The 144,179-nt window shown below is 43.4% G+C and overlaps 2 protein-coding genes and 1 long non-coding RNA gene across 4 annotated transcripts in view; 2 read left to right on the top strand and 1 right to left on the bottom strand.

Annotated features, from left to right (window-relative positions):
- LOC307004077 overlaps positions 1-1,585 on the top strand; it is a 4,110-nt gene extending 2,525 nt beyond the window's left edge. The window contains exon 4 of one of the 2 annotated variants that reach the window (XR_013798905.1): positions 1-1,585. This exon is cut by the window's left edge and continues 935 nt beyond it. This is a non-coding gene — a long non-coding RNA (uncharacterized lncRNA). The other variant, XR_013798906.1, reaches the window with a different exon arrangement.
- A 34,740-nt stretch (positions 1,586-36,325) lies between these two features.
- On the top strand, positions 36,326-93,255 carry LOC307004565 (neoverrucotoxin subunit beta-like; the record flags this gene model as incomplete). Its single annotated transcript, XM_079623881.1, has 4 exons — positions 36,326-36,419; positions 77,523-79,244; positions 92,491-92,526; positions 92,708-93,255. The coding sequence occupies 4 exons, from the start codon at positions 36,326-36,328 to the stop codon at positions 93,253-93,255; spliced, it is 2,400 nt and encodes a 799-aa protein (XP_079480007.1).
- Positions 93,256-97,681: 4,426 nt separating this feature from the next.
- Positions 97,682-99,784, bottom strand: LOC307004886 (uncharacterized protein). The gene is made up of 2 exons (XM_079624447.1): positions 98,992-99,784; positions 97,682-98,480 (listed from the first exon to the last, which is right to left on the bottom strand). The coding sequence occupies exons 1-2, from the start codon at positions 99,517-99,519 to the stop codon at positions 97,992-97,994; spliced, it is 1,017 nt and encodes a 338-aa protein (XP_079480573.1). The 5' UTR covers positions 99,520-99,784; the 3' UTR covers positions 97,682-97,991.
- Positions 99,785-144,179: the final 44,395 nt, after the last annotated feature.

Raw genomic sequence — 144,179 nt, 5'->3', positions numbered from 1 at the left:
TGATGATGTCGTTATTACCTTTCTGGACATGGACAGTATACCGTGCATACATTTTCAATGGAGGGACAGAAAGCTCTCGCACTAAATCTAAAATATCTTAAACTGTGTTCCGAAGATGAACGGAGGTCTTACGGGCTTGGGACGACATGAGGGCGAGTCATTAATGACATCATTTTCATTTTTGGGTGAACTAACCCTTTAAGAACACAAACTACAACTTTCTTGAGACACAGCCTTAGATGAACTGAAGATATTAACCCTCTCAAGATCTGATTAAACTACTCCACAAACAGCATTACCAGCTTCACTTATTACTAACATTACACTAACCTTTAAATAACATTCTAGTAACAGTAAGCAAACTGGACATTTTTATGTTCTTGGAATGTTAGAAGTCAATGTTCCTAGAATGTTGAAATGAAAATTAAGTTGAAAGAAAATGTATAACGGAACATTATACCTTTTAAACAAGTTCCTGTAACGTCACGAAAACTGGACATTTTTCACGTTCCCAGAACCAACACTGAATATTTGGAGAACGTTCTTATGACAAAAGACTGTTAGCTGGGAATACACTCAGTAGTAAAGCAAGCCTTAAAGGGATAGTTCACTTCTAAATTAAAATTCTGTCATCATTTTCTCACCCTCAAGTTGTTTCAGATCTGTATGAATGTCTTTCTTCTGCTGATCACAAAGGAAGATATTTTGAAGAATGTCAGTAACCAAACAGTTAACTGAAGCCATTGACTTCCATAGTAGGAAAAAAATAAATACTGTGGAAGTCAATGGCTCCAGTTAACTGTTTGGTTACTGACATTCTTCAAAATATATTTTTAATACAACCCTGCCATAGCCTCTGTTCTCACTGAAGCACCACCCTATTTATTTACCCTTGTCCAATAAACATACCTTCTTCTGTCAACCATTTCTTTTCAATGAACCGCTTAGTTTAAAAATTGTTCAGCGCCTTTAATACTTGAATTCAGTTATTGAATTATTTTAAATATCTACTTATTACTAGGCTTATTATACATGTGCATTGAAGTTTTAAAATGTATCTAATATAATACTTGAATTGAATGTTTTGGATACCATCATTAAATTATTGTTTTTTATTATTATTTTACTGACTCAAAGTTCAGCTGTTTGGCCTACTTATAGACGATTTCTCTCTTGGCACTGTGCATGTAAAATACCCTAAGTAGCAAGGTTTGTATTTATGGTAGAAAAAAGGGCTGTCTACTAGTAAGCCTATCTAAACTCTGTCTGTTTTTTAGACAATAACGAGTGGAAATAGTTAGGTTAGATACATTTGAGTAGGCCTGTTTTGTTAAAAATCGATAGCTGTAATGCTTCGGTGCAGAAGGAAGCCTGTGAGCCATGAAGGTAAGTTTGCGTGCATATTAGGCTAATGTCCGCCTATTAGACAGCCTAGTCAGCTCATCGTTTTTTGTATTGCATCACTTAAATCTCTTAAACCTTTAAAATAGAGTTAAGAAAGATGTATTGTATATAACCACAATCATTAGCTTTAATTAGCTCCTAAAGCCTGGTCTCTTGTCAAAACACTGCTGGCAGCAGCGACGTCTGTGTCCGTACCATTATCAATGACAGCGTAATCTCGTATCTCCCTGCTCTGAAGTCACAAATCTCGTATCTCCGATTAAACATGATTTTGGGGAAATGTTGTGTTAATGTTAGTACACAGCATTATACGATAGCAATATAAGGTATAATACCAACTTTAACGATACAATGTTTAATAACTGAAAAAATATGCCGTTTTTTCAATTTCCTGAAAAATAATGGTTTTGGAGATACGAGGATTCCGCCCGACAGCGACGATATGAAGTATTCAGTTCAAAGTTATTAATGAGCATACAACAATCTTAGAATTCACTCAATCAATAAAAGGTTGCTTGCAGCCGCCGCGGTTCACAACACACAGCCTCGAGACAGACAGAGTCCAAAGGGTCCACGATGGAACAGTTCATAAGATCAGTACCAATATGTAGATGTATGTAGTGTCAAGGTGTGTGAACATATCTCTGAGGGTGTGTGTGCAGGTGTAGCAAAGTTAGCAGCTGCAGCGCCTCCTACCACACCGGTAGATGCATGCACTCCAAAGCATCAGGTTTGGGCCTAGTGGCTCGCCATCAATGCACAGAACCTGGCCTGTACAAAACAGGACCAATTAATACATCGTTCCAAGCATCACAACTATAATCACCATAATCATAATATAATAAAGTCATCATATTATCATAATCATAATCTCAGTTCATTTGTTTCAGCATGTACATGATTCAATATAAATACTGCATATAGCAATATAAATAACTTAACAATCAGCAAGAATACTCTTATAAATAGACAATATCGATAAATAGCTTCAAAATACATTTCAAAATCAAAGAGTAGTTGATAACTTCATAATTCAACAATATTAATATTAATCATTGTGTTACTCATTTAAATAAGCACAAAATGTGTAAATAAGCACAAAATGTGTATATATAGTCAGACTCAGTATGATTAAAGTACAGCCAGCGCCAGCACCGGCTAACTGAACCATATACACATACAACACACTTTTAGCACCGTATAACAACCAGTGACAACTCACCAGTTCCCACAGCATTAAGTCACTCAACAGCAGTCATTTGCAAAAGGTAGAGGCAATCTAAAAGGTTGGCATACATAATAGTTAAACCAGCAGTTTAATTAATAAAATGTTTTACAGAACTAAACGCCTACCTGCAGCAGCTCAACACACCAGCTCGCGCACACACATACCAAAACAACAGCGCGCGGCCGTATTTAAAGGAAGTGACGCAACACTCCGTCTCAAGTCTCGCGCTACTTCACGAAGTCTCGCGACAACGCGAACGCAAGAGGGAGCCGCGAATAAGGAGAATAAGGCAAAAACCATCTGGGTTACATGTGCCTTGTTTGATATAATTTATTGCATGTAGAATTTTATTTTTAAATACTCACCATTTGAATACCAAATCAGGTCATGAAAACTATCTAACATTGGTCTTCATATCTTATCACAAAATATGCATTAACATTAGGATTTAATCAGGCTTTCATATTTTTTCCGACTGTCCTGTAAATTCTTCACACAGCAAAACAAACATTGACCTAATTTGTCTTCTTATCACGAAAATATTAATAAAAACTATCAAATAACAGGATTGAACTCACCATAACGGGGTTGAAAATGATAACAGGGTTGAAGTGATGATCATTATTTCAATATAGTATGGATTTCTTTCCTGTAAAATTAATGATATCACATTCAATAAAATAGTATTTTATTAAAGTTGGCAAAAACAAACAAACATTATAGTTAGAATTTAACATTAAATCAAAAGCATTAAGCATTAACTAATAACAAACATCAATTGATCTTTCCATTTGGTCCATTTATAAATTCCTTATAAAAACAACATAGGCTATGGAAAACTTGCTGGGATCTCATTTTGATTCAAACTTGTTTTTAGTGCTTAACATTGAACATTGAACAGGACTGTAAGATGTCCATTAATTCATTATTTATTCAGAAAGCCTGGCCCAAACATCTTTTTGAATTTCCATGTGCCGTGTTGTCACTGGCTTAGGAGGTGGGATGAGCTCAAGCACATCATCAAAAACATACCACAGCACATCCTCACGAGCAGGCCAAAAGTACCTGTTTGGCCCGACACGGTGCATGCATTTTACTTGCACATGCGTTTCATCCATTGCAAGTATTATTCCTGGGAACAAATCTTTATCATATGTTAGGACACACCACTGCCCTAGCACCTCTGGGTCTTCCCAATGGATTCGTGTCTGCCTCTGTGACACAGCATCTGGCACCTTCTTAACAAAGCTGAAATGATTTGTGTTCCAACACTCGCATTGTAACTGCTTCTGGGTCGAGCACATACAGCTGACATCACGAGACACTATCTCTCCTGGAGCAAGAGTTACCACCTGATGTATCCGCATGGTTGCTGGGACTGCTTGTAGGTTTGATGGCATCCTCTCAAGTGCCTGCTCAACAGTATCACCATTGACAAAGAACAACTTGATCGATGTGTTGGTCTCCAAAAGGGCCTCAAAGAGCTCATGTGCATCTTGGATGTCCCGGCCATGGCTTATTAGCATGTCAGCAGTCCTCTTCAAGGCTGCTCCAACACCATCCGGTGCTCCTTTGCCATGGCTGGCCTCAAAATAATTCCATGTCCCTGCCTTAATGCGTCTTTTCGCCAGCTCAGTGCTAAAAAGGAAAAAATTGCCCTTCTGCTTGTACTGGGTACAAGGCCCATCACTAAAAAAGTGTATCACAGAAACCTCTGGGTGTGTTGCCTGCATATAATCCAATACAGGGTTCAGATGCTCCCAAATAGCTGCTGGGCTTTTGTGCTTTGATGGAGATATTGTGCTGAGGCAGGTCGATTCTTGGCTACCGCCTACACAAAGAATCCCTGTATGTAGTGTCACCTGTTGATGAGATGATCCAAAGTGCACTGCTTGGATTTCAGAAGTGTACTTGCAGGTGAAGTTCTCCAAAACATCTATGTGAATTAGACATTCATCAGTGGCCATGCTCTTTCTCTGCTCACAGTAGTAGGCATACTGTTGCCTAATATTGAATGAATGCTTCTTGAACTTGCTCAGGTGTGTGTGGAACTGCTCAGCAAGTTGCTCCTGGGTTCCCTCAACAATTTGTTTAACAGCTATCTTTGTTTTTGGCCCCTCCTGATCATCCATTTTTGCCTTCTCTTCTGTCCCCCACTGAGTATAGGACACCTCTTTTACACTGTCGTACATACTGGAGAGGGGAACTGTTTTATCTTTACAGTTCTCACACTCCCCATACATACAATCCTTGCGAGTGTTATCACAGGACACAGTTTTAGTAAGTCTCTCAAGATCTGAGGTCTCGATCAACTTCAGCTGACTAAGCTTTTCTGCTAGAAAGCTTAAATTTTCATGCAGTTTGCACTGGCATGTCTCAAGATCAGACAAAGAGGGGTGCACAACCCAAAAGGGACGTAGGCGGCAAAATGAAGATTATGAGATCCTCACATTCTCTGCTAGAAATTTTCTGTGGAGGTTTCTCATTGTGTCTACAAGAAACCTTTTTTGCATCTTTACTTTGTTTCTAGTAATGGTTTGTTTTCTTCCTGTAGTTATCCTACTGACATCATCTCTGTTAAAGAAGCTCTTTATGTTCTTCTGAATAGATGTATCTGCAAACCTGTTGACAGTCTTTCTGGTAAAACTGGTCAGGCTTTTGCTCTTCAAAAGGTTTCTTCGTTTCTTTGAAAACCCCAACACCTGTTCTGACCATCTCTGCAGCCTATACTTTTGGACAATCTTTCCCACAGTAACCTTGGCTAATATTTGCTCATCTTTTTCATTTCTGGCATTCTGGTATTTTCTCTTGATGTCAGAAATGAGTGCTTCATCATGAAGTAGTAATGTTCTTCTGCTGTTCACAGGACAGTTCTTCACCAGTTCACGGACTTTGGATCTTGGAGATTCATTTTGTTTTGCTGATCGCTGGAGCCTCTTTTTGTACTTTTCTTTAAGTTTCCTCTCCTTTGTGAGTGCATGTTAGAGTTGTGCTATCTCTTTGTGCAGTTTGTATCTTGCTCTTCGGGATTGTTTCTTTCCCTCCAAATGTTGTCTGAAACAAAACATTTTTTTTATATAATTTATTATAAATAAATTATAAATAAATAATAACTAGTTATTATTTAATTAAATTATTAAAATAAATAATTACCAAAACGGCAGCCAACATTTAAAATCTCACATGGACAAACCCCAATATACACTTACAGATACAGTATACACTTACTCTCTCTAACACACACTAACTTACACTCAACTTCATAATCTAAATGAACTCCTTACAACTGACCTCGAGGACCCAGATCTAGGTTGCTCTGCATTTTGATTATCGGGACTTTGTGGAGGGGTGTCGCTATTCCTCAAAGCTTCCCTCTTCTTCTGTCTTTTTTTAGCATCCCTCCACATCTTTCGCTTATGTCGTTTAGCTCTGTCACCCAGAGTGCTTATTTTTTTCTTTTTCCCTGTCTCTGTGTCCCTTTTCCACCTTTCACGCTCACTCCTGAGATATGTTTCCCTTCTCTCTGCGTCTGCATTTCTTCTTGCTCTGTACTGTCTTTGCCTCTCTGTTGCTGTTTTTGCCATTGGGATGTCTGAAAATATTCAACAAAATACCATAATCAATTATTTCTGACAGTTCACACCACAATACAACAAGTCTATAATTGAGTAATCTACTAAGAAGTGTCAAACATTCAACCCTGTCACAACAATTCAACCCTGTTATAATAAAAAAATGTGACGGGGTTGAATGTGACGGGGTTGAAGTTTTTGGCTAACAGTAGCTGTAACTCCATACTTAGCTAAGACAGTAGCATCACATGGCATTTAAGACATCATCAAATTGTAATGTTTTGCAAAACTATTATTGAATTCTTCTTAAACAGTTGTTTACTATCATTTAGTCATACAACAGAGTTGAAATGTTGATCCTGACAATCTTAATCTGACAGTGAAAAACATGAAATATAGGTAAGAAAAGATACTGACACTTGCCTTTCTTTGCAGCATGTTCTTCAAGAGACTTGTGTGATGTCACTTCCTGGATGTGATGCCACAGGGATTGATCCATTATTTTTATAGGGGGGTAAATAGTATGGCGTGACGGGGTTAAAAAAAAATGGAGGACGTGTATAAATATTGCAATTTCATATATAATTAATGCATTTATATATATATATGTATATTTTAGTTAAAGTAGACCAACATATGATTATATTAGCAGCAACATTTTGGTATTAATTGCACTTTTTATTTGTTTGATATTCAATGAAAACGTAATGATGGTTAGTGAGGACATGCAAACATGCTTGTTGTCTACTATTTAGGCAACTCATTATCTTTAAATTAAAATTTAAAAAAAGCAATTGTGTTGTATTATAATACAAAGGCACCTGGTTCTATTAATAGACAGCGTTAAAATTCATTTTGTGATTTCCTTCAATTGAAAATCTTTGAAGTAAGTTTGGGGGACTTGAAGGGCACCCAATTCAGAGAATCCCCCCTGTACATATATCATATGGGAAGGTGGATATGGTGAAAGGTACAAGAAGGTACTGAAAAACATGTAATATGAGATGTATAAAAAAAGAGTAGATATTAAGCAGACAGTCTACTAACACTCTAATGAGAGTTAGGACAGGGAGTTGCAAAGTTACTTATAGTAAACAGAATGTTCAAAAGGGACCATCAATCAACCAGAATCCTGATTTAACAGCCTGTTTATATACTGAGTGAAGTAACTAGAACTACCTTAAGACTTTAAGACTGAGAAGGCCAAACAAGACTCAAGGAAAAACAACACGAGAGAACCTCAGGCAAATTAAACCAACAAACAAGGGACAGGGAGTTATATGGAGGACCAAACCTGCAGAAATTAAAAATGAATAAATGTGACAAATAGATAAATAAATGTGATAATATAAAAATAAATACAGGAATAAACGACTTGATAAAATAAATATGAAAATAAAAATAATTTATTTTTGTATTATTTTTCCCCTTAATGTATTTTCTGCTTTTATAAAAATTTTAAAAATCGTTTTAACTTGTATTTATTGGTTATTTATTTATTTTTATATTTATTCTTACATTTATTTATACATTTATTTATTTCCACATGTATTTATTTTTAGATTTATTGATTCATTTATTTTTACATTTCTTTGTCTTGTATGATAATTAGGTGGGTTGGTCTTTCTTACCATTGGTTCATCGTTGAAGCGCTTCGCTTGCTCGATTACTCTGGCTTTGTATAGTGACGTCGGGTGGTGGTGACAGGGGTGTGGCCTACTATGGCGGACGTTTTACAAATAGCTAGAGAGTTGCGCAATTTAGCAAATGAAGTTGGTAACGCATCAAAGTACTATGTGTTGTTTAGATTAGATGTGCTTATCGATGTTTTAGGAGAGATATTAGCCAACATGAACGTCGAAGAAAAGCCAGAAGAAAGGCAAGCTTGTTCGTCTTGCAAAACATCTTCCTCTGTTGTAAGGCGTAAATACGGTAGTCTTGCAACTTCAGCTAGAACGCGTAGGAAAGTAAACAAACCAGCCATCATTTTAGAAGTGAAGGGGATAGTAACAGAAGTGCAATAAAAACAATTCTGACCTGTCAACTTGACATGTTTTATTTTTCTTGCTTTTAGCTGGCAAAAAAAAAAAAAAAAAAAAACTACTGAACAATAACCACCAATTTCTATAATATTTTATTCAAATTTTTTTTGACAATTGTATGATCTAAGTCATCCCAACCTTTTTCCTTGGGAATTATCTACTAATAATTTTATATAAAAATATTTTTCAAAGTTTTTAAAAAATCATATGCTAACAATTCCGATTTCAATTACAATTTCGTTATTTCAAATGTAGGCGCGTTGCGCGTGGCAAGCGCGCTCATAAAGTAAAAGACGCTGGCGCGACCACAACAGTGCCCAATATCAAATGGCAAACATAATGCAAGCGGAACGAAACTGCTCGTTATTGTGTGGTTGACGGACCGTTTATCAGTTTGGACCAGAGCAGCGCGAGCCGATCGTGATCACGCGACGCTGTTACTACACAGCGCTAATAAGAGATCCAGTAAAGAAAGCATTTGAATTTGCCACAGAAGTAATAACATCGCTGCGAGATCTAGAGAGAAACATTCACATTTCTCCGTTATTAACGGATCAAACAGCGCGTGGAAACCAGGAAGAAACATTGTGCCGTGAATGAACCATGGATTGTTGGATTGTTCCGATTTTCCTAGAAGCCATTGGTGGTTGAGAAAAGCAACCATTTCAGTTATTTAGAGTCAATATCTATTACAGAACAGTCATTAAACTAGAAAACCAACCATCCACTGGGTGTCTGACTCTGGGTGTGAAAAATCTCCTTACTATCGATTAGCTGGCCTGACGATTCTATTCGTGAGCTCTCAGCCAATGATGCACTGAAGCTACACAAGGACCGCCTTCCTCATTTCCATGTTACACATGGAAATGTAAAAATAAATGAATCAATAAATAAATAAATCAAAAAATAAATACATGTGGAAATAAATAAATACATAAATAAATAAATCTAAACAATAAATGTAAGAATAAATAGCCTATATAAAAATAAATAAATAACGAATAAATACAAGTTAAAACGATTTTTTAAATGTAAAAATATATAAAAGCAGAAAATAATACATTAAGGGGAATAACAAAAATATTTTTAATATAAAAATAAATTTGATTAAAAATTTGTCATATTTATTTTATCAAGTCGTTTATTCCTTTATTTATTTTCCTATTATCACATTTATTTATCTATTTATCAATTTATCTATTCATTTATTCATTTTTAATTTCTGCAGGTTTGGTCCTCCATTGAGTTACAGTAACCGAAAACAAACAAAACACTGCAAACCTGCCAACCTGTATGTATTTTGCGTAGCGGGTACACATTTTGACCTCAATGTACGCTGTACGATTTGTCACACTAAACTACGCAAAAACCTGGTGAGCCCTCCGTGCACGCGCAGCCCTCAAAGCAACAGCAAAAGAAAGCAACAGCAAAAGTAGAAGAGTTTAACCAATCAAAGCGCTGGGTTCATTGTTCATTTCCAACATAGCAAGCGGGGATGATTGACAGATGTGCAGACCTGCCAACCTTGAAGAAATGTTATGAGTACAACACCCCCCGCCCCGGGCGGGACACGGGGTTGGGGTCAAATATTCACACATTTTTGAGAATGCAAGACGCACACAAACACACACCTATATTTCTTCATAATTCTACTTTTGACTTCGAAAAGTTTTTTTAATTTGACCCAAATAATAAAAAAATACTTCACTTTTTTTTTTCAGTTTCACTAGTACTGTCATGATTCCGGTTTTGTGTTCCCCTTCTCTTGTGTGGACTTTTATTATTTCCTGTTTGTGCCATGTTTTTGTAGTCCTTTGTAGTTTTCCCTGTTGATTAGTTCATGATTGTTCCCAGGTGTATCTTGTTTCCTCATTACTTAGTTAAGCTTGTTTGTCCCTGTGTATTTATAGCCCTTGTTTCACTTGTTTGCTCCCTGATCGATTGCGCTGATCCCTGATTGATTGCTCCTGTCTGCTTCGCTGTGACTGCTGCTGCTGTGAGTTTGTTTGCTGCGTCTAAGCCTCGTATTAGCTTCGTATTTCTTTCTGTTTTGAACCATCATTTACTATAATTTCTAGTTGTTTATACTACTAAATACAGCTTACCCAACATCTCAGATTAACCCGACATTGCTAGCTTCCGTTATTGTTAGCACAACACGTTAACTCGCTAGCCTGTTAACGCACCATCCGTGCGCTCAGTTATTTATTTTTCTCGCGCGCGCCCGCGGCTTTGAGTTCTTAAAAGCCCAGGTGAGTAAGAATCAGTCAACAAACACGGTGAGTAATGTCTTGTCCTGATATTGTCACCTGCACTTCATGTCACATGTTTACCATAGCCTTCTCTGTCTGCAATATAGAATTTATATGTGATAAATGCAAGGAGACAGTCAGGCTGACAGAGAAGATTTCAGAACTAGAGACACGCATCCAAACTTCAATCGAGAATAGTAAGAAGAGTGCTAGAGCTTTAGATACTATTTTGGATGCGCCTAGCCTAGTGAACTCTTTACATGATTCGGTTCCGGCTGAAGTAGAGCCCGTGCAGCAGGGCAGATGGGTGACTGGCATTTAAGACTGAGAAGGCCAAACAAGACTCGGAAAAACAACACGAGAGAACCTCAGGCAAATTAAACCAACAAACAAGGGACAGGGAGTTACAGTAACCGAAAACAAACAAAACACTGCAAACCTGCCAACCTGTATGCATTTTGCGTAGTGGGTACACATTTTGACCTCAATGTACGCTGTACGATTTGTCACACTAAACTACGCAAAAACCTGGTGAGCCCTCCGTGCACGCGCAGCCCTCAAAGCAACAGCAAAAGAAAGCAACAGCAAAAGTAGAAGAGTTCAACCAATCAAAGCGCTGGGTTCATTGTTCATTCCCAACATAGCAAGCGGGGATGATTGACAGATGTGCAGACCTGCCAACCTTGAAGAAATGTTGAGTACAACACCCCCCGCCCCGGGCGGGACACGGGGTTGGGGTCAAATATTCACACATTTTTGAGAATGCAAGACGCACACAAACACACGCCTATATTTCTTCATAATTCTAGTTTTGTCTTCGATTTATTTTATTTTTTTTATCCAAAAAATAATAATTTATTTTCAGTTTCACCGGTTTTGTGTTCCCCTTGTGTTTTGTGTGGACTTTTTTTATACAGCCAAATCTCCGTCGTTGCCCACTGCAGACCGCACCATCAGCCAGCACTATTGCGTCCACTGAACCTGTCCGAGGGTGGAGAGGATTGGCGTCCAAGCTGGCCGATCCCCCAGTGACATCTGCCCGATCAGCAGCTATCCTGAGATTTTCACTGGTCTCAGCGCCCTCAAATCCCCAGGCCGCCATGCCAGAGTCTCGTTCCGCAGAGACCAACCTTCCAAAATCTCTTCGTGTCACTTCTGTCCACGTCACTTCTGTCCACGTCACTTCTGCCGATCCAGAGACTGTCCACGTCAGCCCTGCCGAGCCTACGCTCCACGCCAATCCTGCTGAGCCAGAGCTTCCTGATGGCATGGTCACGAAGGTGATTTCCCCGGGACCCCTGATCTGACGGCACCGCCCTGGCCGCCTGAAGGGTCGTCTCCGCCCTGGCCGCCTGAAGGGTCGTCTCCGCCCTGGCCGCCTGAAGGGTCGTCTCCGCCCTGGCCGCCTGAAGGGTCGTCTCCGCCCTGGCCGCCTGAAGGGTCGTCTCCACCCTGGCCGCCTGAAGGGTCGTCTCCGCCCTGGCCGCCTGAAGGGTCGTCTCCGCCCTGGCCGCCTGAAGGGTCGTCTCCGCCCTGGCCGCCTGAAGGGTCGTCTCCGCCCTGGCCGCCTGAAGGGTCGTCTCCGCCCTGGCCGCCTGAAGGGTCGTCTCCGCCCTGGCCGCCTGAAGGGTCGTCTCCGCCCTGGCCGCCTGAAGGGTCGTCTCCGCCCTGGCCGCCTGAAGGGTCGTCTCCGCCCTGGCCGCCTGCACTGCCTGCTCCGCCCTGGCCGCCTGAAGGGTCGTCTCCGCCCTGGCCGCCTGAAGGGTCGTCTCCGCCCTGGCCGCCTGAAGGGTCGTCTCCGCCCTGGCCGCCTGAAGGGTCGTCTCCGCCCTGGCCGCCTGAAGGGTCGTCTCCGCCCTGGCCGCCTGCACTGCCTGCTCCGCCCTGGCCGCCTGCACTGCCTGCTCCGCCCTGGCCGCCTGCACTGCCTGCTCCGCCCTGGCCGCCTGCACTGCCTGCTCCGCCCTGGCCGCCTGCACTGCCTGCTCCGCCCTGGCCGCCTGCACTGCCTGCTCCGCCCTGGCCGCCTGCACTGCCTGCTCCGCCCTGGCCGCCTGCACTGCCTGCTCCGCCCTGGCCGCCTGCACTGCCTGCTCCGCCCTGGCCGCCTGCACTGCCTGCTCCGCCCTGGCCGCCTGCACTGCCTGCTCCGCCCTGGCCGCCTGCACTGCCTGCTCCGCCCTGGCCGCCTGCACTGCCTGCTCCGCCCTGGCCGCCTGCACTGCCTGCTCCGCCCTGGCCGCCTATACTGCCTGCTCCGCCCTGGCCGCCTGCACTGCCTGCTCCGCCCTGGCCGCCTGCACTGCCTGCTCCGCCCTGGCCGCCTGCACTGCCTGCTCCGCCCTGGCCGCCTATACTGCCTGCTCCGCCCTGGCCGCCTGCACTGCCTGCTCCGCCCTGGCCGCCCTCACTGCCTGCTCCACCCTTGTCTTCCGCTCCACGGGCCTGGCCCTCCATCCCTGGTCCGCCTCCGCTCCACCACCCTCCTGAACTGTTTCCTCAGGAGCGTCTTGAATCCGCTCCTTAAGTGGGGGACTATGTCATGATTCCAGTTTTGTGTGGACTTTTATTATTTCCTGTTTGTGCCATGTTTTTGTAGTCCTTTGTAGCTTTCCCTGATGATTAGCTCATGATTGTTCCCAGGTGTATATTGTTTCCTCATTACTTAGTTAAGCTTGTTTGTCCCTGTGTATTTATAGCCCTTGTTTCACTTGTTACTTTGTCAGTTGTTGTATGTGTAATGGATGCCTCTGTCTCTGTGATTCCCCCTGGGTTTGTTCCTTTTGGTCTTCGAGTTCTGTGTTCTCTGTTTTATGTGTTACTTTATTAAATAACCCTGCGTTTAGATCCTCGTCTTCGCCTGCTGTCTTCAACCCGTTACAAGTACTGATTGGGCTACATTCTAATATACAGTGAAAGTCCAAAGTTTCAATACTGCTCAAAACCTTTTTTTTTTATTCATTATTAATATTGCATTACATAATGTGTGCAGGTCAACTAGTCCAAATTTAAGAAACCCCTAGAAAACAGTAAAAAAAACATGGGAACATTGTGTGTACATGCGATTTTTCCAGGTGGATCATCAAGACTATTGGTCCTCCTAGTTGTCAATCATTCTGGTGATATGTTTACGTAAGGCCGTTGTACCTGCTCATCCCTAGGTAGTTTTCGTTTTCTGCACACTTCCATGTGTGGTGAGCTACGGTTTCAGCCATTCATTGAAGCTCGCCGTTCTCACCGGGTTTTTTCAAAACGTCTGAGGGTCGTAAGAGAAAAAGTGTCTACGGATTGTATGACAAGAAGAGAAAGGCCTCTAAAGAAAGAAAGAAGACCAGAGTGTTTTTCTGAGAATATTTCACACGCTGGCGTGCGCTAAAAGCACAGGTTGGGCTTCCCACTGATGCCTCAGTCACAAAGTTTCTACTCGACAGTGTCATGGAGGTAAGAGGATCAGACAGCAAATGCGGAGAAATAGTGTCACTTTAATAGAAATCGGGCTTGCCAGAGAGTTCAATAAACAACAGAAAAAGGTGTAGGTACACCTACAAGGTGTAGTATAACGTCCAAATAAGGTCTCGGCTTGTTGATAGCAAAACAGCAGTCAGCCCGGAGGAAACGAGATGAGCAGGCGAGAGCTCCGTGTGATGGGGTATGGAAGCAGGCTGGCCTTTCCCAGGGAGAGTCGAGGCGAGTGATGATTCTCCGGCTCAGAGGTAGTAAAGTTAATAGAACTAGATGTTTCAATCCCTTTATTACAACATATGCTAGCTTTGTTGTTGGAGACCACAGGACCATGTCTGGCCGGAGTGTTGTAGTCACTATTTCTGGGGGAAACACAAGCTTCTTAGTAGTAATCTTAATATAAATCAGCTCCCAACATGACAGGACTAAGACTAGAAGGCTTACTACACATGAGAGAATGCAATACTCAGGCAAAGACGGGTAGATAGGGGGAAAAATAAATATTTTCATTTCATTTTCATTTCTCTTTTATTCTTTTCATGAAAATGCATTGTTTGTACTAATCACATACAATTAATTTAAATTTTCCTTTACATTTCCATGATCAGAAAGGAGCAGATGGACGAATAATATTCTTATATTTATCTGCCCGTCTTTAAATAGGAACGTTAATGAGAGGAAAAGAGGAATCAGGTGAGGACGGGAGAGGGCGATGGCTAATAGTAAAAGAGAAACAGCTGAGGGGAATGAGGATTAAATAAGGAGGTGTGTGCATCAATGAGGAAATAACAGTAATAAGTGAGTGAGAGAGAAACAGGATCATGACATTCGACCCCGGTGGTGGACATCCAATAACCTTCGGACAGTGTAGACAGGAGAACCCTCGACACGAATCGGAGGAGAGACATAGCGCGGAGGGGAATGAATGACCAGTTTGACGCACAATACGTGCAAAACGGGATGAATGTGGCGGAGATGATTAGGAAGCTTAAGCTGGACAGCGACAGGACTTATAATCTTCGACACACGAAAAGGCCCAATAAAACGAGGGGCAAGTTTACGTGAGATAGATTGAAGAGGAAGATTAGAGGTTGACAGCCATACTCTTTGCCCGCAGATGTACCTGGGACTCTTGACTCGACGACGATTAGCGGCTCTACGAGTCTGTCTACGGGAGCGGCAAAGAGCGGTTCTTACTCTCACCCAGGTGCGCTTATAGCGCTGAATAAACTCCTGAACTCTGGAACGAGAAAAGGGGGGGCTAATAACCTAGACTGGCTTAAAACTGCGATAGGCCAGTAGCGGAGGATGGAAGCGAGTTATGAGCATATTCCGGCCAGGGAAGCTGCTCAGCCCAAGAGGCGTGGTTGCGATACGTGAGAGAACGTAAAATACGGCCGACAGTCTGATTGGCCCGTTCGGCTTAACCATTAGTCTGAGGGTGAAAGCCGGACGAGAGACTGGCGGAAGCCCCGATAGATCGACAGAACTCCTTCCAAAATTGTGACGCGAACTGAGGACCCCTATCTGACACGACATCGGAGGGGAGTCCGTGGAGCTTGAAAACGTGCTCAATAACGATCTGGGCGGTCTCCTTGGCAGAGGGGAGCTTAGGAAGAGGAACAAAATGAGCAGCCTTAGAAAAACGGTCTATTATAGTTAAAATAACGGTGTTGCCGGATGACCAGTTATAAAATCAAGCGCGACATGAGACCAGGGTCGTGAAGGGATAGGTAGAGGTCTCAAGAGTCCGGCCGGGGGCGTGTTGCTAGTCTTAGTCTGGGCACACTCATAACAGGAGGCAACAAATCGATGTGTATCTCGCTCGCAAGTGGGCCACCAGAAACGCTGGCGAACGGAAGCTAAGGTGCCCCTAACGCCGGGATGGGCGGCAAGTTTAGAAGAGTGAGCCCACTGTAACACGGCGCGACGTGCAGAAACAGGTACAAAGAGTAGGCTACTAGGACATGACCGCGGGGGAACAGTTTGAGAAAGAGCGCGTTTTACTAGCCTCTCAATACCCCAGATAGCCGCGGCAATGACGCGCCTCTCAGGGATAATGGGAGTGTGCGACTCGATAGCCTCCGAGGGACCAAAGAGGCGAGACAGCGCATCAGGCTTCACATTCTTAGTACCCGGACGAAAAGAAATCGTGAAATCAAAACGAGTAAAAAATAATGCCCAACGCGCCTGACGAGCATTCAATCTCTTAGCCGACCAGATATATTCGAGATTTCTGTGGTCAGTCCACACGACAAATGAAACGGAAGCCGCCTCAAACCACTGACGCCACTCCTCAAGGGCGAGGCGAATGGCGAGAAGTTTGCGGTTTCCCACATCAAAATTGCGTTCTGAGGGAGACAACAAAAAACGCGCAGGGATGGGCCTTACCGTCGGTAGGCGAACGTTGGGAAAGGGTAGCCCCAACGCGCAGCTCGGATGCGTCAACCTCAACGATAAATTGACTGGAGATGTCAGGAAACAACAGAATGGGAGCTGAGGTGAACAACGCTTTAAGATGATCACCGAAACCGGGTCTTGGAAGACGTTAACGCAGTTAAGGGAGCGACATTCTGATTGAAGTTACAAATAAAGCGACGATAAAAATGAGCAAAACCAAGAAAACGCTGAAGAGCGGTACAAGAATCTGGGACAGGCCAATCGGTGACTGGTTTCACTTTGTCAGGATCTATACTAACCCCGTCTGGCGAAATAATCGAGCCCAAAAAGGAAACTGATTGTGCGTGGAATTTGCATTTCTCGGCTTTAACAAACAACCTATTCTCGAGAAGGCACTGAAGAACTCGGCGGACATGCTGGACGTGCACCTGAGGAGAGGGGAAAAAACAAGAATGTCGTCGCGGTAAACAGAAAACATTGAGCATGTCCCGAAGGACATCATTGACCCGTGCTTGACGCACAAGCTCAGTCTGAGATGAAAGTGGGAAATCCTTATTTACCTGAATGTTGAGCGCGTTATTAACTTTTGAATAAAAGCTGACGCGGGACAAAATGCCCGATTTCCCCACTCGTTGAACTGAGCAATGCCATTGTGCCATTTTAATAGGCTACTTTTAAACGCATATAGCTCATTAATGTCAGTTTTATGTATTTGCTGAGAGGGGGCGGGATTTTTGTTGGGAAAGTCCGGGGAGATTAGACTGGATAAACACATGCAGCATCTTAATTGTTAAGAAAATGAAACGAGGGGCTTCCGGTTATGGAGTGGTACTGAGAAGACGCATGTTAACGACCCTCCTATATGTTTGAGTAATAATCCTGCAAACTCACTTAAAACTTTATCACATCTTTAGTAATTAATACACAAAAGACCAACAACGAAAATGGCACCGAAAAAACAGAACAAAACTCAAGAAAAAGTGAATAAAAAACCTGAAGAGATGTCGCAAGATTCCGAACACGCGGACGAACAAAGAGAGATAGAGGACGACGACAGTGAATCTACGAAAGTAACAGAGTTGAACCCAAGCAATGCAGATGTTTTACAAGCCATTAAAGAAATGGACAAACGAGTTACAAGCAAAATCGATGGTGTTATGTCAGCAATCAAAGAGGTGAAGGAGCGAGTGAAAGAGGCCGAGGAACGCATCTCGGGAGCGGAGGATGAAATTGTTCAACTCCGAGCTCACACGAACTCGCTTGAGTCACAAGTTAAAAAACTGACAGACAAGGTTGACGATATGGAAAACAGAAACAGACGGAACAACCTGAGGTTGGTGGGTTTGCCGGAAAAAGAAGAAGGGAATGATGTCTGTGCTTTTTTAGAAGCGTGGATTCCAAAAATATTGGAAATGGATCCGAGCACATCTCTAGTCATAGAGCGCGCGCATAGAGTGGGTCCACAACGAAACCTAGGTGACAAGAACACACGACGAGATGCCAGTGCACCAGCGAGAACGCTAATAATGAAGTTCTTGAACTTCAGACAAAAAGAACAGGTGCTGAGAGTGGCCAGGTCCAAGGGGATGGTTTCATACAAGGAACACATACTTCGCTTTCATCCAGATGTCTCTGCCGAAGTTCACAGGAAGCAAAGAGCTTATGACGGTGTGAGACAGAGGCTACGTGAGAGAGGAATCAGTAAACACAGGATCATCTACCCTGCCCGTCTACTTGTTACACACCAGGAGAAATCAAGGGTGTTTGACACACTGGCTGCAGTGGAACACTTCATTGAAGAGCTAGACAAAGAATAAAGGTGGGCTCGGTTCAACTGAACTATTATAGTCTGAAAAGTAGGTTGCTTTAAAACAATCCAGATTATATTCCACAAATATCGTTCTGTTATGTGGTGCTGGACTGAATTGACAATAATTTGTTCGATCTTGACTATAATTAAGCATTTTCAATTGTTATTGTTCTATGGAGATGTGAAAATGTGTGTTTATACTTTAATATAAGTGAGAATAATTGTACAAACAGGGTTGTGATAATAAATAGATATAGGCTAAGTACCTGATAGTTCCTCACGGTTGTGTGGACCAATCAACGCCATATAAGGAGTGTAAGGGGTGGGGGTTAGCATGGACGCTACCGGGGGAAACGGGGTTGTTGTTGAACGTGTAACAATAGGTTGTTTGTTCATGATTCTTTTTATTATTATTTTTTGCTTCTCAGTATTTAGGGTCTGTGTGTCTATAAAAGGGAACATGCCTCCTAATAAGAAATGTAAAGGATTATGGGAGAGATAGAGGATGTGAAGTTTTTAACCTGGAATTGTAGAGGACTGGGTAATATTAAAAAAATTAAACAGGTAATGGAAAGGATCAAACAATTACAGGCACAAGTAGTTTTTCTTCAGGAAACCCACATGGTAAAAAGTGAGACAATTAGGATTCGTCGGAGATGGCAAGGGCAAGTTTTTGCTGCCTGTCACACTTCTAATCAGGGCCGGATTAAGAGTTCAGAGGCCCCTGGGCACAATGACTTGTAGGACCCCCCAAGACCCCCCCCCCCCCCCAACTTAATATACAAATGAAATAAACAGTGCTTTATTTTTTCAGCTACAGTATGTGTATTTAACAGCATGGAAGAAAGTCATTAAATTATATGAAATATGAAAATAAAACACAACATAGACTTCGCTGTATAAATTGTACATTGATTCTTATTAAAGCTACTATTAAAGTTCTCAGTCAAGAGTGAGGGATTTACTCTTTGTATTTTGTTGTTTTATTAACAGGGACATTTTTAATTGTCATCATTTAGCCTACTCTCTCAAGCCGTTTCAAACCCAAATAAGTCTCCCTCTTCTGTTGAAAATAAAAGTTATTTGGAGGAATGTGGGTAACCAAACAGTTGATGTACCCCAGTGACTTCCATAATAGTTTTTTTCCTACTATGGTCAATGGGGACCAGCAACCGCCCGGCTAGCCACACTCCTCAAAATATCTTCTTTTGTGTTCAGCACAAGAAAGAAATTAATACAGGTATGGAACAACATTAGAGTGAGTGAGTAAATAATGACATAATTTTTATTTTGGGGTAACTATCCCTTTAAGGACAAGCGGCTGCATGTTTACTATTAGGGCTACTGTCTCTTTAAGATATGCCCGCGACGAGTCTAATATACACACATTTGACAAGCAGATTTGTTTCTTATTTTTTTCTACTGTTCTTTCACTTTAGACATAACCAACTTTGTTTATGTAAACCTTGTGTGTATTTGACAGTATTAGCGCAATAAGACTCGAAAGATAACTTAGTCCAGTAACAGGCGCTGTTAGACAGGCTTTTAGTGCATGTGCGCGTCGGGGTAACGTTATTGCGCTCAGAAAAGCGCCCGTTAGAACAGCGCATCAGCAGCGAATGACATGTTTAACCGGCAAGGCTTTAAAGCACATGCAAATAATTAATTTTTATGAACTACAGTGTCCCGTTCCTCTGCATTTCATGTGAATATACGTCGCGCTGTACAGTATGTTGAGACGGAGGCGCCAGAACTGCAAACTGATAGAATGCACGATCCTACGATATTTCTTTAAAAGCAGATCGTGGAGACATTTTAATCATAATATTTGACATAATATTTGACGGTGCCCAGGGCCCCTTAGATGTCCTAGGCCCCTGGGCAATTGCCCAATTGCCCTAATGGTTAATCCGGCCCTGCTTCTAATGCAAGAGGAGTAATAACTTTAATTCATAAATCAATCCCAATACAGGTTCAAAAGGTAACTAAAGATCCACTAGGAAGATATATTATGCTACAGTGTACATTTTTTTCAGAAAATATTAATTTAATTAATGTATATGGTCCAAATGATGACAACCCCAAATTTTTTAATGATTTGCTTTTGCTAACTGCTAGTTTACCTGGATACTATTTCATCGCAGGGGATATGAATTGTGTATTAGATCCTACTAAAGATCGCTCCACAGGGATTGATAAAACGCATACTAAAGCTAGGAAGGTGATACAGGAATTTATGAGAGACCTTAATTTATCAGATGTTTGGAGGGATCTTAACCCAGCAGCAGTATCATATTCATGTTACTCTGGTATGCATCAGACATACTCACGTATTGATTATTTTCTAATATCGGCACAACTGCTCAACAAAATAACAAATTGTATATATCATAGCATAGTAATTTCTGATCATGCAGCGGTATCCTTATCATACAAAACTACAAAATTCATAAAGAACCCCTCTAGATGGCGCTTCCAGATAGGATGGCTTCGGGATCCAGAATTTATAGAATTTATGAATAATCAAATTGATCTGTATTTTGAAATGAATAATTCTGAAACATCCGCTGGTATTAGATGGGAAGCATTCAAAGCTTTTATTCGTGGACATATTATTTGTTTTTGCAGCTCAAAAGCCAGGAGGTCTCGGCAGGAAATGAAACAATTAGACGATCAGATCAAAAAATTAGAAAATTATACTTTCCTTAAAGTTACAGACGCAGTAGAAGCAAACAAGAAATTATTATTACTCCGGTCCCGATATAATGAAATATCAGCAAGTAGAGCAGCCTCAAAAGTTTTGAGGTTGAAACAAAATTTTTATGAATATGGAGATAAAACAGGTCGGTTACTTGCATGGCAAATTCGACAACAACAAACAGAGCGTACCATCACAGTAATTGAGAGTTCAACAGGAAATATAGTTGACCCTGTAGAGATTAATGAAGCATTTAGAAGTTACTATAAAAAACTCTATAGTTCAGAATGCTCATCAAATTTGGATACACAGACTCAATTTTTAGATAGTCTAAATATACCACAGATTTCAATTGAAGAAAAAAACAAATTGGATGAAGACCTCACATTACAGGAAATTGGAGAAGCCATTGATTCTATGAAACCAGGAAAAGCTGCGGGTCCAGACGGGCTTCCTATAGAATTGTATAAGAAGTTCAAAAAAAAGTTATTAACCCCCTTTTTGGAAATGATAGTGGAGGCCTATCATCAAGGCCTTCTTCCTACATCAATGAGAGGAGCTTTAATCACTTTATTACCAAAACCAGGAAAATCAAACACAAAGTGTGAAAATATGCGGCCAATTAGCTTGTTAAATTCTGATACAAAAATATAATGTAAAGTTCTAGCTAAGAGGTTAGAAGGTATTCTACCAAATTTAATAGGAGAGGATCAAAATGGTTTCATACAACGCAGGCAAGGATTTCATAATGTTCGAAGAGTCTTAAATATTCTTCATGAACAGAGGAGTGAACGAGATACTGCTTTACTTTCATTGGATGCCGAAAAGGCATTTGATAGGGTTGAATGGTCGTATTTGTTTGATTTGTTGGCTAGATTTGGGCTTGGTGAAGGGTATTGCAAGTGGGTTAGTCTACTTTATAATAGCCCTACAGCAGAAGTGTTGACAAATAATATGGTTTCAAAACCATTTAGCATATCAAGAGGGTGCAGACAAGGTTCCCCCCTTTCTCCCCTTCTTTTTGCCATCTCCATCGAACCTTTTGCAATAGCGGTAAAAAGTCATGTGGGATTAACAGGCATTAGGATTAAACAGATAGAACATAGAATAGCTTTATTCGCCGACGATGTAATTCTTTTTCTAAAACATCTTGATACATCAATACCTGCTTTATTAGATCTTATTAATACATTTGAAGAAATTTCTGGATACAAAATTAATAATTCTAAAAGTTCCATTCTATTTCTAAACGAAATTGACAGACAGCAACCTAGTAAATATGCTGCTACCTTTAATATTGTTGATTGTTTCACATATCTGGGTGTTAAAATTGTACCAAAATTAGAAGAAGTTGTGCAAGTAAATTATGATCCACTCCTTGATAGTGTTAGTAGCTCTATAGAAAGATGGATGTCCTTACCCATATCTTTAATTGGCCGAATAAATATCTTGAAAATGAATATTTTGCCAAAATTTATATATCTATTCCAGAACATTCCTCTACCTCCCCCTAAACCTCTTTTTCTGAGACTTAAAACATTATTCTCTAAATTCATCTGGAATAACAGAGGTTCCAGACTTCGTCTGACACTCTTGTACTTGCCTTATGAGAGAGGAGGCCTACAGTGTCCTAACCTTCTTTGGTATTATTGGGCTGTCCAACTTAGAACTATTATGTTTTATTTTTTATCCCAAGACTGCCCACCATGGGTGGATATAGAATCTTCTGCTAGCAAATCGGACCTGCCTTTACATTTATTTTTATATTCATCCGAATTGAAAGATCTAAAAAAAAAAATGTCCAATCCTATAGTTAGAAATATGATTGCCGTATGGTATGATGTGAAAAAGTTTTTAGGTGTCTCCTACCCTCTATCCTGTTTTAGTCCCATTTGGGGCAATACAAAGTTTAAACCAGGCAGATTAGATGCAGGTTTCAAGATTTGGGCAGACAAGGGCATACGAAAGATAGCAGATTTATAATGTAACAACACACTTATGTCTTTTGAGGAAATAGTCAATACATATAATATTCCTAAAAAACATTTCTTTAAGTATCTACAGATAAGAAATTTCATACTTAAATCACAAAATAATTCTCTGGATATGCCAGCATTGTCTATTTTAGAAAAAGAGATTACAAGAAATTGTTCAAGTAAAGGCTTAATTACATCACTATACAATATGCTGGTGTCAGGATCAAAGGACTCCTCAAACCACAAACTGGAAGCCTGGAGATTGGATATTAACGAGGATATTCAGTTGGAGGACTGGATGGAAACATGTAAAAAGGCTCAAGCACAAACAACGAGCACACGTTTGAAACTGCTACAATATAAGTGGTTGATGCGGATTTATATAACTCCAGTTTTATTGCATAAATATAATGAAAATGTCCCTGACACTTGTTTAAAATGCAATGAGTCTAAAGGTACATTATATCATTGCATATGGGAGTGCGAAGATGTCGAACGTTTCTGGAAAGGTGTGAAAGAAATGATAGAGAAGATCCTTCATGTTAATATTCCACTGTCACCTTTACTTTTTCTATTACATTTATTTCCTAAGGAGATGAAGTTAAAAAAGAAAGAGTATGTATTTATAAATATATGCATTCTTCAAGCAAAACGACTTATTTCGTTAAATTGGAAAAGTGTTTGTGCACCAAGTATAGAACGTTGGCTAAAAGAAATGGTAACAAATATGACAATGGAAAAGATGACTTATATTTTGAGAGACAAACATACAGTTTTTGATGGAGTATGGGGACCTTTCAGATCGTTCTTAAAACGTGACGGACTTTGAAAGGTGTTAATAAAAGACTAAGAAAATAGGAGGTATAGAATATCAATGTACAATACTGAGAGGCATTTTTGTTTTGTTTTTTTGTTTTTGTTTTGTTTTTGCTCTGTTTGTTTTCTTTCTCTTTTTTTTGTTTTGTTTTGTGTTTATGTTTTTGTTTTTGTTGTTTTTTTGGTACATGTATATGTTCGTGTGTATAGTTAAAAAGCAAAAAAAGAATAAAAAAAAGAAAAGAAAATGAAACGAAATAAATGAATAAATCAAGCCTTTATTACAAAACACTAAGCTATATCATACAGCTTTCAGAAAAATGCGCACCCCTAGTTCCTACGTATGGCCCAATGACGCTACGATGAGCATTTACTAGCTACTTTAAACAAATGCGGGTCAGGAAGCAGGTCGGGTACAATATTTTCTTTCTTTTTTTTTGCGGTCCGAGTTGCGGGCGGGTTAGTTGAAAACGCCGGTCGGATGCGGGTTGTTTATACATTGACCCGCGCATCACTGTTAGGTATGTGTATTATTATTATTTTATCCTTTTGTAATGGAAAATATTTTGATGCTTGACAAGTTTTGTTTAATATGTTGTATGATTTTCATTAGGGTAAACCTTACTGTTGCATTTCCAAAAGACCTTCTTCCTGCAATCAGTCTCCGAATGCAATACAGATGCAAAAACCACGCAACTGCTAGGGCTATCACCTGTATGTAAAAACCCTTTGTAGATATTGGTGTTGGAAAGGTCTTTCTGACATTCCGGGCGGTGTCTCCAACACATGGAAATTGAATGTCTCTGTCTCCAACATCCTATTGAATTGTTATAGCTCTGTATTGTTCTAGGTCATCCCATGCTGAGCCATTGGGATGCGTGGAAAGCTGCCAGACTAATGTTAATTAGCACCTGAGTGGCTGTCAGAAGCTTTTGTTTTCCGGGTGATGTGTGAAATATCTTTTTCTTTACATTTGCAGGTCTGGTGTTGCTCTCCCAAATGGAAGGTCGTTAGAGGATTATCCTGTGATTGGCCTTCCCAGGTGAAAAGGAAATATATTTAAATTGTGCTTATTTTGATATACTTAATGTATTTTAAGTGTATTGTATTAATTATGTATTAAATGTGTTATTTTGAGACAACTTCAAGTATACTAAATGCACTTTTATATGTATTTAAGTTAAATTTTAAGGTAATAGTATTATATTTTAATATACTTAATTGTGTTAAAATGGAACAATTTTAAGTACATTTAGTGTCATTTAATAGCACTTCTTTAAATGTACTTTAGAAATACAGCTTAAGTATATTTTTAACTTCACATTAATGTGTTCCCAGTATATTTTAAATATAATATCAGCTTATTAATAATGTATTAGCAGAACTCTATAAGACCCACTATTAGTATGTTAAATATATATTTTTACATAATCTTTCAGTATGAAAAAAATATATTTTAATGTATTAAAAATACAGTTAAACACACAGTAAAAAAAATATTTGTATAAAACAAACACAAACACTCTTTGAAAGATAGTAAACTTTAATGCACTACATTAGTACAGCGACATATGAAAATTAAACAAAATACATTAACATAAAATGCATTGATCTGCAGAGGTATTAAACAGAACAAAAAAAAACTAACTTAAGTCAAACAAAGTGAAATACAATAGCTGCAAACAGTCCTTCATCCTGCAAGTGAATTGAAGTGATTTGTCTTTTGAGTTTGCCTCATTGTTAGCCTGGCTCCGCCCTCCTACGTACTTCCGCTCAATTTTCATTTTCCTTCAGTACTAGGTCTGGGATTGTGTTGTATTCTTTGGTTTTCTGAAATAAAAATTTCACCGCTCCAATCAGCGAACAGAGGGAGTGGCTGAGAACAATGCATTGATGTCATGCGCTAGTTTGAGTTGTAGTTCAGTAATGGCAGCGGAGAAAGACACAAGCGATCACTGATCACTACACAGCATTTGCGGCAGATCCGAACCGAGCGCAGCACCGTATTGTTAATGATTAGACCCAGCTTCGACAGGTGGCTGAATACATTATCACTGTCATTAGTGTCAAACATAGGACGTGTACCCACCAGGTTTCGTCATGAGTCACTTTGTACCCACCACTTTTTTTTTACCTCGAGCTCAATTTAGTCGTTCTGCTGCTGCGCTGGGTACACGCTTCTCTGTTCATAACACTGCAACAACTGTAACATTGGGATATGTTTGGGGGAGGGGTGGTTGGGCACGCGGCATGAGAACCGTGGGGACTCAACCTACAGCCGCTCCGCTGCTGAAAATGTGAAGTAGAAACGCTCAATAATGTCAGATAACGTCCAAAATAATTTGGGTTAGATTTTTTTGACCGTTTTCAGTGGTTATGAGGAGCAATATGAGAGAGAAATTTGGTAATCATTGTTTATGTACATTAAACCACGCCATGTCATATTGTCAACATACTTATGAAGCAGAATAGTGGGTAATATGTCTAATGTTTTTGAAAACTTAAGGTTTTCTTCTTCATAAAACGAGTCGGACATCGTTTGTATAAAGTTTTATTTATTTACATTAGTAAGCTACAAGACTTGTCTTTCAAAACATGACCCTCGCGAAAGAGAGAGAGAGAAAAAAAGAAAGCGTCACTGTACCCAACACATTTCAAACCAAACTGACGCCCATAAATATACATTTAGAATTTGTAATTGTTCCGTGAATTCTTAAATTCGAAGAACAAAACTTGTCTGTCAACGAGAGCTGCATCTTATTCTAAACACAATCCTCTGATCATTCGGATACGTGTTTACGGCCGTCGGCCAGCGCATGACATACGTCATGAACAAACGTCAGCGATTGGTTACACGTACATGGTTATTTTGAAAAACGGAGACATTTCCGTTCGGTTGTGCCCTTCGTTTACATGCAAACGGAGAATTCTCCTCTGAAAACGATTCTTTCTAAAAACTCCGGCCAGAGTGGAGATTCTGAAAAACTCGTTTGCATGTAAACTGAGAAAAACTGAGTTTTAGGCAGTCGACGTCACAGTATGCGACAGAACTTGCACTGCGTCAAAAGTGCGACCTATATTTTCGGGATTCTGATTGGCTAACGTGGGCTTGAGCTTCTCGTTACACTGCCACCTATAGGTTTGGCATGCTCTTGACGGCATATACACTTTTCTGAAAACGGAGAGGGGTGAAATGTCCGTTCATGAAAATAACCAGCTACGTGTAAACGTAGCCTGAGTGAATCTGGGCAGATCCAATAGTTTTAAACTTCAACAGAGTACCCGCCTACAAGGAAGTTTTAACGCTTGTCAATGGAGAGAGGCCAGACTCTCTGTACAAATGAAATGTACGAGAGTCTGGTAGAACCAGGCTACCTCATTGTTGCATTTTCTTCTGATCAGTGCTCGCACCTCAGACACTGTCGTGGTCGGAAACTGTTTGATCACAGTATCTTTGAAAAGGGAAAAAGATTATTATTGCACTGCGTATCTAGGCGCCCCTTTTATACTTCTGGGTCGCACTAATAGTGTCATAGGTTCTCACCAAATTCGATTGCCATGATTTTTATAGCTTTTCAGACACCGGTTCACATTCTCAGAGAACAGAGGCTACAGTCGTAACCTAGATGATTTTTTAATATGGCATGTAATGCTTAGTTCATATATTTTAACAGTAGAAATTCAATATAAAATGTTAATATAATGCAAGTCTTGCTGAACAACAGTGAAGACTGTATCACAGCAAAAAAACAGGCAATTTAACTGAAAAAGTAACCAGCCAACAAGTATAATAATTATAATGTATAACAAATGCTAATCTTTATTTTTAGCATTATGTCACAGGTCGGGGCGGGTCAAGCCAGACTGCACCCACCCCTGAAGACCGGGAACCACCTCGAGGAACGGGTCAAGGACCAGACAGACAAGGGAATAAAATGACAGTCTTTTATTATATTAAAAGTGGTCAATTGGATAAGTCCTAATTAAAATCTTCTTCTTGCCGCCGGGCAGTTCAGACGTCACTAGACCTCCTGGGACGGGAGGAACGATCGTGGCGGGCCGGAGACTCGTTGAAGGGGGGGATCAGGAGGAATCCTCACGCCGTCCAGGTAGGCCACCAGGTAAGTATGCCAGTGTGGGGGCGAGCGAGTCACTGGAACGATATGGCAAGGTTTAACTGCTCGACAGTATGTGAACTCAGCTGCGGTACCTTCTTTCTTCCCGATGAGGGCAGATACTTCCAATGGAGGACGTGTGGAGACCACCAGACGGGGAGGACACTTTAAGCGAACCGCTCCACTTGGCTGAGCACTGGAACAGTACAATAAGGTTTGGCTGGTCAACAGTGTATTAAACTTTCAACTGGAATACCTCTCTCTCTCCTCCTGAACAGGGCACAGGCTCCAAGGAGGCGTATGGGGACCACCAGGCGGGGAGGACGCTTTGAAAGACACGCTCCACTCGGCTGAGCACTGGAACGGTACAGTAACTTTTGGTTGTTCAACAGTGTATTAACTTTCAACTGAAATACCTCTCTTCTTCGTGAACAGGCAAAGGCTTCCAATAGGGCGTGAGGGGACCACCAGACGGGGAGGACGCTTTGAACGACACGCTCCACTCGGCTGAGCACTGGAACGGCACAGTAAGGTTTGGCTGTTCAACAGTCTATTAAACTTTCAACTGAAATACCTCTCTTCTTCGTGAACAGGGCAAAGGCTTCCAATAGGGGCGTGTGGAGACCACCAGACGGGGAGGACACTTGGGGCGAAAGCTTCACTGGGCTGAGCACTGGAACAGTACAGCACGGTCTTAACAGTTCAACAGCACATACAACATTCAGCTGAATTACCTTCTCTTCTTGCGAACAGGGCGGAGGCTTCCAACAGGGGCGTGTGGAGACCACCAGGCGGGGAGGACACTTGAGCGAAACGAAGACTGTAGGAGGAGAGTACACGGCAGACTTCTATTACTTCTTCACACAACAATTTCACTTCACAGCACAAACCATGTGAATCGTCACTTCAGGCACTGCAATTCCACTCGCACACCGTGCATTCGGGCCAGCACTCACCCACCGGTCTTTCTTCCACCTGATCGAATCTCGCCTTGGTCAGGGTTTGACTTCACTCCCGGAAAAGCAGAGGAACGGTGCAGCGATCATCACATTCGGCAAGGAGAGGACAGAAGTTGGAGTCAGATCAACAATTCACTCGGTGTAATAGTTCACTCGTGCCGCACACTTTCCAAACTCTCACCACCACTTCAGTGTTAGTGCATATAAACAACGGATCCAATACTCATCACTTGCGTCCTTCCCACTGCTGACGATATTCTTTAGACCTTCGCTGACAAATCCTTCACTCCTTCCTTTCTCTTCCTCGGTTCCAATCTTCACCACTCGACAGCCCAGCCTCAATAAAAAGAACAAACCGCTGACAAACACAGTATCACACGGGAGGAGAACCACACCACAGTCTGTTTTCTCTCTGTTTTTAAAGCCCCATCTGAGCATGTGTCCCTCTCACAGCGTTCCCTGTAATTGCCCCACACCTGCTGTCACTCAGGCAATTGGCCTCGCTGCCATGGCAACAAATTCGCAGTGCATTCACCAGGATCTTGGTCCTGTTCAGGTTTTTGTCACCCCGTGACAATTACTATTTGTTTTAGTCAGCCCCCTTTGACTTCGAGAGCAAAAATAAGTGATGTACAGAAACACATACGTCATGCTAACACGCAATCTCTTCACCTCTTTTAAAAAGATTTAAGGAAATTAGAAGTTGTGCAAAATACGCCTCAATGGGGCGAATTGAGCGTCTGGCGCGTTACGCGCGAGTGATTTTATAGTGCTTTTTGTGCATTCACGCGTTTGACGCGAATTCGCGTCTGCCGCCCGAGTTGAAAAATCTGAACTTCTGCGTCAATTCGCCGCGCCGCGTTAACCAATCGGAGCCTGCTTGCTGCTGTCACGTGGTGAAGTGACGTGATAAACGGGGGAATGCCCGATGTCATTTTAAATGTTTTGCCTTAATAACTTATGTTTGGCCTTAATAAATTATTTTGTATTTGACTAAATGCCTGCGTGAAAGAAGGAATGACATTGTTCAGATGTTAACTATGAATGTGACACGATGTGAACACTTGCAGTCATAGGCTACATTTCTGAATGAGATGAAGAAAAACTCACATAACGTTAATTAAAGAAGTCGTTTGACCTACGTTATAACGAGTCATTAATGTATTTTAACTTATATGTTTCATATAATAGAGCCGAAGCTATAGATTGTGAATTAAAAAATTTCTGGTTGACCAGCGGCAGACTTCAGGAGGACTAGCCGAGGTGAGGCTGTTCCAGGCGGGTTACATGAGCGCCCGGTGATCACCTGGATCTCACAACTCCGAAACGTCAGATAATTTTTTTTAAATAGGCGCTATCTTTATAAACAAACCACAGATTTGAGCTTTAAACAACTACATTCTCGACTGAACAACTCTTAAAACTACATTTCGTGACACAATAACAGTACTATTTTTTAATTTCCCGCAGCACTTGCCTCTCCCAGAAGAAGCGGATTTCGCGTCAATTTCGCTCCAAACGCTTGCTTTTTACACGTGTCCATTTCGCTTTGGACGCGCGAATAGGCTACATTCAAAATGTTCAAGCGTCAAACTAGACGCGGCAAGCGCGAATTTGACACGCTATTCGCGTCCGGTGTGAACGCACAGTAAGGCAATTAAACATAATAAGGAACACGTTTATAACATTTATTAGTTCACATTTAGAACATAAATGGAATGTCTAAATAAAGTGCTGGCAAAACGAAATATAGGCTTGTCTATGGTTTACATTTTTTGCTAGACAGACTAAATGAGTTAAATGTTGTTACCTCAGAAAAACTAAACTAATTTCGAGCACACTTTGAAATAGTCTAATTATCATCAGGCAGTAATAAATTATATTCCATATTTAAGTTTACATAATATAATGTTATTTTATTATTTAAATTTAATCTATGTTGATTACCGGTATATGAAAAGTGAACAGCATGAGTAGGATCATAAGATGGGTCAGAGATTATTTTGACCACTTTATTAAGATTTGTTTTGTAAAAAAGCATTTCTTTAAATCGAATTTCGTTTTGTATAAATTGTATCTTAATTTTAATCAATATTTCATCAACCAATTGCCTGGAATTAATAAATAAGAAGCAAATATAGCAGACATATAATCAGGACGCGGAGGCGCCCGTGCGATCTCTTGCATTGTATTTCGTAGAGAAGTCTTTACTCTGTGAAAATATTTATTTATTTTTGTCCCAGTGTGCCGATAGAAATTCTGGGGATACAACAGAGCCAATAGGCTAATACTGCGGGCTTTAGCCGTTAAATATCTTTGCTGCATTGGATCAGTCTCCTTTCTAGATTGACAAAGGACCTTCGCCTGGACCCGATGACAACGCAGTGCTGAAGTGCCAACTAGCCTCTCCCTATGGAGGATCCCTTTACCACTCTACAGATAAAGCGTTGTGGAAATTTCGCGTATCTCCCCCGTAGTGATGAAATAAAATAACAGAACGGTGTCGTCTTAGCCATAGACATGTATAAAGGCTAGATGGCTTACCGGCGCTGAGAGCCAATGGGACCCGACGACGTCACACGGCGGCCATCTTAGGACAGGACCGCTCGTCCAGTTATAACATTAAAGTCTATTGTGCATGTAGTGCTGAAATAACTATATTTTGCTCAATTTTCAACCGATTTTCAAACGGCTTGGTGTGTCATAAACGTCAGGGATGCGGCTATTTAACTGCATATGTAGCAGGCATAGCTGCCTAGTTAGTGCTGAATGGCAATCACCTAATTAGATCCAGGTGCGCTATAGGTGCGTGTGTGTGTATAAGGGATCTTCATGCGTTTGTTAGAGCGTGTTGACTACTGCAAACTTGGACGCTGACTCTCTGAGCTGGTCCCGCGTTTGAGCTGAGCCGTACAGCAGCGGGGTATGTTACTATGGACAAATAAATATTTAATTTTGGGTGAGCTGTTGGCTGTAAGCGCTCTGTTTGTTATTTAGTATGCATCCCGGGCTGTGTTTATCGGCCGTGGTTTGATGTTGGATGGGCTGATTTGCCAATGACCAGGTGGGTAAACTGCTAAATTAATGGGTGAATATTCACGAAAGGACTTGCTGTTTATATCGTGTTCCCCTCTGTTTTAGCTGAAAAGACCAAGAGCTGGTAATATGTCCGCGTGATACGGACAGCTGACTGGGACCGTGACCTGGCTTCCCCTTCCTTTTGGGTTTTTCCGTTTCGGAATACTCTCCGTGTTGCGCAATACCGCGACGTCCCGTCTCGCCTCATTTGCGCCTGCAGACAAATTCCCACGTTCAGTGAACTTGACGTCGGGAGATTGTGAGACCCGAGTATTCGTCCGTGTGGCCGTTCCGCCACTCCCGCACTGTTTCAACTGGAAGACCGTGCGTTCGTATGGTACCTTGATTGTTGTGTGAATGAACTTATAAGTTGATGCGAGTTAGTTGAGTGTTCGTTTATCGTTGGAAGTGACTGTGTGTGTGTGTTAGTTGTGTATTGAGTGTATGTTTATCGGTGGAAGTGAGTGTGTGTGTGTGTCTGTGTGTGCGCGCGTGTGTTCGCGTGAGAAAAAGAGTTAGTGTTTGTGTGATGTTAATGGATCATGAGCTTAGATGTTGGTGAAGGTGTAATGTGATTGCATCTGTTATTTTGTTTCCTTTTGCAGTTTTTTTTGGAGATCAACTTTGTATTTTTCTGTTTATTGATTTTGTATTTTTTTTGTTTATTGATTTGAGACCATTTGATACTTATGTTAACTTGGATTGGCTATGAGGGAGCGCTGACCACTCTAAGTCCAAGTTAATGGTTACCCCTGTTCACTGAGTGATTTGATTCTACATTTTCTGTCACCTGAATGCACGTGTGTGTGGTGAAGTGAGTACATTAGTGTACGTTTGAAGTGTGTAGTGAAGTGGAATTGAGTAGGTTTTGTTATCTCTCCTTGCCATCTGACCTGTTATCTTGATTGTCTTAACCAATTGTCTTATTGGTTTGTTTATTTTCCTTTATTTTTGTCTTTTATTTTTAAGTCATATCCATTTATTGTCCATTGAACTGTGTGTGGAACACTTTTTATGCTATTTATAAATAAAGTATCATTGTTATATTATTTTTCTATATTCACGTCTCTGCCGTATCTTTGTGGGAACGAACTTGTGTCCTTATTGGACCATTATTTCCCTGGGTGAAATTCCCAGGGTGGCGTAGTCGGTGTTAATTGTCCAAAATAACGAAAACCACCCCTTGGTTGCCACACATAGTTTGTGAAAAATCAATTTAAAAATCGGCATCAGCACAAATCATAGCCACGTTAATAAGGTTTGTAATAAACCAAACCGTTTGTAAATCCGTCAAGAATTCAGCAAGTTACGAGCATTTGTCACTCACCTTCCATCCACAGCAGCAGGGAGCAGCAGCGCAGTCTCCTGACCTAAGATGGCCGCCAAGTGACGACACAGCTGACTCCGCCTTGAGCCATCTAGCCTTTATACATGTCTATGGTCTTAGCGGCCCCTAATTTAATAACTAATTATCCTTTCGACGGAAGTGAATCAATCAAAACTAACTTTAGCTGGAAAACAACATTATTCAAGAACCGCTATAAAGCCAAAACAATCTGTTACCTTAAATTATACGTTTATCTCTGTAAAGCAGCTTTGGAACAACCACTGGTACTGCTCCCCTGTACCTAAACTCATTACTTCAAACTTATGTGCCATCCAGAAACTTGCGCTCTGCAAGCGAACGGCGTCTTGTGGTGCCATCACAAAGTGGTACAAAATCTCTCTCTCGGACCTTCACCATGACTGTTCCCTGCTGGAGGAATGATCTGCCTAACTCAACCAGAGCTGCTGAGTCTGTTGCCATTTTTAAAAAACTGCTGAAGACCTATCTTTTTCGACAGCACTTGATCCAGTAATACTAACACTTTCTCCACTATTCTATCTTTATATAAATAAATAAAAACAACAACCTGCGTTAGATTGAACTGCGAAGGGTCATAGCACTTACATACTGTTGTCCTACTGTTACTTTAATTGCTTCTATTGCTCTCATTTGTAAGTCGCTTTGGATAAAAGCGTCAGCTAAATGAATAAATGTAAATGTACATTGTTAAAAGCGCTATATAAATGAAGATGACTTGACTTGACGAGTGAGGCATCTTTGTAGAAGCTGTTGGCACTCATCTAATGTCAGACTCTTTATCCTATCCTGTAAAAACAAAGTCACACTTAGAAAATGTTCTTATTAGCCCTTTGACACATACAATAACATAATTAGGTACTTTAGTTATTATTAACACAATTACGTAATGCAGGCTACGTTTCTCAACACTGAGGATGAATAAATAAAAGAACGCCTGTTTCTCCAGACTCACGCAGTCAAGAGTCACAGCACTTTCATAATCACTAAGCCGTAGCGATTTCCATTTTATTTAGATTTATTGTTCAGCATTACATGAGAATGTTATAATTTGCTTGGCTGAATATGTCTTCTTATCTGAGTGACCATGAATAACGGAGTATTTTAAATCAATCCATGCGATCATTCCTGCGTGATTGTCGAATCCAGAGTATTAAGTTACCTCAATATTTCAGCTTTCCACATCCACCCCAGCCCGTTTACCTTCAGGAGTCAGGAGAGCCATGACTACTGTACTGTCCTCGCTAAAGAAATCAGTCAGACGGCGGGCAGACGGCGGGCAGATCGGGGATCGAGCGGGGTTTTGGGCCTTTCTCAATCTGTGTTCTTGTCTGTACTTGTGTTCTTGTGAAACGTCATCTTTTGTGGTCCAAGTACTGTCCCAATACGTTTGCATTTTGCATTTTGGCAAGAACGGTTAAAAATCCCGGAAGTGTTCTTGACACGTCCATTTTATCGAGGATGCATCGGTTGGTAACTTGTGTGAACTTGACGGCAGAAATATCCCAGCATTCATTTCGGATTTCGAGGAAGGAGAGGCAGGTCAATACAGAAAGTCGTTTTTCTACAATTTCGTACGCTATTTCATCACTAAATTCACTTCTGAGGACATTTGAAGCGAGAAATCAACTGTGTAGATTTCAAATATTGGCATTTTTACGAAAATTTATGCCGAATTGAAAATGTGCTCAAACGTTTTCGGTAGTGAGAATCTCCATAAGCGTCTGCGGGTGTTAAGTTAGCTGGCGAGCCAACCGGCCAGTCTGCTCACAGACTCGTTTTACCCCACAGTCAAGAGACCATTGCCTTTTACCGGCATTTTTTCCCCGCCGTTGGCTAGTGATGTACACAAACAAACAACAGAAGCAGAATAAAAGGAGACAGGCGTTGCTTTTTGTTATGAATATAGATTACATTGTAGTGTACAGTTGTAGAGTAATCCCTTGAGCTGAGGGCAGGCTTGGGCGATAAAGCCTGGCTGTTATCGTCAATAATTCTCGCGATGTTTGGGCACTGCAGAGGGCGTCTGTGCGGGGGTATTATTGCGCAATACCAGCAAGAACACATCGTCTCAAACTGTCAGCAGCGTTCTGTGTGATCGTCACCTTGTGAGTTCATTCTTCCTAGAACAACTAGCAAGAGCGTTCTCCCCAAGAACACAAGTCCGTTCTTTGCATTCTTGGTTTTGAGAAACACCCTTTGTGTTGCTGTCGATTTTCAGTCTCTTTTTAATGATAGGGCTTACGCATCTGTCAATCATTCCCAAACCCAGCGCTTTGATTGGTCAAACTCTTCTTCTTTTGCTGTTGGTTTGAGGGCTGCGCGTGCACAGCCTGGTCACCAGGTTTTTGCGTAGTTTAGAGTGACAAATCGTACCAGCGTACATTGAGGTCAAAATGTGTACCCGCTAAAAAGAGACTGAAAATTATGAATAAAAAAAGGTTTTGAGCAGTATTGAAACTTTGGAAGTAAACATTTTTATTTGGGTCAAATGAAAAACACTTTTAGAAGTCAAAACTAGAATATGAAGAAATATAGGCGTGTGTTTGCGTGCGTCTTGTATTTAAAAAAAATGTGTGAATATTTGACCCCAACCCCGTGTCCCGCCCGGGGCGGGGGGTGTTGTACTCATAACATCTCTTTAAGGTTGGCAGGTCTAACAGCCTGTGATCTAACAGGTTTCTGTGGAATTTTTTCTTCCAGTGAAAATGCTTTAAGGCAAAATTTTCTGTACAATAGTACTATAAATATGACGAAGAACCCAGTTGGGCTCAGACTGAAGACTTCACCAGACGACTTCATTTCTTAACATACCGAATACACGCAAGGACCCCAGGTGAGACACCACTTTAATATGGTACGAGCAGGTAATGTTATGACAGTGTGAATAGCCACCTACAGATTATGAGGTGTTTAGAGACAGTATTGTAAGAAGACTCAAAGCATTAGGAACAAAAATATATCTTCATATGTCATTTCACCGCAGGTAATGGTTAGAAATGATTTAACCAATAGCATTCAATGAAGGAATGATTTATGCCTTTATTGTCCTCAAACCAATGTGATGAAATCAGTAAAAAGTAAAAATAATTTTAGAATGATAAATTAGTTATTAAATATCCCTATTGTTCATTGTCATTTACTTTAGCCATGGCATCATCACAGCCCATTGAAGTGGCAGCTCTAGGAAGACCTCTGTATCCTGGGATGCTGTATGACTGCCGCAGGGATACCTTCATTCCAGGTGTGTACAGTACCTAGAAAATGCCTTTTATTTCCTTTTTCACCCTAATAGGAATCAACAAAACAGTACATGTGTGGTAATTTCGAGACATTAGATGAAGTACACGCATATTAAATGAGTAGTCTTCAGGAATTGCTGTAAAGTTTTGTTGTAAATATAGTTCTCTTCAGTGATCTATAAGCTATGCCTTTTTTAATGTAGCGTATTATGTGTATGAGCCCACACAGTAGACTAGTGAAATACATGTCTATATTTTCGTGTTTCACAGTTTATTTTTTTAAATATCACAAATCTAAAAGGTGTGCGTCATACCTGACACCTAGATGATTTTTTCTGACTGTAAGGCATTCTCATCAAATGCTGTTGAAGAGAAACGTGTATACCAATGCCAAATGTAACTTTAGAGATGGTCCCTAAATTTGTGTTGAACATCCAACGTCAAGCCAACTGTATGCCAGTTTCATCAGATGCTCTGTGGTTCCGCTGTGATCTTTGTTTGAAACTATTTTTGGTGTTGAAATAGAACAAAAATAGTCAATCCCTGTATGATGAATGAATCTCCTACATACATCGCACGCACATCTCTGCTTTGTTGTTTATGATGAGAGTGCAGATTTCAGTGAGTGAGAGCGCGAAACAAAACTCTGGCGATTCAGAAATGACTAATCTGAACACCTCCGATTATTAAACACTGCATTCATAAACTCAACAGCAGTGGTGGACAGTAACGAAGTAAATGTAATTCGTTACTGTACTTAAGTAGTTTTTTTGCGTATCTGTACTTTACTGAAGTATTTAAATTTGGGAAGACTTTTACTTTAACTCCACTACATTTCAAAGTCAAATATCTTACTTTTTACTCTACTACATTTTCAAAATCAGTCGTTCCTTTTTATATAGTGGATAAAAACTTAACTGGTCAAACGAGCCAACAATCACAATACAGCGCGCGCTTTGATTTGAACTTGCCTTGGCGGTATCTACTAAGCGCGAACCAGATTGCGACCATACGGTTGCGACACAGTGATCTCGCCGCCGCGCAGTGACATGATTCGTGTAGCTCTCAATAGTTCCAAACAAATCGCGTTGCCAAAGCGGGGCAGAGAGCAGCAGCTATTATTGCAGCAAATATCGGTCAATATTGACGCATAATGTACATTGCGTTTTAAATTGACACTTAAATGACTTGCATATGGTAAATGGACTGCATTTATATAGCGCTTTCACAGACCCAATGGCCACCAAAGCGCTTTACATTTTGCCTCACATTCACCCATTCATACACCGACGGCGGTGTCAGCCATGCAAGACGCCATCCAGCTCGTCGGGAGCAGCTGGGGTTCGGTGTCTTGCTCATGGACACCTCGACACTTGGTCAAGTGGAACCGGGGATTGAACCACCAACCTTCCAGTTTGTAGACAAACTACATGAACCACTGAGCCACTGCCACCCATATAATAGCTAGGGGTGGTTAATCTGTCTGATTTCCCGATTCGATTCGATTACGATTATTGAAGTCCCGATTCGATTACAGTCGATTTTCGATTATTAACGATTCTCGATTATTGATTTTCCATTTCACAACAGTAAATTCACTACAGTAAAAATCACAACAATAACAAATTATAACAAACTTCAACATATTCTGAATCTCTATTAACATAAAATACGGATGTCCACGCATCACATGTTACAGCTATCCTACCCGCTTTCTTGAGTGATTCCATGACTTCGGTTTTGGTCTTGTTGTAGAGTGTGGGGATCGCTGTGTCTGTAAAATATCTCCGAGATGGGACGTTGTATCTCGGCTCCAAAGTGTGCAACATAGCGCGAAAGCCCTGGTTCTCAACGACTGGATGCAAATCCTTGGCAATAAAAGTTGCGATTGATTGTGTAATGCGCTTTGCCCTTTCCGAGCCGGGTGGAAGCTTTGACAATATTGTTTCCACGCTTCAGAGTTCCGTCTTTTGCGTTCCGTCAATATTACGTTATTTTTTTTATTTTTTTTTGAAAATCGATTTTTGGTATTTGTGAATCGATTCAGAATCGTCCACGTCCGCATCGCGATGCATCTAAGAATCGATTTTTTTCCCCACCCCTAATAATAGCATTTTTCTTTCTTTCTGGGGAGTAGCAGAAACACTGCATTAATACGTTTTTGTGTTTAATTTTGGAGGGAAATTGGCTGCTTCCATAACGTAGAATATATATATGTATGTGTGTGTGTGCGTGGGTTGCCACCTCTTTGGGTTGCTCTCTTTGGGTTGCCACCTTGTCGTGGTGGAGAGCCTTGCGTGTTCCGATGAACCTGAGAGCGATGCCGTCTGGAGCTTAAGCTCCTGGTAGGGCCACCCATGGCGGTAAGGTCGAGGGGGAGGTTCCAGACAAAGAGCGACCCAAGGGATATACCATCATACCTCAACAGAGAAGGAAAACTCTGTACAGAAACCCTTGTGAACCACTGCCTTGTGGTTAGCTCCAGGGAAAGCAAAAGGCTAAGGGAGTAAACCCCAACAGAAAATCAGGAGTGGAGCCCCTCAGGCGGATGGTGAAGGAACATGTCACCATCCGGTAACTCCTGCAGCTGCGCTGACACTGACTGTATTGGCTCGCCTTTCTGTCAGACCCTGCCAGCAAAGCCGAGAGGGGGGTCCTGACGTCTGGGCAACCCAGGATCTCCATATTATTAGCCCAGGCCTGCACCTGGAGAGGTCACTCCAGCTGCACTGTCTCAGTGCAGAAACAACACGGGGAGCAGCAGTCTACCAGTGATAAGTCGTGGCTCATTTGGCGTCGAGCCGGGCGCTAGGGGTTGCTCCCGACGGTGGGAGGAACCATCGTGTTCCATTGGGTCGTTACCGCCCGCCTTAACCCGGGCAGCCCCCGGGCAGTTAGGTACTACCCCGCCACAACCTGCTTGCTTCATCGGGTGCATGGAGCTTAGACAAAATCGACAGGCAGGTTGTAAAACCCAGCACCAGGAAATAAAAGAAATAATCAAAAGACCAAGAAGTCACCAGCCCTGCGGCTGGCAACCTGGAATGTCAGAACAATGTGCCCTGGCCTCTGTGACGACCTTCAGCAAGTTGACGACGCTAGAAAAACCGCTATCATCAATCACGAGCTGTTAAGGCTCAACATCGACGTTGCCGCCCTTCAAGAGACACGTCTTCCATCCAGTGGAAGTCTGAAGGAGAGAGATTACACTTTCTTCTGGCAAGGACTGGAGCAAGACAAGCGCCGACTTTATGGGGTCGGCTTTGCAGTGCGAAATTCTCTCTTACCATCAGTAGAACCTCCTTCTCAGGGGACTGAGCGTATCCTCTCCCTCCGTCTCACAACCTCCTCGGGACCCTTGCACATCTTTAGCGTCTACGCCCCCACACTATGCTCCACAGCTGAGGATAAAGATGCTTTCTATTACGAACTTGAGGCCAAAATTGCAGAGATTCCACCGAAAGACAACCTGCTCATGCTCGGAGACTTCAATGCCCGGGTGGGCGCTGATTACATCTCCTGGCCACACTGCATTGGACATTTTGGTGTTGGCAAGCTTAATGAGAACGGACAGCGACTACTTGAGCTATGCTCTTACCACAACTTGTGTATTACCAACACCTTCTTCCCCACCAAGCCCCACCACAGAGTGTCTTGGAGACACCCCAGATCCAAACATTGGCACCAGCTTGACCTCATTGTTACTCGGAGACCCATGCTCAAGCACGTGCTCGTCACTCGCACGTATCACAGTGCTGACTGCGACACGGACCATTCCTTGGTCAGCAGCAAGGTGCGCCTCCAACCTAGACGAACCCATCGCTCGAAGCAAAAGGGCCGCCCTCGCATCAACACGGCAAGAACAGCAGTGCCAGAGCTGCGGGAACGCTTCGCCAGGGCCATTGATGAGGCCCTGGAGGACTGCCCTGTAGACAGTGTTACGATGCGATGGCAGTACATCCGTGACACCGTGTACAAGGTCGCCTCAGACACTTTTGGGAAGAAGGTGAAAAAGAGTGAAGATTGGTTTGTGGCAGGGATCGAGGTACTGGAGCCTGCCATCACTGCAAAACGTACCACTCTCCTTGAGCACAAGAGGCAGCCTTCTGCTAGGACATTGGCTGCCCTCAGAGAGGCACGTAATAACACCAAGCGGATTGCCCGAAAGTGTGCGAACGACTACTGGCTGAAGTTGTGTTGCGATATTCAGACTTCGGCGGACTGTGGTAATATCCGAGCCATGTATGAGGGCATGAAGAAAGCGTTTGGTCCCAACGCCATCAAGACTGCTCCCCTAAAATCTACTTCCGGCGAGATCATCACAGATCGCAGAAAGCAGTTGGAGAGATGGGCTGAGCACTACCAGGAACTGTACTCAAGAGAGAACATTGTTACTGACACAGCCATTCGAAATACCATGCCTCTGCCCATCATGGAGGAGCTTGACTCGCCACCCACCATCGAGGAACTTGGGAAGGCCATTGATTCACTGGCCTGTGGGAAAGCACCAGGCAGTGATGGAATTCCACCAGAGATCATCAAGGCAGGAAAAGTGAGTTCTCTTCTCGGCCACCTCCATAACCTCCTGCTCAAATGCTGGGAAGGAGGCATCATACCCCAGGACATGCGAGACGCTAAGATCCTCACGCTCTATAAGAACAAGGGCGATCGCAGTGACTGCAATAACTATCGCGGGATCTCCCTCCTCAGTGTTGCGGGGAAAGCCTTTGCACGTGTCATCCTTAACCGCCTACAACTGCTCGCCGATCGTGTGTACCCGGAGTCGCAATGCGGGTTCCGAGCAAAACGGTCAACAATTGACATGGTGTTCACCCTTAGGCAGCTGCAGGAGAAGTGCCGTGAGCAGAGACGTCCCCTGTTCCTTGCCTTTATAGATCTGACCAAGGCGTTCGACATGGTCAGTCGGACTGGCCTTTTCACTCTCCTACACAGGATTGGATGCCCCCCCAAGCTCTTGAAGCTGATCATATCATTTCATGAGAACACGGTGGGCACAGTCCAGTATGGCGAGTCATCCTCAGACCCCTTCCCAATCAGGTGTGGTGTGAAGCAGGGGTGTGTCCTGGCGCCAACACTCTTTGGCATGTTCTTCTCCCTGCTCCTGCGCTATGCCTTCTGCAACTCCGAAGACGGGATCTTCCTCCATACTAGGAGTGATGGGAACCTCTTCAACCTCGCCCGCCTCAGAGCAAAGACTAAGGTCCGCAGGGTACTCATACGGGAGATGTTGTTTGCAGATGATGCTGCTCTTGCCGCACACACTGAGGGTGCCCTCCAGCGACTTATCACCTGCTTTGCAGATGCATGCACAGAATTTGGCCTTGCCATCAGCCTCAAGAAAACCAACATATTGGTTCAAGATGTCAACACCACTCCTGCAATCACTATCGGCGACCACACCCTGGAGGTAGTGGAGAATTTCACCTACCTTGGCTCCACCATCTGCAGCAACCTATCCCTGGATACCGAGCTCAATATAAGGATAGGCAAAGCAGCTACCGCCATGGCTCGACTAGCAAAGAGGGCTTGGGACAACACTCTGTTGACACTCAAAACTAAACTGAAGGTGTACCAAGCATGCGTCTTGAGCACCCTCCTCTATGGCAGTGAAGCTTGGACTCTATATTCTCGCCAAGAGCAAAGACTGAATGCCTTTCATATGCGCTGCCTCAGACGACTCCTGAGCATCACCTGGCAGGATCGTATTACAAACAGAGCCATTTTGGCTCAGGCAGGTATGCCAAGTATGTTCACCATCCTCACACAGAGGCGACTGCGCTGGCTTGGCCACCTGTGCAGGATGGATGACGGTCGTATCCCAAAGGACGTTCTGTACGGGGAGCTTGCCATAGGAACACGACCAACTGGACGGCCAACCCTGCGCTACAAGGACGCCTGCAAGCGAGATTTGAAAGCATGCAGCATCTGCCCAGCTGATTTGGAAGCAGTGACATCGGACCGCGAAAATTGGCGATCCACCGTTAAGACCGGTGTCCTTCTAGCCGAAGAAAAAAGAGCAATTCAGTGGGAGGAGAAGAGGACCCGTCGGCAGCAAAGTGTTCAGCTTGCCCCCACTGACACCACCACTGCTTACACTTGCAGCAAGTGCCAGCGGTGCTGTCGCTCCCGTATCGGACTCTACAGTCATAGCAGAGTCTGCAACCAAACCACAGACTGACCTGGGTGCAGATTCTAAACCATTGTCTCTCGAAGACAGAAGGATGCCAACAAAAAAAAAAAGTGTGCGTGTGTGTGTATTTAATGGCGTTGTGCAGGTTTATGTGACTGTATCATAACATTAGGATTTTAATAATTATGATCATAGACGCTCGAGAAAAATATACAGTAAATACTGTAAATTTACTGTCCCCTTCCCTCCAAAATTAAATGCACAAAAAATATTTTCAATTCAAATATATATATTGGCACACCAATCTAATAATAAAATGATATTAATTAGTCATATATATATATATATATGACTAATTAATGTCATTTTATTAATAGATTGGTGTGCCAAGAGTGACATTAGAGTCTTCACGTAGACTGAGTTAAGCAAGAGTCTTGTGACGAAAATTATAATAGGACATTATAGCCATAAAAAAATCATAGTACTTGTGTACTTAAGTACATTTGAAGGCAAATACTTTTGTACTTTTACTCAAGTGAATGTTTAAAGGCAGCACTTCTACTTTTACTTGAGTAATATTTTACCTTGAGTATCTTTACTTTAACTCAAGTACATGGAATGTGTACTTCGTCCACCACTGCTCAACAGTAGGGATGTTCATTTTAACAACATGATCGATCGTTGTTTAAATTAACAATCAATTAATCGTTAGAATTCATGCTGCAATATGCGTCTGCTGCAGTGGATATGGCCAACAGCACGACAGGGTCTGCAAATGCAAAGCGCCATGTTCCTCACTGTTGTGATGTGGTCCAAGAACAACGCCTTTGGTTTGGTTTATCTTAGCTTTATTGAACTCAGCTCCGCATGTCAAATCACTCTCTTTTCCGTTCTCTTAACTTCCCGCTCTCGTAACTTCCCGCTCTCAGAACTTCCCGCGATAACACACCCACTATACTACATCACTTCCCTTTTTAATTTTTAAGTTTATAACTTAAAATAACCCATCCACTAAATTAAGTAAACAAAAACTTTTCTTTCTTTTCTTTCCTTCAAAGTAAACACAGAAGGTACTATATAACTAAATAACAACTTCAAGCAACCATATCCTTGAACTTAGCTGGCTTCTTCACAACACGACCACTTCTAGTCGTTAACGGCTTCTCCACAGGAACAGTCTCTGGCAACTTTTCTTCCTGTATTGACATTTCTTTCTGCCCTTGCTCACTTTTCACTTGTTCACTTTTCAGATGTGAGGTAACCCTCTCCTCCTCTAGCTCAGGAACAGGTGGATCCACGGACAATGACGCATGTCTCATGTGTTTAACATTTCTTTTGATCAAAGATCCATCTTCTGTATTCACAAGTTCAAATGAGCTGTCTGACGTTTTGCTCAGAAGGACATACCTAGCACTTTTAAACTTTGAGTCCAACTTTCCTTGCTCCATATTTGCGACATAGACTACATCTCCCACTTTGAATGAATGATCCTTTGCTCTGTTTGTTTTATCTGCATAGTCTTTCATTTTCTCTTTGTACATCCGATGATGTGTTTTTACTTCCTCTGTGATCTGTTCTTGTAACAAGTCCAGGCTTGGTAACTTTGTTTGAATATCTCTAGAAAACATAAGAAATGCCGGTGTTTCTCCTGAACCACGATGAGGAGTGGCACGATAAGACATCAGAATTTTTGGAAGCTCTGCTTTCCACACTTTGCTTTCACACTTGCATGCTCGAAACGCCTTTTTGAGATATCGATGGAATCGTTCAATCTTCCCGTTACTCTTAGGATAGTAAGGTGAAGCGCGTATGTGCTTGATACCTCCATTCTTGAGAAATGTGTCAAACGCGTGACTGACAAACTGTCTGCCATTGTCAGTTACAACTTCTGACGGATAACCAAAACGAGCAAACATTTTCATCAACTCTGCTATAACTGTTTGTGAGGAGATGTCAGCTACTACGACTGCCTCAGGAAAGGAAGAGAAGTAGTCAATAACAGTCAGAATGTATTCACCTTGAATTGGTCCTACTAAGTCAATTCCCAGTTTTGTCCACGGCCTTGGGGGCAGCTCAAGTGGTTGCAGCGGCTGGTCTTCCTGAAGTGGTTGATTCATTATACATGCTGCACAATCTCTGACTATTCTCTCAACGTCCAAGTCCATGTTGGGCCAGTAAAACTTACACCTCAGGTAGGGGTGGGCGATATGGCAAAAATATCATATCACGATTTTTTTCAGGAAAATCACGATTAACGATTTTATCACGATTCCTTTTCATGTTGGTTTTACTATTTTGCAAGTGACTGAGCATCACAGCCAAACAAATGTCCCTATTTTAAAAACAAAGCCTTAGGTAACAAAATATAAAATAAAAAAGAATGGCAGACATTTAGGCCAAAGTGGCGAAGATAAAAAATCTTTGTCATTTTCTTTGTTATAAAAAATTAAGAACAAAGATACACATACACAACTTAATATACAAATTAAATAAACAGTGCTTTATTTTTTCAGCTACAGGTGTATTTAACAGCATTGAAGAAAGTAATTAAATGAACAAATATGAAAAAAAAAAAAACATAGACTTCACTGTATACATTTAACATGGATTCTTATTAAAGCGACTATTAAAGTTCTCAGTCAAGAGTGAGTGATTTGCTCTTTGTATTTTGTTGTTTTATTAACAAGCATAGTTCTCCAAAGATTTAAATTCTCTCAAGCCGTTTTAAACCCGAATAAGTCTCCCTCTTCTGTTGAAAATAAAAGTTATTTGGAGGAATGTGGGTAAACAAACAGTTGATGTACCCCAGTGACTTACATAATAGTTTTTTCCTACTATGGTAATCAATGGGGACCAGCAACTGCCCGGTTAGCCACACTCCTCAAAATATCTTCTTTTGTGTTCAGCACAAGAAAGAAATTAATACAGGTTTGGAACAACATTAGAGAGTGAGTAAATAATGACAGAATTTTTATTTTTGGGTAACTGTCCCTTTAAGGACAAGCGGCAGCATGTTTACTATTAGGGCTACTGTCACTTTAAAGTGTGTATGTCAGGTTAATTTTTTTTTTTTAGATATATTAAATAAGGTTTAGATGTCTGAGTGAAAATGTAATTATCATTAAAATTATTACTGTAACTGCCCTACAATAAGCTTTATAGCCATTTCTGTCAATATCATATTTTTAAAACACAGCTGAGCTGTGACGTCATATGAGGGAGTCGCGCCAACAAAGTTCTATTCAAGTATGGAGAGTTTTGAGTCTGAGGAGATGCAAAATCCCCCTCAAACCTATACGATGGCCCACAACCATACAATTTTGAGCCTCCCAGGCGGGAGACAGATGAGGAGCCAAACAGAAATGTAAATAATTCATATCGAAGAAACATAAATATCTGGTGTGAAGAAGAACCAGTGGAGAGTTGGTCAGGTGTCTGGTACGTATAGGCGTAACGGTATGTATTCGTATTGAACCGAAACGGTACGGGTGTCACGGTTCAGTGCATGAATATACACGGAGAATACACAGTATAAAAATAAATTAAACTCGCGTGCAAATTAATTAATGCGGAACTACTGTTAGATACGCTGGTTATTTAGGGACACCTAATCTGTAGCTCCGCCTTAGCTCTGAAGCTCCGTGGCAATGAACAGGCTGCGATCGATGTCAATATTGCAATGCTGGAATATGTTGGTGTGTGTGTGTGTGTGTGTGTGAGAGAGAGGGAGAGGGAGAGGGAGGGGCGCGGGCGTGATCGACGTGCTTCTACTACAGTAGCATACACCGTAGGCACCGCATCAGCTGCCAGTCTCACTCGGGTTTTAAATCCCATTTTATAACTCATGAGATCTCCAACCGCGTAGTCCTTCTCAGTGAAATGGGCGCTGCAAATGACCGAAGTCTTGGATACGGAAGCAGCACTGAAGTCGGCGCGTTTGGTCCGAACAAAGTTGACCCAGGCACGGAACACAGTGGACTCTGTGTCCGGTTTTAACGGTGTTTTTGCACCCAGCACAAACGCATTAATTCACCATCGTGAAAATACGCCTGCGTATACTAACGACCTAACTTAAATAAATAACTAAATAAATGTCCTAATCACTAATTCTCTCGCTCTATCACTCGTGCAATTATCAACACAGCTCAGCGAGCTGAGGAGACGTCTCCCTTGTATGACGTCAAACGATTCGTTTGGAATGAGGAGCAGTTTTAAGGGAGGACTGAAAATAACGAACTTTTTCATCTTATATTCTGCCTTTAGGAATCGAAAAACATACAAAACAATACATCAACTTGTCAAACGTGTATTTCCCCTCACTATTTTGTGTTAATCAAAATTAAAAATTTAACCTGACATACACACTTTAAGATCTGCGCGCAACGAGTCAACACGCATTTGACAAGCAGATTTTTTCTTAATTTTTTCTATTGTTCTTTCACTTTAGACATAACCAACTTTGTTTATGTAAACCTTGTGTGTATTTGACAGTATTAGCGCAATAAGACTCGAAATATAACTTAGTCCAGTAACCAGACGCTGTTAGACAGGCTTCTAGTGCATGCGCGCGTCGGGTCTATTAATTGCGCTCAGAAAAGCACCCGTTAGAACAGCGCATCAGCAGCGAATGACATGTTTAACCGGCAAGGCTTTAAAGCACATGCAAATAATTAATTTTTATGAACTACAGTGTCCCGTTCCTCTGCATTTCATGTGGATATACGTCGCGCTGTACAGCATGTTGAGTCAGAGGAGCCAGAAATGCAAACTGATAAAATGCGCGATCCTACGATATTTCTTCAAAAGCAGATCGTGGACACATTTTAATCGTCCACGATCAAAAATCGTAATATCGCACACCCCTAACCTCAGGTACTGCTTCGTTCTCACTACACCCTGGTGTGTCTCATGAGCGAGTCCCAATGCCTTTTTTACTAAAGAAGAGGGCAGCACAATTCTACCCCCACGAAGTACAAGTCCATCATATAGTGACAATTCAGTAGCACAACGCTGATACGGAATTAACACTTCTGGAACTGGATTTGGCCACTGGTTTGTGTGAACTGCTTGAATGAGCTGCTGAATAATTGGATCACGTTCTGTTGCCTCTTTAATCACTTCAATTGTCAGCGCCTGTAAGTCATGAGTCTGCACCAACAATACTTTCTTAACATAATCCTCCACATATTCAGTAGTTTCAGTCATGGGCAAGGGAAGCCTGGATAGAGAATCAGCAACATTTGTCTTACCGACAATGTGCTCTATTTTATAATTATATGGCTGTAACCTCCATCCTAAACGCTGAATACGTGGTGGAAGCAGTGTTGCTTTTTCAGGATTAAACATGTGAATAAGCGGTTTATGATCAGTCTGTAATGTAAATTTTCCTCCCCACAGATATGTTCTGAAACGTTCAACAGCCCAAACACAGCCAAGAGCTTCACGCTCAATTTGGGAATATCGTCTCTCTGTGGCAGTTAGGGAACAACTTGCATAAGCAACTGGTTTGTTGTCTCCATCGTCTTGTCTTTGAAGCAGTATAGCCCCGAGGCATCGCTCATCACATATGTTGGTGCATTAAGTTGAAAATAGGCCAGACAAGGTTCGCTTGTTAGAGCTACTTTCATGCTGTTGAATGATTGTTCAGTCTGAGTTGTCCACTCCCACTGAATATTCTTCCTTGTTAATCGTCTGAGTGGTTCTGAGATGTTGGCAAAGTTAGGAACAAATTTAATTAGATATCCACATGTACCCAGACAAGATCTCAACTGACTTACATTTTGTGGCCTAGGTGCTTCACTCACAGCTTCCACTTTCCTGGGATCAGGTTTAATTCCTTCAAAAGTTACTAAATGACCCAGAACCTCTACCTGTTTTAGTCCTAAGGAGCACTTATCTTTGTTCAGTTTAAGTCCTCTTTCTTTGAATCTTTCAAACACTGCTCTCAATCTTTCCTCCAGCTTACTGTCAGTGTCAGCATACACTACTACATCATCCATGTACCAAACTACCCCTGGTAGTCCACAAAGTATGGAGTCCATGGCTTTTTGATAAGCCTCTGGTGCACTAGAAAGGCCAAAAGGAACTTTCCTGAAACGGTAGCACCCTCTATGCGTGATAAAGGTTGTTAGATTTCTTGACTGCTCTGCTAAATCAACCTTCTAAAATCCTTTCCTGGCATCCAATTTGGCAAATACTTTTGCACCTTGCATCGCTTGTAGAATGCTATCAACTGTAGGAACTGGATGCCTTTCACGAATGACTGCTTTATTGACCTCTCTTAAATCAACACACAGTCTCACCTCTGTGGTGTCTTTCTTTGGTATCAATAAGAGGTTGGAGATCCATTCAGCACCTTCATTGACCTCCTCAATGATTCAATCTTCAATCATCTTATCGAGCTCTTGATTGACAGCTTCAATCATGTGATATGGAACTCGTCTTAGTCCTTGTGCCACCGGTACTATTTTCTCATCCACAGTAACTCTGTGGAAATATCCTGAAATTTGTCCAAGTCCTTTGAATAGTGACTCATACTCTTTGGTCAGGTTGCTGAACCTGTCTGGGGAATTGTCCACTTTGTTCACATCCGACACATGTAAAACTCCCAGCTTAAAACATGCATTCCTCCCCAGCAGTGGTTCTACAATCCCATTTATCACATAGATGGTGTATTTTATGGTTCTTTCTTTGTATTTTAAACAAGCATCAAAGGAACCTATGCATTTCAGTGGATTATCTTGTCCATAAGCAAAAAGTATTTTATTCGTTTTTCACAGAGTGATGCCTTTCTGTTTGAAGATACTCTTGTACAGTTGTTCACTGATGAAATTTTTTTCCACTTCCTGTATCCACAATCATTTTGATTCTTTGGCCTTGCACTTTTACTGTCTCTTTACCTTCTGAGTCGATGGAGTAGACGAATTCATCTGAATCATCCGAATCTAACTCATGCACAGTTCTTATGTTTTTTTCTTTAAATCCTGGCTTGTCTCTCATCTTCTGATCTGCTTCTTTTTTCTACATGTCCTTGCAAAGTGTCCGATTTTCTTACAATACAAGCATTTAGCTGTTTTTGCTCCACATTCATTGAAATTGTGCGTGGCTAACCTGCATCTGTGACATTTCCTGTCTTTGTCTGCACGCGATTCATCTTTGTTTACTCTCGGTCCGTTTGCATGCGTTCGCTGCGCGCGCGCTGTGTGCTGCTTAGTGTAGTGCACTTGACAGTCTTTCAAATTGCTTGACTGCTCCGACAGCATCTTTGACTCTGCTTGTGCTGCCTCAAAGATTCGCGCTATCCTTAATGCCTTTTCCAAAGTTAATCCTTCCTCTTGCAGCAATTTGTCACGCAGTCGTTTGTCTACACTCTTTTCTACCAGTTGATCTCTCAGCATATCTGACTCCAAAGCTCCAAACTCGCATGATTTGGCCAACTCCCTCAACGAATTCACGAATGCATCAACTGTCTCGTCCAACGATTGAGCTCTTTGTCTAAATTTATGACGTTCCATAACGACATTCCTACGAGGAGTGAAGTATGCATCCAAAGCAGCCACCGCTTGTTCATATGTATCTTTCTCACCTGGCAGATTGGCAAAAATCCGCTGTACTGGCGCTCCTATACAATGCAGCAATGTGGCTCTTTTCACTTTATCCTCTGCTTCTGTTAATCCGCTCTCTATTTCAAAGAAAGTGTACGACTCTCTCCACATCTTATACTCCGTGTATAAATCCACAACTCCGAGGTTAAACGGTCCTGGCGGTGTTAACTGTGCAGATGCCATCGCGAATTCTTTTTCTTTCTTTTTTTTTTTTAAAATGTTGTCCAACGAGAGTACAGATTTTCCCTTTTAATCCTCGTCGCCAAATGTTGTGATGTGGTCCAAGAACAACGCCTTTGGTTTGGTTTATCTTAGCTTTATTGAACTCAGCTCTGCATGTCAAATCACTCTCTTTTCCGTTCTCTTAACTTCCCGCTCTCGTAACTTCCCGCGATAACACACCCACTATACTACACTCACCAAATGAATGAGAATGGTTTTTAATCTAAATAAAGGGCTAGTAGGATTGTAAAATGTTTCGATGTGATTGATCATTTAATTAAATGTATTAATTAATAATCAAATATAACGACTAATACAACGTGTGACCAACGCCGCCTCAGATTGTGCTTGTCAGAATGTGGTCCTGGAACAACACGCTGAAAACGGCAACTAAACCCAATGAATTCACAACGATTTAATGAAATAGTGTTCTCATGTTTTATGTAATATGACAGTCCCAATCACAGTTACTATTAGCCGTGCTTTGCGGTTTGAGCTGCGCGCGCATACTGGAGCACTTTGCTAGCGCGTTATTTAATGAAACGCATCCAAAATGAGATTAATCAGATATATACAAAATAAACATAATATTACAAATTATATCTGCACAAAATGACGCGAATGTTACATGCCATTCAGAATTACTCATGTTGTGGACGCGCTCTTCCTGGAGCAACACAATGAAACACGGCAACTAAAACCAAACAATTCACAATGTTTTATTACGATATTGTTCTCTTTATAATGTTATGTAATATGACAGTCTCAATCATATTCATTATTAGTCGTGTATTGCCGTTTGAGCTGCGATCGCTGAAGATGAAGAGGATCACCGTACGCTTTACTAAAGCGTTAATTCTTAACCAACTGCATCCTGTATGAGATCAATCAGATATAGATAGACCTACACAAAATAAACACAATATTACAACTTACATTTACACAAAACAAAAGGCTGCGAATGCCTTTTGTCATGAAGGTGTAAAATGGTCCCAAACATAACTCTGGCACGCTCGCTTTACATGTTTCATGGTCGATTAGTCGTGATCATCCCTACTCAACAGAATCACATGTGTTACAATGCACAACACGATTATAACAGATATCTTTTAAGAAGGCCATATTAGCCTGTAGCCCAAGACCGGTGTCCCACTGAAGCTGACCAGCGCTGAGGCGGGTCAGTACCTGGATGGGAGACTCCTGGGTAAATCAGGTATCTGCTGGTAGAGGTGTTAGGGTGGCCAGCAGGGGGCGCTCACCCTGTGCTCTGTGTGGGTCCTAACTAGGGATGCACCGATACCAGTTTTTTCAGAACTGATCCGATCCCAAAAATTCGGAGAAACCGATACCGATCCGATACTAGCGCAGTTGTTTTTTAAATTAAGTAGAATTTCTATAACCCTGTGTTGAACTGATAATCACTCTTTTGTGTGTTAAACATAATCTACTTAATACAGACATCTTCATTATAACGAAAAACAACAAATCAAAACAATATATGATCATAATCTATGACAAAAATGCTATTATAAACTAGACTAGTGGATAATTCAGCAGTAAAATTTACTCTAGAAAAATCACAAGTGCGCAATAATATTATACAATCTGAGCATTTAGTAAAAAAAAACATTATTTAGTGGGGAACAATTAAGAGACAACAAGGGTAGTACTAAATCTGGTAAAACATTAGACATTGCTCTTTGTATTGTTGTAAAATATACATTCATGAAAAACAAGATCAAAAAGATTTTTAAAAATGTAAGCTATATAGCCTTCTATAAAATCAAGTTTTTGTTTATGTTTTTATAGCGCAGCTGTTTAATGTATTAAAGTATTATAATATGAAAGGCTCCACTAGCGCGGCACAAAGCGCTTATGCGCAGCCCATGTGCAGAATGATGCGCTTGAAGCAACACGAGTCGCAGCGCGTCGAGTCCACATTGAACAGTTCAAAGCACTGAGGAAAGACATATTGATGCGTAGTGTATTATACAGTATCTATCAATGCAATAGTTTATTCAGCCTTTTCTTTTAAGAGTTTTACATTTCAGTTACTGTGCGTGTGTCACACTGCAGGTTGAAGCAGGATCCACGTGCAGTAACACTTCATTAAATAAACTCAAAACTCGGGCCCAGAACAACCACACATATAACAACGTTAACGACAGATAAGGAACAGACTGAAACACAGGGCTTGAAAACACACAGGACTAACGACGAGACAAGGGACACCTGTGAACATTTAAACAATCAACCAATGACAACATGACACAACAGACAAGGGAACACAAGGTTGAGCTGAGGTTGAAGCTGGAGGAGCTGAACAAGCAGCGCCAGCTGAAGCTGGGCTCTGATCCTCTGGGATGATAAAGGTTAAATTATTTTTCACGTCCCAATGTGATCACACCTCAGTCCAGTAGATGGCGGTAATGCACAAAGATTGCAAGCTGCCAATAAAATTCACTGAAGAAGAAGAAGAAGGGAACACAAGTGAGCTGGCTGATATGCCAAGAAAGCAGCAGGTAAAGACAACATTGATGTTGACATAAAAAAGCAGTATCCTCACAACTGTGTTCTTTTCTTGAAAGAAATTATATCTGCGAGGATTTTCAGCCCTCCAACCTCCCACCACATTTCCCTCTTATAGTCAAGTCACCTTTATTTATATAGCGCTTTTTACAATACAGATTGTATCAAAGCAGCTTCACAGTGATAACATGAAAATAATACAAAAAACAATTTCATCATCGTCCATCTTTAAGGCAGATCTATAATATTAAATGTCCCCAACTAAGCAAGCCAGAAGGTAAGGCAACAGCGGCAAGGAACCAAAACTCCATCAGGGACAGAATGGAGAAAAAAACCTTGGGAGAACCCAGGCTCAGTCGGGGGCCAGTTCTCCTCTGGCCAATGAGTGAACAGTGTATGAAGTTCAGAATGAATCAGAGTATTTGTCCAGTTCCGGTTGGTTGAAGTCGGAGTGGAGAGGAGCAGAGACTGGTTGACACTTCAGGTCAGCGGTGTCGTCGTGTCCTGGCGCTGGTCCTTCATCAGATCTGGATACGGCCTGGTTCCGGTGGACAGCGGTAAACCTCGGGATAGACAGAGAGACTAATATTAGCGTAGACGCCATCCTTCTTATGATGTACCAAGTACATCAGGATTTACGGGAAGTGTTCCCGGTCCCGGCTGTTCTAAACTATGCAGCCTAACATTGAATTATAGAAGTCTATAATGTGTTATGTGTATGCTAGGCCGAAGAGATGTGTTTTTAGTCTAGATTTGAACTGACAGAGTGTGTCTGCTTCCCGGACAATGGTAGGAAGACTGTTCCAAAGTTTTGGTGCTAAATAGGAAAAGGATCTACTGCCAGCAGTCGATTTTGATATTCTAGGTATTATTAACTGGCCGGAGTTTTGAGATGGCAGTAGACGTGAAGGACTGTAATGCGTTAAGAGCTCGCTCAAGTACTGCGGAGCTAAACCATTTAGTGCTTTGTAAGTGATCAGCAATATTTTAAAATTTATACAATGTTTAATAGGCAGCCAATGCAGTGTTGACAGAACGGGGCTAATATGGTCATACTTCCTGGTTCTGGTAAGAACTCGAGTGGCTGCGTTTTGAACTAGCTGTAGTTTGTTTGTTAAGCGTGCAGGGCAACCACCCAGTAGAGCATTACAATCTAGCCTTGAGGTCATAAACGCATTAACTAATTGTTCTGCATTATTCATTGAGAGCATATGACGTAATTTAGATATATTTTTAAGATGGAAGAAAGCGGTTTTACAGATACTAGACACATGACTTTCAAATGAAAGATTGGTATCAAAGAGCACACCCAGGTTCCTAACCGACGACGAAGACTTAACAGAGCAGCCATCAAGTGTTAGACAGTACTCTAGGTTATTACGTGTGGGAGTTTTTTGTCCAATAATTAGAATCTCTGTTTTTTCTGAATTTAGTAGTAGGAAATTACTAGTCATCCAATTTTTTATATCAGCTATGCATTCCGTTAATTGTGTGAATTGGTAGGAGTAGTTTATATGGAGTAGCTTGTGTCAAAAATGATTTATGACCCTGATTTATGGCTTTATGACAGGAAATGTCCATATTTGGGGGTTTTATGACCACCAGGTGGGTATGTGACCTTTGACCATGTGTGGTTCCGGAATGTTTATGGCTGTTTGTTTATGATAGTTATCTGCTTGTGCGACAAGGTGGTGAATGTTTTTCGGCGTGTGTTTTTATTACAGGGGGGATTATGTATTAATATATATATTATTATAACAGGATAATTTTCACAGAACGTTGAAATTATGAACATGAAGAGATATGTCATGGATTTGATTTTCAGATGGCACAGCATCGCCCGTAATGCCTGTGGGAGAGAATGAAAATAAGTTTAAAGAAATAGCATTGATGCCAAATAAAGCATATAAAATAACAGATATATGAAATAAGAATATACAATTATCAAGTATAAGTATTTTAAAGTAAGTAAGTTAAAGTACTGGTTAAAGTCACAAATCCTTAAATCTTTCAGAGCAGATGAAATGTCACAAATTAATTTTTTAAGACATAAAAACCATTGCGGTTAAATAAAACACATAAAATAATGAATTAATGAAATAAGATGTTAATTTTATTAAGTATTTGAATCGAATACATCTGCGATATATGATCATCATGTGGACACCACAATATACTGGCTTACGCAGATAAATAAAACAAAATAGTGAATAATAGTTCATATTATTTGAAATAAGATGTTCAATTATCAAGTCTAAGTATTTTAATCTAATACATCAGTGATATAGGGTCATCATGTGCATGGACACCACAATATACTGGCTTACACAGATAAATAAAACATAAAATAGTAAATACTAGTTCATATTATTTGAAATCAGATGTCAAATTATCAAGTATTAGTATTTTAATCTAATACATCAGTGATATAGGGTCATCATGTGCATGGACACCACAATATACTGACTTACACAGATAAATAAAACATAAAATAGGGAATAATAGTTCATATTATTTGAAATCAGATGTTAAATTATCAAGTATAAGTATTTTAATCTAATACACCACAATAAACTGTCTTACACAGATAAATAAAACATAAAATAGTGAATAATAGTTCATATTATTTGAAATAAGATGTTAAATGATCAAGTCTAAGTATTTTAATCTAATACATCAGTGATATAGGTTCATCATGTGCATGGACACCACAATATACTGACTTACACAGATAAATAAAACATAAAATAGGGAATAATAGTTCATATTATTTGAAATCAGATGTTAAATTATCAAGTATAAGTATTTGAATCTAATACACCACAATAAACTGTCTTACACAGATAAATAAAACATATAAAATAGTGAATAATAGTTCATATTTGCATAAGGAGGAAGCGGTTTATTTCTTGCACCTTTCTTTCCGTTTGCCCATTCGCCTGAGGATGGTACCCAGATGTTAGACTGATCGTGACTCCAAGGAGAGAGAAGAAAGCCTTCCAGACACGAGATATAAACTGGGGACCACGATCGGATACAATATCCTCAGGGATGCCAAAATGACGGAACACCTGATTGAAAAGATTCTCTGCGGTTTCGAGGGCCGTGGGGAGTCCTGGTAATGGAATCAATGTACAAGCCTTAGAGAATCTGTCCACAATGATAATGATGCACGTGTTACCTTCAGATGGTGGTAGATCGGTGATGAAATCTACCCCCAAATGTGACCAGGGTCGCTGAGGGACAGGGAGTGGTAAGAGTTTCCCAGATGGTAAATGGCGTGGAACCTTGGATTTAGCACAGATTTGGCATCCTTGGACGAAGCATTTTACATCTTCCCTCATCTCTTGCCACCAGTACCGTGGTTGAAGGAGATTAAACGTTTGCGTGGCTCCGGGATGTCCTGTACCCACGGAGGAATGCGCAGACTCAATAAGAGGTAGACGAAACTCACGTGGGACATAGGTAAGGTTGGCTGGGCACTCAGGTGGAGGTGGTTCTCGTCGTGTACCTCTTTGGATCTGGTCGTCAATATCCCAAAGGATCGGGCTGATGAATACCGATGTTGGTAAGATCGATTCAGGTTCTTCAATGAGATCTGGGGGAGCATGGAGTCTAGAAAGAGCGTCGGCGCGGATGTTCTTGGATCCTGGGCGGTAGGTTATGTGGAAATGGAAACGGGTGAAGAAAAGGGCCCAACGGGCTTGTCTTGGGTTCAGCCTCTTGGCTTCTTTGAGGTACTGCAGATTTTTATGGTCAGTAAGAACTGTGAATGGATGTTGAGCACCCTCGAGCCAATGTCTCCACTCCTCCAAAGCCAGCTTGATGGCGAGAAGCTCACGGTTTCCCACATCATAGTTTTGTTCTGCTGGAGATAACTTCTTGGAGAAAAATGCACAAGGGAGAGGTTTGATGGTATCTTCCTGCTGTTGAGACAGGATAGCACCGACTCCGGTCGTGGAGGCATCGACTTCCACAATGAAGGCGAGGTTTGGATCAGGATGACGCAGTAGGGGTGCAGAGGTGAATTCCTGTTTCAAGATGTTGAATGCTGTGTCTGCCTCGGGAGTCCAGGTTAAGGACTTGGGTTTTCCCTTTAAGAGAGAGGTGAGTGAAGAGGTTCTGGTACTGTAGTTATTGATGAAACGTCGATAAAAATTTGCGAAGCCCAGGAATCGTTGGAGTTCTTTTATGGATTGAGGTGTTGGCCATGAGGTGACTGCTGTGACTTTCCCATCATCCATCTTCACTCCATGTTTGCTGACGACATATCCGAGGAATGGGACAGCCTCTTGGTGGAATGTACACTTTTCTGCCTTGAGAAAAAGGGAATGATCTCGTAAACGTTGGAGTACCTTAAAGACATGGTGTCGATGGACAGTTTCGTTGGGAGAAAAGATGAGTATGTCGTCAATGTAGACAATCACAAATTTGTTCAGGAAGTCACGGAGTACCTCATTCATGAAGTCTTGAAACACGGAAGGGGCGTTGACCAATCCATATGGCATAACGAGGTACTCATAGTGGCCAGATGGGGTAATGAACGCAGTTTTCCATTCGTCCCCTTCACGGATTCGAATAAGGTTATATGCACTTCTGAGATCTAACTTGGTAAAGATACGTGCGCCTCTCAGTTGTTCAAGAGAGGTGGGAACCAGAGGAAGGGGATATTGGAACTTGATGGTTATTTTGTTCAGTGCGCGGTAATCGATACAGGGCCTCAATCCTCCGTCTTTCTTGGAGACAAAGAAGAAACTGGAGGCTGCTGGAGAGGTGGATGGGCGAATGTATCCCTGTTTCAAGGCTTCCTGTATGTACTCCTCCATGGCTCGCTGTTCAGGGATGGAAAGTGAGTAAATGTGACCTCGGGGTACCGATTCACCTGGCTCCAAGTCAATCGCACAATCCCAGGGTCGATGTGGTGGAAGATGGGAGGCTTTTTCGGGACTGAAGACATCGGCGAACGTGGAGTAACAGAAAGGAATGTCTGTAGACTGTTTTTCCCGAGGGCTTTCAATGGATGTCACAGCGATGGGAATATTCACTGGAGAGGGGGAAACCGGCTTGGGAAGTTCAGGAAAACAAGTAGGGAAACAGGTTGACCCCCATTGCAGAATTTCTCCCTTCCTCCAACAAACTACAGGATTGTGTTGTATGAGCCAGGGTCTGCCCAGAATTATTGCTGCCGTGGAGTTTTCAAGTATCAGAGGAGTGAATGATTCTTCGTGCAAACATCCGACTTGTAATGTGATGGGTTTGATTTGATATTTAACATACCCGGGATTCAGGGCTTTTCCAGTCACTGATTTTGCGGTGAACGGGGTTGGAGAGTGGGTCTTCGAGAGTTGAAGTTGCCTGCAGAGGTCGCTCGCGATGAAATTACCCGCTGACCCAGAGTCGATGAGGGCTGTAACTGAAATACTTGCGTCAGCAGTAATCAATGACACTGTAGCAGATAATGGAGCAACACTAAGGGTACTGGTGGATAACAAACTCACCAGGAGACGCGGTGGTCGGACAGGACAGACGCTGATATAATGGGTGTTGTCTCCACAATACAGGCAAAGATGATTTGACATCCGTCGGGCTCTTTCAGAGACAGTCAAACGGGTATTGTCAATCTGCATGGGTTCTGTATCATTTGCCATAGGACTTTCCAATGATTGAACAGAAACAGGATGTACTGGTTGTCGATTATCAGGATAACAGTTCTGAACACGTCGGGCCACTCGGATGGATAACTGGATGAATTTCTCTAAACCAACAATATCATCATATACTGCAAGTTGCAATCGAAGAGCGGGATTTAAACCTTGCCGGTAGGTAGTGATGAGTGCTTTCTCATTCCATCCGCTTGCCGCAGCCAAGGTTCTAAATTTCAAAGAATATTCAGTGATTGAACTTGTACCTTGTCGCAGATGATAGAGCTGTTCACAGGTGGATGAATCGCCTAGAGGACAGCCAAACACCTCTTTGAAATGGGATATGAAAGTCTGGAGGGTATTGGTGACTGGACCGGCCTGGTTCCAGATGGTTTCGGCCCATTGCAGTGCTCTGCCAGTGAGTAATGAAATAACAAAGGAGATCTTTGAGCGTTCAGTAGGAAAATGATATGGCTGTACCTCTAGCGCTAGGGAACATTGAAGGAGAAACCCGTTGCAATCCTCCTCCCTGCCTGAGAAGGGCGCTGGTTTTACCATGGGGCTTGCCACACACCACGGAAACGAAGCAGCAGATGCGGAAGCGGGATTGGCTGCCGCTCCGTGCTCGTCGAACACAGGCAGAGGAATTTCGGCTGGATTTCTCTCTGGAGCGGGATTTTCTGAATCCATGGCGGTTTTGGTCGAACCTTCTGTCAGGATATACACGAGGACAACAAGGTAAGTTGGATTCAGAAAGCTTTAATATGGGAATGGCAGGTGAGCGTCAGATGAAACGGGCAGATGCAGGTTATAATATGCAGAGGAATGACAGTGAGATGATATCTTGCAGAGATAAGCTTGGATGTGCAAACCGGGAAACACAGGGAAGGATCACAGGAGAATCGGGGAGTATCCAGGAGGAATCGCAGGGTCTTTGGGAGAGAAGCAGAAGGTAAGTCTTTGTGCTGGAATACTGTGGAATCACACTGGAACAGATGAGTGTCAGAATCTGGGAATCACAGAGAGAATGTTAGTAGGTCGGTTCCTAGTTCAAGGTTCGACGAAGACTGGATGAGAAGTGTGCTCTTTTGTAGTGCTCAGTGGTGCTGGATTAGACGACAGGTGCAGGTGGTTAATACTCAGGTGATTGTGATCTCTGTGCAGTGGGTGTGAATGAACCTGATTGATCCCTGACACCTGGTGTTTTACAATCAAAGACCACAACTGTCTCCTATCATAAAATCTCCTTATCTGAAGCCTTACTGTCTGGCGACCCCAAAATGTGACCATTTTGCCACTTAACACGGACCATGCTGTAAGATCAATCGTCATTCCTCCCTGGGGGATCGGTACCCCATCCTGTTTTTCTTGGAGAAAGCGTGAATACAGTAGGCACCCCAAACATCAATTCTGACACCTTTTGAAGATCAGATTTCTTTTTCTACCATTTAAACTTGTGTACATTTATTTAAAGACTGCATGTAGGCCTACAATTTTGACACTTGTGTTACCTTACGTCTTTGGCAATATTAAAGGTTTTCTAACTTTTTTTTCAGCACATGTATAGTTACAGAAAATAATAATAGTGCAACAAACAAGGAGATTATGTTTTATTTCTTTTAATCAGGTTTGTTAAAAGTATGTTTGAATGATGTTAGTTCATCTGCGCTACCATGTATTTGCTATAACAATAAAATTAAAAGTTAAAATCCAGTAACGATGCAATCCTTTAACCTGTTAACCTTCACCAGAGCGAGGACGCTCTGAAGCGTTTTTTTTTTTAAATAGTTCAAAGTTACTATCAGATTTAATGTTATTACCTTGACAAACTATACATCATTAAAAATATATAAGTCTCACGTTTCAGTATTTGACCACTATTGTATTCTGAGAAACTTATAGTGACAGTTATGTCTTAATTTGTGTCAGGATTTATGTAATGAAAAAATGAGTCGATACCTTTAATATGAATTATGAGCGTCAGCTGCTCCATTCAGAAAAAAACTCCGGTGCTGTTGTCTTGAGAACGCGTGACAAAACAACGTTCCTCAGGGCTTTTGGCTCAAAAATGTGCAGATTTGGAGAAATATTGATATATTATCATAGGTTTACATCATATTTCTATAGACAGGAATAATATTTATTGAATTTATATCCAAATGCGTCGATGTATAAATAAAGAGCGCTGGATACTCTGATGTACTGTGTTTTCAATCCATACAGCAGGCTGAGGGCGCCATTTGCACAGTTTTTTCCAAATATGAAAGCTCACGAAGAAGAAATAACCTGTGACCTTCCAGGACGTCACTGACATAAACAGCTAACGTTAGCTTTCAGAGATCGCTATAACATGCAGATAAAGATGTTTTGAAGACAATAAACATGATTGCAATGATATTTGATTTACCTGTGTTCTTCGAGCCATGTCAGGTATTTTTATAATAATAGATTATATGTATAATGTAGCAGTGCTAATCGGTATAGACTTTACAATAGTGCAGAATAATATCAAATCATATATTTTCTGTCTGATTTTCTTTTCTGAAGCCAAATAAGCTCATAGAAGATTATTTAAAACACTCGACTTGCACTATAAAGTAAGTTTGGAGCTCAAACAGGGTTTTAATCTCATAAATTGTCGTGTATTGATGGTGTGCTAAGCTAACATGCTAGCTAGCTCTCTAGTTGCACCTGCCATCTAGCTGTTATTTTTTATGATTTTTTTTCTAAATCGGAATGCTTACTGAAATATTTCTTTATTTAAGAAAGGCATTTGATACAGTTTCAAATGTGAAGTGAAGATTATGAAAGAAATTAGGGGGTGAAACACCGTGATTAGCCAGTCGTTAGCGATTATAATGGAGACAAAGGAAAATAATATTTATGGCCATAAGCCGGCTGGAAAGGTGTAAATGTGTGCAGGAGAGAGTGACACTGAATGGGGCTCGTTTGCACCACAAAACAATAGAGACAATAGACTGAATAGATGCTAATAGATGACAATAAACACAAGTTTGCATTTTAGAGTCAATTCAAAATAAAGTCATTTGAGATGATCTTGAAAAACATTTAACAAAATACAGAGTTTTAGACTTATCACCTTCAAATTTTAAATATAACATGGTCAGACATGTGTCTTTAGCTGGAGTGCATTTCTAGAGTGCTGACGGGCCAACTTCAATTTAATTTTCATGAAGATGTTTCATAAAAATAAATTTCTAATAACTTACACAACTTTGAAGCTATTCATAATTTTTTTTTCATTATGACAATAATTCATTCTACATTTCCAATAAAGTGGCAGGTGTCAGCTTTCAAATGAGACCATACTTGAGCTTTTAGGACAAAGGGTAAATTAATTGAATCTTTTTTAGGTTGGGTATGCTATTTCTGGGGATTTTTCAAAAGTGGCGCTGAAGGCTAACAGGTTAAATATTAACTTTGAGTGCATCAGAAATAAATGGATGTAAAATTATTATCATGTCACATGTGACATTTATTTAACATGACAGAAAAGACAGTAACACCAATGACACACATAAGGCCAAATATTCTTCAACCATAATTAAGTAGATGAGACTAAATTGTTACATTTGGCATACAATATAAATTAATAGCTTTGAATGAAGTTTATCTGTAAATGGGAGTCACCTGTGCTTACAAAATGGATACTACGAGGTATCAAACCACAGCTTGTCAATCATGGTATACTAACTAAATTAAGTAGTGCAATACAGAATTATTTTAGTTTTTATTTATCTATTTATTTATTTACTACAAATCCCTAACAATAAAGTAGGTCACTGAAAAGAGACATACAGTTCTGTGGATATAACATAGATATTCATGAATTTGAAAGAAGGAAGTCGAGTGATCAGATTTTTATGTCAAAATATTAGATATTTAGATGTTTAACGGTAACACCATGTGACACAACTCCAGGGGTCCACTACTTTCATTAAAAATTATTTTATAATATTTATGCAGCATTTTTTTAAATATCATTTACATAATATATTTGATTGTTATGTATACATTATTGTATTTTATATCGGGGATAAACTTGTCATTGATATCAAATTAAAGCATTTTCCCTCTGTACATGACTGTGGGGACGAGCACATCTGGTACTTGGAATTCTATATAATTAATTAAAAATTAAATATTGCCACATTGATAGCTCAAGAAGGTGTAATTGTACAAATACATTTTTTTAATATATATAAATAGCCTATATATAAATGTAAAGAAATTGTAACCCTAAAGTGTTTTTCAAGTGTGATATTTCTGTAAAGGCTAGGGACAGAAAATGTAAATTTCCATAGAATGACCCAGAAATAAATTTAACCTAAGATATTATTTTACTTATTATTTCTGCTCAACAACTTTACAATTTTAAAGCAAAATCCGTGCTTAGTTGTCTTAGGTCTTATTTATACAAAGATATTCAAGCAGTATTTCGTCCACCGACACACACCAGCAATCTGTATTCATGTTACCGTAACTCTTTAGCCGTCTGCACTATCAAAACATTGCAAATTGCTGCATTTCGGCAATATACGTCTTATTACGGTAATTTCAGGCTTTCTGTCAGCAAATGACGGCAGCTTTCTGGCAGAGCGGATCGGAAAGATTTGAACAGGGATACCATAAAATAATAAAAGAGAAAACGAACAAAAACATGGCGATTCAAGCGGTAGCCATCAGAAGAGTCGATTAGGAATATTTTTGATGATACATGGGAGGCGGATGGCCGAATACTCTTTCACGTATCTTAGCATGTGGGGTCGTGCGTTTGTAGCGTTATGTATGTATTTGTGTGCGTGTATGAAAGTATCCTAAATAAAAACAACCCCGTGTCACAAAAAAAAAAAAAGACTTTTATTTTAGTTTCGTTTTTTTCCCCCCAACTTTAAAGTGATCGTTTCTTTTATTTGTGATTTTTTTAAAGATTTTTTTTTTCTAAATAAAAATCAGTAAATGTATTCACGGTTCTATTATTTTTGTCTATTTAAATTCTATTTACAAACTCACCATACACACTAATGGCCAATAACGGTAACTTATTGAACGTCATCTTTTCTCAAAAGATAATACCTAGCACATGAAGATAGCACATTGTTTTACAATTTTACAGTCCAAAACTAAATATGTGAAAATCACCTATTTTAGTTTCAGATTCTAAAGGGTTGAGTTGTGTCTTTTAGAAAATCAGCACACATTTTTAGAGACGAGATGTCCCTCTGTGGTCCATGACGCAACAAAAGTAAAGTTTGTCTTGAGTGAATATTTCATTTTACTCGTGTTAAGGTCTTCAGAAGTCATAACTTCAGGGGTCAATGGGGCTCCTGAGAATATTTAATTTCCCTTAAAAACCAAAGATTAAGCTAAATGACTATAGTTTCCAGTGTTCACTCCCAAAATCAAATACTGTATAGAATTTGTATTACACTATTTTCAAAGGATAATCTAGCTTTAAAGTTAGAATAAAAAAGTTAAAACCAATCATATCTTCATAACTGGTGGGTTCTGACACAAAGCCATTCACTGGTTATTTTTGTGTTATAAATGTACTTATCTACAAATTTCAACCAGATAAATATAGTTAATACACAATGAAACAAGAGAATAATGCTATCAAATACGTCTGACACAATGTTTTGAGAAAAAGCAGTGTTTTAAAATTCAGATGATTTTTCTTTTGACAAACATACATTTTAAATTATATCCCATGGTGTTTAACATCCAAGAAGTAGTTCTTTATGGAATGGCTAATTAACTAAAAAAACAACAGCAATACAAATAGTTTAAGTCGACATAAAACACCCCGAGACCCCCTCCATAGTTGTAGTAAACATTTACAATATGTAAATATATTCTGTCAGATTTGTTAGAGTGTCTGTACCACATTATTGTAAGGCAATCACATTTGAGGACTAACGTTACCTGTCCCTTGTAAAGGTTATGGATAAAATTCAAGCATAATCTTTATGCAACAATCATGTAGGCACAATTTACTACAAAAGTGTGTACGGTGTATAAGAAAAAAGCCATTTAGCTGTAATGAATACATAATACAGAAACCCTCTCTTCCGATCTATTGTAGAAGTTTGTAACCATGATTGTAAAAAAAAAAAAAAGATTTCCCCACCAGCGGATGAAACTATTTTTATCTTGTTTCTTTGTACAGTTTTAGACGAAGACTACTCTTTGAGCACTGTCAAACTTGTTCATATAGGAATTAATGAACAAATACAGCATAAGCAAATTACAAACATTTTATTTGTAATTTATATCACAGATTTAAACTGTAATATTCTTTTAGGTCTGTCTATGAAGCGGTCACAAAACACATAATAGGCCCTACCTCAACATGCAATCTTGATGTTTTTCTGTTACATATACGACTGTTACACTTAAAACAAACCTAGCAAATATTTACACATTACAAGTCAAGGTGCCACAGACACACAATTAGTCATGTTTGTCTTCACATGTTTTTGTCCCTCATCAGTGACTAGCAAATTCAATTCAATTCAATTCAAGTTTATTTGTATAGCGCTTTTCACAATACACATTGTTTCAAAGCAGCTTTACAGAAAATGCATTTCAAAAATATACATACAAAAATACAGTTAGTTAATCATGAAATTTAGGGCATAACATATCGCCGGCGTTGGGTCGTCTCTTCACAGGCGTCGAGTCGTCTCATCACAGGCGTTGGGGCATCTGAAGTCTCCATGAGAGGCTGGATACTAACTGGAGCTGACAAACTCTATTTGAGTTATAACAACAAAAAAGGCAGATGGGAAATAATTAGCGTAGCTGCTGTTCTTAATATGAATGCATTTGATCTGATTTAACTGTAGTATAAAAGGTATGAGATGCATCATGTGAATGCTTGGCTAAAGAGATGCGTCTTTAATCTAGTTTTAAACTGGGAGAGCGAGTCTGAACCTCGGACAGTATCAGGAAGGCTATTCCAGAGTTTAGGAGCTAGATGTGAAAACGCCCTCCCTCCTTTAGTGGACTTAGATATCCTAGGTACGACCAGAAGCCTCGAATTTAGCGATCTTAAAGAGCGCGATGGAATATATGGCGATAGAAGGTCTCTTAAATACACAGGAGCTAAAACATTTAGGGCTTTATAGGTCAGTAACAATACTTTGTAATTGATACGGAACTTAATAGGTAACCAGTGTAGAGATGATAAAATTGGTGTTATATGATCATATTTTCTTGACCTAGTAAGAACTCTAGCGGCTGCATTTTGGACTAACTGTAGCTTGTTTACGGAGGATGCAGGACAACCAGCTAATAAAGCATTACAGTAATCTAGTCTCGAGGTCATGAATGCAAGAACTAACTTTTCTGCATCAGAAACTGATAGCATATCACGTAGCTTAGCAATGTTTCTAAGGTGGAAAAAGGCTGTTCTTGTGACATTTGAAATATGATTTTCAAAAGACAAGTTGCGGTCTAGTATAACACCCAGGTCTTTTACTGTAGAGGATAAAGTAACAGGACATCCATCTAGATTAAGGTTGTATTGTAAGAGGTTTTGTGGGCAGTTTTTTGTTTAAAGGTTTTGTGGGCAGTTTGCAAATTGTTTAACATAGCTCAATCTCCCAAATATTTACAATTGTGAAAAATTAATTAAATGTTTCTTTGATTTTGTTCAAATTTTTCTAAAACAAACTGTTTGAAACTGTTTACCACGGTTTTCATTTTTAACATCGCCATTCTTATTGTATTGTCGGGTGTGATTGTAATGTTTGTGGGGGGGGGGGGAATTCACTCAAAAATTATTTTACGATACCGTTCAGTTTATTTAAAAAATAATTTTCATTTAACACCATTAGCGTTCTCATTCAAACACAGTTGCATTGCGTTACACTGACTTGAAACAGTTGCGTTTTGGCTTAACTCAATATTTTCATGTTGCAAGAACATGAAAATATTAATATAGTTAAGTAGACCAAAATAATATTTGATGCTTGTTCTATTTACTTAAGTAATTTCTAACTTAATGTTAAATAAAATGTTATTTTAAGTGTTTTTTCATCAAGATAAAACAAATTGATGACTTGGTAATGTTCTTTTATGTTTATATTTAAAACAGTTTCTGATATGTTAAAGGGCACCTATTATGGAATTTAGAAATTTACCTTTCATGTAGTGTGTAACATAGATCTAAGTGAACAAAAACATCCTGCAAAGTTTGAAATATGAAAGTGCACCGTATATAAAGTTATTGTCTTTCAAAAGTGAGAGTCGACTCGGAGTCATTTTTATGAATCGTTAGAAGACCGAAGCTTTTTCTCTGACTAGATGACGTCAACTTGTCAAGTTATTTGAATATGATACGCCCACTTATTGCGCTCCAAGGCCAGGGAAAATATCATGGCGACAAGACGCTGTGTTCTGAAGTGCGGCTCAAAAGCAAACTTTTTTCATCTGCCCAAGGAGGAGCATTTGAAGACTAAGTGGCTACAATTCATATATACAACTATACCACAGAAGTATAGTCCGAGCCTTGTGCTTTGTTCGCGTCATTTTGAAGACGATTGCTTTTTAAATGCAATCAAACTTGGATTCGCGAGCCGGGCTGATATTGAAGGAAGGTTCAGTTCCAAGTGTATTTGCATCAGCTTCCTCCTCCGTATCACAACCTGTAAGTGTTATTAATAATTGTTGCTTTTATGTTTTATGTAGCATGCTTAATTATTATTTTGTTTGTTGTGTAAGCACCGTTTAGCTTCTAGGTCTTCAATGACAATTGTATTGAGATATGTGAAGTGTTTGTCGTTGTTTTCGGAGTTGTCTAAAGAATAGAGTAATACCTCGTAGTAACGTAACTGCATTTTTTTTTTTTTTGTAAAAACGTTATGTTTATGCATCGGGCTAACGCAAACAAAGACTGATTGTGCTTTTACAATATGAACTCTGGGCTATGCTCGCTAACATAACATTAAATTCTTTATCTTATTTTTCGTTTTTTACTACAAACTATAAAGCAGTGGACTATAATCATTATTATAATACAATTTAATTGATAAAAGCATCATTGCACTCCGTGTTAAAAATAAGTATTATCTCTGTAAACACTGCTGGGTCATCTGACCAATCAACGCAGATTAGCGTCGCGCAAAGGAGGGGTTTGGAAAAATGAGTCGTTGAACGATTCATTTGGGAGTCGGTGAGCAAATCAGGTAAAAATAAATGCATCTTATACGAAAACAAAAGTGTTTTTTGTCATTGCATGCATGTAAAACTGTTGTTGGGGACTCCCACAACAACATTAGGAACATTTTAAATGTCATAATAGGTGCCCTTTAAGTGTTTTGGAGGTTACTATTGTGGTGAAGTGTAGACCTGTGCTTGGGGTAATGACGTACTAACAACAATTAAACTGGTTTTAATTATAATAAAAAACAACTACTTTGGGCATGCATTGGACGTAACAAAACCGTCTTCTAGCAAATGCCTACATTAAGAGTCTTTACGGAGTCAAGCTTTTGTAAAAGGTTATCTTATTATATAACATTTGTAAAGGTTGTAAAAATTGTTGAACACAATCACTAAATAAATGAATCAATTAAACATTTGTTTTAATTTTTGTTTGAAATTAATTTTAGGATAATTGAACTTAATAGTTTGGACAAAATTAAGAATGTTAACCTGATTCAACTAAATGGCATTGAATTAACCTAATGTAATAAACTTAAGTTTACTGAAATAAACAATGTTTTATTAAATGCAACATAACCCAGTTACAACCTGTTGACATAAAAAGTTAAGTAAATCCAGCATATATTTTTGATTTTCCAACAAAATTTTGATTAAACATTACAAGGTCAAAAACATATGCATGTGCGAACAATTGTTCACAATAGATCCATAACACGCATTTAGAAAGTAGATAGGATGGAATTTCTTTTGTGCTTACTTTAAGTTAACAATTACCAAAGATTAAAATGTTAAAATTCAGTCCCTTTATTAAATTGTCTAGAGTAAAATTAAAAAGCATTGTAATATTGTATATATAACCCTACACATCTACTTTTAAACAGTAATCTACATTCTGAATAAACCATTATTACGTCTGTAACATACAGATTCTTTGAGGCGGGGAAAACTGGTTCCAATCGCGGTTAAACAAAACAAATAAACATATAGCAAGAAACACTGAGATAATGTCAAGTAACAGACAAAAACAGATGCACGCATTCGATACATTACAATATCATTCTACAAATAGTGGTTTTCACCAACCCTACTCCGTTCTCTCCAGATTTGATAGTAAAATATAGCCCAGGCAGGGAAAATCCGTCAGGGGTCATGTGATGCAAGTTCTTCTTCAAAAATGCCACAGAGTAGAGTTTGATAATATAATGTAAACGTGTCTCAAGTGAAGATGATGGTTTAAACCGCCATTTTATTAAATCAAGCCAATTCATGGGAATGCTGTCGTAAATGAACAAAGAGAAGACGAGAACACCTAGAGTGCATTGCTGATAACTGTAGAAAACAGATATCCGGGGGGAAAGTGTAAAGAACCCCCCCCCCACACACACAAACATTACAATCACACCCGACAATACAATAAGAATGGCGATGTTAAAAATGAAAACTGTGGTAAACAGTTTCAAACAGTTTGTTTTAGAAAAAGTTTATTGTGGTGTATTAGATTAAAATACTTATACTTGATAATTTGACATCTGATTTCAAATAATATGAACTAGTATTTACTATTTTATGTTTTATTTATCTGTGTAAGCCAGTATATTGTGGTGTCCATGCACATGATGACCCTATATCACTGATGTATTAGATTAAAATACTTAGACTTGATAATTGAACATCTTATTTCAAATAATATGAACTATTATTCACTATTTTGTTTTATTTATCTGCGTAAGCCAGTATATTGTGGTGTCCACATGATGATCATATATCGCAGATGTATTCGATTCAAATACTTAATAAAATTAACATCTTATTTCATTAATTCATTATTTTATGTGTTTTATTTAACCGCAATGGTTTTTATGTCTTAAAAATTAATTTGTGACATTTCATCTGCTCTGAAAGATTTAAGGATTTGTGACTTTAACCAGTACTTTAACTTACTTACTTTAAAATACTTATACTTGATAATTGTATATTCTTATTTCATATATCTGTTATTTTATATGCTTTATTTGGCATCAATGCTATTTCTTTAAACTTATTTTCATTCTCTCCCACAGGCATTACGGGCGATGCTGTGCCATCTGAAAATCAAATCCATGACATATCTCTTCATGTTCATAATTTCAACGTTCTGTGAAAATTATCCTGTTATAATAATATATATATTAATACATAATCCCCCCTGTAATAAAAACACACCCCGAAAAACATTCACCACCTTGTCGCACAAGCAGATAACTATCATAAACAAACAGCCATAAACATTCCGGAACCACACATGGTCAAAGGTCACATACCCACCTGGTGGTCATAAAACCCCCAAATATGGACATTTCCTGTCATAAAGCCATAAATCATTTTTTGACACAAGCTACCCCATATAAACTACTGGTAGGTTTCGTTAGGTTTTGAAGAAATATACAGCTGAGTATCGTTGGCATAACAGTGAAAGCTAATTCCATGTTTCCTAATGATATCTCCTAATGGTAGCATATACAGAGTGAACAGCAGCGGTCCTAGTACTGAGCCTTGTGGTACGCCATACTGAACTTGTGATTGATAAGACATCTCTTCATTTACTGCTACAAACTGATAACGGTCAGATAAGTATGATTTAAACCATGCTAGTGCAATTCCACTAATGCCAACATAATGTTCGAGTCTATTTAAAAGGATGTTGTGGTCAATGGTGTCAAATGCAGCACTAAGATCAAGTAATACTAATAGAGAGATACAACCACTATCGGATGATAAGAGCAAATCATTTGTGACTCTAACGAGAGCTGTCTCGGTACTATGGTACGGTCTAAATCCGGACTGAAAATCCTCGCAGATATCATTTCTTTCAAGAAAGGAACACAGTTGTGAGGATACTGCTTTTTCTAATATCTTTGACAGAAATGGCAGATTAGAAATCGGCCTGTAATTGACTAGTTTTGTAGGATCAAGTTGCTGTTTTTTAACAAGCGGTTTAATCATAGCTAGCTTAAAGGTTTTTGGTACGTATCCTAGAGACAAAGATTAATTAATGATATTAAGAAGAGGATCTATGACATCTGGAAGCATCTCTTTCAGCAGCTTAGTCGCTATAGGGTCTAACATACACGTTGTCGATTTAGATGATTTGACGAGTTTGCAAAATTCTTCCTCTCCTATAGCAATAAATGAATCAAATTTTCCCTCAGGGAGACTATAATGCACTTCCTGATGCGATACTGTATTAGACGGTTACATTGTTATAATTTTGTCCCTGACATTATCGATCTTATAAGTGAAGAAGTTCCTAAAGTCATTACTGCTGTGTTGCTTGGAAACTTCTGGGCTTGAAGATTTCTTTTTCGTTAGTTTAGCCACTGTTTCAAATAAATACCTAGGATTATGTTTATTTTCTTCTAATAGGGTTGAAAAATAAGCAGATCTAGCAGCTTTTAAAGCCTCTCTGTAAGCAATCGAGCTCTCCTTCCATGAAATCCGAAACACCTCTAGTTTTGTTTTCTTCCAGTTGCGCTCCATTTTTCTGGCTGCTCTCTTAAGGGCCTGAGTGTGCTCGTTGTGCCACGGCGTTGGACTATGTTCTTTAATCTTCTTTAAGCACAACGGAGCAACTGTGTCTAAAGTGCTGGAAAAGAGAGAGTTAAAAGTTTCTGTTGCAATATCAAGTTCTTCTAAGCTATCCGGGATGCTGAGATGATGAAACTGATTAGGAAGATTATTGATAAAGCAATCTTTAGTGGCAGAAGTGATCGGTCTAACATATTTATAACACGGAGTCGGCTTTGCAGCCTTGGATAAATGTAATTTACACGAGACTAGATAGTGATCTGAGATGTCATCGCTCTGCTGCAGTATTTCAACGGCATCAACATCTATTCCATGTGATAGTATTAGATCTAGAGTATGATTACGGCAATGAGTCGGTCCTGACACGTGTTGTCTAACTCCAATTGAGTTTACAATGTCTTTAAATGCCAATCCCAATGCATCTTTTTCATTATCTATGTGTATATTAAAATCACCAACACTTAGGACTTTATCTGCAGCCAGTACTAATTCTGATAAAAAGTCCGCAAATTCTTTGATAAAGTCTGTATGGTGCCCTGGTGGCCTGTATACAGTAGCCAGCAGAATTTTCAAACGTGATTTATCGTTTACACTATATATTTTTACATTAAGCACCAACACTTCAAAAGAATTATATTTACAACTAGATTTCTTAGTGGTTTTGAACATATTACTATAAATTACAGCAACACCTCCTCCTTTGCGTTTCAGACGAGGTTCATGTTTATAACCGTAATCTTGTGGGGTTGACTCATTTAAAGCAATGTAATCGTTTGGTTTTAGCCAGGTTTCTGTCAAACACAGCACATCTAGGTTATAATCTGTAATCATATCATTAACTATTAGCGCTTTTGAAGTAAGAGATCGAATATTCAGCAACCCAAGCTTTATCATTTTCTCATTTGTATTATATCTGTTTTTTATTTGTTGAAGATCAATTAAATTTTTAACCTTAGATGGGTTTGAACGTATTTTTGATTTCCAAGTTCGGGGAACAGACACAGTCTCTATATGATGATATCTAGGTGAAAGAGGCTCTATGTGATGGGATTTATCTGACCTTGGTGACGTGAGGCCGCTAGCAGACGGTCGGTTAAGCCAGTCTGTCTGCTTCCTGACCTGAGGCCCAGATTGTCATGTTTTATCTCTAAGACTATGAGCCAAATTACTAGAGAGAAGAGCAGCACCATCCCAGGAGGGATGAATACCATCTCTTTTCAACAGGTCAGGTTTGCCCCAAAAACTTTTCCAATTGTCTATGAATTCTATATTATTTTGCGGACACCACCCAGACAGCCAGCCATTGAGTGAACACAATCTACTAACTATCTCATCACTCCTGCGAACAGGAAGGGGGCCAGAGCAAATTACAGTGCTTGACATCGTACTTGCAAGTTCACACACCTCTTTAATATTAATTTTGGTGATCTCCAACTGGCCTTCTTATAACACCGTGAACCACTATTGCACCATTCATATTGACTATGTACATTGCAAATACAATCTAATGTATATTTTAGACAAAATTTTGTATTGTATGCAATATTTTGAGACAAAATTAATTGGTACATAATAATATTAAATCAAAGTGATCAAAGTGCTCATTGCTGCTGCGATCAGTGGCGTGGATACAGTGTCTCCGCACACGTGCAGTCTTCACTTGGACGCGCAGAGACTCTATTCGTTCCGGTGAAATTAGAAAACATAATGCACACAAACGTGTCCCTGCTTGATATACAACCACTGATGAACATATTCGGTTTTGATGAAAGAAAAAAAGAAAAAAAAACGATGGGACTGCAGATTTGATCTCAAAACCTCTGACACGCTTGGCGAAAGTTCTACCACTGGACCATTACGGCACATGTTAAATATGTGGATCTGTGTATTTATTCACGCAAAAGTTCTCAGCACTGACAACATATATTACATCTCATTTAACGACAAATTAAACCCCATGTACTATTTAGATCGATTGCTGGACATCGTCATGTTATTGTACATATATCTGATTAGCATTGTATTAGCAACCCCTGTCCCACCCACTTTATAAAACAAAGTTACGCCACTGATTAGTTCGTAAATGTGTAGTCATATACTGGCCTGTCCCTCACAGGCACAACTGCGTAACCCATGCCATTAAAATGACTAAGTTTCCTGTGTATTCGCTCTGTGCAACTAGCGAATATACAGGACCGCAGGTCCTACCATGCCAGTGACGTCATCGAAATTGCCAGCGTTCTTATACTAACAAACGCAGTTTTTGTGTAGCTTAAAAAAAGCTATATTGATATTTGTTATTTTTTTTAGTGTAATTTACTTTTAACTGTCATAAACAACACGTTATCAACGTTGATTATTTTAGGTTCAGTTCATCTTTAAGGTACAGCAATACAGTCCAGCAAGATAAAGTAATTTTATGCGAAACCATAGACCTTTATCTACAGATCTACAGATAACATTGAATCATCTTGGAGAGAGTTTCATCGTGTTGACTGTCGTAACCGAACGCGGCGCGCTGTTTGATGCTGAATGGAGAATGACTGACAGTCGCAGCAGAGGGAAGAGTATACGTGAACTTGAATTGAATTAATTACCGTATTTTCCGGACTATAAGTCGCACTTTTTTTCATAGTTTTGCTGGTCCTGCGACTTATAGTCAGGTGCGACTTATATATCAAAATTAATTCATACTGACTGAGATGAACCAAGAGAAAACATTACCGTACTAGGGCTGGGACATATGGATTTTTTCTTACCGTGGTTGAAAAGCAAGAAATTCCCCCGGTATAGAAATAAACCGCTTTAAATCCCCCACCCCCCCAACAACAGAATTTCACGCAAACACCAGCGCACACACCAGAGGCTAAGGCAATTAAACATAATAAGGAACACGTTTATTACATTTATTATTTCACATTTAGAACAGAAATGGAATGTCTAAATAAAGTGCTGGCAAAACTAAATATAGGCTTGTCTATGGTTTACATTTTTTTCTAGACAGACTTTGTTAAATGTTGTTACCTCAGAAAAAAACGAGCACACTTTCAAATAGTCAAATTTTCATCAGGCAGTAATTCAATTATATTCCATATATATGTTTACATAATATAATGTTATTTTATTATTTTAATTTAATCTATGTTAATTACCGGTATATGAAAAGTGAACAGCATGAGTAGGATCATAAGATGGGTCAGAGATTATTTTGACCACTTTATTAAGATTTGTTTTGTAAAAAAGCCTTTCTTTAAATCGAATTTCGTTTTGTATAAATTGTGTCTTAATTTTAATACATTTTTCATCAACCAATTGCCTGGAATTAATAAATAAGAAGCAAATATAGCAGACATATAATCAGGACGTTGAGGTGCCCGTGCGATCTCTTGCATTGTATTTCGTAGAGAAGACTTTACTCTGTGAAAATATTGATTTATTTTTGTCCCTGTGTGCCGATCGGAATTCTGGGGATACAACAGAGCCAATAGGCTATACTACGGACTTTAGCCGTTAAATATCTTTGCTGCATTGGATCAGTCTCCTTTCTAGAACAGCCAGGAGCTTTCCAGTCTCGCGGCAGCAGCACCTTGCATCGCACAGAGACCAGCGGATAACTCTGTGTAACTTAACTTTGTGTTAGCCTACGTGTCGCCATACACATCAGCATAAATGCTCCTGATAAATTATGTTATTAAAGCATTACCATTCACAACCCACTGTTAATTTAACATAAAAGCAAGCAGGCTGCGTGCATGGTTTGCCATGGTTTGCTCTCTTAATAATTCTTAAAAAGCTGACATCAGTTCATCCCGATCTCACACATCTCTGTATTATCAATGAAGCTGACTGCATAATGAATCTTTCATAATATATTTTACAATCCGAGGATTTGCCAGCATGCAGAATTCAGCACTGAACAAAAAGTCAGTTTTGAGCCGTGAGGGGATTCTGTCTTAAATGCTTCTGATTGGCCATTGCGGTCCAGAAATCAACACATGTATGTGATTGGCTACATCGCTCAACGCTGCAAACATGTTACAAATAGAAACTCTGGCCTGTAAATCGTTTCTATTTCTCCAAACGGTCGAGGCGTTTATACTTGACGCGCTCGCCGTTGTACTATTCTTTGAAACTACAGGGGGCGACTCGAGTAATTGTCCTCTCTAAACCATCAGGAATCGGTGAGAAGAAGAAATATAAACACGTGACAATGTTTATTTTAGTTACCACCACCAATACAAAAATAATCGTGTAAAACCCAGTAAACCCTGAGATTATTACTTGTGACATTAGAACAAAATATATGTAGGCTAGCCTATATGGGAATACATGTACGATACATAGAAAATATTTAAGAGATTGTTAATTTATTTGTATAATTTCACTAAACATTTCATTAACTTTCCTGTACATTTGTATTAACCATGGACCTTTATGTTCATTAAAAAAACTTTTTATGCTATTGTATGCTCATTTTTAAATATAAGCAACTAATTTAGGGGTGCTGGTGTGATGAGAAGTTCGTGCTTGGCCAGATTCGGCTCAAAGTCGCTCATCTTCTGATGCGGAGCCGCGCGCGATGTTACAAAATCTGCCGTGCACACCGCCAGGCGAAATGGGCCCTTGCGCACCCAACGCGCACGACCGGCAACACCGCAATGACGTCATTTTTGCCGTGTGCACTTCGCACTCGTGCGGACGCGTCGAGTATAAACAAGACTTTAGGCTACCGCGCGCGCTCGCACTCGACCTTCAAATCTTGTCCCGCGCCACACGTCTCTAGATCACGCGTCCGGCCCGAGTATAGCAGCGGGAAATATCGGCTCGGGCAGAGAATCTGAGCTCTAAACAGGACAGAGTAACACGGCGGATATCGCTCATATACATTTTGTTGACGCCGTAGTTAAGGCGGCAGGCGTGTGTTGCTTAGGCGGACACCTTAGTTCCAAAGTGCTGCGGGAAACCCTGTGTTATGCTAACACACCGGACACTATTCAGCTGTTGTTCTGTGTGCTATTGTGCAGCTGAATAACTGTTAATGTGTTACGCTAACACACCGGACACTATTCACCTGTTGTTCTGTGTGATATTGTGCAGCTGAATAACTGTTAATGTGTTACGCTAACACACCGGACACTATTCACCTGTTGTTCTGTGTGATATTGTGGAGCTGAATAACTCGCCTTTCCAGATAAAATGTATTTTCTTGGTCTTGGATTTTGTGAAATAAATTTCCAAATAAATGCGACTTATAGTCCAGTGCGACTTATATATGTTTTTTTCTTCTTCATGACGCATTTTTTGACTGATGCGACCTTATAGTCTGGAAAATACGGTAAATATTAATTTCTACCTCATATTAGATTATAGAATGGCTTCTGAACACTTGTAATATAATGCACGAAAACTTTATGGTGGTTTATAATGTATTTGTGCCTTTTGTGGGGCTTAACAATGACAGAATAGTATACGCACAATATCGGATTTGGATCGGCCTCGTCTGACCGATACCCGATCCGGCCAAAATGGCCGATACTGAGTATCAGATCAGTGCATCCCTAGTCCTAACGCCCCAGTGTAGTGACGGGGACACTATACTGTCAAAGAGCACCGTCCTTCGGATGAGACGTTAAACCGAGGTCCTGACTCTCTGTGGTCATTAAAGACCCCATGGCACTTCTCGTAAAGAGTAGTGGTGTAACCCCGGTGTCCTGGACAAGACTGGTGTCCACCCATTGGCCCTTACCAATCATGGCCTCCTAATAATCCCCATCCACTGAACTGGCTCCATCACTCACTCTCTCTCCTCTCCGTGTGTGTGTGTGTGTGTGTGTGTGTGTGTGTGTGTGTGTGTGTACACACTGGTACTGTGGCTGCAGTCGCATCATCCCAGTGGATGCTGCACACTGGTGGTGGTTGAGGAGAGACCCTGATATGATTGTAAAGCGCTTTTGAGTGTACAGTAGTACTTATGAAAGCGCTATATAATTAATTAATTCAAGACAATAAAATTCAACCCCGCTAAAGTGGCTAGTTGGAGAGATTAAAGTTACATGCCACAGCTGAAATCCACTCACAAATGGCGGGTTGGCGGGTCTTAATGTCAAGCCCTGGTAGTCTAATAGATACAAAATCGGCATGTTTACTTCAACAGTACATTGTGTCCTCATACGTAACTGTTAAAACTATTTCTCATTTCAGGTGTCACTCTGTGGGATAAGAAGTCACTGAGAGAAGATTTGGACAGCCGTCTAAAGCCCATGACAGATTTGAAGTTCAGTAGCTCTGACTCTCTCTCTAGTAAGTCCAGTCTCCTGGATGTGAATGCTTCCCTGAAGGCCAGCTTCTTGGGAGGGCTGGTGGAGGTGGGAGGATCTGCCAAGTTCCTGCGTGACACCAAATCCTCAAACCAACAGTCCAGAGTAACAATGAATTACAGTGAAACCACAAGATACGAACAGCTCACTATGAGCCATCTGGGTCAGATCACCTATCCTCAAGTCTTTGACCAGAAAACTGCAACTCATGTGGTCACGGCTGTACTGTACGGCGCTCAGGCCGTCATGGTGTTTGATCGGACATTTTCAGAAGAGGAAAAAAAGCAGGAGATTGAGGGAAAACTGAATGTCATGGTCAAGAACATCCCTGGATTCTCCATTGAGGGACATGGAGCTTTACAAATGACAGAAGGTCAAAAGAATATGGCTGAGAGCATCGCCTGCACATTTTATGGTGACGTCCGCCTTGAACAGAGCCCCACCACTTACACGGAGGCCCTAGAGGTGTACAAGAAGCTCCCCACTATACTGAAGGAGAATCCAGATAATGCAGTCCCAATAAAAGTCTGGCTCTATCCTCTCTCTCTACTGGATACAAAAGCTGCTCAGTTGGAGAGAGAAATCACCACACGTCTGGTTTCCAACACTGAAGATATAATAGAGGGGCTGGGAGAAGTACAGAGGACATGCAACGACCTGTCTAGAAAACCGATGGTAAATATTTTCAAAGACATCAAAGAGAGGCTGCATTCGTTTCAGAGCTCATTTAGCAGTTACAAAACAGAGCTCATGAAAGCAGTGGCCAATGTCTTGCCTGCTATACGAGGAGGAGAGGAGGAGCAAAATTCATTGGAAGACATCCTGAAGATCCACTACAGTTCCCCCTTTAATGCTGACAAGCTTAACCAGTGGTTAGATCATGCAACGGCTGAACTTAACCTCTTGAGTTCTCACACCGAAATACTGGAGGGAATCAATACTGAAGACTCAAACCATCTCAACACCATCCTCTTTCATCCTAATATTGATGTTGTGGTGTGCTTGACCTTCACATCTCTGAAGTATGAAGACCCAGATCTATCAACCATGAAGAAGTTTCTGGATTCTGGCGAGTTTAAAGAGCTAGATATGGGGATGCAACTGCAGTCTAACACGTCAGCACCAAAACAGTGGCACAACAATAATGATGTCATCGTAAAGATGAGAGAGAACTTATCTCTTTTCAGAAGTTTTTCAGAGGCTAATAAAGATGAAAAGAGATATCGATTCATCATTTCTGTCATCTCCAATTCCTCCAGTCCAGGCTCCTCTATCTATCTGTATGCAAAAGGGAAGCTGACAGACACACAGTTCCAGCCCGTGTCGAAGCCTCCCCCACCAGAAGTGAAGCAGGTCCTGGAGGACAGTGTGTGCCTGAAACTGCAGAAGTCCCCTACTGGAGAAACTGTGCAGTACAGAGTGGAGTACCAGCAGGTGAAAGCAGATTCTGGCTCTGAGGAACAGTGGATTATCATAAACACAGCTGATGAAGACTTTACTCTGACTGGATTGGAGTTTGGAAAGCAGTACTTGATCCGCTACAGGATAGTGGGTAAAGTGGGAGTGAGTGAAGCCAGTGACTCTATCGGCCCCATACAGTCTTCAGGTGAGTGTTATATGCACATTTCTTTGCATTAATCTTTATCTTACACAGTCAATGTTTGTATTTACAACCATATTTCCTAACAGGTGTTAAATGTGTAGCATGTTGTAAAGTGTTTCTCATTTGACTGTATATGAACATAATATTTCCTTCGTTCATGTTGTTACAGATAGTCCTTAAAGACGCAGAGTACATTATGTATTTGATGTCTAATGTAGGCTAGTGTACTTAATCATATGACATTCACAATAAACAATACAAAGCCTTGAACAAGTAAACCATACATTTCTCTGTATGAAAACCAATAGGACATTTATAAATCTGGCTGACATAAAATTAAAAACTAAAAAAAAACAATGATAATAATAAACAAAACACACACAAAAACAACAATAAATAATCACCTTAACACACAAAAACTGTTGACTCTTAAGCCCACTGTATGATGGCATTTCTGCAGAAAGACATCAGTCATCCCTGAAAACAAAATTATTATGATTAGTATAAATAATTTAACAAATGCAAATCTCATCATATATATTCTTTAATAATAATCATTATTAATTACTTATAATAAAGGCAAAGCATACAGGAGTTCATTAAATAAAGTATTTAAAATAAGGTATGTGTCACTGCAGGGTTTTATAAAGCAGAGGAAGATGAGGATCAGGGTCAGAAGTAGGGCTGTGCCATATCATACCGTCCACAATAATACCGGTATCATTATTTACATTATAAAAAAGTGTCAAATCGTAATATCAGTGATATAGCGACGCGATGACGTATGGTGCTTTTACGTTCCCTAGCGCGCACAATAACAACACCTGTCTGAGAGTAAGTCAGCAGAAAATTAATCAACACAGATTATATTGCATTGCATCGTTACTAAAGTTTATAATTTTAACTTCTTTTTAAGTCTTATCAGTTTAAACATTCAAGCGATTTTAAAGGACAAGTTCGGTATTTTACACTTAAAGCCCTGTTTTCAGATCGTTTCTGATGAAATAGAACGGTTAAGATTGAAATTCGTACACATGCTGCTGGCATAGGTGCACTGGAATAATCCGAAAGAAACCGAATATTCTCGGGACAGCAGCATGTGTCCAAAGTTTAATTCGGAGTGTGTATCGGCGCGAGTCAAGTGATCTCCGTAAACGAGGCTTCATTACAGTACAACTGTTTATAAATGTTTCGACACGTCAATGGTTGACCACTGGGGGCGATGATCTCGGTCAACCCATGATTCATGGGGAGTCACTGAGAACCAGTGAACAAGTGTCTGTGGGTTTAACCTGGTCTCTGATCAGTTTTATACATTTGTAGATGTTTTAACTAGACATTAGTATAATTAAAATTAATAAGTGTAGTTAATAGTCTCTTATTTGCCTGTTAGCTGAGGCACAGAACAGACAAAACAAACCCTGACAATTAATAAAAGAACATATTTTAATACTTTGATCATCTTATTAAATGATTAGATAATTGCAATTGAAAACAAATGTGAAATAGATTTGTAAAAGGTGTTTTTATGCATGTTTAGCCGAGGTTTTGTTGCATTTACACTGTTCTGGCCACTAGGGGTCGCCGTGGAGACGGTGCCGGAGTGTTTCGAAGCCTCGACACAATACGGCACATATGCTTCAACTGTTTCACGAAGCCTCGATCTGCCCACCACTATTAATCCAGACAAAGGAGAAGTGCAATCACAGCCGCTTAAATAGACAGACAAACGAGTGTAATTGATGACACACAGCTGAACAGAAAGAATAATAAAAATCAGTAACCATAGTGACTAAAGAGTGGCGGGAAACTAGAACAAAGGAGACATGTGACTGAAGATAAACAAACTAAAAGTCCAAACATAACAGAACCGTGACAGTACGATAAGAAAATCAAGCTTCAATATTAAAATGAGAAAGATGAGAACAGATGCAATATATTTTTAGCAGATAAAAGCTTAATATACTGTATAAATAAGTTCATCACATCATGACAGCAATATTTCAGACAATAACATTTTTGATATTTACTGTTAAAATCACCTATTTAAATACAGCTGATTCTATTGACACCAAGAGTCGTATGAATATTTGATAACAATGTTTTTAATAAATATGTTTTTGTGCTTAAAGGTTGTATCAGTGATTTCAGGCCCAAACATAAATTATCACATTCATCTAATCTTTCCTAACGATCCGCTAGCTGCCGCCCCATAAGCAGGTCGTCAGAACACCGCGTCTCTGTAGGCAGCCGAGGCTCTGAGATCTGCACACAAAAACAACTGGTTTCACAAACAGGGCCGTTTGAAGGAATTTGGGGGCCCCAAGCAAAATGGACATGGAGGCCCCCCCAACGCACTATGATAGTTCATTATTCTTTAGTTAATTGTCATTTAACCCTTTATATTGGCCCATTATATATTTTAAACAGTAATATCCTATACTAAACCTAAACCAATCTTGACAAACTATATGTCATTTGAAAGCTTAAAATCTCTAGTTTTCATTTGTGGTGACTGATTTTTAAAATACATTACAGAGGAGCCGTAATTTATCAATTTGCAACAAGAATATTTTCATACTCCTAAGGCGTGTTCAGACCTTTATTTTGAAATTGTGATGAACATGAAAAATCATGAAAGAATGGTAGAAACCTCAGTTTGTTTTCATGCCAAGAGTTCAAAAGATAGCATCCATTCAATTGTTTTAGAAAAAAAGGTCTGAAAATGTTTTAAATATAAATAAAAAAATTATAGATTTACCATTTGTGATTCACCATTCGTGGCAGCGAGCTATAATGTACATACGTGTTCTTTTTGTGTTTCTTAGAGGTTGAATTCATTTAAAAATCTGCCAAACTTCCAACACTACTTCTGAATAGGATTTCTACTTCATAAATTGTATGAAAATTGTAAAAATAATGGTTCAGATCACTCAAACAACATATGGAAATGGAGGCGCCCTTATATGGGCAGTAATGTCAACTAGTGAAAAAGTTTGGTACTGCGCTCAAACTAAATCTCACTGAAAGCTTATTTTTTTAGATATCAACCTAAAATTTTAAACACAACTTGTTCAGATTTTTGCCTTTGATTTTTTTGCATTTTTAGAGTCCTCCAGGTTTTGAAAATATATATTTTATATAAAATATGAATAATTAAATTTTTAACGTTGTACATTTTCATTAACTCAAACTTCTATAACTTTTTTTCTGTTTAACTTTCTTAATTTATTTCTCTTCTACAAAAATCTGCCAAATGTCTTCTTAAAAACAAGACCAATCTTACATCTATACTCCAAAGCATTCTTGAATTAAAACCATTTAAGTTCGGAATGTGCATTTTCATGTATATTCAAAAAAAGGGGGGCGCTTGATAAGGAGTTAACTGTTAGCAAACAGTCTTTTTACTGTTAACAAACAATGAAATTATAATTAATTGGTTACTAATTATTAGTAGTGCTGTAAATTAACAGTTTATTGTAACACACATTATATCTATCATATATCATATAATAATATTCTTGAGGTATTCCACTCCGGCTTCAAATCTTTACACAGTACAGAATCTGCTCTTTTAAAAGTTTTTAATGATATTTATTTAGCTACAGATTCTGGTAATTATGTTGTTCTTGTGCTTCTTGACCTGACGGCTGCATTCGATACTGTGGACCATGAAATTTTGATTTCTCGATTGGAGCATTGTGTGGGCATAAAAAGGCATAGCGCTTGAATGGTTCATATCTGAAAGGTCGAACTCTCTGTGTAAGCTGTGGGAACTCTGAGTCCTCTTCTGCACCTCTCTCTTGTGGGGTCCCGCAGGGGTCAATTCTGGGTCCTCTTCTATTTTCACTGTATTTGCTACCGCTAGGCTCAGTAATTAGGAAGCATGGCATATCTTTTCACTGCTATGCTGATGATAGTCAGATGTACATGCCGATTAAAAAGAATGACACTGTCAGTTCGCTAATAGAGTGTCTAGATGATGTTAAAGCCTGGATGGCTACTAATTTTTTAAGTTTTAATACAAATAAAACGGAAGTGATGATTTTTGGTGGTACAAATGGGACTAGTTCCATTGAGCTGGGTGCTTTGGCCCAATATGTTAAACCAGTCATCACTAACCTGGGGGTTAAAATTGATGCTCATCTTAACTTCGACAGCCAGATTAGTGCAGTAGTAAAAACAGGATTCTTCCAGCTGAGGCAATTGGCCAAAGTAAAGCCTTTTTTAGAAAGACAACAATTTGAGACAGTAATCCATGCCTTTATTACTAGCCGGCTGGATTACTGTAATTCACTTCTCGTGGGGGTTAGTGGGTCTTCATTAGCTCGTCTTCAAATGGTGCAAAACGCTGCAGCACGTCTCTTGACAGGAGTACGTAAATATGATCACATTACACCCGTCTTGGCGTCGCTTCACTGGCTGCCTGTACAGTTGTCACAGCCACGCCCTCATCATCACTCACTCCATCCTCATCATCACTCGCTCCACCCACTCGTTCACTTTCCCCTGAGTTCTAATCACCTTCACCTGGCCACTTCATCAGTCACACCCTTTATAAACCACTCTCACTCACCAGTCATTGTCTGGTCTCGTCAAACACCACTGACATACAGACTCACCTCCGCTACTCACCTCAGAGAGATCTACTTACCTTCCGTGTTCCGTGTCTCCCATCTGCTGTCTTCAACCATCCGTCTGCCTTCCATTGAGAACCCTCGCGAACCCTTTCGCCAGCATCTACAACCAAGAGACATTGTTTACCATTCAGTTAGTTAACCCTCTGGGGTCTAAGGTGTTTTTGGGGTCCTTGAGATGTTTTGACATGACCTGATATTTGTATTTTTTTCAGTTGCTTATAAACATATTAATGGCAAAGGTGTAATTACACTCTATTTAGCATGAACATGGCTAGCATAATATGTGAGCAACATGTATGTACATGTTTGCATTTTTGAGAGAATATTATTTATGCATGGTTATTCAAAAAACTCAAACTTAAATTTTCTGATATAAGACCACAAACGACCAACTTCACATATTCCCACAATACTTTTGACTAATGGATGTTATCGGCTAGAGTTTTTACTTCAAAATGATCTGAAAATCATCCGGGCTAATCGTTCACATTAAACAATAGTTTGATTTAAATTTTGTAAGACACTTTTTGTTTGGAAAGGCAATATGCAGGTGGGCGTGAATGATCCAACAAGGTCATGAATAATGTCCTCATTCACACCTGGAGACAAAGAAGACCTGCTAATGCTGCATACTAATGAGCCTTAGGTGTCACTGTGGCTACAAGAAAAAATGCAAAGACAACACACACACATATATACATACATACATACATACATACATAGATACATACATACATACATACATACATATATATATATATATATATATATATATATATATATATATATATATATATATATATATTACAGAATTGGAAACATCTTGAAAAAAGTGTATTTTTCCACAAACTGTATGCTTGCAAATTGTAGGCCTATAATATCCGAGGTAAACATTTCTAGTAATTGTGCAGTTAATTCTCATTCGTATTTTCAGAAAGTTTTGGATGTAGGCTATCCTCTCCCCATATTTGTCACTAATAAAACACAAAAATAATTTATAGAGAAGGCTTATATTGACCTTTTACGATTTTGTTTGCACCTTGTAAATTAGGTTTTGATGTGGCAGTAAAAGCTTTATAAATAATCTATCCAAAACGAAATGTTGTCTTTCATATTTCGTCTGTAACATATGGTCTTTTATAATATATATTAGGGCATAAATATTAATTTGCAGTTTAATATGTTGCTTATACAAATACATTTTATTTCAACGTATTCAGTCGATTTTTACTCATCTCAGTAGGCAATATAGTTTGCTAAAAGCGAAACTCGCGCGAGCTGTAGTAAACAACAGCATGCGCCGTGCATTCATTCAAACACAGAAACGCGATTCAAATTTAAACAGTCTTTTGCGGTTTACAGACCCCATTTCATATCGCGATTAGAACAAAGCACTTACTGATGATCTGCAGCTGGATCCGTTGTTCGGCTACTCCAGCACGTTTGAGGTAAAATTTCCAGGATAATCACGATATTATTATTCCTCACAGCGAGTGTGTTGTCCAGCTGTTGTGGGCGTTGACTGGTTTGCATGTGTTGCTTCAGATTAGAATTTGAATAGCGCGCGCGCTCTCGATGGGCGTGTCACATTAGCGGAGTAATGAGCTGGCAGAAAGATAATGAGGACAGCTGATCTCTCGCTCTTTATATATAGATTACATAAACAGAGAATATTTCTTTTAGTTTTGAATTAGATAATTTAAAACTACACACTTAAATGATTATAGAGATATATAGCTCATGTCTGAGTGAATAGTATTCACTGAGTTTTATTTGAGTTTAGAGACGTGCTTTAGAAAAAAAGTTCACGGAGACGGAGAGGCAGAAAGCACTCCCTGTTTACTTTCTTTATTTTACAAAAGCACAATGTTTTATTTCGATTGTAAGTGGACACATAAAAAAGTAGACATTTAACAGCTTATTTTTTCATATTTCTTAAGGCTGTATGACCAAAACTGACTGAGTATTTTAGGTCTATTTTGCTGCTATGTGAAAAAAACCGCGCAAATCACGCCGGCATGATTGCCGACCCCAGGGGGTTAAGTCTATGTGAACACTATCTTCAAATTATCTACTCACCATTGCATCCCGGATCTGTTGCACCTTGTTCAATAAACTTCTATTCAACTTACCACCTGTCTGCTTCCGTTGTATCCGTGACAGAAGACCAGACCAACCATGCAAGCTGCAGCCGATACCGAGAATCCACCACCGCCAGATACTTTCGCTGATCTGGTTCAAGCTGTTAGTCAAGCCTTACAACAAAATCCGCCAGCTAATCCTCCCATCGTCACTGCTGTCCCTCAAGATCTTCACCTCCCTTCACTTCCGCAAACACCCGCTCCTTCGGGGGCTGCCTCTGCGAGTCCCATGGCCCGACCGGCGACATACTCAGGCGAGGCGGAGAACTGCAGCGGCTTCCTCCTGCAAGTATCATTATACTTTGAAATGCAACCTCATCTTTTCCCTAACGACTCAGCCCGGGTGGCGTTTATAATATCTCTGTTATCTGGCCGCGCTCTCCAATGGGCACATTCCATCTGGAATTCAAACTCACCCATCATTAAATCTCTCTCCAGTTTTCTTCAACATTTCAAGATAGTATTCGGATTATCTGCTGATAAACTGTCCATTCATGATCAACTCTTCAATCTACATTAAGGCTCAAATTCCGTTTGCGACTACGCTCTTCGCTTCCGCACCCTAGCGGCCTCCAGTGACTGGAACGAAACAGCTTTAATTACAGTGTTTCGACGTGGCTTGAGTTTGAGAATCCGTCAGCAAGTGGCCGTTTTTGATGACTCAATGGGTCTCGAAAATCTCATTAAAAAAAACATTCAAGTTTCCCAGCGTTTCTCAGCATGTGAACATCCTGCATCAGCCGCTGTAAGTTCTCCGTTCTCTGCACCATCTGCCGCTCCTCCAGCACCAGAGCCCATGCAAATTGACTCCTCTCGTCTCACTTCAATCGAACGTCAACGAAGGATCCAGCATAACTTGTGCATGTATTGCGCTTCCGATCAACACCTCCTCAGTGGCTGTCCCATTCGACCTCCGCGTACTGCGGTAAGCACCATTCAAGTTCCTCCTAAAATTGAAACTCTCAATCGTACTATGGTTCTACTACTCACCCCTCGTCTTTGTGTCTCAGCGCAAGCCTTACTCGACTCCGGTGCCGAAGGGAACTTCATTTCCACCCAATTACTCCAAAAGTTAAACCTTCGAAAGCTTAGAACGCATCAGGATCTCCGAGTACAAACCATTCAGGGTAAACCTCTGGGTCGAGGAAGAATTCGTCACTTTTCACCCACTGTCACTCTACAGATTGGATGTCTCCATACTGAGAGGATGTCATTCATGGTGCTGGAGGAGTCAACTGCTGAACTCATTCTGGGACGCCCATGGATGGTACAACACCAACCCTCTGTCAATTGGAGAACTGGAGAGATCTTACGCTGGGGTGAACAGTGCTTTTCTAACTGCTTGTCTTCAATCAAAAAATCATCTTCTTCCTCTACATATAAGATTAACCCATCGTGTCAAGTCAATTCTACCACAGTCGAGAGTCCTGAAGTCCAACATTCTGTGACGATTCCCTCAGAGTATGGGGCGTTCCAGGATGTGTTCAGCAAACAACTAGTGACCCAATTACCACCTCACCGGCCATGGGACTGCGCTATCGACCTGCTACCTGGAGCCACCTTACCCAAAGGCCGTATTTACCCCCTGTCCATCCCGGAGCAGAAGGCCATGGAGGAGTACGTGGAGGAAGCTCTTCATCAGCAGTTCATCCGTACATCTACCTCCCCTGCCGCTTCAAGTTTTTTCTTCGTAGGTAAGAAGGATGGAGGCTTGCGGCCATGCTTCGACTACAGACACCTGAATTCCCAAACCATCAAGTACAGCTATCCTCTTCCTCTGGTCCCAGCGGCTTTGGAACAGTTGCGTGGGGCCCAAATCTTCTCCAAGTTAGATCTTCGTTCTGCCTACAATCTCATCCGTATTCGGCGGGGTGACGAGTGGAAGACCGCGTTCGTCACTCCCTCCGGCCATTATGAATACCTCGTCATGCCCTTCGGACTGTCCAACGCTCCAGCAGTCTTCCAAGGTTACATGAACGAGATCTTCAGAAACTACCTCAATCGGTTCGTCATAGTGTACATCGACGACATTCTCATCTACTCTTCCTCACTCTCTGAACACCGTAAACACGTCATCCAAGTCCTAGAAAAACTGAGAGAACATCAACTGTACCTTAAACTCGAAAAGTGTGAATTCCATATCCCATCCGTACAGTTCCTGGGTTACATCATTGACCAACATGGAGTACAAATGGACCAGAGGAAGGTGGAAACCATTCACAACTGGCCACAACCCACTTCAGTCAAAGAGCTCCAGCGGTTTTTAGGATTTGCAAACTTCTACAGAAGGTTCATCAAGGGTTACAGTCTCATCAGTACTCCGTTAACCTCATCTCTGAAAGGCCGGCCCAAGTCTCTGTCCTTATCCTCAGAATCCCTCCAAGCATTTCACGAACTCAAGAACGCATTTGCTACAGCCCCAATACTGGTACATCCCAACCCCGATCTTCCTTTCATCGTCGAAGTGGACGCTTCATCTACCGGTGTTGGGGCTGTGTTATCTCAGCGGCAGGGTGAGCCTCCCAAACTCCATCCATGCGCCTTCTTTTCCAAGAAACTGTCCCCGGCGGAGCACAACTATGATGTCGGCAACCGGGAACTCCTGGCTATCAAACTAGCACTGGAAGAGTGGAGGCATTGGCTGGAGGGGGCTAACCACCAATTTGAGGTTATAACAGATCATCGAAACCTTGAGTATCTGAGAGAAGCTAGAAGATTGAATCCTCGTCAGGCCCGTTGGGCACTCTTCTTCACCAGGTTCGACTTCCGTGTCACCTATCGCCCTGGCGGTAAGAATGTCAAAGCAGACGCCTTATCCCGTCTTCACCAATCCTCCTCCGAAGAAAACTCTTCTGAACCTATCCTTCCTCCAGCCATCTTCCTCAACCCCATCATATGGGACATTGATGAGCAAATCTCCCAAGCTAATAATCTCCAACCTGCTCCGCCGGGAGGTCCAGAAGGGCTCATATTTGTACCACCTCAGCTCCGTACCACCCTTCTGGACTCTGCTCACACCGCTCCGGGCTCTGGACATCCAGGTAGTAGGCGTACCCTCTCGCTCCTCAGTCAACGGTACTGGTGGCCATCCATCTCCCAGGACGCCTAACGTTACATCAGAGGATGCTCAGTCTGTGCCGTTACCAACACTCCCAGAAAGCTCCCTGAGGGTAAATTAGTGCCTCTACCCATTCCTCAGCGTCCGTGGTCCCATCTGGGCATTGACTTCATGACTGACCTCCCACGATCCAATGGATACACCTGTGTTTTTGTTGTAGTGGATCAGTTCTCCAAATCATGCAAGTTGATTCCAATGCCCGGACTTCCTACTGCCTTTGAAGCGGCCGAAGCTCTCTTCACCTACGTCTTCAGAAACTTCGGCATCCCTGATGAAATTGTATCGGACCGACCTCAGTTCATCTCTCGGGTATGGAAGGCTTTCTTCAAACTCCTCGGAGTCACGGTTAATCTATCTTCCGGATATCATCCCCAGACTAACGGTCAGACTGAGCGGAAGATCCAGGAGATTGGACGTTACCTCAGATCCTATTGCCACTAGTACCAAGACAGCTGGAACCAATTCCTCCCCTGGGCTGAATATGCCCAAAACTCCCTTAGACAAAGTACCACTGGACTCACCCCATTCCAATGTGTCGTAGGGTACCAACCTCCTCTTTTCCCTTGGTCAGGTGAACCGTCAGAGGTTCCAGCTGTCGACTATTGGTTCCATCAAAGCGAGAGGGTATGGGACTCAGCTCATGTACACCTTCAGCAGGCAGTGCGGAGACACAAGAGACAAGCTGACCGTCACAGAGCCGAACCTCCTCAATACCACCCTGGTCAAAAGGTTTGGCTCTCGACGCGAGACATACGACTCCGCCTGCCCTGCAAAAAGCTGAGTCCTCGATACATCGGACCATTCACTGTGCAGAGGCAGCTCAATGACGTCACTTATCGTCTCAACCTTCCACCTGAGTATAGAATTGCACCATCATTCCATGTATCTCTGTTAAAACCTCACACTGAACCTGTCACTCCTCCCTCCTCAGTTCCTGGCCAGGATGACGTGCCTCCTCCTCCCGTTCCCGTAGAAGAGGAGTCCATCTACCGAGTCCACGACATCTTGGACTCTCGGCGACGAGGTTCCCAGTTGGAATATCTGGTCGACTGGGAAGGCTATGGACCTGAGGAACGCTCCTGGGTTCATTGAGATGACATCCTTGACCCTACTCTTCTCACCCAGTTCCATGCTGACCATCCTGACCGTCCTGCACCCAGAGGTCGTGGGAGACCTCGTCGCCGTACTCGCCCCTCTTCACAGCCATCAAGAGCCGCCTCGGGAGGGGGGGGTACTGTCACAGCCACGCCCTTATCATCACTCACTCCATCCTCATCATCACTCGCTCCACCCACTCGTTCACTTTCCCCTGAGTTCTAATCACCTTCACCTGGCCACTTCATCAGTCACACCCTTTATAAACCACTCTCACTCACCAGTCATTGTCTGGTCTCGTCAAACACCACTGACATACAGACTCACCTCCGCTACTCACCTCAGAGAGATCTACTTACCTTCCGTGTTCCGTGTCTCCCATCTGCTGTCTTCAACCATCCGTCTGCCTTCCATTGAGAACCCTCGCGAACCCTTTCGCCAGCATCTACAACCAAGAGACATTGTTTACCATTCAGTTAAGTCTATGTGAACACTATCTTCAAATTATCTACTCACCATTGCATCCCGGATCTGTTGCACCTTGTTCAATAAACTTCTATTCAACTTACCACCTGTCTGCTTCCGTTGTATCCGTGACAACAGTACAGGATTCATTTTAAAGTTCTTTTATTTGTTTTTAAATCATTAAATGGTCTTGCCCCGTCTTATATCTCTGAGTTAATACATCTTCATACACCCACTCGCTCTCTTAGGTCAGCCGATAAACTGCTCCTTCACGTGCCCAAAACAAAACGTAAACTCAGAGGGGATCGCGCCTTTGCTGTGGCAGCTCCAAAATTGTGGAATGACCTGCCTCAGGCGGTAAAACAGGCCACTTCACTAACTCATTTTAAATCTCTTTTAAAAACTAATTTATATTCCTTGGCCTTTAACACCAGGAGTTGACATTTTGCATGTTATGGTTTGTTTTATATGTTTTTATTTTTTAACTTATTTCACTATGTATTTTATAGTAAATTAGCTGTGTTGTGTTATATTTTGCTTTGTACAGCACTTTGGGCTACTTCGGTCGTTGTAAAGTGCTTTATAAATAAAGTTTGCTTGCTTGATTGCTTGATATAATATATTAGGTATCGGGTAATGATTAAAAAATGTTTGTAAACCTTTAAGATATATTTTGATATTTGAAGGGAAGGGATGCAGCTGCTTTCACAGCTACCAATGCTTAAAAACATCCCGAGCTAATGTTTGGTGCACGGAATGTATTGTGTGGTTTTCCTAACCCCTATAAATTGATTATCACGGTGGAATAGTTAGTATAGCATGCTATGCCATGCCACTTTCATCAAAACCTATTACAAAGCTATAGCAATGTCATGTCATTAAATACGATAAACAGTGATTCTGGAACAGATCTGCGTCTGCCTTATCCCGTTAAAAAACACATTACAGTATGTAACCATATTCCGTCCGTTCGGAAAAAAAAGTTGCACGAAGTTAACTGTTCGTTACCAGCAGCATTTGCCGTCAGGCAGGTAGTTAACATAAACATAGTTTTGCTAGCCTACGCCTACCTGCTGCAAAATTACACCATTTGTACAAGACAAGTAGAGCTATTTTATCCAGTGTAGTTTATCACTCACCACTATCTTGTTTTTTTCTTTTTTCTTTCTGGCTTCCTGAAGCATAATTCCGCTTCATGATGAAGACTGCCGAGGAGGTTTTGTATTTTGCTGGCAGCAGAGATCGCGTGGTTGGCTGGCTGCTGTCAGCGACTACTGAGAGGGGCCCTCTTGAGGGGTATCCCGATAACAGTGTCATTGCACTTTACTGCATTGACTATCGAAGGGGCGCTCACAGTTTGTCGTTGCATTTTATTCTTAACCAGTCGTTGTCTTGGGGCCCCAGGCCAGCTCGGAGCCCCAAGCAATTGCTTGGTTTGCTTGCCTTGTCGCGACGGGCCTGTTCACAAACACTCAAAACCAAAATAAATCCAAGTGTTATGAAGTGATATGATTACTTTGTATGATGAGCAAAGTGAAATTTGAGCCCTATTCCCTCTCAAATCAAATCTGTGATCAGTTCATGTCTACAGAAGCCAAATCCAATATGGTGACGCGTCAATAATATCAAACCCTCAATAGTGGTTGTGTCAGGATTTGGGCTCTGTAAACAGCAGAGACATTTCTAAATATCTTCTGTGTTGGAGGAGTTGTGCATGTGTTAGTAATGGATGCAGGATCATTTTCTCTTGACATGATAATCACACTCTTCATGTCTGTTGATTTCCACAGCCACTGTTCCCAAGACCAGGAACGAGTTCCTTCAATGTAAGTCAGAAAACAAGCAGAGAAACTCACTGTGTTCATGTTCTTCCTGTAGAAGCTGAAAGAGTTGATCATGTAAATGATGATTAAACTGTACTGAGACACTGCTGATATATTAAACATGAAGAGTTCATCTTCATTAAAAGATCAGATTCCTGATTCTGATGTGTTTTCTCTCCATCAGATTCCCATCAGCTCACTCTGGATCTGAACACAGTGAATAGACAGCTCCGTCTGTCTGAGGACAACAGAGAGATTTCTAACACTTACCCAGTCCAGCCGCATCCTGATCATCCAGACAGATTTGATGATTGGGAGCAGGTGTTGTGTAGAGAGAGTGTGAGTGGACGCTGTTACTGGGAGATCGAGTGGAGTGGGATTGATGTGTCGATATCAGTGTCATATAAGAGCATCAGCAGGAAGGGACGGATAAATGAGTGTGAATTTGGATCTAATGATCAGTCCTGGAGTTTGTACTGCTCTTCCTCCGGTTACGCATTCATACACAATGGCATAGTGTCTAATCTCCTTGTAGAGTCCATCAGCAGTAGAACAGGAGTGTATGTGGATCACAGTAGAACAGGAGTGTATGTGGATCACAGTGCAGGAACTCTGTCCTTCTACAGAGTCGACAGAGACACAATGAGACTCATCCACACAGTCCAGACCACATTCACTCAGCCGCTCTATCCTGGGTTTAGGTTTTATAATGGATCAGTGAAACTGTGTTGATGAATGAGAACAGACTGTAGAGAGATTCTACCCATAATGCTTTGAGCTGCATGATAAATCAGTATCAGTGAGATGTTACAGAGTCTCTTATTTTCCCTTCATTACATTACTAACACAGCTGAACTTCTGTCAGTGAAATATCATGTCAGAATAACTGTGTAATAAATGCTCATATAGACATCAGTGTGTGTGACGGTGTGTATCTGTGCTTTTCTCAAGCTCTGTTTGTGTTGATGAAGATCAGCTTCATTTAGTTTCATTATAGTGTCACATCAATCATGTATAATTCATGTAGAAGTGTGATTTGTTAAACGTATTTTAACCCAGCTGTATTTCATGGGTTCACGCACTGAAGCTGCTGCAACATTATTATATTTGCACTGTTTTATCAATTATTATTGTTCTGCTCTAAACATGTCTGGGCGTCAGAGACTGTAAGTCATGAAGATCTCAAGCTTGGAAATAAAAGAAAAAAACCTTCTCCGTTCTGATAACAATGTTTTTAATAAATATGTTTTTGTGCTTAAAGGTTGTATCAGTGATTTCAGGCCCAAACATAAATGATCACATTCATCTAATCTTTCCTAACGATCCGCTAGCTGCCGCCCCATAAGCAAGCTGTCAGAACACCGTGGCTCTGAGATCTGCACACAAAAACAATTGGTTTCACAAACAGGGCCGTTTGAAGGAATTTGGGGGCCCCAAGCAAAATGGACATAGAGATATATTAAGATATATTTTGATATTTGAAGAGAAGGGATGCAGCTGCTTTCACAGCTACCAATACTTAAAAACATCCCAAGCTAATGTTTGGTGCACGGAATGTATTGTGTGGTTTTCCTAATAGTTAGTATAGCATGCTATGCCATGCCACTTTCATCAAAACCTATTACAAAGCTATAGCAATGTCATGTCATTAAATACGATAAACAGTGATTCTGGAACAGATCTGCGTCTGCCTTATCCCGTTAAAAAACACATTACAGTATGTAACCATATTCCGTCCGTTCGTAAAAAAAAAGTTGCACTAAGTTAACTGTTTGTTACCAGCAGCGTTTGCCGTCAGGCAGGTAGTTAACATAAACATATTTTTGCTAGCCTACGCCTACCTGCTGCAAAATTACACCATTTGTACAAGACAAGTAGAGCTATTTTATCCAGTGTAGTTTATCACTTACCACTATCTTGTTTTTTCTTTTTTCTTTCTGGCTTCCTGAAGCATAATTCCGCTTCATGATGATGAATTCTCCGTTTGATCCAATTCACTCGAAACTTATGACAAAAAGTCATCAAAAATCCTCTGATACATCAAAACACTGAAGATATATATAAAAAAAATATATAAAAAAAATCACAGCAGCAAATTGTTACGTATAGCGGTTGAAGCAAGGATGAAGCAGGATCCATACGCAGCACACTTTATTAAATAGACACAAAACTTTACGAACGGTACTCAGGACAGGATGTCAGGACCACATACACATACACATACACATACACATACACATACACATACACATACACATACACATACACATACACATACACATACACATACACATACACATACAATCAAACAAGAACTCACAAAGACAGGGCTGAAACACAAGGCTTAAATACAAGGGATAAACGAGCTAGACAAGATAACAAGGGGGCGTGGTAAATCAGAAACACCTGTGAACAATGATCAGACAATTAACAAGACACATGGCAAACAGTGAATCACATAACAGACAAGAACAAGACACAAAACCCACACCGTGACATAGCTCCTCCCCTATGGGCGGCTCCCGACGCCCATCAAAACAAAAGCACAAATGTTCAGGAGGGTGGTGAAGCAGAGGCGGTCTTGGGTGAGGGACGGAGGGCCAGGTCCGCACTGGGAACCGGGACCAGGATACAGGCAAGGCGGACCTGGGTCATGAACCGTGGGCAACCAGGGCGGAGCAGGATCTGCAGACGGCACTGCCTGCTCCGCCCTGGCCTCCCGTCTTGCTGCAGTCTCCAGGCCCTCTTCTGCTCCACGGGCCTGGCTCTCCATCCCGCCCCCGGGTCCGCCTCCACTCCACCACCCTCCTGGACTATTGTTTTTTGAGGAGCGTCTGGAATCCGCTCCTTAAGTGGGGGGGCTATGTCATGATTCCTGTCTTGTGTTCCCCTTGTCTTGTGTGGACTTGTTATTTCCTGTTTTGTAGTCCTTTGTAGTTTTTCTTGTTTATTAGTCTCCCCAGGTGTTTCTAATTAGCCACGCCCCCTTGCTATCTAGTTTAGCTTGTTTGCCTCTGTATTTAAACCCTGTGTCTTGTGTCAGTGTTTGTCGGTTCTTGACTTTGTAATGTTGTTTGTTCGTGCTGTTCCTGATTCCTGTTCCCAAGTCTAAGGCCCCGTTTACACGAAGGGAAAACGCAGATATTTCCCTGCGTTTTGGCCTCTCATTTACACGAAAACGCCGGTTTTATCCCAGAAAACGATTATTTCTAAAAACTCCGGGCAAAGTGGAGATTTCTGAAAACGCCGGTTATGTGTTGCCGTGTCAACTGGGAGAAACGGGGTTTTAGGTTCTCAAACGTCACATTATGCGCCCGATAATGCTTTACGAAATGTGAGCTCCCTATGTTTACTTGTTCGGCTACTTATCATGGATGCTGTTAAGGTGGTACTCATTTTTACTTTTGTGCAAACGCTTTTGGCCTGTTTGCATTTGCAAACACAACTGCTGTACTATATCGAGGAGCAGAGGCGAAGGAGTACAAGAAGGTCAGCATTTTTACAGCAGCTTTCACTTCCAAGACGCCGGTACATTGCCTGCCAACGTCGCCGTCGCCGGTTTTGGATCCGACCTGGGCGAACCGCGGTCTGGTGGGAAAACTTTGAGAGAGAAGTCGTGCTCCCGGAGGAATGGCATGAGAACTTCCGAATGTCACGGTCATCTCTACTGACGCTTTCGAACTTACTACGTCCCTCCATAGAAGGTCAGACTACTGTCATGCGGTCGCCGGTCAGTGTAGAGAAAAAAGTTGCCCTCACCCTATACTATTTAGCTGATGAGGGTAGACTACGTAAAACGGCCAACGCATTCGGCCTGTCTAGATCGGCCGTTTCAATAATAATCCGAAAAGTCTGTAGAGCAATAACTGTCCACTTGGGTCCTAAGTATATAACACTGCCAAAATCCGTCCAGCAACTTGTGCAGGGATTTGAAGAAGCTCATGGCCTTCCTCAGTGCCTAGGTGCTGTGGATGGGACGCATGTAGAGATAAAGCAACCACCAGCCAATTCCAGTGACTACATCAATAGGAAAGGGAGGTTTACCTTAAACATTCAAGCCACCTGCGATTATAAATATGCCTTCATGGACGTGGTAGTGAAATGGCCTGGGAGCGTGCACGACGCACGTATTTTTGCTAACTCCACACTTAACACGTCCTTGAAAGATAGAAGCATCCCTCCCTGTCCAAGGCAAATCATTGAAGATGAAGAGGCCATACCGGTTTACATACTAGGCGACCCTGCATATCCACTGCTTCTATATCTTATGAAGGAATATGTCAATGGGGGGAGCACTGCCCAGGAGCAGTACTTTGGACTATCTTTGTGCCGAGCAAGGATGGTGATAGAATGTGCGTTTGGGAGACTAAAAGCCCGGTTCGGAGCCCTGAGAAGGGCCATGGACATTAATCTGGCTGATCTTCCCTTTGTAATTTATGCATGTTTCGTGCTGCATAATTATTGTGAGGCTTCCAAGGACAAGGTAGACGATAACACGGTTGCTGAGGCAATTCAATACGACAGGGAAAACCAGCCAGACCCACCACCAGATGCCAGAGCAGAATGCATGACATCAGAAGGGAAGAGGGTCAGGAGAATCCTCACTCAATTCCTGGATCCATAAAAGGGACCATCTTCTCTCCATTGTGTGTGGGGTATCAGACATTATGACATATCAAAGTTTAAAGTTCTTGTCATAGTTCACAATATTTTGCTTTTGCTCATCACAGACCTAAACACTGTGTGCTCCTTTCATGCCAGTATTTAGGCAGTATGTTTTGGCTACATATCAATATGTTAAGCATTTAAATTTATAACATGTTCAGCAAATATGTTTAGTTTTCTATTCTTTACATTGTACATGTTTACAAGTCACTTGGATGTAAGGTATCGACATTGCCAAGTGTAAATGTTATTTGTTTAGTAGAATGCCATTATCCACATAAAGAACGAGAAATTCTAAATGGTCCTGTCCTGTGTGAACGCTTTCTATAATAGGTTGATCTGGTTTGAACCATATTGAATAAACAAACACACGTCGTAATTTTTCAGACATTTTATTTCAGTTTGTTAATCCAGAAAATCAGACAAGCATAAAAGTGCAACAAAGTGGCATCAAATAATAAATAAAAGCATATTTCAAGGTAACTTAACACTTCAAGAGGAATTCACAAATTGACTACAGTAGTGCATATAAGCTGCCTCTTCAGTACTGCTTTTTAAGCAATAGGCACTTTAAGTAAAAAAAAATAATCAAGAGGCCTTAACTCAAGGCTATCTATATAGTACCCATTTTTAAACTCTTGGTACAAAAATATTGGAACTGCCCAGGGTAACATTTCACACTATAAAAACATCCACAAACATAACATAATAAGGTTATGAACAAAATACAGTACCAGTATTGTAATATTATTTTTCTACAAATTACAATTGTACATCAATTGAGACTTCTTATCTCAATATTGCTAATCCTCATTAAGGGCTTGGGTATATAAAAACTGACGCTGCATGCCCTCAACAGGTGTGTGTGCCAAATCAGTTATGTTGATGGTGCTGAGTGGAACTGTATTGGGTGGTCTGTTGTCAGCTGACGAGTTGGGTGGGAATGAGTGCTGAATTGGTGCTGAATTTTGGAAATAGGAGTGTGTGTGTAGTGGTGGCGTGTGTGCATAAACTGGTCCATAAAGACCTCTTCCATCAAATGGGATATTGTAATGTGGCGGTGTCTGCACAAATTGCCGCATTAGAGCAAACCCATCTGCAATCGATGGTGTTAGCCTATCCAGGGTATTTGTTATTTTAGAGAAATTTTCAGATGCCTGCTTTTCTGAGGTCTCAATAATTTCCACAAGTTTCTTTTTTACATTTTTGTCCTCCTCAATGGCATTCAGCCACTGGTTTTCAGCTGGCAGCTTCCTCTTGAACCGTTCATGCCGGTGTCCCTTCAGTTTAGCCTTTACAGAGTAGAACAAAGAAAATGTATTAAAACATGCACATTTGCATAAGTAAACTTACACAAAAATAATCACATTTCATATTACCATGATGAATGATGGCCTATATTCCCTCAGCATAATCAATCTTAATAGTAAACGTTACGATTCACAACAGACTATAGGAATACAGAAACTAAAACATACTTTCAAAGGCTAATCTCCCCAAAATGTATGACAGACACAGGATTTTTTTTTTTTTTTTTGCCAATATACATTAACTGTTACTTGCTGTAATGTTGTAGCACATGAAAACGACTGATGTGACTTCTCTTCATTACTTCATTTATTTTTGCCTTTTACCACTACTTTTTTTACCGTGTATGTTTACAGACTATGGACGGAACTATTGTGACAAAGAAATTTCCTTCAGGGTGAATTATTTTGCTGAAGGATTTCTTATATTTCACAGATACATACACACATTCATTTTAAGAAAGCCAACAATACATACATGACAATAAATACATACCTGAAGCAGGTCTCTCCTCTGCTTCACTGTGGGGGTGATGGTCACACTTCCATCAACATCTTGAACCTCTGCTTCAGACTCGACGTCCAAGAATTCCACCAAGGACGAAGCAGATGTGGCGGGGGAAGGAGAAACGGAATCCTCCAGTTCGTTGGTCTCGATGCCGGAGGCGATGGTCGTAGTGGCTGGGGAACCACCCCAAACCTGCTTGCACAGTTCAAAGTAGAGGAGCACCACTCTTCCGTGGCCGCTCCTGCGTCCAGTGTCCACTGAATTTCTGTATTTCCCTCTTATTGCCTTAAGTTTCGTTGTCAAATGGGCTCGCGTTATCTCCTCCTTCACATGAGGAAACTCATCGTTGGTCTCGGACGGGTATTGCTCCGAGAATTGCGCCAACATGTCAACATATTTGGACTGGCAAGATTCCCAGTCGACATTGTCTTGGCCTTTACTTGCCTTGTAGTATAACGCGACATTAAGGAGTAACTCCACTTCGCTGTCTGTCCACACAAACGAACCTCGCGCCATGTCTGTTGTTTTGAACGGAACAGGAAGTCGCTCGTGCTATTCGTTGTTGTCGATTTTGAGGATTCTGATTGGCTTGCATGGGTTTATCCTTCTCCCTACACTGCCACCCATAGGTTTGGCATAGTTATGATGGCGCTCGACGGTGTATTTATGCGGGTTGATGTAAACGACAACTTTTTTGAAAACGATGTTGTGTGCATGATGTTATTATTGAAAACGGAGGGGGGGAAATATTCGTTTCTCTAAATACCCGGCTATGTGTAAATGTGGCCTAAGTCTGTCTAGTTTTGAGTTGAGCTAATAAAGCTGCTGCATGTGGATCCTGCTTCGTCCTTTTGATTCTATCTACAGCGTTACACAAATAAGGTCTGTTGTGGCAAAAATTCATCAAACAAACATCACTGCGTAAGAGACACTCAGAGTCAAATTATAAAAATAGAAGTATTTATTCTTGCAAGAATAGGAGCAGTCTAATACACAGTTGTTACCCTGTGCAGAAGAGTGACACCCCCCAGACAGACTGAACCACTTTTTATCCTAGCTCCTCCAAGGTCTTCTTCCCAGTAGATTTCCATAGACAAGGAAGCCATAACATTAGTTTAGATTCGTCACTAAGCCCCCCTTCACCAAATGGCCTTCTGATATCTAGGTCAGAGGTCCTTGTTCGTCTGTTCTCTGGAGTGTCTCTCCCTTCTGCCTTCCCAGGTACATAAACAGAATCTTCTCTCACTACAAGTGAGAGACACACATGTGACATTCTTTGAATCATCTATATTTTACTAAAGATCAATGAATATCATAAAATTGCCACCACAGGTCAAATCATAATGTCTGACTGTAATGAAAATTAACATATTTGTGTCAAAATGAGGCTGTGTATCAAATCTTGTGAGGTTCAGCCACATGGTGGCGCTATAATAAGCAACATTAGCTTTTTGCTAATAACTCTGTGTCCTAGTGAAGCTTCGAAACACAACAAGACCTGAAATTTGATAAAAGATCACATATTATACAGGCACCAGGGCCCGATCACATATTATACAGACACCAGGGCCCGATCACATATTATACAGACACCAGGGCCCGATCACATATTATACAGGCACCAGGGCCTGAACACATATTATACAGGCACCAGGGCCCGATCACATATTATACAGGCACCAGGGCCTGAACACATATTATACAGACACCAGGGCCCGATCACATATTATACAGACACCAGGGCCCGAACACATGTTATACAGGCACCAGGGCCCGAACACATATTATACAGACACCAGGGCCTGAACACATATTATACAGACACCAGGGCCCGAACACATGTTATACAGGCACCAGGGCCCGAACACATATTATACAGACACCAGGGCCTGATCACATATTATACAGGCACCAGGGCCCGAACACATATTATACAGGCACCAGGGCCCGATCACATATTATACAGGCACCAGGGCCCGATCACATATTATACAGACACCAGGGCCCGATCACATATTATACAGACACCAGGGCCTGATCACATATTATACAGGCACCAGGGCCCGATCACATATTATACAGGCACCAGGGCCCGATCACATATTATACAGACACCAGGGCCCGATCACATATTATACAGGCACCAGGGCCTGATCACATATTATACAGGCACCAGGGCCTGATCACATATTATACAGGCACCAGGGCCCGATCACATATTATACAGGCACCAGGGCCCGATCACATATTATACAGACACCAGGGCCCGATCACATGTTATACAGGCACCAGGGCCTGATCACATATTATACAGACACCAGGGCCTGATCACATATTATACAGACACAAGGGCCTGATCACATATTATACAGGCACCAGGGCCCGAACACATATTATACAGACACCAGGGCCTGATCACATATTATACAGACACCAGGGCCTGATCACATATTATACAGACACCAGGGCCTGATCACATATTATACAGGCACCAGGGCCCGAACACATATTATACAGGCACCAGGGCCCGATCACATATTATACAGGCACCAGGGCCCGATCACATGTTATACAGACACCAGGGCCTGATCACATATTATACAGGCACCAGGGCCCGATCACATATTATACAGGCACCAGGGCCCGATCACATATTATACAGACACCAGGGCCCGATCACATATTATACAGACACCAGGGCCCGATCACATGTTATACAGGCACCAGGGCCCGATCACATATTATACATGCACCAGGGCCCGAACACATATTATACAGGCACCAGGGCCCGAACACATATTATACAGACACCAGGGCCCGATCACATATTATACAGGCACCAGGGCCCGAACACATATTATACAGACACCAGGGCCTGATCACATATTATACAGACACCAGGGCCTGATCACATATTATACAGACACCAGGGCCTGATCACATATTATACAGACACCAGGGCCTGATCACATATTATACAGGCACCAGGGCCCGAACACATATTATACAGGCACCAGGGCCCGATCACATATTATACAGGCACCAGGGCCCGATCACATGTTATACAGACACCAGGGCCTGATCACATATTATACAGGCACCAGGGCCCGATCACATATTATACAGGCACCAGGGCCCGATCACATATTATACAGACACCAGGGCCCGATCACATATTATACAGACACCAGGGCCTGATCACATATTATACATGCACCAGGGCCCGAACACATATTATACAGGCACCAGGGCCCGAACACATATTATACAGACACCAGGGCCCGATCACATATTATACAGGCACCAGGGCCCGAACACATGTTATACAGACACCAGGGCCCGAACACATATTATACAGACACCAGGGCCCGATCACATATTATACAGACACCAGGGCCCGATCACATATTATACAGACACCAGGGCCCGATCACATATTATACAGGCACCAGGGCCCGATCACATGTTATACAGGCTCCAGGGCCCTAACACATATTATACAGGCACCAGGGCCCGAACACATATTATACAGGCACCAGGAACTGATCACATATTATACAGGCACCAGGGCCCGATCACATGTTATACAGGCTCCAGGGCCCTAACACATGTTATACAGGCTCCAGGGCCCGAACACATGTTATACAGGCACCAGGGCCCGATCACATGTTATACAGGCACCAGGGCCCGAACACGTTATACAGGCACCAGGGCCCGATCACACAGGCACCAGGGCCCGAACACATATTATACAGGCACCAGGGCCCGAACACATATTATACAGGCACCAGGACCCGAACACACAGGCACCAGGGCCCGATCACATATTATACAGGCACCAGGGCCCGAACACATGTTATACAGGCACCAGGACCCGAACACACAGGCACCAGGGCCAGATCACATATTATACAGGCACCAGGGCCCGAACACATGTTATACAGGCACCAGGGCCCGAACACATGTTATACAGGCACCAGGGCCCGAACACATGTTATACAGGCACCAGGGCCCGAACACATGTTATACAGGCACCAGGGCCCGAACACATATTATACAGGCACCAGGGCCCGATCACAAATTATACAGGCACCAGGGCCCGAACACATATTATACAGGCACCAGGGCCCGAACACATATTATACAGGCACCAGGGCCCGAACACATATTATACAGGCACCAGGGCCCGAACACATATTATACAGACACCAGGACCCGAACACATATTATACAGGCACCAGGGCCCGAACACATGTTATACAGGCACCAGGGCCCGATCACATATTATACAGACACCAGGACCCGAACACATGTTATACAGGCACCAGGGCCCGAACACATGTTATACAGGCACCAGGGCCCGAACACATGTTATACAGGCACCAGGGCCCGATCACATATTATACAGGCACCAGGGCCCGAACACATGTTATACAGGCACCAGGGCCCGATCACATATTATACAGACACCAGGACCCGAACACATGTTATACAGGCACCAGGGCCCGAACACAAATTATACAGGCACCAGGGCCCGAACACATATTATACAGGCACCAGGGCCCGAACACATATTATACAGGCACCAGGGCCCGAACACATATTATACAGGCACCAGGGCCCGAACACATATTATACAGGCACCAGGGCCCGAACACATATTATACAGACACCAGGACCCGAACACATATTATACAGGCACCAGGGCCCGAACACATGTTATACAGGCACCAGGGCCCGATCACATATTATACAGACACCAGGACCCGAACACATGTTATACAGGCACCAGGGCCCGAACACATGTTATACAGGCACCAGGGCCCGAACACATGTTATACAGGCACCAGGGCCCGATCACATATTATACAGGCACCAGGGCCCGATCACATATTATACAGACACCAGGACCCGAACACATGTTATACAGGCACCAGGGCCCGAACACATGTTATACAGGCACCAGGGCCCGAACACATGTTATACAGGCACCAGGGCCCGATCACATATTATACAGGCACCAGGGCCCGAACACATATTATACAGACACCAGGGCCCGATCACATATTATACAGGCACCAGGGCCCGAACACATAATATACAGGCACCAGGGCCCGAACACATGTTATACAGGCACCAGGGCCCGATCACATATTATACAGGCACCAGGGCCCGAACACATATTATACAGGCACCAGGGCCCAAACACATATTATACAGGCACCAGGGCCCGAACACATATTATACAGGCACCAGGGCCCGAACACATATTATACAGGGACCAGGGCCCGAACACATATTATACAGGCACCAGGGCCCGAACACATATTATACAGGCACCAGGGCCCGAACACATATTATACAGGCACCAGGGCCCGAACACATATTATACAGGCACCAGGACCCGAACACATATTATACAGGCACCAGGGCCCGAACACATGTTATACAGACACCAGGACCCGAACACATATTATACAGGCACCAGGACCCGAACACATATTATACAGGCACCAGGGCCCGAACACATGTTATACAGACACCAGGGCCCGAACACATATTATACAGGCACCAGGACCCGAACACATATTATACAGGCACCAGGGCCCGATCACATATTATACATGCACCAGGGCCCGAACACATATTATACAGACACCAGGGCCCGATCACACAGGCACCAGGGCCCGAACACATATTATACAGGCACCAGGGCCCGAACACATATTATACATGCACCAGGGCCCGAACACATATTATACAGACACCAGGGCCCGATCACACAGGCACCAGGGCCCGAACACATATTATACAGGCACCAGGGCCCGAACACATATCATACAGGCACCAGGACCCGAACACATGTTATACAGGCACCAGGGCCCGAACACATATTATACAGGCACCAGGGCCCGAACACATATTATACCGGCACCAGGGCCCGATCACATATTATACAGAAACCAGGGCCCGATCACATATTATACAGGCACCAGGGCCCGAACACATGTTATACAGGCACCAGGGCCCGATCACATATTATACAGGCACCAGGGCCCGATCACATATTATACAGGCACCAGGGCCCGAACACATGTTATACAGGCACCAGGGCCCGATCACATATTATACAGGCACCAGGGCCCGATCACATATTATACAGGCACCAGGGCCCGATCACATATTATACAGACACCAGGGCCCGAACACATATTATACAGGCACCAGGGCCCGATCACATATTATACAGGCACCAGGGCCCGATCACATATTATACAGGCACCAGGGCCCGAACACATGTTATACAGACACCAGGGCCCGATCACATATTATACAGGCACCAGGGCCCGAACACATATTATACAGGCACCAGGGCCCGATCACATATTATACAGGCACCAGGGCCCGATCACATATTATACAGGCACCAGGGCCCGATCACATATTATACAGGCACCAGGGCCCGAACACATATTATACAGGCACCAGGGCCCGATCACATATTATACAGGCACCAGGGCCCGATCACATATTATACAGGCACCAGGGCCCGAACACATGTTATACAGGCACCAGGGCCCGATCACATATTATACAGGCACCAGGGCCCGATCACATATTATACAGGCACCAGGGCCCGAACACATATTATACAGACACCAGGGCCCGATCACATATTATACAGGCACCAGGGCCCGATCACATATTATACAGGCACCAGGGCCCGATCACATATTATACAGGCACCAGGGCCCGATCACATATTATACAGGCACCAGGGCCCGAACACATGTTATACAGACACCAGGGCCTGATCACATATTATACAGGCACCAGGGCCCGAACACATATTATACAGGCACCAGGGCCCGAACAAATATTATACAGACACCAGGGCCCGATCACATATTATACAGACACCAGGGCCCGAACACATATTGTACAGGCACCAGGGCCCGAACACATGTTATATAGGCACCAGGGCCCGATCACATATTATACAGACACCAGGGCCCGAACACATATTATACAGACACCAGGGCCCGAACACATATTGTACAGGCACCAGGGCCCGAACACATGTTATATAGGCACCAGGGCCCGATCACATATTATACAGGCACCAGGGCCCGATCACATATTATACAGACACCAGGGCCCGAACACATATTATACAGACACCAGGGCCCGATCACACAGGCACCAGGGCCCGAACACATATTATACAGGCACCAGGGCCCGAACACATATTATACAGGCACCAGGGTCCGAACACATATTATACAGGCACCAGGGCCCGATCACATATTATACAGACACCAGGGCCCGATCACACAGGCACCAGGGCCCGAACACATATTATACAGGCACCAGGGCCCGAACACATATTATACAGGCACCAGGGCCCGATTACATATTATACATGCACCAGGGCCCGAACACATATTATACAGGCACCAGGGCCCGAACACATATTATACAGGCACCAGGACCCGAACACATATTATACAGGCACCAGGGCCCGATCACATATTATACAGACACCAGGGCCCGAACACATGTTATACAGGCACCAGGGCCCGAACACATATTATACAGGCACCAGGGCCCGATCACATATTATACAGGCACCAGGGCCAGAACACATATTATACAGGCACCAGGGCCCGAACACATGTTATACAGACACCAGGGCCTGATCACATATTATACAGGCACCAGGGCCCGAACACATATTATACAGGCACCAGGGCCCGATCACATATTATACAGACACCAGGGCCCGATCACATATTATACAGACACCAGGGCCCGAACACATATTATACAGGCACCAGGGCCCGATCACATATTATACAGGCACCAGGGCCCGATCACATATTATACAGGCACCAGGGCCCGAACACATGTTATACAGACACCAGGGCCCGATCACATATTATACAGGCACCAGGGCCCGAACACATATTATACAGGCACCAGGGCCCGATCACATATTATACAGGCACCAGGGCCCGAACACATGTTATACAGGCACCAGGGCCCGATCACATATTATACAGGCACCAGGGCCCGATCACATGTTATACAGGCACCAGGGCCCGATCACATATTATACAGGCACCAGGGCCCGATCACATATTATACAGGCACCAGGTCCCGAACACATGTTATACAGACACCAGGGCCCGATCACATATTATACAGGCACCAGGGCCCGAACACATATTATACAGGCACCAGGGCCCGAACACATATTATACAGACACCAGGGCCCGATCACATATTATACAGGCACCAGGGCCCGATCACATATTATACAGGCACCAGGGCCCGATCACATATTATACAGGCACCAGGGCCCGAACACATATTATACAGACACCAGGGCCCGATCACATATTATACAGGCACCAGGGCCCGATCACATATTATACAGGCACCAGGGCCCGAACACATGTTATACAGACACCAGGGCCTGATCACATATTATACAGGCACCAGGGCCCGAACACATATTATACAGGCACCAGGGCCCGAACACATATTATACAGACACCAGGGCCCGATCACATATTATACAGACACCAGGGCCCGAACACATATTGTACAGGCACCAGGGCCCGAACACATGTTATATAGGCACCAGGGCCCGATCACATATTATACAGACACCAGGGCCCGATCACATATTATACAGACACCAGGGCCCGAACACATATTGTACAGGCACCAGGGCCCGAACACATGTTATATAGACACCAGGGCCCGATCACACAGGCACCAGGGCCCGAACACATATTATACAGGCACCAGGGCCCGATTACATATTATACAGACACCAGGGCCCGAACACATATTATACAGACACCAGGGCCCGATCACACAGGCACCAGGGCCCGAACACATATTATACAGGCACCAGGGCCCGATTACATATTATACATGCACCAGGGCCCGAACACATATTATACAGGCACCAGGGCCCGAACACATATTATACAGGCACCAGGGCCCGAACACATATTATACAGGCACCAGGGCCCGATCACATATTATACAGACACCAGGGCCCGTACACATGTTATACAGGCACCAGGGCCCGAACACATATTATACAGGCACCAGGGCCCGAACACATATTATACAGGCACCAGGGCCCGAACACATATTATACAGACACCAGGGCCCGATCACACAGGCACCAGGGCCCGAACACATATTATACAGGCACCAGGGCCCGAACACATATTATACAGGCACCAGGGCCCGATTACATATTATACATGCACCAGGGCCCGAACACATATTATACAGGCACCAGGGCCCGAACACATATTATACAGGCACCAGGACCCGAACACATATTATACAGGCACCAGGGCCCGATCACATATTATACAGACACCAGGGCCCGAACACATGTTATACAGGCACCAGGGCCCGAACACATATTATACAGGCACCAGGGCCCGATCACATATTATACAGGCACCAGGGCCAGAACACATATTATACAGGCACCAGGGCCCAAACACATATTATACAGGCACCAGGGCCCGAACACATATTATACAGGCACCAGGGCCCGAGCACATATTATACAGGCACCAGGGCCCGATCACATATTATACAGGCACCAGGGCCCGAACACATATTATACAGGCACCAGGGCCCGAACACATATTATACAGGCACCAGGGCCCGAACACATATTATACAGGCACCAGGGCCCGAGCACATATTATACAGGCACCAGGGCCCGAACAGATATTATACAGGCACCAGGGCCCGATCACATACAGGCACCAGGACCCGAACACATATTTTACAGGCACCAGGGCCCGAACACATATTATACAGGCACCAGGGCCCGAACACATATTATACAGGCACCAGGGCCCGATCACATATTATACAGGCACCAGGGCCAGAACACATATTATACAGGCACCAGGGCCCGAACACATATTATACATGCACCAGGGCCCGAACACATATTATACAGGCACCAGGGCCCGAACACATATTATACAGGCACCAGGACCCGAACACATATTATACAGGCACCAGGGCCCGAACACATATTATACAGGCACCAGGGCCCGAACACATATTATACAGGCACCAGGGCCCGATCACATATTATACATGCACCAGGGCCCGAACACATATTATACAGGCACCAGGGCCCGAACACATATTATACAGGCACCAGGGCCCGAACACATGTTATACAGGCACCAGGGCCCGAACACATATTATACAGGCACCAGGGCCCGAACACATATTATACAGGCACCAGGGCCCGATCACATATTATACATGCACCAGGGCCCGAACACATATTATACAGGCACCAGGGCCCGAACACATATTATACAGGCACCAGGACCCGAACACATATTATATAGGCACCAGGGCCCGATCACATATTATACAGGCACCAGGGCCCGATCACATATTATACAGACACCAGGGCCCGAACACATATTATACAGACACCAGGGCCCGATCACACAGGCACCAGGGCCCGAACACATATTATACAGGCACCAGGGCCCGAACACATATTATACAGGCACCAGGGCCCGATTACATATTATACATGCACCAGGGCCCGAACACATATTATACAGGCACCAGGGCCCGAACACATATTATACAGGCACCAGGGCCCGAACACATATTATACAGGCACCAGGGCCCGATCACATATTATACAGACACCAGGGCCCGAACACATGTTATACAGGCACCAGGGCCCGAACACATATTATACAGGCACCAGGGCCCGAACACATATTATACAGGCACCAGGGCCCGAACACATATTATACAGACACCAGGGCCCGATCACACAGGCACCAGGGCCCGAACACATATTATACAGGCACCAGGGCCCGAACACATATTATACAGGCACCAGGGCCCGATTACATATTATACATGCACCAGGGCCCGAACACATATTATACAGGCACCAGGGCCCGAACACATATTATACAGGCACCAGGACCCGAACACATATTATACAGGCACCAGGGCCCGATCACATATTATACAGACACCAGGGCCCGAACACATGTTATACAGGCACCAGGGCCCGAACACATATTATACAGGCACCAGGGCCCGATCACATATTATACAGGCACCAGGGCCAGAACACATATTATACAGGCACCAGGGCCCGAACACATGTTATACAGACACCAGGGCCTGATCACATATTATACAGGCACCAGGGCCCGAACACATATTATACAGGCACCAGGGCCCGAACACATATTATACAGACACCAGGGCCCGAACACATATTATACAGGCACCAGGGCCCGATCACATATTATACAGGCACCAGGGCCCGATCACATATTATACAGGCACCAGGGCCCGATCACATATTATACAGGCACCAGGGCCCGATCACATATTATACAGGCACCAGGGCCCGAACACATATTATACAGACACCAGGGCCCGATCACATATTATACAGACACCAGGGCCCGAACACATATTATACAGGCACCAGGGCCCGATCACATATTATACAGGCACCAGGGCCCGATCACATATTATACAGGCACCAGGGCCCGAACACATGTTATACAGACACCAGGGCCCGATCACATATTATACAGGCACCAGGGCCCGAACACATATTATACAGGCACCAGGGCCCGATCACATATTATACAGGCACCAGGGCCCGAACACATGTTATACAGGCACCAGGGCCCGATCACATATTATACAGGCACCAGGGCCCGATCACATGTTATACAGGCACCAGGGCCCGATCACATATTATACAGGCACCAGGGCCCGATCACATATTATACAGGCACCAGGGCCCGAACACATGTTATACAGACACCAGGGCCCGATCACATATTATACAGGCACCAGGGCCCGAACACATATTATACAGGCACCAGGGCCCGAACACATATTATACAGACACCAGGGCCCGATCACATATTATACAGGCACCAGGGCCCGATCACATATTATACAGGCACCAGGGCCCGATCACATATTATACAGGCACCAGGGCCCGAACACATATTATACAGACACCAGGGCCCGAACACATATTATACAGACACCAGGGCCCGATCACATATTATACAGGCACCAGGGCCCGATCACATATTATACAGGCACCAGGGCCCGAACACATGTTATACAGACACCAGGGCCTGATCACATATTATACAGGCACCAGGGCCCGAACACATATTATACAGGCACCAGGGCCCGAACACATATTATACAGACACCAGGGCCCGATCACATATTATACAGACACCAGGGCCCGAACACATATTGTACAGGCACCAGGGCCCGAACACATGTTATATAGGCACCAGGGCCCGATCACATATTATACAGACACCAGGGCCCGATCACATATTATACAGGCACCAGGGCCCGATCACATATTATACAGGCACCAGGGCCCGAACACATGTTATACAGGCACCAGGGCCCGATCACATATTATACAGGCACCAGGGCCCGATCACATGTTATACAGGCACCAGGGCCCGATCACATATTATACAGGCACCAGGGCCCGATCACATATTATACAGGCACCAGGGCCCGAACACATGTTATACAGACACCAGGGCCCGATCACATATTATACAGGCACCAGGGCCCGAACACATATTATACAGGCACCAGGGCCCGAACACATATTATACAGACACCAGGGCCCGATCACATATTATACAGGCACCAGGGCCCGATCACATATTATACAGGCACCAGGGCCCGATCACATATTATACAGGCACCAGGGCCCGATCACATATTATACAGGCACCAGGGCCCGAACACATGTTATACAGACACCAGGGCCTGATCACATATTATACAGGCACCAGGGCCCGAACACATATTATACAGGCACCAGGGCCCGAACACATATTATACAGACACCAGGGCCCGATCACATATTATACAGACACCAGGGCCCGAACACATATTGTACAGGCACCAGGGCCCGAACACATGTTATATAGGCACCAGGGCCCGATCACATATTATACAGACACCAGGGCCCGAACACATATTATACAGACACCAGGGCCCGAACACATATTGTACAGGCACCAGGGCCCGAACACATGTTATATAGGCACCAGGGCCCGATCACATATTATACAGGCACCAGGGCCCGATCACATATTATACAGACACCAGGGCCCGAACACATATTATACAGACACCAGGGCCCGATCACACAGGCACCAGGGCCCGAACACATATTATACAGGCACCAGGGCCCGAACACATACTATACAGGCACCAGGGCCCGATTACATATTATACATGCACCAGGGCCCGAACACATATTATACAGGCACCAGGGCCCGAACACATATTATACAGGCACCAGGGCCCGAACACATATTATACAGGCACCAGGGCCCGATCACATATTATACAGACACCAGGGCCCGATCACACAGGCACCAGGGCCCGAACACATATTATACAGGCACCAGGGCCCGAACACATATTATACAGGCACCAGGGCCCGATTACATATTATACATGCACCAGGGCCCGAACACATATTATACAGGCACCAGGGCCCGAACACATATTAAACAGGCACCAGGACCCGAACACATATTATACAGGCACCAGGGCCCGATCACATATTATACAGACACCAGGGCCCGAACACATGTTATACAGGCACCAGGGCCCGAACACATATTATACAGGCACCAGGGCCCGATCACATATTATACAGGCACCAGGGCCAGAACACATATTATACAGGCACCAGGGCCCGAACACATGTTATACAGACACCAGGGCCTGATCACATATTATACAGGCACCAGGGCCCGATCACATATTATACAGACACCAGGGCCCGATCACATATTATACAGACACCAGGGCCCGAACACATATTATACAGGCACCAGGGCCCGATCACATATTATACAGGCACCAAGGCCCGATCACATATTATACAGGCACCAGGGCCCGATCACATATTATACAGGCACCAGGGCCCGAACACATATTATACAGACACCAGGGCCCGAACACATATTGTACAGGCACCAGGGCCCGAACACATGTTATATAGGCACCAGGGCCCGATCACATATTATACAGACACCAGGGCCCGATCACATATTATACAGACACCAGGGCCCGAACACATATTGTACAGGCACCAGGGCCCGAACACATGTTATATAGGCACCAGGGCCCGATCACATATTATACAGGCACCAGGGCCCGATCACATATTATACAGACACCAGGGCCCGAACACATATTATACAGACACCAGGGCCCGATCACACAGGCACCAGGGCCCGAACACATATTATACAGGCACCAGGGCCCGATTACATATTATACATGCACCAGGGCCCGAACACATATTATACAGGCACCAGGGCCCGAACACATATTATACAGGCACCAGGGCCCGAACACATATTATACAGGCACCAGGGCCCGATCACATATTATACAGACACCAGGGCCCGAACACATGTTATACAGGCACCAGGGCCCGAACACATATTATACAGGCACCAGGGCCCGAACACATATTATACAGGCACCAGGGCCCGAACACATATTATACAGACACCAGGGCCCGATCACACAGGCACCAGGGCCCGAACACATATTATACAGGCACCAGGGCCCGAACACATATTATACAGGCACCAGGGCCCGATTACATATTATACATGCACCAGGGCCCAAACACATATTATACAGGCACCAGGGCCCGAACACATATTATACAGGCACCAGGACCCGAACACATATTATACAGGCACCAGGGCCCGATCACATATTATACAGACACCAGGGCCCGAACACATGTTATACAGGCACCAGGGCCCGAACACATATTATACAGGCACTAGGGCCCGATCACATATTATACAGGCACCAGGGCCAGAACACATATTATACAGTGTTACGATCCAGTTCTTAGATCGCAACAAAGTAAGGGAGACGCCACACAACCGCTGCATAAACAATAAGATTTATTTAACTAAAGTAAGAAACATGAAATGTCAAGTGATCAGTGTAAGTGTTAGTCAGCGTGTCAGCATGTAAATGTATGTAGCAAGTTCAAGTGACATCAGTTCAACCAAATATAAACAACAAAAAGTCCAAACAAAACGTCATAGGGGACACTGGATCACATCAGAGCTCCGATGCGGCTGTGGTCTCCCGTAACCAACACATCCCGTCAGCTCTCCGGAAATCTCCAGAGCAGCAACAACACCAGCGATGCAAACGACTCCCTTCTCTGTTTGACCCAGTCTCTTTTAAAGTAGATGAACTGAACGAGTGATCTCATTCAGGTGTAAAGCCACGCCCTCCAGCAATCAGCCTGTAACTCGGGGACAAACACACAACCACTCACTGAGCCGTCACACACCCCCCCTTAAAAGATCCTATATCTTATAAGGATTCTCAAAACACCTCAAAAAACCCTCAAAAGTGACATTTAAAAATCATACTTTCCTTTTTTCAAAAGCATTCTTTTATATGAGAACCGACTCCAGTATAACAAATGTTTTCCACAGTCACCTCCATTCTCCTAGACGGCTCAATTTGTCCCCAGCAATCTGGATCCTGAAAGCAAGTTTAAGGCAACAAAGAGAGCACAGAAAAACAGTAACAGCTGCCTGAACACTTACAGTACGTTATTCGATCTGATCAGGAATACGAGATAATGCATCTGCCACTACATTATCAGTTCCCTTGATGTGTTTTACAGTTAAACTGTAAGGCTGTAAAAAAAGAATCCAACGCATTAACCGCTGACTTGGGGACTGTAAAGAGTGTAAAAACGTTAGAGGGTTATGATCAGAATAAACCTCCACAGGTAATCCTCCCCCCACATACACATCAAAGTGCTGAAGAGCCCAAATTAAGGATAATGCTTCCTTCTCTATTACCGAATAGTTTCTTTGATAAGTATTAAACTTACGAGAGAAGAAACTTACAGGATGGTCGAGTCCACTCTCACCAGTTTGTAATAGAACAGCCCCAGCACCAATCTGGCTTGCATCTACCTGTATCTTAAATAGCTTATCCAGCCTAGGGGCAGCTAAAACAGGAGAAATAGTTAATAACAGTTTAACATTTTCGAAAGCCCTCTGACAATTTAGACTCCAAACAAAATTGACATTACTCTTAAGCAGATCAGTGAGCGGAGAAGCAACAGTTGAAAAATTTGGGCAAAACCCCCGGTAATAGCCGACCATCCCCAAAAACCGCATCAGTTCTTTCTTTGTTGATGGAGGAGGAAATTGTTGAATAGCTTCAATTTTGGCTTGAACAGGACGCACCTCACCCTGTCCAACTTCTTTTCCCAAATATCTTACAGTACCCTTGGCAAACTCACACTTTGCCAAGTTTACTGTAAGACATGCCTCAGCCAAACGCATCAGTAAGGCACGAAGATGTACCAGATGTTGTTCCCATGTATCACTAAACACAACAACATCATCCAAATACACCGCACAACCCTCCAGGCCGAATACCACTTTATTCATCAATCTCTGGAAGGTTGCGGGTGCATTTCTCAAACCAAAACTCATAACAGAGTATGAATATAGCCCCGATGGTGTAATGAATGAAGTTATCTCTTGAGCTCTGGGAGTTAAAGGCACTTGCCAGTATCCCTTTAGAAGGTCCAGTTTGCTTACAAACTTCGCAGAACCCACCTGATCCACACAATCCTCCATTCGAGGAAGTGGAAAAGCGTCAGGTTTAGTAATAGCGTTTAACTTGCGGTAATCAGTGCAAAATCTATAAGTAGAATCTGGCTTTTTTACCAACAAACATGGTGAAGCCCAACTGGAGCTCGAAGGAACAGCGATCTCATTCTCCAGCATATACTGAACCTCTGACTCCAGCACATTCCGCTTATTGATAGGAACCCTGTAAAAACGCTGACGAATAGGTCGCGCATCTCCCACTTCCACATCATGCTGGATCAGATGCGTACGGCTGGGCACATCTGCAAACAAACTAGGAAAATCAAACAACAACTCTGTCAACTCTAATCTTTGTACCTCAGACAAATGTGAAAACAAACCCTCTAAGTTCTGAAGGGTCTCTGAATTCTTTAACCGTGGAAGCAAGACACAGTCTCCAGGTACAATCACATCCTCCCCTCCTTCTACAGAAAAAGGCTGAGAACTATCCAGAGAGATAGTAGCAACAGTAACAGCTGGATTAACTAAATGAGTATCAGAATTACGAGAATGATAAGGCTTAAGTAAATTTACGTGAAAACACTGTTTAACCTTTCGCCGATTTGGGGTCGCAATTTGATAATTTTGGTCAGTCATTTTTCGAAGAACAGTGTATGGACCAGTAAATCGTGCGCAAAAAGGAGAGCCAGATGAAGGTAACAAAACCAACACCTGATCACCTGGTGTAAAAACACGGCATTCTGTATATTTGTCAAAGTGTTTCTTCATTTTATTCTGTGCTCAGACAAGATTTTTCTGAGCACTCATTCCAGCTAAAAATAAACGCCTACGGAAACCACTTACATATTCCAACAAATTTTGAGGAGGATCCTCTTCCCCCAATCCCTCCCTCAAAACCGAAAGAGGACCACGTACACCGTGACCAAACACAAGATCATTCGGGCTAAAACCCAAACTCTCTTGTTGTACCTCTCTAGCTGCAAGTAATAACCAGGGTAAACCTTCCTCCCAGTCACGGTTCAACTCCACACAGTAAGCACGTAATAATGCTTTCAATGTTTGGTGAAACCGTTCGAGCGCACCTTGGCTTTGTGCATGATATGGGGTTGATTGATTATGCTTGACCTTAAGCACTCTCAAAATCTCAGCAAACATACGTGAAGTGAAATTAGACCCTTTATCGCTCTGAATAATCTTGGGTATCCCAAAAATAGAGATGAATTGGGTTAAAGCTTTCACAACTGCTTTAGTGGTAATTCTTCTGATCGGATAAGCTGCCGGGTATCGAGTTGCCTGACACATCACAGTCAGCAAATATACATTACCTGATTTTGATGTAGGTAATGGACCCACGCAGTCAATTATTAGATGTTCAAAGGGTTTACTTGTAACAGCTATCGGACACAGAGGGACTGGTCTCAAAGATTGATTCGGTTTCCCGGTTAACTGACATATATGGCACGTTTTAATGAAGGCCGAAATATCCTTTTTCAAGCATGGCCAATAAAACTGTCTCAAAACTCGGTTATACGTTTTATTTACTCCGAAATGACCAGCAACTTCACCATGTGAAACTCGCATTACCACCTCTCGAAATTGCTTTGGCACCACTACTTGAATTATAGATTCCTCCAACAAACCTTTACTACAGGGAACAAATTTTCTCAAGAGCATCTCATCTTGGATAAAATATCCACTGGCAGCACTTCTTACCTCCTGGGATGGAATAACATTCTCAAACAATTGCTGTAACCCAGGATCATCCTGTTGTGCAGTCACCAACTCCCTATGAGTAATAGGAAAAAGAGTTGACAAACCAGGCACAACACACGTTAACACTTCTTTTTCCTCACCAGATGCCTCGCGACTCTTCGAACGAGTTACTGCACACGTTATAAATACCTCAGGGAATTTTTTACTTAGTACATCAGATTTTTCAATCAATGGAGTGGGCACTACCACAGGTGGTGGAATTACCTCGCGCCATACCCTACCTCCAGCTAAATTATTCCCCAGTATTACCATGACACCATCCACTGGCAATGATGGACGCACCCCCAGGGTTACTTCTCCACAGACCAACTCAGAAGTCAGGTTTATCCTGTGCAAAGGAACAGAAAGAGTTTGTAATCCAATTCCCCTGATTAAAACATTCTTCCCTTCACTTGATGCATCAGAAAAAGACAAGACCGATTCAAGAATAAAGGATTCCGAAGCTCCGGTATCTCTCAAAATCTTGACTGGAACCTTTTCTTCAGAATTAACCAAAGAAACAAAACCCTGCGTAATAAATGGTGCAAAGTGTTTTGTGCTGTCGCTTTTAGGCTCAGAGACTGCATTCCCTACTTCCATAGAAGCACTTCCCGCAAAATCATTCATTCCTGTAGTCTCTGACATCAATACAGGACTAACATTTGCATTCGTTTTATTCTTTTGACTAAATTTCAACTTTGAGGCCAAAACAGGACACTTATTTTTCCAATGTCCAACATTGAAACAGTAATTGCATACTAAGTCTCGGTCATTTTTCCCACGACCATTTTTCTCAAATTTTGAAACGTAAGTTTGCTCAAATTTCTTTGATGCTACCCTATTTTCACTGAAGTTACCATACTGACGCCCTGGTCGATCCTCTTGGTACACCTTTCTATGCGTCAATATGTAATCATCTGCCAAGACTGCAGCCTCACGCGCGTCATTTGGCTTCTTTTCATTTATGTATGTAGAAATATAGTCAGGTACAATGTTCTTAAATTGTTCTAAAATAACCAAGTTACGCAACTTCTCAAAATTATCAACATCGGAAGCGATACACCAACGATCAAAGTGTGAAACAAGTTCTCTTACCACCTCGGAATGTGTTTGGCGGTCACCTTTTCTCCAACTCCTAAAACGCTGTCGGTATGCCTCAGGAACTAACTCATAAGCTTTTAGGATAGTCACTTTTACCTTATCGTAATCTCTTCTGTCCTCCATCGTAAGCGCTGCGTATGCCTCCTGTGCTTTGCCTGTAATCACAGTTTGAAGCATAATAACTCGCACCGCACTTGGCCATCTCCCCTCTTCAGCTATGGTCTCAAATAAAGAGAAAAAAACATCAGGGTCATGTTCGTTAAATTTAGGGAGCAGTCTTAAATTACTGGCAAAGTCAAAACTGCCAGAAAAATTTAACCTTTCGCCACCCGCGTCTGGGGATAATATACCTTCCTTCACCAATCTCAAACGTTCTGCCTGCAGCTCGAACTCCCGTTCGGATTTTTCAGACTCTAACTTTTTCTGTGCAAATTCAAGTTCGCGTTGTTTGAGTAAATTATCTGTTCTTAATTTTTCAATCTCAAACTCACACCGTTTAGTTTCCTTGACCAATTCTCTATCATGACTCTGTTGCATGTTCAAAATTTCTTTTTTCTGTTCAAAAGACAACCCCGAAAAAATATCCAACGAAGTTTTTATGTCAACGTCATGTTTTTTCTTTTCAGAAACGATCAAAATATTACGGTCAATCAACCAATCTCTCACAATAGAACGAAGCTCATTCTTCTTTATTCGTTTATCCACATCCCCAATTTTAAAATGCTCTACAAGTTCCCACAATTGTTGCTTCACAAACAAATTTAACACGTCCTCCGACGGAGTTTTAACAAATTCGTCAACGGATGTCATTTTAACCTTTTAACTCTCGACTTAAAGTAAGTGCATTTAAAAACCTAATAAGGCACAGACAAAAACACTCATTCAATTTCTCCCCTTCTACTCTACCTATCAACCCACTAAACTATTCTATGCCTAATCTTCATGCAGCTTTCAAGAGTAAAGCGACTTTAAACACCAAATACCGCTGGTTTCGAAACTGAGCAATACAGCCCAATCCGTAGCCACGGCGGTGTGCTTCACCCAAAAGCCTGCACAAAAATAAAAAAGGCAAAATAACAAATCAACGCAAAGCGTTGCTAATACCTACTGGGGAAAAATGAATAAGGCTTCATCCGTACCTTAATAAAAATGCACTTACCTTCAATGACGACTAGTTTCCTTCGAACTCACGGGACATTTCCAAACATAATCTAAACAAAGATTTACGTGCACCTCCAAAATAATATGAATAAACAAGATTAACTTCTCACATTATCATCCAACAGAGCACATAGTACACCAAATGAGCTAAACAATACTTAAATTCTAACCGAACAAACTCTCATTTGTTATCAAATAACTCTTTAGGACGAGCCCCCATTTGTTACGATCCAGTTCTTAGATCGCAACAAAGTAAGGGAGACGCCACACAACCGCTGCATAAACAATAAGATTTATTTAACTAAAGTAAGAAACATGAAATGTCAAGTGATCAGTGTAAGTGTTAGTCAGCGTGTCAGCATGTAAATGTATGTAGCAAGTTCAAGTGACATCAGTTCAACCAAATATAAACAACAAAAAGTCCAAACAAAACGTCATAGGGGACACTGGATCACATCAGAGCTCCGATGCGGCTGTGGTCTCCCGTAACCAACACATCCCGTCAGCTCTCCGGAAATCTCCAGAGCAGCAACAACACCAGCGATGCAAACGACTCCCTTCTCTGTTTGACCCAGTCTCTTTTAAAGTAGATGAACTGAACGAGTGATCTCATTCAGGTGTAAAGCCACGCCCTCCAGCAATCAGCCTGTAACTCGGGGACAAACACACAACCACTCACTGAGCCGTCACAACAGGCACCAGGGCCCAAACACATATTATACAGGCACCAGGGCCCAAACACATATTATACAGGCACCAGGGCCCGAACACATATTATACAGGCACCAGGGCCCGAACACATATTATACAGGCACCAGGGCCCGAACACATATTATACAGGCACCAGGGCCCGAGCACATATTATACAGGCACCAGGGCCCGAACAGATATTATACAGGCACCAGGGCCCGATCACATACAGGCACCAGGACCCGAACACATATTTTACAGGCACCAGGGCCCAAACACATATTATACAGGCACCAGGGCCCGAACACATATTATACAGGCACCAGGGCCCGAACACATATTATACAGGCACCAGGGCCCGAACACATATTATACAGGCACCAGGGCCCGATCACATATTATACAGGCACCAGGGCCCGATCACATATTATACATGCACCAGGGCCCGAACACATATTATACAGGCACCAGGGCCCGAACACATATTATACAGGCACCAGGACCCGAACACATATTATACAGGCACCAGGGCCCGAACACATATTATACAGGCACCAGGGCCCGAACACATATTATACAGGCACCAGGGCCCGATCACATATTATACATGCACCAGGGCCCGAACACATATTATACAGGCACCAGGGCCCGAACACATATTATACAGGCACCAGGGCCCGAACACATGTTATACAGGCACCAGGGCCCGAACACATATTATACAGGCACCAGGGCCCGAACACATATTATACAGGCACCAGGGCCCGATCACATATTATACATGCACCAGGGCCCGAACACATATTATACAGGCACCAGGGCCCGAACACATATTATACAGGCACCAGGACCCGAACACATATTATATAGGCACCAGGGCCCGATCACATATTATACAGGCACCAGGGCCCGATCACATATTATACAGACACCAGGGCCCGAACACATATTATACAGACACCAGGGCCCGATCACACAGGCACCAGGGCCCGAACACATATTATACAGGCACCAGGGCCCGAACACATATTATACAGGCACCAGGGCCCGATTACATATTATACATGCACCAGGGCCCGAACACATATTATACAGGCACCAGGGCCCGAACACATATTATACAGGCACCAGGGCCCGAACACATATTATACAGGCACCAGGGCCCGATCACATATTATACAGACACCAGGGCCCGAACACATGTTATACAGGCACCAGGGCCCGAACACATATTATACAGGCACCAGGGCCCGAACACATATTATACAGGCACCAGGGCCCGAACACATATTATACAGACACCAGGGCCCGATCACACAGGCACCAGGGCCCGAACACATATTATACAGGCACCAGGGCCCGAACACATATTATACAGGCACCAGGGCCCGAACACATATTATACAGGCACCAGGGCCCGAACACATATTATACAGACACCAGGGCCCGATCACACAGGCACCAGGGCCCGAACACATATTATACAGGCACCAGGGCCCGAACACATATTATACAGGCACCAGGGCCCGATCACATATTATACAGACACCAGGGCCCGAACACATGTTATACAGGCACCAGGGCCCGAACACATATTATACAGGCACTAGGGCCCGATCACATATTATACAGGCACCAGGGCCAGAACACATATTATACAGTGTTACGATCCAGTTCTTAGATCGCAACAAAGTAAGGGAGACGCCACACAACCGCTGCATAAACAATAAGATTTATTTAACTAAAGTAAGAAACATGAAATGTCAAGTGATCAGTGTAAGTGTTAGTCAGCGTGTCAGCATGTAAATGTATGTAGCAAGTTCAAGTGACATCAGTTCAACCAAATATAAACAACAAAAAGTCCAAACAAAACGTCATAGGGGACACTGGATCACATCAGAGCTCCGATGCGGCTGTGGTCTCCCGTAACCAACACATCCCGTCAGCTCTCCGGAAATCTCCAGAGCAGCAACAACACCAGCGATGCAAACGACTCCCTTCTCTGTTTGACCCAGTCTCTTTTAAAGTAGATGAACTGAACGAGTGATCTCATTCAGGTGTAAAGCCACGCCCTCCAGCAATCAGCCTGTAACTCGGGGACAAACACACAACCACTCACTGAGCCGTCACAACAGGCACCAGGGCCCAAACACATATTATACAGGCACCAGGGCCCAAACACATATTATACAGGCACCAGGGCCCGAACACATATTATACAGGCACCAGGGCCCGAACACATATTATACAGGCACCAGGGCCCGAACACATATTATACAGGCACCAGGGCCCGAGCACATATTATACAGGCACCAGGGCCCGAACAGATATTATACAGGCACCAGGGCCCGATCACATACAGGCACCAGGGCCCGATCACATATTATACAGGCACCAGGGCCCAAACACATATTATACAGGCACCAGGGCCCGAACACATATTATACAGGCACCAGGGCCCGAACACATATTATACAGGCACCAGGGCCCGAACACATATTATACAGGCACCAGGGCCCGATCACATATTATACAGGCACCAGGGCCCGATCACATATTATACATGCACCAGGGCCCGAACACATATTATACAGGCACCAGGGCCCGAACACATATTATACAGGCACCAGGACCCGAACACATATTATACAGGCACCAGGGCCCGAACACATATTATACAGGCACCAGGGCCCGAACACATATTATACAGGCACCAGGGCCCGATCACATATTATACATGCACCAGGGCCCGAACACATATTATACAGGCACCAGGGCCCGAACACATATTATACAGGCACCAGGGCCCGAACACATGTTATACAGGCACCAGGGCCCGAACACATATTATACAGGCACCAGGGCCCGAACACATATTATACAGGCACCAGGGCCCGATCACATATTATACATGCACCAGGGCCCGAACACATATTATACAGGCACCAGGGCCCGAACACATATTATACAGGCACCAGGACCCGAACACATATTATATAGGCACCAGGGCCCGATCACATATTATACAGGCACCAGGGCCCGATCACATATTATACAGACACCAGGGCCCGAACACATATTATACAGACACCAGGGCCCGATCACACAGGCACCAGGGCCCGAACACATATTATACAGGCACCAGGGCCCGAACACATATTATACAGGCACCAGGGCCCGATTACATATTATACATGCACCAGGGCCCGAACACATATTATACAGGCACCAGGGCCCGAACACATATTATACAGGCACCAGGGCCCGAACACATATTATACAGGCACCAGGGCCCGATCACATATTATACAGACACCAGGGCCCGAACACATGTTATACAGGCACCAGGGCCCGAACACATATTATACAGGCACCAGGGCCCGAACACATATTATACAGGCACCAGGGCCCGAACACATATTATACAGACACCAGGGCCCGATCACACAGGCACCAGGGCCCGAACACATATTATACAGGCACCAGGGCCCGAACACATATTATACAGGCACCAGGGCCCGATTACATATTATACATGCACCAGGGCCCGAACACATATTATACAGGCACCAGGGCACGAACACATATTATACAGGCACCAGGACCCGAACACATATTATACAGGCACCAGGGCCCGATCACATATTATACAGACACCAGGGCCCGAACACATGTTATACAGGCACCAGGGCCCGAACACATATTATACAGGCACCAGGGCCCGATCACATATTATACAGGCACCAGGGCCAGAACACATATTATACAGGCACCAGGGCCCGAACACATGTTATACAGACACCAGGGCCTGATCACATATTATACAGGCACCAGGGCCCGAACACATATTATACAGGCACCAGGGCCCGAACACATATTATACAGACACCAGGGCCCGAACACATATTATACATGTACCAGGGCCCGAACACATATTATACAGGCACCAGGGCCCGAACACATATTATACAGGCACCAGGACCCGAACACATATTATACAGGCACCAGGGCCCAAACACATATTATACAGGCACCAGGGCCTGAACACATATTATACAGGCACCAGGGCCCGATCATATATTATACATGCACCAGGGCCCGATCACATATTATACAGGCACCAGGGCCCGATCACATATTATACATGCACCAGGGCCCGAACACATATTATACAGACACCAGGGCCCGAACACATGTTATACAGGCACCAGGGCCCGATCACATATTATACATGCACCAGGGCCCGAACACATATTATACATGCACCAGGGCCCGATCACATATTATACAGGCACCAGGGCCCGATCACATATTATACATGCACCAGGGCCCGAACACATATTATACAGACACCAGGGCCCGATCACACAGGCACCAGGGCCCGAACACATATTATACAGGCACCAGGGCCCGAACACATATTAAACAGGCACCAGGGCCCGAACACATATTATACAGGCACCACGGCCCGATTACATGTTATACAGGCACCAGGGCCCGAACACATATTATACAGGCACCAGGACCCGAACACATATTATACAGGCACCAGGGCCCAAACACATATTATACAGGCACCAGGGCCCAAACACATATTATACAGGCACCAGGGCCCGATCACATATTATACATGCACCAGGGCCCTATCACATATTATACAGGCACCAGGGCCCGATCACATATTATACAGGCACCAGGGCCCGATCACATATTATACAGGCACCAGGGCCCGAACACATATTATACAGACACCAGGGCCCGATCACACAGGCACCAGGGCCCGAACACATATTATACAGACACCAGGGCCCGATCACACAGGCACCAGGGCCCGAACACATATTATACAGGCACCAGGGCCCGAACACATGTTATACAGGCACCAGGGCCCGAACACATATTATACAGGCACCAGGGCCCGAACACATGTTATACAGACACCAGGGCCCGAACACATATTATACAGGCACCAGGGCCCAAACACATGTTATACAGACACCAGGGCCCGAACACATATTATACAGGCACCAGGGCCCGAACACATGTTATACAGGCACCAGGGCCCGAACACATATTATACAGGCACCAGGACCCGAACACATATTATACAGGCACCAGGGCCCGAACACATATTATACAGGCACCAGGGCCCGATCACATATTATACAGGCACCAGGGCCCGAACACATATTATACAGGCACCAGGGCCCGAACACATATTATACAGGCACCAGGGCCCGAACACATATTATACAGGCACCAGGGCCCGATCACATATTATACATGCACCAGGGCCCGAACACATATTATACAGGCACCAGGGCCCGAACACATATTATACAGGCACCAGGGCCCGAACACATATTATACAGGCACCAGGGCCCGAACACATATTATACAGGCACCAGGGCCCGATCACATATTATACATGCACCAGGGCCCGATCACATATTATACATGCACCAGGGCCCGAACACATATTATACAGGCACCAGGGCCCCAACACATATTATACAGGCACCAGGGCCCGATCACATATTATACATGCACCAGGGCCCGATCACATATTATACATGCACCAGGGCCCGAACACATATTATACAGGCACCAGGGCCCGAACACATATTATACAGGCACCAGGGCCCGAACACATATTATACAGGCACCAGGGCCCGAACACATATTATACAGACACCAGGGCCCGAACACATATTATACAGGCACCAGGGCCCGATCACATATTATACATGCACCAGGGCCCGAACACATATTATACAGGCACCAGGGCCCGATCACATATTATACAGGCACCAGGTCCCGAACACATGTTATACAGACACCAGGGCCCGATCACATATTATACAGGCACCAGGGCCCGAACACATATTATACAGGCACCAGGGCCCGAACACATATTATACAGACACCAGGGCCCGATCACATATTATACAGGCACCAGGGCCCGATCACATATTATACAGGCACCAGGGCCCGATCACATATTATACAGGCACCAGGGCCCGAACACATATTATACAGGCACCAGGGCCCGATCACATATTATACATGCACCAGGGCCCTATCACATATTATACAGGCACCAGGGCCCGATCACATATTATACAGGCACCAGGGCCCGATCACATATTATACAGGCACCAGGGCCCGAACACATATTATACAGACACCAGGGCCCGATCACACAGGCACCAGGGCCCGAACACATATTATACAGGCACCAGGGCCCGAACACATGTTATACAGGCACCAGGGCCCGAACACATATTATACAGGCACCAGGGCCCGAACACATGTTATACAGACACAAGGGCCCGAACACATATTATACAGGCACCAGGACCCGAACACATATTATACAGGCACCAGGGCCCGAACACATATTATTCAGGCACCAGGGCCCGATCACATATTATACAGGCACCAGGGCCCGAACACATATTATACAGGCACCAGGGCCCGAACACATATTATACAGGCACCAGGGCCCGAACACATATTATACAGGCACCAGGGCCCGATCACATATTATACATGCACCAGGGCCCGAACACATATTATACAGGCACCAGGGCCCGAACACATATTATACAGGCACCAGGGCCCGAACACATATTATACAGGCACCAGGGCCCGAACACATATTATACAGGCACCAGGGCCCGAACACATATTATACAGGCACCAGGGCCCGATCACATATTATACATGCACCAGGGCCCGATCACATATTATACAGGCACCAGGGCCCGATCACATATTATACATGCACCAGGGCCCGGACACATATTATACAGGCACCAGAGCCCGAACACATATTATACAGGCACCAGGGCCCGATCACATATTATACAGGCACCAGGGCCCGATCACATATTATACATGCACCAGGGCCCGATCACATATTATACAGACACCAGGGCCCGATCACATATTATACATGCACCAGAGCCCGAACACATATTATACAGGCACCAGGGCCCGATCACATATTATACATGCACCAGGGCCCGATCACATATTATACATGCACCAGGGCCCGAACACATATTATACAGGCACCAGGGCCCGAACACATATTATACAGGCACCAGGGCCCGAACACATATTATACAGGCACCAGGGCCCGAACACATATTATACAGACACCAGGGCCCGAACACATATTATACAGGCACCAGGGCCCAAACACATATTATACAGGCACCAGGGCCCGAACACATATTATACAGGCACCAGGGCCCGATCACATATTATACATGCACCAGGGCCCGATCACATATTATACAGGCACCAGGGCCCGATCACATATTATACATGCACCAGGGCCCGAACACATATTATACAGACACCAGGGCCCGATCACACAGGCACCAGGGCCCGAACACATATTATAGAGGCACCAGGGCCCGAACACATGTTATACAGGCACCAGGACCCGAACACATATTATACAGGCACCAGGATCCGAACACACAGGCACCAGGGCCCGATCACATATTATACAGGCACCAGGGCCCGAACACATGTTATACAGGCACCAGGACCCGAACACACAGGCACCAGGGCCCGATCACATATTATACAGGCACCAGGGCCCGAACACATATTATACAGGCACCAGGGCCCGAACACATATTATACAGGCACCAGGGCCCGATCACATATTATACAGGCACCAGGGCCCGAACACATATTATACAGGCACCAGGGCCCGAACACATATTATACAGACACCAGGACCCGAACACATATTATACAGGCACCAGGGCCCAAACACATATTATACAGGCACCAGGGCCCGATCACATATTATACATGCACCAGGGCCCGATCACATATTATACAGGCACCAGGGCCCGATCACATATTATACATGCACCAGGGCCCGAACACATATTATACAGACACCAGGGCCCGAACACATATTATACAGGCACCAGGGCCCGATCACATATTATACATGCACCAGGGCCCGAACACATATTATACATGCACCAGGGCCCAAACACATATTATACAGGCACCAGGGCCCGATCACATATTATACATGCACCAGGGCCCGATCACATATTATACAGGCACCAGGGCCCGATCACATATTATACATGCACCAGGGCCCGAACACATATTATACAGACACCAGGGCCCGAACACATATTATACAGGCACCAGGGCCCGAACACATATTATACAGGCACCAGGGCCCAAACACATATTATACAGGCACCAGGGCCTGAACACATATTATACAGGCACCAGGGCCCGATCACATATTATACATGCACCAGGGCCCGATCACATATTATACAGGCACCAGGGCCCGATCACATATTATACATGCACCAGGGCCCGAACACATATTATACAGACACCAGGGCCCGAACACATGTTATACAGGCACCAGGGCCTGATCACATATTATACATGCACCAGGGCCCGAACACATATTATACATGCACCAGGGCCCGATCACATATTATACAGGCACCAGGGCCCGATCACATATTATACATGCACCAGGGCCCGAACACATATTATACAGACACCAGGGCCCGATCACACAGGCACCAGGGCCCGAACACATATTATACAGACACCAGGGCCCGATCACACAGGCACCAGGGCCCGAACACATATTATACAGGCACCAGGGCCCGAACACATATTAAACAGGCACCAGGGCCCGAACACATATTATACAGGCACCAGGGCCCGATTACATGTTATACAGGCACCAGGGCCCGAACACATATTATACAGGCACCAGGACCCGAACACATATTATACAGGCACCAGGACCCGAACACATATTATACAGGCACCAGGGCCCGAACACATATTATACAGGCACCAGGGCCCGAACACATATTATACAGGCACCAGGGCCCAAACACATATTATACAGGCACCAGGGCCCGATCACATATTATACATGCACCAGGGCCCTATCACATATTATACAGGCACCAGGGCCCGATCACATATTATACAGGCACCAGGGCCCGATCACATATTATACAGGCACCAGGGCCCGAACACATATTATACAGACACCAGGGCCCGATCACACAGGCACCAGGGCCCGAACACATATTATACAGGCACCAGGGCCCGAACACATGTTATACAGGCACCAGGGCCCGAACACATATTATACAGGCACCAGGGCCCGAACACATGTTATACAGACACCAGGGCCCGAACACATATTATACAGGCACCAGGACCCGAACACATATTATACAGGCACCAGGGCCCGAACACATATTATACAGGCACCAGGGCCCGATCACATATTATACAGGCACCAGGGCCCGAACACATATTATACAGGCACCAGGGCCCGAACACATATTATACAGGCACTAGGGCCCGAACACATATTATAAAGGCACCAGGGCCCGATCACATATTATACATGCACCAGGGCCCGAACACATATTATACAGGCACCAGGGCCCGAACACATATTATACAGGCACCAGGGCCCGAACACATATTATACAGGCACCAGGGCCCGAACACATATTATACAGGCACCAGGGCCCGAACACATATTATACAGGCACCAGGGCCCGATCACATATTATACATGCACCAGGGCCCGATCACATATTATACATGCACCAGGGCCCGAACACATATTATACAGGCACCAGAGCCCGAACACATATTATACAGGCACCAGGGCCCGATCACATATTATACATGCACCAGGGCCCGATCACATATTATACATGCACCAGGGCCCGAACACATATTATACAGGCACCAGGGCCCGAACACATATTATACAGGCACCAGGGCCCGAACACATATTATACAGGCACCAGGGCCCGAACACATATTATACAGGCACCAGGGCCCGAACACATATTATACAGGCACCAGGGCCCGATCACATATTATACATGCACCAGGGCCCGATCACATATTATACATGCACCAGGGCCCGAACACATATTATACAGGCACCAGGGCCCGAACACATATTATACAGGCACCAGGGCCCAAACACATATTATACAGGCACCAGGGCCCGATCACATATTATACAGGCACCAGGGCCCGAACACATATTATACAGGCACCAGGGCCCGAACACATATTATACAGGCACCAGGGCCCGATCACATATTATACAGGCACCAGGGCCCGAACACATATTATACAGGGACCAGGGCCCGAACACATATTATACAGGCACCAGGGCCCGATCACATATTATACAGGCACCAGGGCCCGAACACATATTATACATGCACCAGGGCCCGAACACATATTATACAGGCACCAGGGCCCGAACACATATTATACAGGCACCAGGGCCCGAACACATATTATACAGGGACCAGGGCCCGATCACATGTTATACAGGCACCAGGGCCCGAACACATATTATACAGGCACCAGGGCCCGAACACATATTATACAGACACCAGGGCCCGAACACATATTATACAGGCACCAGGGCCCGAACACATATTATACAGGCACCAGGGCCCGAACACATATTATACAGGGACCAGGGCCCGATCACATGTTATACAGGCACCAGGGCCCGAACACATATTATACAGGCACCAGGGCCCGATCACATATTATACAGGCACCAGGGCCCGAACACATATTATACATGCACCAGGGCCCGAACACATATTATACAGGCACCAGGGCCCGAACACATATTATACAGGCACCAGGGCCCGAACACATATTATACAGGGACCAGGGCCCGATCACATGTTATACAGGCACCAGGGCCCGATCACATATTATACAGGCACCAGGGCCCGAACACATATTATACATGCACCAGGGCCCGATCACATATTATACAGGCACCAGGGCCCGATCACATATTATACAGGCACCAGGGCCCGAACACATATTATACAGGCACCAGGGCCCGATCACATATTATACAGGCACCAGGGCCCGAACACATATTATACATGCACCAGGGCCCGAACACATATTATACAGGCACCAGGGCCCGAACACATATTATACAGGCACCAGGGCCCGAACACATGTTATACAGGCACCAGGGCCCGAACACATATTATACAGGCACCAGGGCCCGAACACATATTATACAGGCACCAGGGCCCGATCACATATTATACATGCACCAGGGCCCGAACACATATTATACAGGCACCAGGGCCCGAACACATATTATACAGGCACCAGGGCCCGAACACATATTATACAGGCACCAGGGCCCGATCACATATTATACAGACACCAGGACCCGAACACATATTATACAGGCACCAGGGCCCGAACACATGTTATACAGACACCAGGGCCCGAACACATATTATACAGGCACCAGGACCCGATCACATATTATACAGGCACCAGGGCCCGAACACATATTATACATGCACCAGGGCCCGAACACATATTATACATGCACCAGGGCCCGAACACATATTATACAGGCACCAGGGCCCGATCACATATTATACAGGCACCAGGGCCCGAACACATATTATACAGGCACCAGGGCCCGATCACATATTATACAGGCACCAGGGCCCGAACACATATTATACAGGCACCAGGGCCCGATCACATATTATACAGGTACCAGGGCCCGAACACATATTATACAGGCACCAGGGCCCGAAGACATATTATACAGGCACCAGGGCCCGATCACATATTATACAGGCACCAGGGCCCGAACACATATTATACAGGCACCAGGGCCCGATCACATATTATACAGGCACCAGGGCCCGATCACATATTATACAGGCACCAGGGCCCGATCACATATTATACAGGCACCAGGGCCCGAACACATATTATACAGGCACCAGGGCCCGATCACATATTATACAGGCACCAGGGCCCGAACACATATTATACAGGCACCAGGGCCCGATCACATATTATACAGGCACCAGGGCCCGAACACATATTATACAGGCACCAGGGCCCGAACACATATTATACAGGCACCAGGGCCCGAACACATATTATACAGGCACCAGGGCCCGATCACATATTATACAGGCACCAGGGCCCGAACACATATTATACAGGCACCAGGGCCCGAACACATATTATACAGGCACCAGGGCCCGAACACATGTTATACAGACACCAGGGCCCGAACACATATTATACAGGCACCAGGACCCGAACACATATTATACAGGCACCAGGGCCCGAACACATATTATACAGGCACCAGGGCCCGATCACATATTATACATGCACCAGGGCCCGAACACATATTATACAGGCACCAGGGCCCGAACACATATTATACAGGCACCAGGGCCCAAACACATATTATACAGGCACCAGGGCCCGAACACATATTATACAGGCACCAGGGCCCGATCACATATTATACATGCACCAGGGCCCGATCACATATTATACAGGCACCAGGGCCCGATCACATATTATACATGCACCAGGGCCCGAACACATATTATACAGACACCAGGGCCCGATCACACAGGCACCAGGGCCCGAACACATATTATACAGGCACCAGGGCCCGAACACATGTTATACAGGCACCAGGACCCGAACAAATATTATACAGGCACCAGGACCCGAACACACAGGCACCAGGGCCCGATCACATATTATACAGGCACCAGGGCCCGAACACATGTTATACAGGCACCAGGACCCGAACACACAGGCACCAGGGCCCGATCACATATTATACAGGCACCAGGGCCCGAACACATATTATACAGGCACCAGGGCCCGAACACATATTATACAGGCACCAGGGCCCGATCACATATTATACAGGCACCAGGGCCCGAACACATATTATACAGGCACCAGGGCCAGAACACATATTATACAGACACCAGGACCCGAACACATATTATACAGGCACCAGGGCCCAAACACATATTATACAGGCACCAGGGCCCGATCACATATTATACATGCACCAGGGCCCGATCACATATTATACAGGCACCAGGGCCCGATCACATATTATACATGCACCAGGGCCTGAACACATATTATACAGACACCAGGGCCCGAACACATATTATACAGGCAACAGGGCCCGATCACATATTATACATGCACCAGGGCCCGAACACATATTATACAGGCACCAGGGCCCAAACACATATTATACAGGCACCAGGGCCCGATCACATATTATACATGCACCAGGGCCCGATCACATATTATACATGCACCAGGGCCCGAACACATATTATACAGACACCAGGGCCCGAACACATATTATACAGGCACCAGGGCCCGAACACATATTATACAGGCACCAGGGCCCAAACACATATTATACAGGCACCAGGGCCTGAACACATATTATACAGGCACCAGGGCCCGATCACATATTATACATGCACCAGGGCCCGATCACATATTATACAGGCACCAGGGCCCGATCACATATTATACATGCACCAGGGCCCGAACACATATTATACAGACACCAGGGCCCGAACACATGTTATACAGGCACCAGGGCCCGATCACATATTATACATGCACCAGGGCCCGAACACATATTATACATGCACCAGGGCCCGATCACATATTATACAGGCACCAGGGCCCGATCACATATTATACATGCACCAGGGCCCGAACACATATTATACAGACACCAGGGCCCGAACACATATTATACAGGCACCAGGGCCCGATCACATATTATACATGCACCAGGGCCCGAACACATATTATACAGGCACCAGGGCCCAAACACATATTATACAGGCACCAGGGCCCGATCACATATTATACATGCACCAGGGCCCGATCACATATTATACATGCACCAGGGCCCGAACACATATTATACAGACACCAGGGCCCGAACACATATTATACAGGCACCAGGGCCCGAACACATGTTATACAGGCACCAGGGCCCGATCACATATTATACATGCACCAGGGCCCGAACACATATTATACAGGCACCAGGGCCCGAACACATATTATACAGGCACCAGGGCCCGATCACATATTATACAGGCACCAGGGCCCGATCACATATTATACATGCACCAGGGCCCGAACACATATTATACAGACACCAGGGCCCGATCACACAGGCACCAGGGCCCGAACACATATTATACAGGCACCAGGGCCCGAACACATATTAAACAGGCACCAGGGCCCGAACACATATTATACAGGCACCAGGGCCCGATTACATGTTATACAGGCACCAGGGCCCGAACACATATTATACAGGCACCAGGACCCGAACACATATTATACAGGCACCAGGACCCGAACACATATTATACAGGCACCAGGGCCCGAACACATATTATACAGGCACCAGGGCCCAAACACATATTATACAGGCACCAGGGCCCAAACACATATTATACAGGCACCAGGGCCCGATCACATATTATACATGCACCAGGGCCCTATCACATATTATACAGGCACCAGGGCCCGATCACATATTATACAGGCACCAGGGCCCGATCACATATTATACAGGCACCAGGGCCCGAACACATATTATACAGACACCAGGGCCCGATCACACAGGCACCAGGGCCCGAACACATATTATACAGGCACCAGGGCCCGAACACATGTTATACAGGCACCAGGGCCCGAACACATATTATACAGGCACCAGGGCCCGAACACATGTTATACAGACACCAGGGCCCGAACACATATTATACAGGCACCAGGGCCCGAACACATGTTATACAGACACCAGGGCCCGAACACATATTATACAGGCACCAGGACCCGAACACATATTATACAGGCACCAGGGCCCGATCACATATTATACAGGCACCAGGGCCCGAACACATATTATACAGGCACCAGGGCCCGAACACATATTATACAGGCACCAGGGCCCGATCACATATTATACAGGCACCAGGGCCCGATCACATATTATACATGCACCAGGGCCCGAACACATATTATACAGGCACCAGGGCCCGAACACATATTATACAGGCACCAGGGCCCGAACACATATTATACAGGCACCAGGGCCCGAACACATATTATACAGGCACCAGGGCCCGAACACATATTATACAGGCACCAGGGCCCGATCACATATTATACATGCACCAGGGCCCGATCACATATTATACATGCACCAGGGCCCGAACACATATTATACAGGCACCAGGGCCCCAACACATATTATACAGGCACCAGGGCCCGATCACATATTATACATGCACCAGGGCCCGATCACATATTATACATGCACCAGGGCCCGAACACATATTATACAGGCACCAGGGCCCGAACACATATTATACAGGCACCAGGGCCCGAACACATATTATACAGGCACCAGGGCCCGAACACATATTATACAGACACCAGGGCCCGAACACATATTATACAGGCACCAGGGCCCGATCACATATTATACAGGCACCAGGGCCCGAACACATATTATACAGGCACCAGGGCCCGAACACATATTATACAGGCACCAGGGCCCGAACACATATTATACAGGCACCAGGGCCCGAACACATATTATACAGGCACCAGGGCCCGAACACATGTTATACATGCACCAGGGCCCGAACACATATTATACAGGCACCAGGGCCCGATCACATATTATACATGCACCAGGGCCCGAACACATATTATACAGGCACCAGGGCCCGAACACATATTATACAGGCACCAGGGCCCGAACACATATTATACAGGCACCAGGGCCCGAACACATATTATACAGGCACCAGGACCCGATCACATATTATACATGCACCAGGGCCCGAACACATATTATACAGGCACCAGGGCCCGATCACATATTATACAGGCACCAGGGCCCGATCACATATTATACAGGCACCAGGGCCCGAACACATATTATACAGACACCAGGGCCCGATCACACAGGCACCAGGGCCCGAACACATATTATACAGGCACCAGGGCCCGAACACATGTTATACAGGCACCAGGGCCCGAACACATATTATACAGGCACCAGGGCCCGAACACATGTTATACAGACACCAGGGCCCGAACACATATTATACAGGCACCAGGGCCCGAACACATGTTATACAGACACCAGGGCCCGAACACATATTATACAGGCACCAGGACCCGAACACATATTATACAGGCACCAGGGCCCGATCACATATTATACAGGCACCAGGGCCCGAACACATATTATACAGGCACCAGGGCCCGAACACATATTATACAGGCACCAGGGCCCGAACACATATTATACAGGCACCAGGGCCCGATCACATATTATACATGCACCAGGGCCCGAACACATATTATACAGGCACCAGGGCCCGAACACATATTATACAGGCACCAGGGCCCGAACACATATTATACAGGCACCAGGGCCCGAACACATATTATACAGGCACCAGGGCCCGAACACATATTATACAGACACCAGGGCCCGATCACATATTATACATGCACCAGGGCCCGATCACATATTATACATGCACCAGGGCCCGAACACATATTATACAGGCACCAGGGCCCCAACACATATTATACAGGCACCAGGGCCCGATCACATATTATACATGCACCAGGGCCCGATCACATATTATACATGCACCAGGGCCCGAACACATATTATACAGGCACCAGGGCCCGAACACATATTATACAGGCACCAGGGCCCGAACACATATTATACAGGCACCAGGGCCCGAACACATATTATACAGACACCAGGGCCCGAACACATATTATACAGGCACCAGGGCCCGATCACATATTATACATGCACCAGGGCCCGAACACATATTATACAGGCACCAGGGCCCGATCACATATTATACATGCACCAGGGCCCGATCACATATTATACATGCACCAGGGCCCGAACACATATTATACAGGCACCAGGGCCCGAACACATATTATACAGGCACCAGGGCCCGAACACATATTATACAGGCACCAGGGCCCGAACACATATTATACAGGCACCAGGGCCCGATCACATATTATACAGGCACCAGGTCCCGAACACATGTTATACAGACACCAGGGCCCGATCACATATTATACAGGCACCAGGGCCCGAACACATATTATACAGGCACCAGGGCCCGAACACATATTATACAGGCACCAGGGCCCGATCACATATTATACATGCACCAGGGCCCGATCACATATTATACATGCACCAGGGCCCGAACACATATTATACAGGCACCAGGGCCCCAACACATATTATACAGGCACCAGGGCCCGATCACATATTATACATGCACCAGGGCCCGATCACATATTATACATGCACCAGGGCCCGAACACATATTATACAGGCACCAGGGCCCGAACACATATTATACAGGCACCAGGGCCCGAACACATATTATACAGGCACCAGGGCCCGAACACATATTATACAGACACCAGGGCCCGAACACATATTATACAGGCACCAGGGCCCGATCACATATTATACATGCACCAGGGCCCGAACACATATTATACAGGCACCAGGGCCCGAACACATATTATACAGGCACCAGGGCCCGAACACATATTATACAGGCACCAGGGCCCGAACACATATTATACAGGCACCAGGGCCCGAACACATGTTATACATGCACCAGGGCCCGAACACATATTATACAGGCACCAGGGCCCGATCACATATTATACATGCACCAGGGCCCGAACACATATTATACAGGCACCAGGGCCCGAACACATATTATACAGGCACCAGGGCCCGAACACATATTATACAGGCACCAGGGCCCGAACACATATTATACAGGCACCAGGACCCGATCACATATTATACATGCACCAGGGCCCGAACACATATTATACAGGCACCAGGGCCCGATCACATATTATACAGGCACCAGGGCCCGATCACATATTATACAGGCACCAGGGCCCGAACACATATTATACAGACACCAGGGCCCGATCACACAGGCACCAGGGCCCGAACACATATTATACAGGCACCAGGGCCCGAACACATGTTATACAGGCACCAGGGCCCGAACACATATTATACAGGCACCAGGGCCCGAACACATGTTATACAGACACCAGGGCCCGAACACATATTATACAGGCACCAGGGCCCGAACACATGTTATACAGACACCAGGGCCCGAACACATATTATACAGGCACCAGGACCCGAACACATATTATACAGGCACCAGGGCCCGATCACATATTATACAGGCACCAGGGCCCGAACACATATTATACAGGCACCAGGGCCCGAACACATATTATACAGGCACCAGGGCCCGAACACATATTATACAGGCACCAGGGCCCGATCACATATTATACATGCACCAGGGCCCGAACACATATTATACAGGCACCAGGGCCCGAACACATATTATACAGGCACCAGGGCCCGAACACATATTATACAGGCACCAGGGCCCGAACACATATTATACAGGCACCAGGGCCCGAACACATATTATACAGACACCAGGGCCCGATCACATATTATACATGCACCAGGGCCCGATCACATATTATACATGCACCAGGGCCCGAACACATATTATACAGGCACCAGGGCCCCAACACATATTATACAGGCACCAGGGCCCGATCACATATTATACATGCACCAGGGCCCGATCACATATTATACATGCACCAGGGCCCGAACACATATTATACAGGCACCAGGGCCCGAACACATATTATACAGGCACCAGGGCCCGAACACATATTATACAGGCACCAGGGCCCGAACACATATTATACAGACACCAGGGCCCGAACACATATTATACAGGCACCAGGGCCCGATCACATATTATACATGCACCAGGGCCCGAACACATATTATACAGGCACCAGGGCCCGAACACATATTATACAGGCACCAGGGCCCGAACACATATTATACAGGCACCAGGGCCCGAACACATATTATACAGGCACCAGGGCCCGAACACATGTTATACATGCACCAGGGCCCGAACACATATTATACAGGCACCAGGGCCCGATCACATATTATACATGCACCAGGGCCCGAACACATATTATACAGGCACCAGGGCCCGAACACATATTATACAGGCACCAGGGCCCGAACACATATTATACAGGCACCAGGGCCCGAACACATATTATACAGGCACCAGGACCCGATCACATATTATACATGCACCAGGGCCCGAACACATATTATACAGGCACCAGGGCCCGAACACATATTATACAGGCACCAGGGCCCGAACACATATTATACAGGCACCAGGGCCCGAACACATATTATACAGGCACCAGGACCCGAACACATATTATACAGGCACCAGGGCCCGATCACATATTATACATGCACCAGGGCCCGAACACATATTATACAGGCACCAGGGCCCGAACACATATTATACAGGCACCAGGGCCCGAACACATATTATACAGGCACCAGGGCCCGAACACATATTATACAGGCACCAGGACCCGATCACATATTATACAGGCACCAGGGCCCGATCACATATTATACAGGCACCAGGGCCCGATCACACAGGCACCAGGGCCCGAACACATATTATACAGGCACCAGGGCCCGAACACATGTTATACAGGCACCAGGACCCGAACACATATTATACAGGCACCAGGACCCGAACACACAGGCACCAGGGCCCGATCACATATTATACAGGCACCAGGGCCCGAACACATGTTATACAGGCACCAGGACCCGAACACACAGGCACCAGGGCCCGATCACATATTATACAGGCACCAGGGCCCGATCACATATTATACAGGCACCAGGGCCCGATCACATATTATACAGGCACCAGGGCCCGATCACATATTATACAGGCACCAGGGCCCGATCACATATTATACAGGCACCAGGGCCCGATCACATATTATACAGACACCAGGACCCGAACACATATTATACAGGCACCAGGGCCCGATCACATATTATACAGGCACCAGGGCCCGAACACATATTATACAGGCACCAGGGCCCGAACACATGTTATACAGACACCAGGGCCCGAACACATATTATACAGGCACCAGGACCCGAACACATATTATACAGGCACCAGGGCCCGAACACATATTATACAGGCACCAGGGCCCGATCACATATTATACATGCACCAGGGCCCGAACACATATTATACAGGCACCAGGGCCCGAACACATATTATACAGGCACCAGGGCCCAAACACATATTATACAGGCACCAGGGCCCGAACACATATTATACAGGCACCAGGGCCCGATCACATATTATACATGCACCAGGGCCCGATCACATATTATACAGGCACCAGGGCCCGATCACATATTATACATGCACCAGGGCCCGAACACATATTATACAGACACCAGGGCCCGATCACACAGGCACCAGGGCCCGAACACATATTATACAGGCACCAGGTCCCGAACACATGTTATACAGGCACCAGGACCCGAACACATATTATACAGGCACCAGGACCCGAACACACAGGCACCAGGGCCCGATCACATATTATACAGGCACCAGGGCCCGAACACATGTTATACAGGCACCAGGACCCGAACACACAGGCACCAGGGCCCGATCACATATTATACAGGCACCAGGACCCGAACACACAGGCACCAGGGCCCGATCACATATTATACAGGCACCAGGGCCCGAACACATATTATACAGGCACCAGGGCCCGAACACATATTATACAGGCACCAGGGCCCGATCACATATTATACAGGCACCAGGGCCCGAACACATATTATACAGGCACCAGGGCCCGAACACATATTATACAGACACCAGGACCCGAACACATATTATACAGGCACCAGGGCCCAAACACATATTATACAGGCACCAGGGCCCGATCACATATTATACATGCACCAGGGCCCGATCACATATTATACAGGCACCAGGGCCCGATCACATATTATACATGCACCAGGGCCCGAACACATATTATACAGACACCAGGGCCCGAACACATATTATACAGGCACCAGGGCCCGATCACATATTATACATGCACCAGGGCCCGAACACATATTATACAGGCACCAGGGCCCAAACACATATTATACAGGCACCAGGGCCCGATCACATATTATACATGCACCAGGGCCCGATCACATATTATACAGGCACCAGGGCCCGATCACATATTATACATGCACCAGGGCCCGAACACATATTATACAGACACCAGGGCCCGAACACATATTATACAGGCACCAGGGCCCGAACACATATTATACAGGCACCAGGGCCCAAACACATATTATACAGGCACCAGGGCCCGAACACATATTATACAGGCACCAGGGCCCAAACACATATTATACAGGCACCAGGGCCTGAACACATATTATACAGGCACCAGGGCCCGATCACATATTATACATGCACCAGGGCCCGATCACATATTATACAGGCACCAGGGCCCGATCACATATTATACATGCACCAGGGCCCGAACACATATTATACAGACACCAGGGCCCGAACACATGTTATACAGGCACCAGGGCCCGATCACATATTATACATGCACCAGGGCCCGAACACATATTATACATGCACCAGGGCCCGATCACATATTATACAGGCACCAGGGCCCGATCACATATTATACATGCACCAGGGCCCGAACACATATTATACAGACACCAGGGCCCGATCACACAGGCACCAGGGCCTGAACACATATTATACAGGCACCAGGGCCCGAACACATATTAAACAGGCACCAGGGCCCGAACACATATTATACAGGCACCAGGGCCCGATTACATGTTATACAGGCACCAGGGCCCGAACACATATTATACAGGCACCAGGACCCGAACACATATTATACAGGCACCAGGACCCGAACACATATTATACAGGCACCAGGGCCCGAACACATATTATACAGGCACCAGGGCCCGAACACATATTATACAGGCACCAGGGCCCAAACACATATTATACAGGCACCAGGGCCCGATCACATATTATACATGCACCAGGGCCCTATCACATATTATACTGGCACCAGGGCCCGATCACATATTATACAGGCACCAGGGCCCGATCACATATTATACAGGCACCAGGGCCCGAACACATATTATACAGGCACCAGGGCCCGATCACATATTATACAGGCACCAGGGCCCGAACACATATTATACAGGCACCAGGGCCCGAACACATATTATACAGACACCAGGACCCGAACACATATTATACAGGCACCAGGGCCCAAACACATATTATACAGGCACCAGGGCCCGATCACATATTATACATGCACCAGGGCCCGATCACATATTATACAGGCACCAGGGCCCGATCACATATTATACATGCACCAGGGCCCGAACACATATTATACAGACACCAGGGCCCGAACACATATTATACAGGCACCAGGGCCCGATCACATATTATACATGCACCAGGGCCCGAACACATATTATACAGGCACCAGGGCCCAAACACATATTATACAGGCACCAGGGCCCGATCACATATTATACATGCACCAGGGCCCGATCACATATTATACAGGCACCAGGGCCCGATCACATATTATACATGCACCAGGGCCCGAACACATATTATACAGACACCAGGGCCCGAACACATATTATACAGGCACCAGGGCCCGAACACATATTATACAGGCACCAGGGCCCAAACACATATTATACAGGCACCAGGGCCCGAACACATATTATACAGGCACCAGGGCCCAAACACATATTATACAGGCACCAGGGCCTGAACACATATTATACAGGCACCAGGGCCCGATCACATATTATACATGCACCAGGGCCCGATCACATATTATACAGGCACCAGGGCCCGATCACATATTATACATGCACCAGGGCCCGAACACATATTATACAGACACCAGGGCCCGAACACATGTTATACAGGCACCAGGGCCCGATCACATATTATACATGCACCAGGGCCCGAACACATATTATACATGCACCAGGGCCCGATCACATATTATACAGGCACCAGGGCCCGATCACATATTATACATGCACCAGGGCCCGAACACATATTATACAGACACCAGGGCCCGATCACACAGGCACCAGGGCCTGAACACATATTATACAGGCACCAGGGCCCGAACACATATTAAACAGGCACCAGGGCCCGAACACATATTATACAGGCACCAGGGCCCGATTACATGTTATACAGGCACCAGGGCCCGAACACATATTATACAGGCACCAGGACCCGAACACATATTATACAGGCACCAGGACCCGAACACATATTATACAGGCACCAGGGCCCGAACACATATTATACAGGCACCAGGGCCCGAACACATATTATACAGGCACCAGGGCCCAAACACATATTATACAGGCACCAGGGCCCGATCACATATTATACATGCACCAGGGCCCTATCACATATTATACTGGCACCAGGGCCCGATCACATATTATACAGGCACCAGGGCCCGATCACATATTATACAGGCACCAGGGCCCGAACACATATTATACAGACACCAGGGCCCGATCACACAGGCACCAGGGCCCGAACACATATTATAGAGACACCAGGGCCCGATCACACAGGCACCAGGGCCCGAACACATATTATACAGGCACCAGGGCCCGAACACATATTATACAGGCACCAGGGCCCGAACACATGTTATACA

Source organism: Phoxinus phoxinus (genome assembly GCF_949152265.1).
Source record: "Phoxinus phoxinus genome assembly, chromosome: 9".
In the NCBI taxonomy this organism is placed as follows: domain Eukaryota; kingdom Metazoa; phylum Chordata; class Actinopteri; order Cypriniformes; family Leuciscidae; genus Phoxinus; species Phoxinus phoxinus.
The sequence above is the reverse complement of the archived record's forward strand: the minus strand, read 5'-3'. Positions and strand labels throughout refer to the sequence as shown.

Excerpts from the sequence above, each read along its gene's own strand:
- LOC307004886 (XM_079624447.1), bottom strand. The coding sequence starts at position 99,519 with ATGGCGCGAGGTTCGTTTGTGTGGACAGACAGCGAAGTGGAGTTACTC. Across the intron at positions 98,481-98,991 it reads AGAGGAGAGACCTGCTTCAG|GCTAAACTGAAGGGACACCG; the intron begins GTATGTATTTAT and ends TACTCTGTAAAG.